Source organism: Chaetodon auriga, chromosome 18, assembly GCF_051107435.1.
Source record: "Chaetodon auriga isolate fChaAug3 chromosome 18, fChaAug3.hap1, whole genome shotgun sequence".
NCBI lineage: Eukaryota > Metazoa > Chordata > Actinopteri > Chaetodontiformes > Chaetodontidae > Chaetodon > Chaetodon auriga.
In genome coordinates, this window is record NC_135091.1 from 1635175 (window position 1) to 1757410 (window position 122236).

General features: G+C 44.4%; 8 protein-coding genes and 1 long non-coding RNA gene across 9 annotated transcripts; 5 read left to right on the forward strand and 4 right to left on the reverse strand.

The window, feature by feature from the left end:
• The first annotated feature begins 4829 nt into the window (after positions 1–4829).
• On the forward strand, positions 4830–10554 carry vgll2a (vestigial-like family member 2a). The gene is made up of 4 exons (XM_076757136.1): positions 4830–4907; positions 6493–6739; positions 8226–8723; positions 10385–10554. The coding sequence occupies exons 1-4, from the start codon at positions 4830–4832 to the stop codon at positions 10435–10437; spliced, it is 876 nt and encodes a 291-aa protein (XP_076613251.1). The 3' UTR covers positions 10438–10554.
• Positions 10555–34151: 23597 nt separating this feature from the next.
• On the forward strand, positions 34152–45854 carry plg (plasminogen). The gene is made up of 19 exons (XM_076756694.1): positions 34152–34200; positions 35922–36057; positions 36136–36242; positions 36673–36787; positions 36880–37019; positions 37463–37583; positions 37972–38090; positions 38513–38675; positions 39472–39596; positions 40017–40176; positions 41085–41275; positions 41362–41510; positions 41649–41742; positions 43096–43210; positions 43424–43498; positions 43586–43726; positions 44338–44444; positions 44906–45051; positions 45693–45854. Exons 1-19 carry the CDS (start codon positions 34152–34154, stop codon positions 45852–45854), a joined length of 2415 nt encoding a protein of 804 aa, XP_076612809.1.
• A 167-nt stretch (positions 45855–46021) lies between these two features.
• On the reverse strand, positions 46022–52637 carry LOC143336239 (solute carrier family 22 member 2-like). Its single transcript, XM_076756256.1, has 12 exons — positions 52279–52637; positions 50961–51008; positions 50554–50657; positions 50047–50201; positions 49362–49530; positions 48618–48732; positions 48439–48539; positions 48136–48350; positions 47645–47753; positions 47442–47554; positions 46742–46841; positions 46022–46259 (listed from the first exon to the last, which is right to left on the reverse strand). The coding sequence occupies exons 1-12, from the start codon at positions 52630–52632 to the stop codon at positions 46175–46177; spliced, it is 1668 nt and encodes a 555-aa protein (XP_076612371.1). The 5' UTR covers positions 52633–52637; the 3' UTR covers positions 46022–46174.
• A 3131-nt stretch (positions 52638–55768) lies between these two features.
• LOC143336238 (solute carrier family 22 member 2-like) lies at positions 55769–60201 on the reverse strand. The gene is made up of 11 exons (XM_076756255.1): positions 59800–60201; positions 59212–59315; positions 58812–58966; positions 58538–58706; positions 58200–58314; positions 57597–57697; positions 57267–57481; positions 57077–57185; positions 56547–56659; positions 56168–56267; positions 55769–55862 (listed from the first exon to the last, which is right to left on the reverse strand). The coding sequence occupies exons 1-11, from the start codon at positions 60199–60201 to the stop codon at positions 55769–55771; spliced, it is 1677 nt and encodes a 558-aa protein (XP_076612370.1).
• Positions 60202–61410: 1209 nt separating this feature from the next.
• On the reverse strand, positions 61411–90788 carry igf2r (insulin-like growth factor 2 receptor). The gene is made up of 51 exons (XM_076756093.1): positions 90559–90788; positions 89045–89184; positions 85979–86097; positions 83832–83930; positions 82878–83010; positions 82626–82737; positions 82434–82542; positions 82181–82340; positions 81198–81378; positions 80213–80316; positions 79641–79805; positions 79305–79448; positions 79043–79195; positions 78794–78931; positions 78543–78693; positions 78182–78350; positions 77968–78083; positions 77687–77846; positions 77388–77564; positions 77198–77299; positions 76964–77065; positions 76370–76532; positions 75627–75800; positions 75342–75488; positions 74997–75175; positions 74650–74737; positions 74306–74509; positions 74085–74215; positions 73614–73717; positions 72774–72907; positions 72486–72685; positions 71895–72021; positions 71669–71800; positions 70668–70827; positions 70424–70532; positions 69722–69803; positions 69505–69638; positions 69062–69211; positions 68823–68981; positions 68475–68685; positions 68201–68353; positions 67815–68049; positions 67363–67499; positions 67126–67243; positions 66350–66496; positions 66063–66247; positions 65692–65878; positions 65446–65589; positions 65282–65351; positions 64887–65171; positions 61411–64817 (listed from the first exon to the last, which is right to left on the reverse strand). Exons 1-51 carry the CDS (start codon positions 90690–90692, stop codon positions 64668–64670), a joined length of 7467 nt encoding a protein of 2488 aa, XP_076612208.1. The 5' UTR covers positions 90693–90788; the 3' UTR covers positions 61411–64667.
• A 970-nt stretch (positions 90789–91758) lies between these two features.
• On the forward strand, positions 91759–93892 carry LOC143336629 (zinc metalloproteinase nas-4-like). Its single transcript, XM_076756894.1, has 8 exons — positions 91759–91805; positions 91877–91933; positions 92027–92073; positions 92372–92441; positions 92527–92641; positions 92884–93056; positions 93513–93594; positions 93718–93892. The coding sequence occupies exons 3-8, from the start codon at positions 92041–92043 to the stop codon at positions 93890–93892; spliced, it is 648 nt and encodes a 215-aa protein (XP_076613009.1). The 5' UTR covers positions 91759–91805; positions 91877–91933; positions 92027–92040.
• A 2366-nt stretch (positions 93893–96258) lies between these two features.
• Positions 96259–99332, forward strand: ttll2 (tubulin tyrosine ligase-like family, member 2). Its single transcript, XM_076756895.1, has 3 exons — positions 96259–96480; positions 97441–98783; positions 99053–99332. The coding sequence occupies exons 1-3, from the start codon at positions 96259–96261 to the stop codon at positions 99330–99332; spliced, it is 1845 nt and encodes a 614-aa protein (XP_076613010.1).
• A 396-nt stretch (positions 99333–99728) lies between these two features.
• Positions 99729–105821, reverse strand: LOC143335889 (uncharacterized). Its single transcript, XR_013078475.1, has 6 exons — positions 105712–105821; positions 103685–103867; positions 101220–101315; positions 101016–101100; positions 100361–100481; positions 99729–99865 (listed from the first exon to the last, which is right to left on the reverse strand). It is a non-coding gene; the product is annotated as an uncharacterized LOC143335889 (long non-coding RNA).
• A 5827-nt stretch (positions 105822–111648) lies between these two features.
• Positions 111649–116201, forward strand: gpr31 (G protein-coupled receptor 31). The gene is made up of 2 exons (XM_076756490.1): positions 111649–112396; positions 113563–116201. Exons 1-2 carry the CDS (start codon positions 111863–111865, stop codon positions 114058–114060), a joined length of 1032 nt encoding a protein of 343 aa, XP_076612605.1. The 5' UTR covers positions 111649–111862; the 3' UTR covers positions 114061–116201.
• The last annotated feature ends 6035 nt before the right edge of the window (positions 116202–122236 follow it).

A 122236-nucleotide genomic window follows, 5' to 3' on the forward strand; every position in this document is an offset into this window, starting at 1 on the left:
TCCAATATGACCGCTGTGTGTGTGTGTGTGTGTGTGTGTGTGTGTGTGTGTGTGTGTGTGTGTACATACCTGCTATCATGTGTGGTATGCCGACAGCCAATGAGGTTCATTTGGGTGCAGAAAGTTTCTCTCATTTCAAGGTTTCTTTCTTTCTTTCTGGAAAGTTAAAACTGTTTTTTCAGAGTTGAATTAAATCGAAATACAAAGTACAATCTGAACACCTTGATTTTTAAATTAAGGTAAAACTCATCAACAATGAATATTATCCACATTTTTATCATTTTTATGATTTACCTCTCCAGCAAGAATCTGCTCCGGTATGAAAAAACGCAAACACAGAACGAAGAATATCAAACAATACGTCTGAACATTTACGACTTCATCGCAAACCTTTTTGTTTGGTTTTGGTAACTTCTCCTTCAAAGTCTGTGCAGTGGAAGGAATTCAAGTTTCAGTCGCAGCAAAATCACCTGAAGTGACCTGAAGTGCAGCGATCAGTGAAATAAATCCACACAAATGTTTGACACCAGGTTCAACTTTCAGACTCTTTAACATGCAGATTTGAAGCGCTGACCAACAGCAAACCGCTTTGACAGTCGTGACCTTCGAGGGACGATGATGAAGCTTTTTGACTGTGCTGCACTTTGATTTGACCCTTACGAACACGTCTTTCGTCTAAAGCGTGTGAACTTATCGCTCAGGACAGATTTGATCCTCCATCATTAACTGTTCGTTGAATGAAAGGAAATGAAATGACAAAATGTGCTGCGTGCAAATGGCATTTAGAACGACACATAACAGCATCATTTTCTAACCGATGGATGACGTTGTTGACTGTTTTCTAATTCTACGGTTGAGGTTAAGTTTAGGCAACATGGTGAGAGTTTGGCAAAGACATCACTTGAACAGAAACAAACACTGTCCAACGAGGAAGAGCGACAGCATCAGTCCTTTGAACCAGTGTCCAGAAACGACTTTTCACTGTTTACATGCTAACGATGAGGCCCTCCACTGTCTGTGGTAGTTACTGCAGGAGCAGTGGAGGAAGTCAGCTGGCGGTATTATAGAGCCTAACCCATCTTTAACCTCAGCATCCGCACATCATAAAAACACTTGTATCAAACATTGGTTTGTAATGTTCTGGAAGACGAATGGCGGCCGTCAGTCACAGTCTCTGTATCACTAAAACACGATTAACATTGAATTCCTGGTAATTGTAACGTCAACATTCAGACACAGAAGGCTTGCAAAGGACTTTCATTTTGCTTTTGTGACTGCGTGTGGACCTGGTCTTGGTCTTGGTCTTGGTCCCCCCCCCCCCAGACCACTTAAAGACCGCTCTGAGCAGCGCCGCCTCCGTAGCGTTAGTTCCTGCTGTTGGGGAATCATTTCATTTGAGGCGCTCTGAACACCTGATTCTTGAGTGACAGCTGAGAGGATGCCAAACATTCCTGATTGAAAATTCCTCGTTGAACCTTGGTTCCAGTTCCACAATACACACAGATCGATGGCTGCGCAGTGCCCGTGAGATGAGCTGAGCTGCACTTCAATGGGAGATATTTTGGGTTTTAATGGCTTCTTTGTGCCACTTGTGGTGGGAACAGGTGTGCTGGTTGTGGGGGGGTCAGCCAAAAGGACAATCCAGTGCCAGAGTGGCAAAAACTGGTACAACAGATTATTAGTAGTTCATTATTAGCATTTATAGCACAGCTTGCTGAACATAAATGCTCTTTTAGTTTCAGTTTGTCACAGTTACCCAACTTATTACTGATTAAAAGTTTCCTGTCGTCTAATGTTGAGTCAGTGAAGGCAACATCATCTCTGAGTTAATTAGAGTAACATGTATGTAAAAAATAAATGGATCACGGTGGCATTGAAGAATGCAACGCTCTCGTTTTCCCAGAAAAACAAATATTTTGGATGTCATTGAAAATGTGACATTGATTATTCAAAGGACGGTTTTGGATTTGGAGTAATAAGGTACTTCTGCTCGGTCTCAGTCACAGTTTTAATGATCTGTCAGCTGGAGACTTCATCAGGGATCAAAGCTTCGTGTAAACGGCTGCAACTGACCACAAACTTCCCAGCTGTGTTTTCTGTAATTTTCAGGGTGTAATCAAACATTTCGTTAGTGTCGGGAATCCCAAGTACTTTTCTGCTGCTGTGGGTGTGGTGCTTTATGAAGAGTCAGATGACAGAGCAAACTTCAGGCGGCGAAGGTGTTTGACGCGGTGATACACGGCTGACCTGCAACAGCACGAGAGAAACACGAAGACGACTTATTTACATTATTTTAATCCAGTGTTTTTTATGGATCTATCTGCAAAGGTGTCAGATGTTTGTCATTTGATGCATGATGTGTTTTTATGCTTTTATTTTGGCACTTAAGGCCTGTTTTCTTGATTTGAAAATAAAAAAACAAACAAAATAATTAGAATAAGTTCAGATATTTGTGATGTCACGACAAACTACTAACAGACATTTTCTTTAAAAAGCCTTAAAAAGTAGCTTGAACTGAATTGAGCTGAATTGTTGCCCACTTCTTAAATTATTCATTAATTCACGTAATGAATGAAACATGAATGAAAACTGAGTGGAGAGAAACGGCTAAGTTGAAAGTGTTTTTTAATAGTAATCTGATTTTATTCTTGCGGACAACAAACAAACACTGTGACAGAACACAGATGAAAGAATTCTTTCACTTTCACTCATTCGCTCCTGTTCTGTTGTTTGCTAACTGACCCCTGACTTCTCATGATAGAACCAAACTGAGAGCAAACTATTTGACCTTTGACCTCTAGCATTTGGGAGGCCACTGAGGAATTGTGGGACTTCACAGCATTTACATTCCTCTCATTGGTCGGTTTGATAAGTTTACTCATTCAATTAGCGGTAAGTGCCAGCTGTTACATTCTTAACTACGGCTTCAAACACTAGAAACACTTCAAACTGTGCATTCAGGACATGTAATGACCACTAACCACACACACATTAACTATCAGGTACCTTTGACCTTCTCTGCTGCTTGTCAGGCTCATTGATGAGACTAATTGATCAAAATTACTCTGTAGGAAGACAATTCTTTTGTATGCTCACTCCTAAATTCCATGCTGTCATTGAGGTATCAGCTGTCAAATCTATCCAATAGCAGAGTGACACACCTTCACCGACGGCCTTTTGCTGCCTTTTTAAATATGATTCTGTCTCTCTGCTTCGGTACATTCATGCTGCTGTTACTCACACTCCTCCACCTCCTCACAGTCTTCACAGATTCATCAGCTTCATCAGTCAGCAGAGTCATCACCCACCGCCGCCGCCGCCGCTCGATTTCAAAATCTGAAGTTTAAATCTGGATGGCTCAAACACACCGAGCCTCAACCTCTGGAGCTGAAAAATGAAGCCAACGTGGAAAACCGCAGTTCCTCAATGGCCACTTGAGGCTGGCTTCAAAAGTGAGTCAGTCCCCATAGACCCCCACATTAAAAAGTCACAGCAGAAATAAACATGTTTACAGCCTGATACAAAATGAAACTTACTCATTTAAGTTATATTAAAACTTAAAATTACGCATAATCATGAGCATGGAGGCATTGAGGGAAAGCTAGCCGTTAGGCTTCAGCAACCAGGCTTCACTCAGCCCACCTCAGCTCCACCCACGCTCCACCTCCTGTTTGTTTTTAAATCAACAAGAAAGCATTTTTCCTATTGGTCGTTTAAGGTTTACGTTACCGTATTTCTCTCATAGCAGAACATTGTCTCAGAATAAGGGGGTCGCTGCATCTAAACCAAACCTTAGATAACTTTCAGAATCATTATTCTTTGTGTTTAACAATATATCAGCAGGTATTTGGTTGATTTGTGCTTCTGAAAAAAAAAAAAAAAAAACCCATCATCACTAATCATGATGTTGGCTCATATTGGAACTTAGAAATTTTCAATGTACGAAACCCAAGAAATATGAATGAACTGTCACTCCAGGTGGTGTCGATATGAAGCCAAACTCGATCAAACCTGAAACAGAAGAGGAGACAACTTTCAGGATTATAAAGCTAACGTTCAGCTTAAAATGTGATGAAGGGGTAGGCAGACCACTGGTGGTGTAAAGACATAATAACTAAGACCATTGGACATCCAAAAAAATAAATAAATAATAAATAAATAAACATTTATACACCAATCGTGCCTAAAAATTTCCCAAAAATGGAAAAACCTTAATTTCAGAGGAGCTCTTGTGTGTCTCCTCCCAGAGTCTATTTGTCACAGGCCAGTCCGAGATTTCTCAACGCATCTAATGACCATGAAAATGAGTAAGATAAGAAAACCATCGACCAAACCTCAACATGAGGTTCAAATTATTTAAGGAAGGATGGACTTTCAAAGGGTGTGGAGCTACAATCCCACTGCTAAAAGCACAAAAATGATTTGACTGGAATATGAAGGAAAATAAAGTCAGTATGTGGATAAGAGCTTTGGCAGGAGCACAGCGACACACTGCAACACAGAGACACGATGAAGGGCAAATTAGCAGAAACATCAAATGTTTAAGTAAAAGCCCATTAAGGCAGAGGTGGAGCTCTGGCCTCTGATTGGCGGGAGGGAGGTGTCACGCTGGGTGTGTGGAGGGAGGAGGAGGGTGAAGGGTGGAGGGGCTTCCCGTCAGTGCGCACGGCCGCTGTCCAGTGCGTTAAGAGCGCAGAGCCGCGCAGCGCAGCGCCGCGCAGCAGACACACCGTCCACTGTGTCCTTCACCGCCGGATTAATGTTTCCTCTCCGTCCTCACAGACCTGCTCCCCGCATGAAGCTTGGTTCCTCTCCGTGATTTCTTCGCCATGAGCTGCCTGGATGTGATGTACCAAGTGTTTGGTCCTCAGCCTTACTTCAGCTCCTACAGCTCCTATCACCACCAGGTACGGACCATATGTTCCTCTACAAGTGTTTGAAGGACTGCTTATCTCTGCACTGTGGACTTTATGTCTGCTTGAATGTACAGAAAACTTTATTATTTAGGTTTAAAAGTCCAAAGGACCGCCAATTAAAACTTAATCACATGCAAATACAAGAGATTAAGCGGCTACTATTGTTCATACAACCGTGAGCGATGGATGATGTATATAAAAAACTTAGTCATTCAGCTCCTACAGCGCTGAACGCCACTTAATATCCTTTGTATATCTAAGAAAAATCTGTTAAACATCCCGTTAACCAGCGCTTAAAACACCATAAAACGCAAGGCACGGACTCCATGTCTGCGCTGCATCCATGGAGGAGCCGATCCGGTGCGTAAAGCTCTACATGGGAAACGAATGTAGAACTTTCCTTTGGGTCACTGCGATCGCGTTTATATTAAGCGAATTTCTCCAGTTTCAAAAAAAGTTTTGGACAAAAACACCACCGTGAACAGATTGTTTGTTTGGTGTCTTAAATCAGAAGAAGATAAAAACAGTCCCAGATGAGTTTTATCCAAGTTGAAACTGACGGATTTCACGGATCATACTGTTTTGTTTTCTACTAATCTTAAAGAGTTTTCATAGAAAAGATTTCTTTTTGTTTTCAGAACTTAAAGCCATAAGCAGTTAAACAGCTTCACCTACCTGAAGGCTCATTTCCTTCCTCATTTAGCATTAGAATCAATTAATTCTCATCACTTTCTGCCTCTTGATACCATTTCTTACAGCACAATTGTTGCATAAATTGTCAGATAATTAAACATCATAGAGGTGTTCATTTCCTTGTTGCATGTCAGACTTCATGCATCTGAACGGTTGGACTGCTGCAGGTTTTCTGAGGCCTTTCTAGACTTGTTAAAGTTTTTTTTTCACCCTCTTAAAGCCTCTCAGTCAACATCCAGGCATATTTCACATAGTGCCAAAACTCAGTCTGCCTGTCACCGAAACAGACTCCGGATCAGCCAGAGCCTCCCTGCGCTGCCCAGCACAGTCTTAGAACTCCACTGGTTATTAGCAAGAAGAATTAGAAGTAATTTCATATTTGCACCAATATCTGAACTTTCATTAAATAAAGAACAAACCATATTACTCTGCATGTTAATATATCTGTGTACTGTCATTTATATAAAGTGATAGTGTTAAATTAAAATACACGTGAACGATTAGCTGTAATTCAAGGTCATTAAAGTGCAAACAGCAATATCAACATAATCTATTTTTCTTTAATAAGCCACACCCTTTGATTAACTGTCTGTACTTAGTATACATTTATATTTGCATTTTCACTCATTTCTGTCAGTTTGTGCATAAACAGATATAGAGGATTTGGGTGGATTTGTCTCTCACTACATGCCTGCAGTGCCCTGAACAAGAACATTTTTAAAAATACTCATTTTTATGAGGTTTAGAGGTCAAATGTCACGTATTGATTTAAGTCTCTCCTCCAGGCAAATATCTAAAATCCATATGAAATGATAGAGTGCTAACAGGACACTGGATAAACACAGTTCCATAACACATGTATTAATCTACATGTCCTTCGTAGAAACTGGCTTTGTATTCCAAAATGCAAGACCCCCAGGACGGCGGCAGCCGGCTCGGCCCCCCGGGCCACCCGACGATCAAAGAGGAGGACAAGGAGCTGCCGCCGGGAGCCGAGTACCTGAGCTCCCGCTGCGTCCTCTTCACGTACTTCCAGGGAGACATCAGCGCCGTGGTGGACGAGCACTTCAGCCGAGCCCTGAGCCACACAACTGCGTACCCCGCCTCGAGCAGCCACAAGGCCGTAAGAGGTGTGTACGTCTGTGTGTGTGTGTGTTGTCCTTCAGTGTGTGTGTGTGTGTGTGTGTGGAAAAGCTGCTGAGGTGAAACCAGTGAATCCAGTGAATCCAGTCAAACCCATGAAATGCTTCATCGCTCATGTTTCAGGGTTTTTTTTGGAAATTCTGTTTTTGCTGTGAATTTATGGAATTTTGGTTCCTTCAGTTGTGAGTTGTAATAGCTGATATCATCACCCAGGATGTAATAACTTTGTGCTGGTCTCTCATAGAGTTCATCTACAAACATTTAATTCAATATTGGTCACTTTTTGCTGTATAGTTCCACTGCTGTCGGTTTCTGTGGCTGTTGCACATTATTTATGGAGCTGCTGATTTCTGGTTTTGTTCTGCTGTTCAGTGTCCTGTAATTTAATTTTTCAGAATAATAGAGTTTTATTATTCTCGTGGCTGTTACTCTGCTTCACACGTTACCAACAGAAAAGATGGAAGACGTGAATTTTGTTTTGTTAATTCTTCGTTTGTTTCTCTTCTGCTGTTGTGTTTGATGGAAATATAAAGTCTGACCAAATGGTGAGTTAGTGTAAATAACCCACAACATTATTATATATGTCACTTGGTTTGGAGTGTGACATGTTTTTAGTAACATGGTCTTTGATTAATTTAATTTCATAGCACAGTTAAAAAAAATTCCCAGGATTTTTTTTTTCTTGGATTTTAGTGCGTTTTCTATGATTGCGTCGATCGCAGACTTCACATTGTGCGTTAGCCATTTATATAAACATAAAGGAAAGATCAAACTCATACAGAGGCATCGATTTCTTTGTTGGTTTTTTTTTTTTCAATCTTTTTGTGAATCAAAAATGAATCAATATTCTTTAGTAAACAGGCGACTTGCTTTTCATTCCATTTCCTTTCATGGCCATTTCCCATCTCCAGCACTTTTGGGTAATTTTGAATCCAACCAGAAACAAAAAAGGCAATATTTTAAATTATACTGCTCCTATTGCATAAAATGACCACATGCTGTTTGGTTGACAGGATTTTTGGTCAATAACTGCTTCACAGTATATAATATTTTGCCAGATTTTGGATGAAAAAATCCTTTTCTAAAGCCAAGTGAGCATTATTACTCTGCATGATGTACAGTGCGCTGCCTCTTTAATTACACATCTCTGAATTTACTTAATGCTTATTCACATTATCCAGCAATCTGCAAATTATTTCTCAATCGATAAATCGATTCAATAAAATGTCAGAAAATTGTTACAAAAGTCATCATGATTTTCCCGACAGTCAACATATCTAAAGTTAATCAATATAAAAATCACAGAAAAGCAGCAAATTCTCACATTTAAGAAGCTGTTACAAGCAAACGCTTCCTCTGAGGTCAAAATTGAACCTTCAGCCTCAGATGTTAAAGCTGTAGCTTATATGTGCTCTGTTAATGGGTTAAGCGAATTTAGTAATCAGTCTGTAGTTACAGTGTCTGTCTTCACAGATGGATCATTCCCGATGAGCCAGAGGAGTTTCCCTCCATCCTTCTGGAACAGCTCCTACCAGCCGTCGGTCTCCTCCACGCTGGGCAGCGCTCTGTCAGCTCCACACTCAGAGCTCCCCTTCCCTGGGGACCCCTACTCCTCCGCCTCGCTGCACAGCCACCTCCACCAGTCCAGCCCCGACGCCTGGCACCCATCCCATCACCACCACCATCACCACCACCACCCATACTCACTAGGGGGCGCTATAGGCTCACAGGGCTCAGCGTACCCGCGACCGGGGGTTCACGAGATGTACGGCACGGCGTTCGATCCCCGCTACGGTTCTCTGCTGGTGCCGTCAGTGAGGCCTCATCACCGTCTGACATCGGGCAGCTCGGTAGCGGGGCCCAGCTCCTCGCCCTGTGACCTGGGAGGGAAAGGGGAGTCGGGATCGGGTTCGGCCTGGAGCGGCGCCTTCACCGGGGCCGGAGCAGAGATCGGACTCAACATGGACACAGGTATCATCAATTTTCACAGTCTGTACAGCACAACATCTTCAGATGAGGAAGATGAGCAGTGGAGGGATCCCTCTTCCAGTCCAATCAAACACCAGAGTTCGGTGAATAAAATCTATACATAAAACCTCATAGTGTAAAGTTATTCTCAGGATTTTTACCAACTTGGGTAACTCTACAGAGACCTGTGGTTTCAGGGGCACAGCCGGAGCTCACAAGTCATCAGCCAGTTCTAACCAAAAATCTAAAACCGAAAAGTCTCTGTAGGGTTCACAAGTTAAACATGAGGGTTAAACTTTACTCTTATCTGACCCTTCTCCATGAAATACTGCACAGTTTTACCTTTTTTACCCATAAAAATCATTTCTAGGAGACAGGGGTGGCTCATGTGTACTGTGACCTTCTATAAGGGGTCACAGGTTGATTTTAGGTTGTTTTAAAAGGGGACAAACCAAAAAGGTTCGGAACCACAGGTCAAAGGTGGCCTGGTCTTTGATGCGAACCCCACAGGACCACTTAGCAGATGTGCTGATCCCAGAATCATTCAAAGGATGGTTGAAGCAATTTAACAGAATTTAGGGGGAGTATTGCTTTGGATTTACGCTTGTGGATTATTTCATCTCTACTCAAAAGCCCAAAAACATGAGATTTTCTAACTGTTTTACATTGATTTCATTAGACATTAATTATCAGAGATGCAGCCTTATATTGCGCTTGAGAGGTCCAGTATTTCTAGCTCTGATGTTCATCCAATGTGCTTCTGGTTGGGACTGGTCAATACTGGGGACTGAATATATTAGATTAGAGATATTAGATACTAGATGTCAGGATTTGCTTTGAGTTCCATCAGCTGACAAAATCTGTGATGTTGGAGGACAAAAAGTTGAAGGAAATCTATGATTTCATGTGATTATAGACACCGGTTCACGTGTGTTAAGATCTACTATGTGATTACACGCTTGAACCGAACAAAATCAAAGTCAAGCTGACATCTCTCGTCATTGATAAGATTTGTACAATAAGCATTTTCAAAGCTGTTTCAGATGAATTCAATACTGACACACTGAAAATGTCCTGCTTCTTTGGTCTGATGCTGAACATGTTAAAGGCAGAACCGTCCAGAAAACTAATTATTTCAGCACTGAGGACATTCAGTAAGACTTGAAAGCATGAAAATTTTAATCTAGTTTTTTTTTTTCTATTTTTTTTTTCCCTGCCTCGGATCAACTTACCACAAGTGGTTTGAACCAACAAACTGACTGTCAGTCAGCACCTTAACACCAGCTGTCAACCTCCTTTTCTGCTGCTGTCCTGCTTTCATCCCCTCGCTGCCTCGGGCAATTCCTCCGCTTTTATCAACAAGACATTTGCGCTTCTTTTTCTAATCTCCCTTTTCTTGCTTTTCTCTCCTTCCACTGCCTTTTCTTTTCCTCCTTTCTTTCGTCCTCTCTCAGGTCTGCAGGCACAGGATAAGAGCAAGGATTTGTATTGGTTTTAGAGACCACTGAGACTCTCCCCCCTTCAGTCCTACTTCAGCTGTAGCCTCTTTCCTGCACTCCTGCTCTACTCTGTTGCTCTGCTGCTGTTATGGGATGACTGACAGAGAAACTGAAAATCGCTCAGATGGCAGTTTTGTGCTGTAACGGCTTCTGATCTACTTGCAGCTCGGTGTTACGGCGGACTGTGCAGCAGCGGCAGCACAGCCCTGCTGAGCTGAACGCCGACAGCGCGGATACAAACGAGCGTGGCAACAAAAGTCGACTGGCGGAGGAGAGAGAGAATCTGATCTTGACGGATGTGGACAAAGACAAGACTCTTTGTGCTTTTGTAACAGGCAGGGACAACATTCCTAAACTGGAAAAAGTCTGGGGACGGACGGACAGAGACACATGTGTTGTCAAACTCCAAAGACAAGCGCTTGAAGGACTTGGCAGGACTTGCCTCACTGGGACAACTGGGCTACAGACACTGGGAGTGTTATGGCTGAAGGAAAGGCCATGTTGGTGTTGAGGAGGCCGAACAGCAGGAATTTGGCAGGCGATGAAGGCCGGAGGAGTCTGAACACTTTGGTTTACATGGACTATAGGTTCAATGTCAACCGAAACACACTATTGTACGGCACAGCAAAAGTTAAATTAAACTGTTTTCAATGGTTTTCAACTCATATCAAAAGATATTTAAGTAATGATTTCACAAAGTGTTTCAAGTAACAGCTACTGTGTCCCAATTCCATATTATGTACAAACTCTGAGCAGGTTTTGAGTCTGTACTGTCGTCCCGCAAAGGAAACAGAGGAGCTGCTGATAGCTGCCAAAAACTGAAATACAAAATATGAAAATGGTCATTATATCTTTGTTTTTGTCTTTGTGAAGTTTAACTGGCAACGTGACAGTTTGACTGACATCCATGGGGGCATCTGCTGCCTCTGCTCCTGTTAGTACAGCTGAGTACACTCACTTCTTGTACGTTAGGTATTATGGCATTTTGTACAGTCCAGCATATGAATCCTGTTTATATGCAGTATGAAATTTGGACACACTTGTCTCTGTGACGAGGATGTGAGCACAGGATTTGGTGATTTGCAAGTCAAATAACATCTTGAGTTGGTTGTTTTTTTGTTTTTTTTTTAATCTGACGTCTAGGTTACATCTGTTGTTTCAATCAAAGGAATTAATCAACTGTATTTCGACGTTCAGTGGGTCCAAACGAGGAGATGAAACTAACGCTGGGCAGAAAATTAACTGACAGTTTTTTATAATCAGGCAATAATTTGAGTCGTTAATCAGGCACCAAACATTTGCTGCTCAAAGCATCTGAAATGCAAGGATTTGCTGCTTTTCTCTCTTTTACTGTATATGATGATGATGGAGCTGCAGCTCTAATTTAAATGTCATTCAAACATTGGATATTTGTAAGCTACATGTAAAAGTAAACACATTCAGCTCAGTTGTAACCTAGATATTTTCTGACCTGTAAATTACAAAAAAAAAGCATGCTGAATGAAAAATAGCAACACCTTTTTTTTTTTTTCTTTTTTTTGGGGGGGGGGGTCACATTTCTGAGTCATTATCAAAGCTAACTGCTGTCACAGATCGCTTCTGTCTGTGAAACACAGGTAACCTCAGGTGTTAAAAGAAAAATCCTGTCCATGTTTTCAAGTTTCAACATTAATTTCCATTCAATGTAAAACTGATTTGCTGAATTGGGTAAACGCAGCCTATCGGATGGATATTTTGATGACAGCATGTCCACCTCAGCAGCAAAATACAGAATGCTAACCGGAGCAGCCGCCATGACACCTTTGTACTCACCTACAGAGTGGACTGAACTGCGCTAACCTCTTTGTTGTGGACATTTACGAAACATTATTTCATGGTGAAAGCAGAGATTAAAAAACATTTTCATGACTGCGTCAACAAATGAAATGTAAACTTCACACCAGTGGCTGCTGAGAGAGCGAGAGGGGAGGGGTCCCTCTGATGAATGAGGAGAACGACGGCTATTTGAAGCCACTTGACTCCTTCTCTCCCTTCTCCCATGCAGCTGTCAACGACAACTGCTCTTCAACTCAGTTAACACACACACGCACACACATGTTAGGTTTTCATCTCTTTTGGGGACATTACATAGACCTACATTCATTTCCTAGAGACTTACGCTAACCCTAACCCTAACCACATCTTGGCTAACCCTAACCTTCATTCAAATCATCACCCTAAAATCCAATTATTTAAATTATGGAGACCTACATTTGTTCCCACAAGTACAGCGAGTCCCCACAATGTGACTGTGTAAACACATATATGTGTTTACAAATGCAGGAATACAAACACAGATGCACGTTTTCAGTACTTAGTGTGGACCATGATTTTTGAGTTCTTTGTGAGGACCATCACTTCAACTGGTGCAAAAACAACCACAACAAACGCATTACCAGTATTTATGAAAAGTAAAAGATACTAAGATAATTTTATTTACTGAATTTTCTTTTTAAGTTTCTCCCTCAGAATAACCCAACCAAAGACATTATATTGCCAGCCTTTAAATGGGCTGCTTATATAGTGTTTTTCTAGTTTACCGATCACAGTGCTTTGCAACGCGTGCCATATTCACCCATTCACACACACGCGCACACACACACTAACGAGTTCAGCATTTTGCTCCACATGTGTGTTGACATTATTTGCATTTGACATTATTAAAAAATCTCTACATTAAAACATAAATGGATCAAAAGGACTATAAACAGTACATTGTTCTATGAAGATGGAATTACTTGTAGATATCACAGATGAAGCACTGTCAGTAAAGCTACATTAGCTAATAGCTATACTATTTAGAATTTTGACAATTATGTTTAAAAGTGAGAAGAAACAAATGTATTAATTGTACTCATGATGGCATACCAGGTGGCTAAAACTGTGTTTTCACTTGAAACACATTTGGCTCATACACTTTCTACATATGACTTGATAGTCACATGACAACCTGTTGGGCAAAATTTAAATTTGGTTGGCACAATTCCATGCTTTCAAAGGAAAAATCTTAGACTCTTACATAAAACTGGAATAGTCTTAGGCAAAAATAACTTGATAGATGGCTCGTGAGTTTTTTTTTTTTTTTTTTTTAAACTTAAGGGCATCATTACTGCTACATTAAGAATAAGTTAATTTCCACAGTGTGTTCAAACTGCTATGATTAAGCTAACATTATAAACTAAAAGAGGAATCAAAGACTCTGCTTTTGTGAATAATTTCAACAGCTACCTGTTACTAAGCTTTCAGTTGCCAACATTTCCATTTCCAACATTTCCATGTAAAACTCCTTTTTCTTCACCTGATGTTGCCCCACCTGTTTTATCGCTTGTGTTTTTTTCTGGTTTGATGCATTTTTTAACATTCAAGGTTGGCTGCACTTAAACCATGAATATCACCACAATAACCTCTTCTACACCAAAACTCCACCACCGCACATGTTGAAGCAGGAATGTGATTTGAAACAGGGAGAAACGAACAACATCTGCAATTAAGACTAATGTTTTCTGTGACATTTTCCTCAGGTGATGACTGCTAATGTTATCTTTATCTCTCTGTCACATAAAGTTAGGTTAGTATTTACGCCTAAACTCTCCAAACATGCACTTTACCCTTACTATCTTTACAGGTACACATGTGAGAAGTCATCCACACAGCGTTGATGTTTGTTGTTAGGAGCTATAGGAGTGTTAGCATGGGCATGCGCATTATACAATATAATGTTAACTACTTACAGTAATTACCAGTATATATACAAATGATGTGAAACATCATCAAGAGCCATCTTGTCACTAGAAGGGCTGGTTCTATCAGGTCTCCCTCCTTTCCTTCCTGTTGTCTTGGCATAACGCATACGGCCCAAAACTCAGTCCACTCAGCTGGTATTTCCAAAAACTGGACAGAAACCTCTTAGGTTTGTAAGCAGTATACAGTAATAAAACATCATGCGTGAGGCTCTTCCCTCTCCCCACTGTTCTCCTGTACTCCACCTTTCAAGGATTCGTTGTTATTCCATGTTGTTGCAGAGGCACAGCAGTGGCCTTTGTGGCCATTATTCAGCCGGGTATAATTCAGCCGATCCTCAGATCCTGGACCTTCTCGACTGGCACTCTGCTGCTAATTTGTTTCTTTCAAAGAAAATATAGAATTCCCTGATGTGCAAAAGCTGTGGAGTTATCATTCTAGGTTGGTTTGATGGTTTACCCACACCTGTCAGCCAATCAATATCCAGCCGGGATGGAATTATATATTTCTTCTTTTCTTTTTCTTCTAGTCTTGCATCTACATGTCGTTTGTCCCAAATCTCAGCAGTCACAGAACTAATTCCCTGCAGCAGATATAACAACTACCTGTTCATTCAGACATCATTCTGCTCTAGAAAACAAATGAAAGCAGACAAAAGTCTGGAGGCAAATGACTTTCTTGTTAATGGCTGGGTCCACGACCCATTTTTTCCGGTGTTTATCGGTCAGTTTCTTGCATTTTTCACCTTAATGAACAACAACCTGTCCTAAATAGAAGCTTCTCGTGTTTTCTTGGTTTTGTTCGATCTGAGCAACCATAAACAACGCAAAACATCTGCATTTTGAGTGTGTGTTATAGTATTTCGTATGCAGAAAATCATTCCCGCCCTCCATCTGCAGCTCACACCATAACAAAAGAGTAACGTGACGTCATCTTCAAACAACCTATAGGGGGAGCCCAAGCACTGATAAAAACACATTTTCATTTTTTCTGATTATTGTCTCTATGGGGACATCTTCTGGAACTTATCTAGACACATCCGAGCACATTCTTTGTGTGGACCAACCAAAATGTCCTCACAACTAAAAATGTCCTTGAAGCAAAGGTGTTCTATCAAAGGTTTGGTTCTCACATGTATACAAAGACAGGCAGACACACACACTGCCCCACTGCGTGTTTGAGCCAGGCCTATGAATTTAATAAAGGGAGCATTAAGTGGGAGCTGGATCCTGTCCTACTGGGACAACTGGTGTGACATAAGTGAGGGGAACAGAGGTCACACACACAACTGTCAAAAACTAGATTGTGAGTGTCTGTATGTGCAGGCACGTGTTCATTTCAACGACCATTTCTAAAAGTCAGCCACCATTTTATTGTTCTCAGTACTCGAGTGGCCACTAAACTTTTAGGACTTTATTTATTTATTACGTTCATTTACACTGAACAAAAATATAAACACAACACTTTTGTTTTTGCTTCCATTTTTCATGAGCTGAACTCAAAGATCTAAAGCATTTTATATATATATATATATATATGGCCAGCCTAAGGCACACCTGGGCAATATTCATGCTGTCTAATCAGCATCTTGATATGCCACACCTGTGAGTTAGGATGAATTATCTCGGCAAAGGAGAAGTGCTCACTAACACAGATTTAGACAGATTTGTGAACAATATTTGAGAGACATGTTTTTTTTGTGTATATAGAAAATGATTTAGATCTTTGAGTTCAGCTCATGAAAAATGGGAGCAAAAACAAAAGTGTTGCATTCATATTTTTGTTTTGTATCTATTTATTCATGTAGTCTGTGTAGCTTCACCCTGACGTAGCTTCTGTTTCTATGCCTTTGACTTCCACTGTTGTCCAAAAACACATGAAATAAAAAGACACCCTAAAGAAGACATTAAAGATGCTGGTAAGGCTGAGACTTGAGAGGAACGGATACCGTTGTTGAACTAAAGCAGATTAGTTGGTTGACTTCAGTGCTTGAGTAAATGTACTTAGTTACTTTCCAATACTCACCCTGAGTATTACTGTGTGTACAGTTGACGTTTTGTCTATGAGTGCATGAAGTAGTGCTGCTCAGATTGGAAAATGGGCTGTTGTCCATCATTTTAAAGGTTGGCGGTTTAGGTCTTGGAAATTTCTGTCCGCATGTGGAAGTGTCCTTCATCAAGACACCAAAACCAAAATTACTTTTGATGAGCAGACTAGAGCTGAAAAAAATGCCCTGGAAAGAAAGAGTTTGCCCTGTCTGTTCCCTGACAGAAGGAAAACATTTTCAGTGAGAAGGATGGAATTATGTTGGCTCAACGCGCACTTTTCAATTCCGAGTTTGAATCAAATCTAACATTTCAGACGCTGAAGTTCAAGAATCAGACTCGTATCGCTCGCTATGGACGGCCACCGGCAGCTCTCGACCCTGTTGATTAGAAGCCACTGGGTGAACATTAGAGGTCACCAATGTCTGTATTGCTCTGTGAAACTCTAGTTTCTCCTCAATTCCAGGACGCCATCCAGCACCTGCATGTGGTTTAATGTCATGACCGCTTTGATTGATTGGTCATCCACCTGCTGTATGTCCTCCACATTCACTCTCTCGGTCCTACACAAGGCAAATCTAGACAAGGTATGGTGTTTCTTAAGCTTAAAGCCATTTTACATGGAGCTTGAAATTATTTTGTCTGAGTATAATAAAACCTGTGTGACCAGGACTAATATCTTTTGCAGCAGTAAATAAATCCTTCTCTTTTTTGCTGATTCCATCTGACTGACACTTGACCAATGCAATCTTTTGCTTTTTTGTTGAAATCTCAAGTCACTTGTATGACCAATTTGTTGACAATTATTGATTATCTTACAGGTCCTATTTGCTGATAGGCACATTCCAGCAACAACGCAGCCTCCAGAGCTGATCCCAGGCTGGAAGTGTTGGGATTTGATTCCTGCTACAGTCACTTTTATAGCAATGATCTGAATTTATTGCTCAGTAATGTATCACAAACAAGGACTTACCTCACTCTGAACTGAGCGAGGGCAAACAGCATCCTCATGCCCGACCACCTGCAGATGATAAAGATGAACACATTGAAATTTTAAAAACTCCCCAACCTGCAGCTTTACCACAGTCGCCACCAGAACAACTTCAACAGTAACTGGAAATGAAATTATGCAGATAAAAAACGTGACTGAAATATTGCAAAATGTGAAACCGATTTTTATTTACCACTAACGTTGTGCAGCTGCATCCTCACTCCGGCTGTGAGGAAGTTCCACCTTCTGTGCCCTCCAACACTGGCTGGTTGTAGTTTTGGTGGACTGCCAGCTCCTCTGCCCTTTTACACAATACACATCACAAAATGATCAGCAAGCAAGGTGAAGAAATAGCAGTGGAAACCCGATACATACCACAAGAGGACATTTTAAAATTCAATTTTAACTTCTTAACCAGCACTGAAAGCAAATAATAAAAATAACATTAAGTAAGTACAATTGCATTTAATTTATGCACAATTTCTGCCAGCCTTGTTCTCTAGTTTTAGAAGTCTTCTTTCAAAAAGACAGCGTGGACAGTTTGTATACAATGAAGGTGCAGAAGGTTTTGTTTCTTGGTTAAATGATAAAGGTGTAGAGGTCAGACTGCTGCCAATTTGAAGTGAACAGAAAAGTTCACAACAGCAACTTTTCTAACTTATTTTCCTGGGAACAAACCACAACAGCATGTCCAGGTCTCAGTGGAACGCTGTGAATAACTGACCGTCAGTTAACAACAATGAAATGTTCTCATGTGCAGTTTTTAACATTCACACCAAATTCACTGCGTCTAAATAAACTGCTTGTATTGTTTGCTCTGTTGTTAAACTGTAAAGGTGTGCCAAAGAAGAGTATTTCTACAATTATCTGGCCAAGGAGTGATGGGCCAAAATCTGAAAATAAGACCTGATTTCCAATTTCATAGATTTGAGCAGATGTGTGATCTTTCAGTTCAGGACTGCAGTCGTTTCCCTCTGTGGTCTATATGTGTGTCAATGTGTTTGTTTCCTGCTCTGCAACACTCTGCTGAACAAGCTGTTTTTAGTGTGTTTGTCTGTTCTTACCTGAGAAGCAGAAGAGCGGGTTGAGATTGTTTAATTACTCATTTTCTACCCAACGATGCCAACATTTCCTCTGTGAAACGAACAGATTCTTAAGTGGAAAATGTTAACACATGTAGTTAAATCTTTACTTTCAGATGAACAAATGCAGGAAGCAGAGAAGGGAAACACCTGTGAATGTGAAAACTTTGCTAATCACTGTTATTTGATCACGCCTCATGCTGTCATCACGTTGTATCGCTAACAAGGTGGTGGAAAGGAGACGACCATGCTGACTCTGCACAGACCAGCTGACCGGCCACGACGACGAGCTCACACCGAACAGAAGCGTGAAAACCTGCTTCTATCCATCGACGGTTATAATAAAGATTATTCAACCAAGATGGCATCATCCTCAACGGTGCTGAGAAAGAGAAAAAGGTAGAGTTACTTTGTTTACTTTACTAAACATCTGACACTCCTGATCGTTGGCCGCTCAGACAAAATCCCTCAAACTGCACATCAAACAAGAACCTCTGTGGCAGAAATTCAGCCTGATTCTAAAATTAGTTTGGCCACAAATTCAGGGATAAAATCAGATTTAATCATCGTCTGCCCGGCTTAGATCAAATCATCCAAAGTTGTTATTTTTTTAGTATGAAATTTGTTGTTGGTATGGGCTCCTGACAAACCTTTAATGCTCTAATAGACAGAAGGAAAGAAGCTGCTCAGAGAGATGCAGCAAAACCACAGAGTCGAACAAAAGACTGTCGATTTCTGCCATATGTTGTGTTTCTCAGGAGCTCCGTGGCGTGTGTGTGAATTTGTTTCAGCCGAGAGCGAGACAGCTGGAGATTAATACCGGCTTCTGACTGGAACGATGACAGACGAGGGAAGGGTGGAGAGGTGCTGTCTCCGTCTTTTCTCTTTTTCCTCTCCGGAGCAATTAAAAAAAAACAAAAAAATGCTTCTTTCCACAAAGACTTGAGTTAATTCAGCTCTCCAGCTGCAGAATAGGAAGGTATGAAGCTGTGCTGATTGTGTGAAACACAGGGCTGAGGTTAAGGACAAGAGCTGTCCTTTAATCAAAGCACAGAGGGGGAAGAAGTGCATTGATTCATCCCTTTATTTCACTGAAACGTTAAGACTGAATACACCTGAATAACTGAAGTGCTGGTCTTAATGCATTTCAGTGTTTTCACTTCTAGGAATGAGGGATCTGTTCTGTTAAATCTGTGTGTGTGTACGTTTATATTGTGTGTGTGTGTGTGTGTGTGTGTATATATATATATACATGCATTTTCACACCCTAAAATAATCACTAAAGATTGATTTATTGAAATTTCCTACATTTATGAAACAATGCAGATTTTTTTTTGTACTCAAGAACAGTTTTCAGGTACTTGTACTTAATTATTTCCATTTCCTGCTTCTTTATACTTCAACTCAACTACATTTCAGATGCAGATATTGTTCGTGTTACTCTGCTGCATTGATTTTAAAGCTTTCGTTACTTTGCAGATTCAGATTATTGCATCAATAATTATAATCCAATAATAGAATATTCTGCATTATGAGTACTTTTACTTGCAGCATAGTATTTCTGCACTGCGTGAGGAAGCAAACTTCTTTCTCAAAGTTCAAATAGTATCCCAACAGAGGGAGCCTGGAGGTTGGTTTATGTATTTCTCTTCATTTGCTCCGTTGTTCTTTACATTTCCTGAACTTCTTGCTGTTTGCTGCTTCAGTGCTGTAGCTGCTCAGCAGGGATCAATAGGTTCACGTCGCCTCGTCGCAGTTCGACTCATCCTTCTGCTCCTTTCTGCCCCTCTGACGTGAATGTGACGCCTGTTAATTCCTCTGAGCTCCAGAGTGACTTGCTACCACATTTACTACACATTAACAACACATCTAGAGTTGGAGCTACATCAGCTTTCACAGACAATAATTTCACTTGAATCCAAATTCTCATCATTCTGATTTATTTAATCATATATGACTGTGTATATATGCTGTGTTTTTTTTCTAAATTATTGATTGTTTTGGTCTGCATGTCTGACTGTTTCAGACTAAAATCTCAAAATTCCTGTATAGTTCACATTTTTAACTTGTAAAGGTTTTACCTCAAACGTCTTATCTCTGTCACTTAGCCTGTCAAGCTTGGCAGACACTGTAAATTTCAATGGATCTTATATGTTTCAATCACACTGATACAACAGAAAGGCAGTTTTTATCTGCTTCTCGGCAAGGCCAAAAATTACAGCCTCTATGAGCACCTCTGTGCTGATAGTTCCATTAAGGTTTATTCAAACAAGGTGACCATGTCCTCAACAATGTTGGCAGAAAGCGAAAGGCAGCATCACTTTGTACAAAATCAAAGGACCGCAAGACGGAAAAATGTATGTAAGTCTCGGTCAAGATTACAGTTTTAGCCACAATATGTAAAATACGACTGCAGTAATATTTATAAGAATCATGCTAACAAACATTTAACTTAATCATTAATTTCATCTACGTTACATCTGTCAGACTGCCGTGATTTTAAAGCTGCATCAATCAAAATGTTTATATTAACAAATGATTTCATGCAACATGAAAACAGGTAACTCTCCCTCCTGTTCTTACTTTTTATCTTCTTTTAGCTCACTGTTTTGGTTTTACGCCACATTTACTGCATGAATCACTCTCACCACCCATCAGCAGCAGCAGGCATCTCCTCCTTGTCCTGAAACCAGTGACTCGATGCTTCAGGTTCAGGCTTGTTCTGTTGTCCTTTCTGAGGAGTCCAGGGAGAAGGAAGAGGGATACAAAAACATCTAATTACTACATTTTACCACAGTTTTCTTCTGGTATTCGTTGATCATCGCCGGCTGATTTGTTAGAGGATTTGAGTGTGGAATGAAGTGACTGTTAACAAAACATTTCGTCTCACTTCCACTCCACTTTCTTTCTCTACCAATATTTTTGTGTTATTTAACAAGATGACGGATGAATAAAATAAAGTCTTTCATTCTCAAATGCATTGAAAATGTGGATGTAAGTGCAGCGGAGGTACTTACAGAGCACTTTAGTTTATCTCGTCTACTTGATGCAGCTACTTTGCCTTGCGGTAAGTTTGGAATGTGCCTGACATTCGTTTTATCTAAACACAACAACATAAAATGTTCAACATCTCTTCAAGGTAAAAGAAAAGCATCTACTTCTGCTTTTCAGTCTAACCCTTTGCCTGACTCCCACTTGCCCTCCATCCCTCCATCCTATCATCTCTGTAGTTAGAGCAGATCAGAGCTAAGTGAAGCTATCAGGTTTCTCCTCCCTTGACGACTGTTTACAGGAGAGATGGAGCGGAACAGCCCTTTAACAATGCAGAGTGAATCCTCCTGCTCTGTTCTGCAACATTCCCCACATTTCTGCCTCGGTTTGCTACAGTTCCTGTGGCAAGAAGAAAGAAACAAGGGAAAGAGGAGAAGAATGACGGACATTTGGTTGCAAACAACTCAGTGGAAAAGGGAGAAAGAGAGGATGACACAGAAGAAAAGGACCATTTACACCATTAAACTTCAACAAGTACAGCAGTAGAACTTAAACTATGTTTCCTTATTGTCATGAAGTTGCAGGTAAGCTTAATTGTTATCATATAGCCAAGTTCGCAGGAGGTTGGTTCAGGTATCTCATGATTCTTTAGCTTAAACCTGCAAAAACTGATTTTTTTGGCCACTTGGGGGCAATGAGAACAAGTCAGGAACACAGCATTGACATTGAGTTGATGGGTGAACCTGTTAGCAAACACTTCCAGCAGTTAGCATTATTATCATTCATTTGGATTCGTGTTTCTGGCCACATGATGAATGTTAAGTCCCACATTCAGTCTCCTTTAGCTCCATTTTTGGTCTCTACCAACTCATGAGGGACATATCTGGCTTTTTAGCTGCTGAACGTTCCACTTTGTTAATGCACCCAAATGCAGCTCCTGTATACAATGTTTAAATCTGCTGCGCCGACCCCTGTCTTTACAGTATATGTGCCATCTATGGTGGTGTAGACGGGTTATTACTAATCACACAGGCTCTCTAATAATCTGTGGATAGTTTCAGTTCACTGGGGCAGCTGTGGCTCAGGAGGTCGTCCACTAATCAGAAGGTCGGGAAGGTGAAGTGAAGCATCTGATGAGCAGGTGGCACCTCACATGGTAGCCTCTGCCACCAGCGTGTGTGAATGGGTGAACGCTAACTTGTGTTGTAAAGCACTTTGAGCAGTCAGTCAGACTAGACCAGCCTTAGTTAACGGCAGTCTGTTTATTTAGGGCTAATTACAGTTTCAGAGATTTTTCCATCAAAGTACAGTCAGAGGAAAATGATGCAGAAAACGCTGAAAAACTTCAACTATCAGCAGCTTTAAACCAAAACAAATCAGCCTTCAACATCCAGCATAACAATCCAACACCAGCCGTCACATGTTTTGACTGTGTGCATATTGGAATTCCATTATGGAGAAAAACCATCCGAAGGCCAGTGACGTTCGGTTCGTCTTTGTCAGCCTCACAATGTCAGATGACATCAACAACAAACACGGCGATGGGCTGCATTAAAAATCCTTTAAATGGTCGATCTGCTCGTCATGAACTCGCTATGAAACAAGCAAATGTGTTTGAGTGGAGGGCCGGAGTCGGGTGGAAACACAGCTGTGCTTCTTGTTATCCAGGCTCTGAGTGCCAGAGCTGTCAGCTGTGGGGTAAAACAAATCCTGCTGCTGAACACACTCTGACTGACTTTTATTGAGGTTTGTTTACCTCCCACATGCTTGATTTCCATCGATCTCAACTGGAGGAGAAGTGGAAACTGTAACAGCGTGGACGGACTCACAAATGCCAAAAAGGCTCCATGTGGACAGAAATACAGCAGCACTCATACCTCGTATGGGGACGTAGGATTACCCTGATGAGAGCAGTACTGACGTGTTTCTCTGTGATGTCGACTCGGACTTTCCTCAATGCTGATTTCTGTGATGCCTTTATTTTGATTTTTGGTAATTCGTGACATCTATCACTAATCTCCCAGTTATTCTGTTTACTACAAAACCGTTGGTGCAAAAGCTTTGGTGCAGCTCACCCAAGTCAAGCAGATGCTAAAGATCAAGAAGAGCAAATATAAAGACTTTCCTGAATTCCTAACTGAAAGTTTGACAGCAGCCAAACAGACCAGAACCAAAACTGTTTTTCCAATTTCATGTCCACATAAAAGCAGCCGGCCGGTCGTCTCCTGGCTCAGCTGTCCGTGTATTTCTCAGAGGCAGTGAAAGCTCGGCCTGTGCTGCGCCTGAACCTCTGCCAACATTACACTGACAGGTCTTTTCTGGGACGGGATGGATCCCATCGATTGATAGAATCTTATTTTTAAGAAGACAGACGGACGTCCTGTCTGCCTGACGCGCAGCCTGACTGCCACCTTATTTTCTGAGCTGAGAGAATAAAACACAGATACAGGTCGAGCTGTTGAGTCCACTGCTGTGTGTGTGTGTGTGTGTGTGTGTGTGTGTGTGTGTGTGTGTGTGTGAGAGGACCTGCAGAGTCTTCCACAACAGTCAGATTAAGTATCACCTCTTCCAAACGTCAACAGAGCCTCACACAATAAAACCACGCACACACTTGAACAGAGAGCTCTCCATGTCTCAGCCTGGACCTCCGGAATACTGGGAGGTAACACTAAACAAACAGACTTACCTGGGCAGGTAACCTGAGAGGAGACCCACCTTGAACCCCCTTCCTCCTTAACCATCCTCCCCCACCCCCATCACACCATTTCCTGCCGCTGTCTCAGAAGCATTAGCAAGCAGCGTGGGGCCTCAGGGTGTGTGTGTGTGTGTGTGTGTGTGTGTGCGTGTGTGCCTGCGTGCGTGCGTGCGTGCGTGCGTGCGTGCGTGCGTGCGTGCGTGCGTGCTCTTGATGGAGCTGAGGACCAAACGGGTAGTGAAAAAGAGGAGAGGCAAAGAGGAGGGGATGAAGAGTGATTGGTGAGGTGTGAAGACGAGCAAATCTGGTTGGACAGGTGATCTGTGGCCACAGGTAGAAGAAAAGGAGAAAAAAAAGTTCAGCAAAAGACGGAGTTTAGAAGGATTTGGTCTCTTTTGTCTGGAGTATTTTAACTGAGATGGGGGCAGCAGTAGCCTGAAGGTTGGAGATCAGAGGATCATCGGTTTAAATCCCACAACCTGTGAGGAATGTTTGAGTGAGGAATCAAACACCGTTAATCTCTTAAGATGTCACAGCTGTGGGAATTCTGGATTTTTAAGGAGCTTTAGGTTTTTATGCAAAAATATAAAGCTCAGAGATCTCAAATCTATTAGAAGGCCCACACATATAGACCAACAGATATTCATATTTACACCTGTGAGCGCCAGCGTCTCTGGACAGGAAGTGAACATTTTGGTCTGAATACGTGATCACGTTAAAGCCTCCACACCGGATCTGCTTCACCTGTAGCGATCTGACTTCTTCACAACTGATTTCCTGAACTTACAGGATGTGGAGGAGGAGGAGGTCTTTTTATAGAAAGCGTTCTGACATGTGACAGTGGGTGTGAATAATCAAATTAATGATGGCTGATCTCATTTAGCTGCTTCGGTTTCAGGGTCCTGTGCATGTCGGCTCGTTGTCGTGGTTTACAGGGACACGGAGCCACTGTTTCAGTTATTAGTAACACCTGTGCTTTTCTGCTCTGACAAGTCAAAATGTAACGTAAGAACATTCTTGTCTGGTGTCGTCTGTCATTCCTCTCTTTTTTTTAATGTGCGAAACAATTTATCTTCATGACAAAACAAACTGAGCAACGTAACCTGTTACCTTCTGTCACAAAACACTGGAACACTTGAGGTGCAGCAGGTTTAAGGAAACTGGACACGAGTTCAAGAATACTGATGCTGAGTGAAAAATCAAAATACTGTATCTGTCTTATCGGGTTCCTCTGAAGAGCATCAGACGTTTTCCAGTTACTGTAAGTGAAAGTAGTGAAAGAGGAGCTTTGCTGAAGCACGTTAACTCTCTAAAAACGTCTTTAAGGCTGCGTTAATCCACATCTTTACGTCCATGGATGAAATGACTGCTTGTATTGTGAAATGGGTCGCTCACAGATTCATCACCACTTCAGCTCTGTGGAGCTTTTTGGTGTCTTTTAACTGTTTTGTTCTTATGGCCGATGACTTATTATTTTGGTTGAGTCTCCGGGCTCTCATCCGCCTTCTACCATTCGTCAGGTGTTAAATCTATAACTCTGAATGAATGAATGAATGAATACTACTGTTACTTCATGTATTAAGTGTTTGCTAACATCAATTTTACAGGGTGATAATATGTATAAACTATACGAATATAGTTTACATCATATAATTTGTGTGTGAGTGTGGCTTGACGAGGCGGTTGCTCTCGTAGCGTCAGGGGTTGTGCGAGGTCTGACCTCTGAGTTTACTTTGTGTTGAGGTTATATTTCATCTTGAATGACTCTAAATACTGATATAGATGATATTCTGGTATGAAGATTCCTTCCTGCAGAACTTTCACAGAGCGGTTGTCCTGTCAGCAGGTCCATGTGGGAGTTTTTTCAATGTAAATTTTCCATTTAATGAGCCAAGCAGGGTTTTGTCATCTGCTTTACGAAGACACTGTGGACGGCTGTATGTTCAGTGATGTATGGGGGTCATAGAGCGCAATCAATCTGCGTTTCACTTTTTATGTTTTCTATAATTAACTAATTTAAATCAGCGTTACTTGGACAGCTTGTTTCTGCTGCCCCAAGTGGCCAAAATATCAGCTAACGCAGAATGTTTACTTAAAATCCTTTATTAAATGTTAATGTTTTTATATGTTTTCTAACTGGTGTTAGTAGTAAACTGACCTCAATTATCAGAAAATGGTAAAATGGCTTCTTAAAGTTGTACAGTCACATGCTCATCTGCAGTGCAGGACTGTTTTTCATGTCCCATAAAAAGTTGACTTTTGTAGAGGAATGACTTGTACCTGATGACAGCAATGTTAATCACTTATTAAATGAAAAATGTTGATTATCTTAATTACAATCTTACTGAAGCAAGTTGTAACTGCAGCTGTCACATGAGTTTTTCCTCAGAAGCTGGAAATACCCACGCAGAGTAGCAGCACTGCACTACTGTGTTTAAGTCTACAGAGAATCACAGTCGATGCTCGAACGTTGAAGACATTATGACAGCATGTGGTCAGTGTGCTGCGGTCACATGGCTCCTAACACGTCTCCATCAACCCAAACCTGAATCCTGAAGTCGCACGTTGAGCTTCAGCCTCTGAGTCTCTGCGTGAGGACTGTGGGAGAACAGGTGGGCATAGTTTCTGTCAAACACAGAGAGATTGATGGAGTGGGTTAGAGCGCCGGCCGGGGGTATTCTCTTACAGTAATGGCAGAGACGGAGACAGCTGGACTCTGTACATTGGACTCTGTGTGTGCATGTGTGCATATTTGTGCAGCACTGTGAACGTGCTCGTCTATATGGAGATGCATTGTGTTTGTGAAGAAACAACAGAAGATATGAAGCAACGAGGAGACGGTGAGGCTGCAGAGTGAACACAAGAATACTGCATGTCAGTTTGTATTCAACACTGGAAACAGTCCAGAAAACTGACCGAGGTTACTGTGTTTTGTGAAACATTTTTAAAGATTTTTCTATATGACAGATTCCAAAAAATAAACAAACATTAAGGGCACACAAATAAAAAGTCACCTCATGATATTTTGTTACTTTGTCACATTTTAGAGAAATAATCAGTTTCCAATTAATGATTAATGATTTTAAAGCTCAATGACTTTGGCGACCTCTTGAGTCCTTTGATGGTAATGTTCTGCATCAGTTGTCTCATTGTCACTAACGTCCTCCAGCATTATGAAATATACATAAATCTGACTTTTTAAAATATATATCATAATGTCTTGTCACAGAACTTATATTTAAAAAAAAAAAAAAGTCCAACTCGCGTGGAAACCTGACTTTTTCTGAGTCAAACAGACTTTTTGTGTGAGAATGAAATGAAAAAAACAACCAATCTCACCATAATCATGCAGACAGATTTAAATGTCACAAGCACTGACTACGTGCATTCAACAAATAACTGAAATAATTTTCAGTTATTATTATTATCAGGCGTGATGATCAAACCTGAAAAGCTCTGAAGAGATTTCTTAACAAACACTTCATTTTCAGTCAAAAGGACAAAGTGGTGCCTCTCTTATTCGATGATAATGAAGGTAAATTTCACACAATGATGCTGACCTGCTCAGTGTTTTCATTCATTTATTCTTTTTATACTTTTTATCCAGCAGTCAGAGCAGTGAAGACATTAAGCAGATGTGGGAAGCGGAGCCTCGAAAGCACAGTTTCACGTCCGCAGTTGTGAAATCTGTGCGTGCACAGAGCAGAAAATACCTGCGGCGTGTCTAGTTTTAGAGCCGTGTGTTTAATCACACATCCTTCAAAACCTCAGCGCTGTACAATGGTCCAGTCAAGGGCAAGTCACTTAAGCAATGCTTTAATCAAAGGAAAAATGCAATCAATTTTAGGAACAATGTTTAAAAGAAAGTGTCGCACAGTTTACCACAGACGGCTCTGATACGCCATCATTCTGCATCCATTTGCCGGGACCTTCTGTCCAATGAGGCTGTAATTGAAAACGCACAAAGAGCTGACACTCTGGAGGAGCCGCATATGAGGTTTTTCATGTCCATAATACAAAATGACCATGACATGTTTCTGGGGCTTGATCGGGTGGTTGGTCAGAAGAAAAGCTTCAATTGATTATGCGTACGGTGGCTGAGAGAGCTCAACACACTGCAACTTAAGAGGACGTGCAAATAGACAGAACGCCTGACGGCACGTGTGCAGCATTTAGAAAAGAGCTGCAAATACTCCAGCTGGAAATCTGCGAGCAGCTCGAGATTCATTCTGAATCAGAGGCCTGCGAGGCCTTTATGAAACAATGATCTGCATGTTCTAAGTTTTCTCACTGTGACAACGTGATGCTTAAAACATCACATATTTGTGGTTATTTGTGATATCTGGTGAATTTACCTGCACTGTTGACAGCCAAGCTTTGGAAAGTGAAGCCTCCTGCACTCATCCAGTAATTATCCTGTAAGTATTCAATTACTGGTGACGCCGCTTTGATGACCGTCACCACAAGATGCCGCTGAAGGACTTGGTCTCCTCTGATGCTTGTGTTTCACTTGTTCGCAGTGCTTTGTCTAAATATTTATTCCTTGCTGGTGATTTCTTAACTTGCACTGAGCTGAGATCTCTCAGCCAGTTTACATTCTGTGGGATATCTCCTTGAGTCTGTGATTCAGTAACTTAATACAGTAACAGTAAACTATGAGGCTGACGTCAAGGAAGTCAAATTCATTTGTCTCATGTGAATCCTGCAAGCAATTTAAATCACTGGAATGACGATGACTACACAGACAGGTAAGTACTGAATATAAATGCACTTGAATGCTGATCAACAATTGCATCAAAAACTGATTTGATTAAATAAGAATTGCAAATATTATCCATTTTTTTAAGGCTTGACGCTCTGATGGCCCACCTTTGGCCCGTAAGAGTGGCGCTTTGGATAGCCAATGAAATCCCAGCATCAAGGATCTGCTGCTTCCTGCATAATTTTACACCAAAATCAAGGAATTCAGTGCAAATAAGGATATCATGAAAGATAAATGTACTAAATGGCCTTATTTTTTAATCACAGTATACTGCAGTAATGAAAAGACTAAGACTTTCACTAAATTAAAATGTTTAATTTCACTTTTCTCTTGCCGTAATTACTTCTTTGCTGCGTTGAAAAACCACTGCGAAATGAGTACAGACGCTGCTTTTGAATTGTTTTTATGACTCGAATAGATATTTCTATAAATGCATTTACATTCATATCAGAAACAAGTATTTTCCTGTGATGCTTGTGAAGCACGCATGTGTCAAGGAATGTGTCTCTAATCTACAAAGCACAATAAGAGGAAATTCCTTTTAACTAAAAATTCTTTGTCCTTTAGAGAAGAAGTGCTCACATCAGCTGCCTGAGGGCTCTTCACCGAACAGCTGCTTTGTGAACGCAGGCCTCGGCACACTGCAGGTGAGATGCCAGTCGCCTATATTTCAGATGATATTTCATCTTAAAACCAGCACACAAACATGCAGCCATTTGAAACTTAAACAAATAGTTATGTGTCCATACGAAGCCTGAATCCAGTTACTTGCACTGTCAAACAGTGAGGTGACAATAACTTCTGAATGTTGCATAATTATTAAATTTGCCTTGTATTGGTTGGTATGTTACTGAGAATAAGATACAAAGATGGATGCTGGTTATGTCTCCGTCAGTTCAGTGCAAACATCGGCATGTTGAGTGTTTGCCAGCAGGGTGAAGCTCCCCACCAGGCTCCTGTGGAGTGGAAGAAATGCACTTTCATCTCCAAAAACTTTTTTCAGAACTAAACCCTGCATATGTAGATCCACCTGGTAGTTCACCTGGTGCAGGACATATCAGGCTCTTTCCTGTGTCTCTCTTTAGAAAATGTCAGTTGCATGAGAAGATGGTGAAAGGTGTATTTTCAGCAGCATCACTCATACGATGAAGCAGCCACACCTGAGCTCTTCAAACATCTGTTTCTGGGTTAATAATTGTATATATGGTGATGTGTGGCATCAGATCTCAGACCTCCCTGCTCATTATACAGGTAGTTTCATGAAGGTACTACAATGTGTTGTTACCCATGATTGTCTTTAGGGCTATGCTAACATACGTATAACATTCGTACACACTGGTCACGGTGCCATGCCATCTTTCCAACAGCCCGTTACTACGATTTCCCGCATTTGATCATCTGGCAGCCTTAAACTGAAGACAACTTCTTGTTATATTTATTATAATTTGCAGTTCTTTTAGAACTATCAAGGTATTGAGGCATCAGTCTCATGTAATCTTCTTATGTTTTACTGCTTTTTCCATCTGTGCCAATGTGCAAGACAGAAGAGAGGAAAAAAGTCCAGGGTTTGAAAATACTCTCCAATCCTCTAACGAATAGTGCAGTATTCATATGTGGTCACCAGTTAATCTTGTCAGTCTGCAGTCCGTGTTACTACAAGTAATACTACATTGAGTGCATGTTGAGTTTTTGTTTGACCTTTCTTCAAAAAGGACAGTCTCCAAAAATTGAAATGTGTTTTTCAAGGGAAATTTGGCCAAAATGGCAACAAAATCACACAAAGACCACAAAGAACCAACGGACACAGAAGGCAAAAGAGTTTCAGAATGAAACACATCCAGCTGTAATGCACCGAGCACACGGCTTTAGAAAAACACGATTTGTTTTGATTTTTTGGTCACACAAAGAAAAATGACATGAAACCCTGAGTGATGCAGCAGCAGAAAGAAGCCATTCTTCCCTTTTTAAGGAGAGAGGGACGTCCTCTAAATTGAGGTCTGACAGAGGATATTGATTGAGCGGCGAACCTTGGACACCACAGAGCAGAACACCTCTCGCTCGCCGTCTCTGCCTGAAGTATTGTTGTGGTCCCACTTTACGGAGCAAGCTGACCTTCAACTTGCAGGAACATAGAACAAAACCAATACACTTAGCCACTCGGTGAAACAATAAGATGTGTTATTATTACTGAAAGTGGGAGCTTTGTGGAAAAAATGAGAAAATCTACAGGCTATTCTGCGTTTATCTGCAGACTTTTTGATGGCCAACGTGAGTGGATTCAACATGGATGCTGTGCAGCAAATCAGCTTTGCTTTGTACAGTGTCGCTGTCGACCATGGGCAAGTTCTGGAAAAATCGTTTGGCTGTTCTGTTTCAGTCAATCTGAAGAATCTCTGGTTTGGTCTCTTTTTGCTCAGGGGACACAGCAGCCAATCATGTCATTCAGGATTTTTACGGTGACATCCAGTCAGTTCAGAACATAAACTATGTTCTAGAGAGCCTTCGACAAATGTGCTGTAGGATGTGCTGAGATTCACCTGTGACGGTTTAGTCCTGTAGTGCTAAAGCTGTCAGACCTGGTGCAGATTCATTCATGTAAACGGAGCCGCTCAATGCAGGATCGCCCGACAAAAAGTTGAACCGGGCTCAAATTTTACTTTTTATTTCTACTGTTTCGTGATCATTGTGACAAAAGATGCGACTGTGAAACAGATGTTCAGAAGCATGTTTTCATTCATGTATAATAAGAATTGTTGTCATTACCTTGAGTGAGCTCTTTATATCCTCAGAGGGACCATGTTTCTACGGTAGCCCAGAGCAGACAATGCCAACATGCTGGCAAGTCATGCTAACATTTGCTGATCAGCACAATGAGAAGATCATTAGTTTCGCAGGTTTTTGGTCATGAACCAAAGTACTGCACAAATTACAATTTTGACCTGCATTAAAAAAAAATCCAACATTTGTCAACATGTCACTAAAAACAAAATGGGACTCTCGTGGTGGGGCTGGAGGAAAAGTCAGGTGAAGTCACTAAGACTCATTCTCTGGAGACCATGACGCCTTATTTACACCTGGAACATGTGACATGTGTCTGGATACTGTATCTGGATAATAATCTATGGGGCTTTGCGTGTAGACCTGGTGTTCTCCATTGTGCCCACAGTGTGATTGGATCTCAATATGCCAGTTAGTTCTGTGGACCTGTCGACAGGTTAAGGTTACTGTGTTACTGTGACACCTTAGCTTTAGCTGGATTTGCTTGAGTTAGCAAGAGGAGGAGTAGTTAGATGACCTTTCAACTTCAAAGTAGGGTCACACCACAGATCATGTTTGATGCTTCAGTTTACAGCGTATTCAATATCAGATTTACTTCCACACTTACAGCAAGACTCAAAGTTCATGAAGGAGTTTACTGTTAAAGTACATTCCTTCGTTTAAGTTTTGTCATTTTATCTGCCAAGGACTCAAATGTAAATGCTTTTAACATGTTTTCAATAAAAGAGGCCAAGGCTCTATCATGCATACATTTTTCTGTCTCTATCATCCATCATTTGGTCAGCTGTCGTAACAATAAGACTGAAAATTGTAGAGGTGCTCCTGCATCCCTTGAACCATCTGACTCATCAGAATTACTCCAATCATATCATGCTGGATGATAGCCATTCATCACTGTGCTCTATTGAACACAAATCATCCACCGACGCTCAAACGTTTATTGTGATCATGGATACCGTCATCAATAGCTCCATTATACTTTCCATCCTTGACACTGTTATCGACTTCACGGTTCATCCATTTGTCCTCACTTTCTTTTCACATGCACCAACACTGACGTGTCTTTTGTCAGTATTATCCACCTCTCTCTCATTGTTTGCTAAGGTGAAGTTGGAGAGGTGATTGAATGTTTTTTAAACATGCAGCTCCTCAAGGTTGGTGATCAATAGCACCCTCTGCAGGCCATCATCATGTATTACATGGACTGTTATAAAGGAAACCAGTACAGGAGCACTGTCTGGGTTTTATAATACTACTTTTTAATTGAAGTGAGACAAAATACAACAGCTGATGCTGAGTGAGACAAGCTTTACAAATTATAAATACTCAGGCAGACGAGAGGGCGTGTATTGGTGTGCAGATCAGTTTGTGAATGAGGCTCATAGATTCCCTATAGAAAGGAAGCATTTACAGATGGTAAAAATAAAAGTAGAATAAGAAAAAATGAGAAAAGAAGGAAGGTGTGCTGCAATTGATTATTATTTGACTATTATTTATTTAATTAATCCTATTTTTATGATGTTTACAGCAATGTTTTTATAATGACACTGAACTGAGGTGAATTAGCACCAAGCTCTGCCGCGATATTTCAACCAGCATCTTTACTGTTTTTGCTTGTTCTCATCGTCATTTTTCAGCTGCAGCAGGCAGCTGCTTTCGATGAAAACCTCTAAAAATCAAGTCCACACTACCTGCCAAGACACAGTGCACACAGTTAGCAACAAGCTGGTGAACATAGTGGAGCCTGTAGCAGCAAAAGAGAGAAGAAGAGATGCTTCCACTGTTATGCCAAAAACTATGAAAAAACATGTGTACTGGAGGTGCAAATAAATATAGAATAGTACAATGATATATACTATTATATGTATATAATAATAATAGTCATGGTGTGATACCTTTGACTGCAGAGGTCATATTTTCTAACTGACAGCTAACCAGACTTTTGCCATCAGGGCCTGAAGTTATTTGGACTGAAAGCGTTGTTTAGAAAGTCGAGCAGCAGCAGTTCCTCTGTCCAACCGTCCACTGACGAGTCTAAAGTAGCTTGTTTTGTAATCACATGTTTGCAGTTGAGGACATTGGTCCCTTTTAGCTGAAGATTAACTACATATATTGATCTCTTTTAATCTAGATCACATAGTATTCAACAGTAGAATGAGAATCAGGTCTGTACTACATTATAACACACACACACACACACACACACACACACACACACACACACGCATGACCATTAAAGACAACCCCTACCTGTAACCATTTACCTATAATGTCAATTATAACGCCACTCGGGACATACAAACATGCTAAGGGTGGATGTAAATTCCAGTGAAGGGATGAGGAGAAAGAATTGGCATGTTGATAAGAAACAAAAGGTCACATGATATCAAAAGAGGTCAAAGCTCAGGAGCAGTTTCCTAAATCTGTCATAGCGGCAGAAAAGCAACAGAGTAGCTGAAGAGGGGGCATCCCAGCAGAGACCAGCAGCCTCCCAGTTCTCCCCCTGCTCTCCAACTGGTGGTGTTTCATAACTGGACCAAGGTAAGAATCAAGCATCACATTATTATTTTACCATATTCAACACAGAATGGAGAGGATGAAACTCTGTGATGCTGCAATGCAACATATTCCAAAATCTCCCTTAAACAAGGTTTTTGACCTGTAGCTCTTTTGCCGTCCTTGTCGGGCCAATGATTGACTAATGATGTCCTGTTTGTCTGCCCGACATGCTAAAAGGAGCCGAATTATATACCAGGAGATACCTCGGTAGGTTAGTCGACAATGAGCTGCTAGGATAAGGGCCTCACCATGGACCTGAACAAGCTAGCTTTCCTTCTGGGAGCCCTGCTCTGCACCGGTAAGATGTGACGTCTTTAATCTTTAATGATACTTATGAACCGTCCTACAGCTTTGTAACTGCTATAGAATACAAAAAGACCGGCAATACTTGACTTCACTGAGACTACAACCCTGTTCAAGTTGGTTTGAGAGGTTTTGTCAAGGCTGTTTCATCATTGAGTCAAGTCAGGATGCATCGAGAGGCAAATCTGGATGCACTTAAATCTGATTTTGTTCACTTTGCATCTAGTTTATATAATTTAGAGACGCCCCAATCAATGGGAAGCAGAGTCGGACAGAGACAGGCTGAAAATGATCTATCCAGCGACACAAAAGAACATTTCTGTCCAAACCCACAGTTCATCTGATTCTTGTGAAACACGTTTTGTTCTGTTGGTTTCTCATCAGTCACACTAAGTTCTTGACAGTATGGACTTTAATTGGGTCATTGTATGACTTTTGACTCGCTCAACATCTCCAATGTAGTCGGCCACATGCGTGTTTGACTCCGCTGCCATTGACAAGTTGAAACCTGCCTCTAATACTCAAATATCACCTACGGTGCACCACAGGGTTCAATCTTAGGTCCCGTTCTTTTTGTGTACATGCCTTTATTTGACTCTACAATAATTGTAATGCAGATTATTAACGTCTGTTCCAGATGGCAAAACCTTAATGAAGGCACGTCCGACAGTTGTTCTGTGGGTCCAACTGAACCATCTTTAAATGTCTAGAGAGATTCTTGGGGCATGGTATCGAGTCTTGAGGCAATAGTTAGATGTTTTGGAAGATACGCAGTCGACCGAGAGTTATATCAGAAGAATGATACCACTCTAATGTCTGAAGCTAAAGCTAGGAAGTGATTAGCTTAGCTTAGCTACAAAGTTAAATGACGTTGAAACTACATCCTGTGTTTTAGTGTTTTCTTACCGTCTTGTGTGTTTGATGTGTGTTACTCACCTGTAAACAGTTCAAGGTCTCTCTCACAATGTTTGTCATTTCAGTCAAATTAGTCAACACTGGTTTCTCCACACAGCGTCACAAACAGTGACACATCGTCGCACTGTTGCTCAATTCCCAGTCATGTAGATTGTTACAAACATCACATTTTTTCATTAGAAAAGCTAATGCTTATAAAATAATCAAAACATTTGTTTCCAATCCCAGAACATTCATCGATTTCTGAATCTGAAGCCTATAAAATATTTAATTATGTTAATCAGAACTTACAGGGGAAACAGCCTATTAATGCCATCGACTGTTATTAATAATTCAGTCTTTAAATTGCTGCTAATTCAAGCTAATTAGGTCAGATTAAATCACTAATGAGGAAAATCAACATTAACGTTTTATTATCTCTTCCATTTGGTGCTGTAAACAGATGTTTGTTTATGTGTGTGTACGATGTGTGTGTGTGTCCAGTGGTTTCTTCTTTCTTTAACCTTTTATCTTATTTTAAAATTAGATTCTTTTAGTTAGTTAGTTCTTGTTATTTTACTTGATTAACATTTGACACTCTGCTGGATTACTTCTATTACTTAATATTTTACTTTAATATTTATTTATATAATTAAAATTTCACGTCAGATCCTGGATTTTGTTCATTTTAATCATTTCAAAACATGCTGATTTCAACATGCCTGAAACCTGATTTGGATGACAGCCATTCCTTCATGTGCTGAATGATAATAAATGTACTGAATGACAATTAATTAATGTAATGTTTCTCTCTGGTTTCAGTTGGTGGTACTGAGGTGGACGGCTACTCCAAAACTGAAGGAGCGTGGATCCTCTCGTTGAACAAAAGACAGTACTCAGTGAACACTGTGGCTGAGTGCGCCACCAAATGTGACACTGAAACAAGTTTCACCTGCAAGTAAGTTCACAATTTTGAAATACAACTTATGCATTTAAGGCTCGGCGTCCCAACCTGACGTTTGCTCTGTCTTCACAGGTCTTTCATATATAACGAAAAGGACCAAGAGTGTTGGACAGCAGCAGCAAACTCTAAAACAGAAACCATCCTGCGCAGAAGCAGCACAGCTTTATATCAGAAAAACGGCAAGTCCTTTTGTTCTGTTCCAGATGTGTGGTGTCCTTTCTTTGTCTCCTATGAATGCTCAGAGGTCTGAAGAGTGTTCCTACTGCTCCACTTTAGAGTTTGCATGATATTTTTTAGCCTCCATTACATTGTGGTTAATGTTTGGCCCGTGTTGCATGGTCAGTGATGTTTGGACTGCGTCTGCAAACACAGCGAGGGGGTGACGCACGTTCAACTCTACTGTGACTCAGATTTTGTGGATGAAACATGACTTGAGTGGGATCAGATCAATGATTCACTCAGAGATTAATTCTATCACTGTGCTCTGCAGCACATTATACAGTGAACGTGTCAACAAGAATTCCCTCTAAACAGCAGCTGATGTTACTGAATGATCAAACGTGCTGATAGTGTCCATTGGTGTGTGTTGTGCTTTTTTGTCTCGTCTAGAATACCTCCTGGAGTGTGTCAATGGAATAGGAACAGATTACAGAGGAACAAAGACCAAATCAAAGTCCGGAAAGATATGTCAGAGATGGGACGCAAAATACCCACACAGGCCCAAGTGTGTATTCACCTAAAACAATGTCAATGCACATATCACACCACGTCCTATTACACCTTCTCATGAAACTGATCTCACTGCATCTGCTGCAGCATCACACCGCAGAGCCACCCCCGAGCAGACCTGGAGTCTAACTTCTGCAGAAACCCTGATGAAGATGGCGGGGGACCCTGGTGTTACACCACCGACCCCAACACCCGCTGGGAACACTGCAACGTCCCGAGCTGCACAGGTAAAAACTGACTGATTTTTGTGTGTATCAGTGATGCCAAGGCACAAACTTAAACCACTGACTTGTCATAAATCACCCCCCCATCCTCCTGATTGAAAGCTGTTTCACGGTCCACCATCTAATTTGAGTGTTCAAATTATTAATTACTGCAGGCATCATATGGTGTCCTTAAAAGTTTCTACAACAGAAAAATAAAAATTGTTTGTATTGAATTGAACACTTTTCTCTGAAAGACCAGTAGGTCATAATTTTAATTTCATACTTTATGACCAAATACCTCCAAAATTAACGACATTCCCATCAGCAAGATTCTCTGAGTCCCTTTGAGCCTCAGTTGTACCTAATGTAGAAAAACCAACAACAACAACTGTACTCATGAAGTGAATGGAAAGGCAGACCAATGCAGCAGGTAGTGTGAGGTGTCTGTGCTTGTTCCTCTGCAGAGGAGTGCATATACTGCAGTGGTGAGGACTACAGAGGGAAAATCTCCACCACAGAAAACGGCTTCACCTGCCAACGCTGGGACTCCCAGAAACCTCACAACCATGGCTACAACCCCAGCGCGTAAGACTCAAGAGCAGCACGTCAATCCATCAATCAACCACAGAGCAGCACATCAATCCATCAATCAAGCACAGAGCAGCATGTCAATCCATCAATCAGCCACAGAGCAGCACATCAATCCATCAATCAACCACAGAGCAGCACATCAATCCATCAATCAACCACAGAGCAGCACATCAATCCATCAATCAAGGGCAGAGCAGCACATCAATCCATCAATCAAGCGCAGAGCAGCACATCAATCCATCAATCAGCCACAGAGCAGCACATCAATCCATCAATCAACCACAGAGCAGCACATCAATCCATCAATCAAGCGCAGAGCAGAATTGAATAAATAAAGCACATTTTGGTTTTTTGCCGAATGATTCATTTATTCTTTCTCTAGTCTTCCAGAGAAGTATCTGGAGGAGAACTACTGCAGAAACCCAGATGGGGACCCCCGACCCTGGTGCTTCACCACCAGCCCATCAAAACGATGGGACTTCTGCTCTATACCCCGCTGCAGTAAGTTTTCTGTCCCGTTTCATCATTGGAACACCTTGTACCTGCCCGAGCTTCTATCGCTGAGAGGACAGGTGCAGAGGTGTGGGGAAATTTTACTAAATGCATTACAACACATATTACTGCAGCTTTTATGAACTGTAGAAAACATGTTCACTCACCCGTTAACGAGTCGAGTTCAGGTGAGTTCAGTCCCACATTTGCTCGAACGTGTTGATGTTCCCTTGAGCAAGATGTTTAACCCCTTACTGCAGCAGGACCATTGAAGTGGCAAATTGACCTGAGGGACCAAAGAAAATACTGTATTTAAAAAACATGAAAAAGCACACAAATTGACAAATTTGACAATATTTCAAACGTTGCTGCTACTTGATTAGTTTTTACTGTAAGTTCAACAATCAATCCATCTCATCTTCCGTGCTCAGCGTCCGCGCCTCCCACCATCGTCCCAGAGGTGACCTGTGCCACCGGCGAAGGTGCACTGTACCGCGGTACAATAGCTGTGACGGAGTCTGGCAAAACGTGCCAGAGCTGGTCGGCTCAGACGCCACAAAAGCACAACCGCACGCCGGACAACTATCCCTGCAAGTAAGAGCTACTGTGACTTAAAAATTGTGTTTTTCAGAAAAGAAGGACTTAATTATTTCACATGTACGTTACATTTACGGTCTCTGTCATTCTCAACGTTTTTCTCAGATCCATTTTCTGTTGTATGCTAACTGCTTAGCACCAAACAGCAGACAGGACAAACTTAGCGTCTGGTTGAAGAAGTGCAGCATATAGCTGCCAAAGAGAGATGTATTTCTCAGGAGTTAGTGGAGACCAAAAGCAGAGGTGTTGGAATAGCCAGCTCCCCATCGAACAGAACAAGCCAAATTCCATTCAAAAACCTCTCACTTTAAAAGGTGTCTCTGCCTTATTGGTCAATGTATAACATGACACCACTTAGCATTGTTTACGAATCACAAAGAGTTACATCTAATAGAATAAGCAGAACAACTTTACAATAAAATATCAGCTTTTGTAGTTGGTTAGTCTGTTGTTGCCACTATCACTGTCACTCCGTAAATGTTCCTCTATGAGAGGATCTAGCTGGTGGATTGCCCAAATTCCATTCAAATAATTGTTGCTTCATCAACAAGACGAATGCTAAATTTACGAGGACTTGGTATTTAATCGATAGCTACATTGTTTCCAAGACTATCGTTAACTGTAACTTGGACTATACACCACTGACAAGATCTGATTAGGAAGGTTATGAAAACAACTAATTACCACAAAGGTACAAATGAAAATTGAGCTCTTACAGAGAAGCAGAAGCACACTCCAGAGCACGCTGCAGTTATTGTGATAAACACCATTTTTGCTATCTGCTGATTGCCAGAGGCCTAGATAACAACTACTGTCGCAACCCCGACAATGAGAGGATGCCCTGGTGTTACACCACTGACCCTGACACCCGCTGGGAGTACTGCAGAGTGCCGAGCTGCGGCGACGGAGCAGGACCAGGTATGTCAGTAACCGATTATGATGATGATGATGAAGAAAAACAGCTTTAAAAACAGATGCACCTCATTCAGAAAATGAATTCATTCATCACAGTTGTGAATTAATCTGATCTATACATCTGCTCATTAGTGTCCTGTAATATGTTCATGTACTTTGAAGAAAGAGCAAATTTGCAAAGGAAGGATAGAGGACAAGGAGACGCAATGACTAGTGATTGATGATTAGATGAATGACACAGTTACAGTAGTGTTAATGTCAGCGGTGATGGAACTTCAAGTTGTTTTCAAGGTCATTGATAGTACTTGAGTCATTAGTGTTCCTGAATAACGACCCCACAGAGGTTAAACCCTCTTGCATGAAAAATCTGACTCTAAATCTACGCGTCAATGAATCAGCCTGATTTCTTGTCTCTTGCTGCAGGTGAGCCAGTGATCCCCCCCGAGGAGGAAGACTGTTACGAGGGAGACGGGACAAGTTACCGTGGCATAACATCAGAGACGATCAGTGGGAAGAGATGTCAAAGCTGGAGCTCCATGACTCCTCACAGCCATGGGAAGACTCCACAGGCATTCCCCAACGCGTGAGCATCATCATCATGTCCACTAATACATTTCACATTGAAAACTGCAGATTTGACCCTTTATTACAATTATTTAATGAACACTGATGGGACATTTTGATGGCAAATAATGATCCTCATTTGTTCATCTAGGATACAAATCCAGGATAAACCAGGTTATATTCTGTATTTTAATTACCATCAGCAAATCACATTAAAAAAGATCCAGTGATCGTCCTCTTTTTGCTAAAAACATCATCGTCCATTTGTTTTAGGTAATTACTTAGTTTTAAAAGATTTGCACCTTCTGTAGGAACCAATGGGCTTCAGCAGTCTGTCTGTAGCTTTACAATATTAATAATAACAGTACAGAATATGGCCAGACTTAGTCTTTTAAGTCCTATAGAAGCAAACATGGAAGTGGTTTAACCTGCATTCTTTGTAATGACCAGCAGGGGGCGACTCTACTGGTTGCAAAAAGACATCTGTATGTATGGAAGCTTATGAGAATATGAACCGACTTTTCACTTTATTTATTACGTCAGTGAACCATTTCTGATGAGTTTATGGTCTCAATCACTAGTTTACAGTCTCCTTCAACACAGCTAAATGATGGCTCCATTTAGAGTGAAATAAAAGGGTACCTTGTGGTTAACAAGTTGCTACCACGGTGTGTCCTCGGGTCCTCTGTGTGATCCAATCGCAATATAGGCTTAGCAATGCATGTCCGACCCAGCTCCACCCTCAGGTCCAAATATGGTCACGTCTGGCTTCACAAAACACCGGCAACACAGCTGCCCCCTAGTGGTATATGAAATATTGTATTGAACATTAGTTCCTTTCTTGGTTTAATTCCAGGAGTAAAATAGAGAATCTTGTGTGATATTAGTACCTGCTGTCCTGAAGTTCTGGGTTTTCTGTTTCAACAGGGACCTCAGGAGGAATCTGTGCAGGAACCCTGATGGAGACCGAGCTCCCTGGTGTTACACCACGGACCCCAGAGTTCGCTGGGAGTACTGCAATTTGGAGAAATGCCCCACCAATCCTTCAGGAACCGCACCCCCCGTCCCTGCTAAACCCCAGCCCCCCACCACCGCCACCCAGACCCCACCACAGAAAGGTACAGTGTTCAACTTTCTAAATGTGTGTTTGTCAGTTTCTTTTATTCTGTATTCACCTGTTAGTTTCTCTCTGTTGCTCTGTCAGACTGTAAGGTTGGAAATGGGGAGTCATACCGGGGTCCAACCTCCATCACCATTCTGGGGGTGACCTGCCAGGCCTGGAGTTCTCAGAGTCCTCACCAACACAACAGCTTCACCCCACAAAGTCACCCCACCAAGGGCCTGGAGGGCAATGTGAGTGTGTAGCACCATAAACCACGATGGACTGATGGCATTTCACTCTGGATTTAACAAACACATTAAAGTTAAAATCTGGTAAATCATTAGATTTGTTTCCGGTTCATTGATTCTGTCCTTGTGTTTCACCATCAGAGCTGCAGAAACCCTGACAATGATGTGAACGGGCCGTGGTGTTACACAACTGACAGGAACAAAAAATGGGATTACTGTCAGATCCCTGATTGTGGTATGTGAACACTGCTTGTTTGTAGAACATTAAAGTTAATCATTGAACTTTTTAACGACTCTCCCTGCTTGGCCAGACGAACAGCGATATCGGTCCGTTGTTGATATTTGGTCCAGAGTGAAACATCTCAAAATATTGAAAACACTTTCAATAAATTCAATACAAACATTCATGGTCCCAGAAGATGAGTCCTTGTTATCTGTTGCCACCAACAGGCTGAAATGTTCACTTGTAAAATAAATAATCAAATCCTTTGAGATGGATTGAACAATAGCATGCGAATAACCCAATAACACCTAAAAATTAGCATTTTTACAACCCTGATTGACTGCATGTTATCATGCACATAATATGCACATTAACATATTAGTTGCTAGCATGCTATGATCCACTATAGAGCTAAAACAGTGACTCGTAAGATTGATTAGTTGACCAACAGAAAATTAATCAGTGACTATTTTGATAACCAGTTAATCATTGTCATTTTTTAAGCAATAATGCTATAAATGTACTGCTTTCAGCTTTTTACATGCATTTGCTGGTTTTCCGTCACTGCACAGATAGCGCTAGTAAAACAATTTGTTGTTTAGTCGACGAGATGTTTTGAGTCAAATTCCTTGTATGTGGCTTTACCAGCTTCTGCATGACCATCACATATGATAAACGCCTTGGTTGCACATAAACAAGAACAGGATGCAGGCCTTACCTTGTGGGGCAGCTGGATACGAGATATCACACAACATCACATGAGAATATGTGGTGCATCAGGTGGCTTACCTGAACCCAGTGTACTCAGTTAGGTCACACTAGCCCTGCTCAGTCTGGTCCTCTTCTCAGGTTAAAAACACCGGACTGAGCTCGGTTGGTTTCAGTTCAGAAATTAAACCAAAATACAGGGTCATTCATTGTCCATCGCCATCTCAACTCATTAAGTCCCTCATGCGTATCTCTCGCTGAGGAGAGAAGACTGAGGACATGGTCACATGAAGCAACACCCACCTTCTGGAAGCTTGGCAAGCAGTCAAAACTGACAAATGACAAACTGTTACAGTAAAACTTTGATGACAGTCAATAGAATCTGTTTGGCTTTTGGACTGTTGGTCAGAGGAAATAAGCAATTTGAGGACATCACCTTAGGCTGAGAGAAACTGTGACCGGAAATGTTACTGTTTCCTGAGACTTTATAGACTAAATGATCAGTCAGTTAATCAAGACGTATCAGACATTTTTGTCCATCCAACAATTGAATTAATCATACTGAGCACCAGCCTCACAGGCTGCTGGTGAGGCTGTCAACTTTCAGTCTTGATAAATTTCTGCTAATTTGTTCAATTTGGTTTTTTTTTTTTCCAGCTGGACTGAAGTGTGGTACGCCCGTCACCAAACCCAAGCGTTGTTTTGGTCGTATTGTGGGAGGCTGCGTGTCCAAACCCCACTCGTGGCCCTGGCAAATCAGCCTCCGCACCAAGTGAGCCCAACAACACTAAAATCTGAGTCCATTTGCAGAATATATTTATTTTTCTTTTACGTCTGCCATGTCTGTGTTCTGTATCTCCCCTGAAATCATGATGCTGCATCTCCAGGGGTTTATCTGTTAATTTGAAAATTATATCTGATATTAAAAAAGGGTTTTATAATCTCAGGTTGTTTATTCTGAATTACATTTCTGTGTGTCATCCAGCACGGGTGTTCATTTCTGTGGAGGAACTCTGATTGACGCTCAGTGGGTCCTCACGGCTGCTCACTGCCTGGAGAGGTCAGTTAAAAGCATGTAAACATCAAATCGTGTGATAACACAACCACTGGATGGTGTGCCTGTTTCTAAATGTGTTGCGTCCCGCAGGTCCAAACGGCCTTCTGCCTACAAGGTTCTCCTGGGAATCCACACAGAGAGAGCCAACGAGGCGTCGAAACAAGAGAGGAACCTGGAGAAACTGGTGCTGGGACCCAACGGAGCCGACATCGCTCTGCTCAAACTGCAGAGGTGAGCACTGGACTCACCGCCTGCCGCTGAAGTCCCAGCACACGCAATCATAATGATACTGATGAGTTCAGTTATCTTTACTTTACTCACTTATTGCTACTCAGTGGTGGAAAGTAGCATTTAGAGTAAAGTACATTTACTAAAGTAATGAAAATGACTTTAGGTGCTTAACAAGTCAACAGGGAACAGAAGCTATACAAAGGCATAATTTTCAACCAGGTCATGTAGCTAGTGTTAGCTTAGTTAGTTAGCTAGCTACAATTGATACAATAAACTTACGTCAAACCAACCAGTTACCTGTCAAACCAGTTAGCGGTTACATGTTAGACGCTGGCTTTCATTTGTCTGAAACCAAGCAACCATTGTTTTAAAATGACTAAGAATATCGAGATTAAATCCACCTCAGTTTATGTTTTTTTATCAACTGTAACTAGCTAACTAATTAAGCTAATGCTAGCTACACGATCTGGTTGAAAATGATGCCTTTGTTCAAACAAAATAAGCTGTGTGAGGACAATCTGGGCCATTTGTCATGTGATGTTTTAGAGAGTAAGTTATTAATCAGTTTTACCATTGAAACCGATGTTCTATGTGTGTGTTTGTGTTTTCAGTCCCGCACTAATAAATGACAAAGTCCTGCCAGCCTGTCTGCCAGAGAAGGACTACACTGTTCCCAGCGGAACCGAGTGTTATGTTACTGGATGGGGTGAAACTCAAGGTACAGTGATTAAAGACATTTTAGTCACTCTCAAAGTTTGAGGGTAAAGATTTAAAAACCTCCAGTGACCTCCATTTTCCAGCAATGTCTTTATTGATTTTGTAGTAGACTGAAACACCAAAAGTGCCAAAAAAAAAACAAAAAAAAAAAACATGAATTGTCCTTTATTGATGGAGTTATTAAGTCAAAATTGATATATTTGATCACATTTGTTGCTTTTCTTAAATAAGCATACAGTGAGCTGGATGGTGAACACAATCAGGGAGTGTACCTTTAAATTAGATATTTAGAAGTTAAATATGTTCTAGTATAATAGGATATTTGATACGTGCTAATACACTGGATGTGTAGAGAAAAGGTGGGAATAAAAAGCCACCAAACATTTCCAAACTGTAATACAGCATCTCCTCAAAATTGAGGAAGAGGAGGATGGTAGATGACTGCAGGGAGGTGTGTTGCAGGTACGGGAGGAGAAGGCGTCCTGAAGGAAACCGGTTTCCCTGTGATCGAGAACAAGATCTGCAATCGTCCGTCCTACCTGAACGGCAGAGTCAGAGACCACGAGATGTGTGCTGGAAACATCGAGGGAGGAACAGACAGCTGCCAGGTTTGAAAAACCCTAAAAAATACACAAACTGGAGAATATTTTAGAAAACTTTCCTGGAAAAAAATCGAGACACTGCGCAGGTGGTGAGCTCTAAATTAACTGCCAGTGTAAACAAAAAAGGTCGGCTACACGTGCAAAAATGTTAAATGTGTCTAAAAGCTGAAATACATGAAGTTTGAAGTGATTAATTAACAATGAATGAATATTTTTGGATTGAAGGGGAAGTCTGTAGACAGGTTTTGGGGAGTTTGTCGGTTTGAAAATGAAAGAAATGATCTTACCAGACTGCTCTGCTTGAGGTTGAGCTAGCAGCTCAAGGCTACGTTAGCCACTACGAGCATAACACTCCCATTGTAGGAAATGTAGGCACCAGGTTTGGACAAGGGAAGTTGCATGCAATAAAAAAGACCATATCCCCAGTTCGGCAATAGGAGTGTAATGCTAAATCGGTTCTTTTAACTACTACAAAATTTAAAAAGTTTTTTTTTTCTATAAAATATTAGCTTGTACCTGAACCTGCTCTTCCTTCCTGCTCTGCTGGTGTTCTTTTCCAGCCTCGTTTTGGCAGCAGTGGAAGTGAAAACCATCCATCTTGAACATATATTCTGCTTCATGTATTTTTGTGCTCTTCCTCCCTGCAGGGGGACAGCGGTGGTCCTCTGGTGTGTAATTCACAGAACAGGTATGTCCTGCAGGGTGTGACATCATGGGGTCTGGGATGCGCCAATGCCATGAAACCTGGCGTCTACGCTCGAGTCTCCAAGTTTGTCGACTGGATCGACAAAACCATCAAAGCCAATTAAAAAAAACATCTACCTTTAACAAGACAGTGGCAGAAAGTCAGCATTCATTGTGCTTTTTAAAGAGAAATTAACGTGTGTTTGTAGCGTGGTGTCATCTGATGTCCAGCGTTTTGTTCCCTGTGGTGAAGAATCAGAAGCAGATCATATTCCTGCTGTTTGGGATGTAAAGTTGTGTTGTCTGTTAGAGTTGAATAATAAAACAAAGGACATGGGGAAGCCTTGCTTTATAGAAAATGTATAAAAAAAACCTACTTCCTTGTGTTTAGTGGAGGTCAGTGTATTACAGGGAGGAAAATCTACACACATGCAGTCAAATACAGTCACACAGTTGACTCCCTGTTGTTTGTCAGGTCTGATTTTAAAAGTGTCTTCATTTGTTGGTTGTCCACGACGTCCTCTTTTTTCCTGGGAACAAAAACACATATTCCATAAGAGTAAATAGGAATGACTGCTTTCATTCATACAGATACTTTAGACTTAAAATGTGATGTAAGTGAAACATTAAGATTTTGTTTTCTTTCTCACTCTTGTAATGTTTTTGGCAAATATAACAAATTAATTGACATGTAATTTCTTTGCAGTTTTAAAAATGGCCTCAAATATTTCATTAAATGACAACTGTAATAAACATTTTGCCAGCAGTGGAAAGTAACTTCATTCATTTATACGTACATGTACTTCAGTGCAAGTTTGAGAACTGCTGCACTTTTTACTACATTTATTTAATATGTGATCTCATTATTTATTTAACAGCTTACGGACAAAACATTTGATCAGCCTACATGATGTACTGTTTCTGTACATATGAGACTACCCAACACTAGATCCAATCTAACACTGCAAAAGGGGCCATTCTGCATCTGCAAAGGGGACAAACTGTATCTCACCTGTTAGGAAACTCGATATCGTCAATGGTGTCAGGGAGAGGAACTCCTTTGGTTTCAGGCAGCAACAACACCAAACCTCCAGCTATGAACGCGACCACTCCTGTACGAAAAACCACAGTGGAGATTAAGAACTGACTGACGCAGTTACAGATTAAAAAAGGACACCACGGTGCTACACAGGACTTCACTAGTGAATATTACAGAGGTTTTATGTCAACATGCAGCACTGGGACAGGTAAGAGTGTCCCATCACTATTTATTAAGATGCTGTACCTTCTTACCTTGTGTGAGTCAGAAGAATCCAACCAGCCACACTTCAAGTTATGAGTTTGTGGCCATATGACTATGAACAGCGGCTCCTAAAGAGATTAGCATCAATGCTGCTATAGCATCAGTTATACGAGAGCTAGCGTACAGTTCTTCGTTGAGAGAGGACCAGAGAACGGCACTGAAGATGTTTTACTCTCCCCCAGACTGCTTTCAGTTTCATTTTCTGTCGACATGGTGTGGTTTGTTGATCTGATTGGTTGAAGTTGATAGACGGTGAGATAGACGGTGATAGATGGTTCATCTGATCACCAAGTATTTTTTGAAAGTGCCTGCCCTTTTCCAAACAGCTTCAATGAACATATTTGGGTCAGAAGTGTACAGCAGCTGTAACATCATCAGAACCGTCATCGGTAACATGTCAGATACCTACCAAAGATGATGAATGGCAGCTCCAGCCAGACGGCAGCAAGTCTGTACAGCAGGTATGGAGACACGATGCCTCCAACATCACACAGAGTCGAACAAACGGACACTCCCAGGTTCCTGTATGCAGTTAACCGTTAACCTTTAAATCCTGCAATGAAACTGAGTATTTTAGAGGTATCAAAGCAGAGCAGATCGGTCTGACCTCACCTGACAAAGGTTGGATAGAGTTCCGTGTTAACAAACACCACCATCTCAAAGGCCATGGTGATCCCCACCCGACCAATGCAGGCCACCACCGTCTTCAACCAGTGCAAACCTGAGGTGCAGAGACAGAACTGTGAGCATATTCAGAAAGTTTAGATGAAGATGTTCCTCAGAACATCTGAGCAGAAGCACAACATTTATCCTTCACAACACGTCCTCATACCAAAACAACTGAATAGGTCGATCACCAGACTCCCAGCACGACATATTTGAGTGTTGGAGAGTACCAGTAAGAGGTGTACCAGACCTTTGTCATCACATGGTTAACATTGTGAGCAGAACTAGCTGTTTTTTTGTAATTTTACATCAACTTCAAAAAACCATATTTTACCCCCAGGAACAACCTCTTTCAGTTATTTTTTTAAGACTGGCTCCAGCAATACAGTGAAACCAGTAAAAGCCTAAATGACACAATAAGAATAAGAAGTTCTCACTGTCAGGAATGAAGGCAGTGATCAGGCAGCAGACTCCAGCTACAATGTTGGCGGTGGCGAAGGGAAGGCGTCGGCCGATGCGGTCAATTGTGAAGAGGATGAGGAAGGCAGCAGGGAACTCCACCAAGCTGAAGATGAGGAAGTCGATGTAGATGTTTCCTCCTGCTATTCCTACCTGCATAATGAGGCCCTGATACACCACAGCACTGGTGAACCTGCAGAGATGGAAAACAGAAGACTGAACATCTCCTACATTCAGGGCCTTGTTTGGCCCACAAACCTGTGATTTGAGGTGAGTCTCACCAGTTGTACATGAGGATAAAAGTGTGCTTTCTCATATTTGGAGTTCTGAACAGGTCCATCAAAGAACCAGTGGGAAAGTCACCCTCATCATCTGTCAGTGTCTGAAACAATAATCATGATACAGTTGTGATATTAAGTTGGAGAACTGAGATACAAAGTAAACCGCTGAATCGATTTACCTCAAAGTTCTTGGAGAGTTTCTTCTTGTTTTCCTTCGCCATAGCTTCAGTGATCTCCAAAGCTTTTGAAGAATTCCTCTGAGAGATGAGCCATCTCGGAGACTCTGGGATTAACCTGCGGCGCAAAAAATTTTCAAACATCTCAGAGACTGTTCCATGAACACGACAACCTGTAATGATGGTCTGAGCTCGGTCTCTTTCTTAGTGTGATGTGTTTGACGCAAAACAGCATCAACAAAGCCATTAACATTTGACCATTTTGTGCTTTTCTTAACAAGCAGAGAGATGACGGGAAGTGAGTTTGGACAGACATGCAAAAGTCCTAGACTGGATGTGAAACCAGGGACATTCTGGTGCCTTAAAGTGCCAGACAAATGGATTTTTGACATTTGGTTCTGCGTTTGGTGCTTCAGAGACACAGGTCTAACCAGGAAACCTGTACAATAATGAGCAGTAATCCATAATAAATACAACTATAACCAAAAATTCTCTGATATTGAAAGATATATCTAACATGTACATCTGTGTCTATGAGTGGGAGAAAGACCAGAATCTCCAACCAACCAAACCAAGAATGTTGGTCTCACAAATGGCAACATGCTTGTTCACTGTAATATATTTGAGAAAAAGCAATGACTTGATTTTTGTTACAGCAGAATACTTAAACAAAAGCCTCCATCCACAAGCCTCCAACTCCATCTGAAACAGATAGAAAATGGAAAACAAGAATCTAAAGTTTCTCACCAGTAGTAGGACAGGAAGAGGATGTAGGGAACAGAGATGACGACCTGCAGCCAGCGCCAGTCAGTGATGAAGTAGGCGAGCAGAGGCAGGATGAGGTTGCCGACACTGAAGAACATCTGGAACAATATGCCCACCAACCGTCTGTGATTCACTCCAACGATCTCCGTCACTGACGGAAAGACAGGAAACAGGACATGTTTCGCTAAAAAGAGCTTAAACCAGTCAATGAGAGGACAGATCTCTGCAGAAAGGGCATGAACAAACACACGACTAGCAGGAATTCCACCAAGTCAAACAGTAACACACCGCAACACTGACGTCAGTCGTACCTTTCTATCTGCTATTTCGTTTTGTTTTTTTTTTTTCTGTTATACACATGTAGAGACTTAGTTAATGTATTGTTAAAGTTCAGCACCAAAGTTCAGAGTGCAAAATCATAATATTTGCCAGGGGTGGATGAAGCATTCATGACCTTAACCTCAGTAAAAGTACTAAAGTACTAGCATCAAAATACATTTAATTTGAATATACTTGAGGTATATTTAGAGGTGGAGATCATTCCAACTACTTTATGTACTACTGGGTGGCTTCACCTGAAATAATGTATCATTCTTAATTGTCCATTTTTACTTTGTATTCACTATGTGTCAATTAAATCTCAGTAAACATGGAAAATCGTCATTACGCAGCACATATGAAGCCATCCATCCTCCTTTGATTCCAAGGCCTAAGATGGCCCTGAGCACCAGGATGGAGATGTAGTTTGGAGTCACAGCCTGCACAAGCCCTGCAATGGCGTTCAGTATGTTGGAAATCAGGAAACTGATCCTCCGGCCAAACCTGCGGCACGAAAGAGAAGAGCCATCATATCGGTCATCGGTCAGAACAGCAGGCCTCAAACACATTCCAATACACATGAGACCTCTTCACTACATGCTGATGTTAAAGAAGAGGAGCAGGGCCGACAGGAGGCAATGGGGTTTATGGGAAATGTGGTCAAGCAAAACTGTGTGATTGACATAGCCAATCATCTCATCTGTGTCAGTAAGCTAGCACCACTTAGGGACATGTTGATTTTTAAGAATACTGAACGCAGTCTCTGATAACAAGGTGTAAATCTTAAAGGTCATGAAGGTGTAATTGTGGCCAACAGAGAAGACTAAGTGGTTACAGAAATGATCTGAGGCCTCACCTGTCAGCAAGGTAACCAAAAGCAAAGCTGCCAAGGAGGAAGCCCAAATTGAGAATGGACTGGTACGTGTCCACCAACCATGCGTCTGAACACACCAGGTTAAACTGAGACCATAGAGAACAACAGTTACAGGTGTGCACGCCAGATGTCATGTCTCAGACACTTTGGTTGCAGTTTCAGAAAATTCTCATCTCTGATTTAACTACAGAGAAATGTTCCACACACACCTTTTTGGTGTAGAATGTATTACATAGTTAATTTTTTATTTTTTATTTTCTATTTTGTATTTCTTATTCTCTTCTATGTCTCCTTTTATATTCCTGCTACGATTGCTGTTGCCTCTAACACCCTAATTTCCCCTACAGGGGATTAATAAAGTCTTATCTTATCTTATTAACATATCTCACCTCTGTAACTAAGGTCTTCCTGCCTTCGTAGTCATACTCCCAGCCATCCTTACAGACAAAAACACATCATTAGATTTAACACAGACAGTAAAAACAGGACTCATCAAAAAACTTTAAAGGACCTTTTTTGTCATCATCAATGATAAAAACTTAACGGGCACTTGATAACTTCTTGTATAAATCCAAAATGATCCAATGAAGAAATCTTAAAATTTTAACCCATCGTTCAAATGTGCTGCTTTAAAGGAAAAGTTTGATATTTTGGGGAATACAGCAGCCAGTTAGCTTAGCTTAGCACAGAGACTGGAAACATGGAGCAACAGCTAGCCTGGCTCTGTCTAACAAAAAAGGCCAATTTTAGATTTTAAACTTATTTTTTTCCCACAAATCAAACAAGATGTAATGTGTTAATTGTTCCTATCAATGGACAGAAGCTAGCTGCTTTCTTTTGGTTCCAGTCTTTGAGCTAAGCTAAGCTAAACTAGGCTAAGCTAATGGACTGCTGCCTGTAGCTTCATATTTACAGTACAGACATGTGAGTGGTATCAATGTCTTTTAAGGGGGGGATGACCCTGACCCTAATGCTAACCCCCAAAACTAGACCTGCAGTCAGTCTGTTCTGAGGTATTTAGTTCCAGAGGTGGTTTGATCTGGAGGCGTATTTTCAGCAGCACAGACACGACTGAACGATCACAGAAATATTATAAGAACATTCCTGGAATACTACAGACACAGTGTGTCTCTATGATCCTCTCAGTCATCTGTGACTACATGTTGCAGACAAGAGTTTAAGTATATAGGCTACAATATAATATAGAACTGAGTATTTATAGCATAGAGTTTAGAGAATATTGTAAATCCAAGATGAAACTGACAGAAGGGAATGAGAGAAAACTTGTCATGGATTTATCAATACACAGCACCGTTAAACTGACGGTATATCAGTCATGATTGGGTCACAGATCCTAACTGACACAACCCTCAGTCCCATAAAGGACCAATGAGTCAGAAAGACCAGACTGCTACCAGGAGATGAAGCCTGCTGGGTATCGATCTTCCCATCCAGAAAGTGAAGTACATCCCAGACTGCTGAACTATCCCTATACCTGCTTCTAATCCTTAGATTAGATGAGGAAGCTGTGACTATGTTCATCATTCTGGCTGAAAGTACTATAAATTTTGATATATTGATGTGTTTAGTATCCAAAATCTCATAATCCTCCTAGAAAATAAAAATTAAGATCAAACCATCAGAACACCTGAAAGCTTTCAATGAATTCTACTGCAGAACCAGATCTACTTGGATCAGAGGCCTCACCTTGCATGTGGTAACTGGAACTTTGGTCAGGTTCAGTTCCCGTGTGTCGCAGGTGAGCGTCGTGGCGTTCCAGTCCACCTCGTACTGCTCACAGTTGCTGTGCTGCAGCACTCCAGAGTTGTTGACCAGCGGCGCCGTCAGCCTGCGACCGTCCGCCAGACTCCATCCACACGTCTGCCTCCTCTCCACCACCACCGGGTCCCGACACCAGTGATCAGGGGTGAAACCCTGGAAGACGATGCCGACGTACACACCTGAAAAAGGTATCGACAGCAGACAGAGCATGGCGAAGATCCGCTTCTGACAGCGGCCGAAGCTCCCAACATCTTCCAGGAGGTTGTCAAAGGTCGCCATCACAACTGTGATCCAATTTTGGACTGCTGAGCACAGCACAGATTGGTGTCAAATGGTAGTAGTCTGCTTTAGAGCTTCTGACAGACTTCACCCTCCTGCTAACTCACTGGGTCGATGTGGAGCGAAAGTCCATAAAGCCTGTTAAAAACCATGAAATCTGCTGTGCAGATAAAAACACGTTACTGTTTAATGGAGTTAACAGGATGGCCGAGGAGTTATGCAATCATTGAATGGACCCAAACTGAACGCGAGCCAAGACAAATTCAGTTAGTATGTTTAAAGAGTGCTACCAGAGTTACACAAGGCAAATTTATGCAAAATCTCTATGTCAGAGTACACCGATGCTTATCTCCTGGTTTTGAAAATGGGCGAGCAGCATTGGCATTCAGTGCGAGGTTCACTCCTACAGCTCCTGTGTGCTGCATTTGAAAACCTCTGCATTGTGTGACTCCCGTTGGCATGATAACAACAGACGCTGTGGTAAACAGCAGTGCACCGCAGACTGAGAGCAAGCACAGGCCGTCTGAGGATGTTCGTGATTCTGAGTGCTGATTCTGTCTTTTGTTGTCGACCATACCTTCTCCATCCCTCTCTCCTTCCTTTTCCCATAATTGTCCTTAAAGAGCCTTTAGGTTTCTTTTTATCTTCCAACTTCATGTCTTTGGATTATGTTGAATATTTAAATTTTAAAGTGCTTTAAGTAAACAGGACCTTGGATAAAGGTACTGTGTTGTTTCAGTCATTTTTGGTCGGCATTTACACTTTGCATTGAACTCTATGTAGAGATTTTCTGTGGCGGAGTCCGCCATTCCCGCGCAGGGATCAAGCCACCTTCACAACACCAGCGATTCACAGCAAACAACGTTTTGTGTTGTTTGATGTCTCATGATATCAGCCTCTCTGTTTACTGTTCACTGTCCTACAGCCGTATCACAGCTGTGTCAAGTTACTGCTGATGCCAACCCAACTTCAGGCTGTGCTGTTGGATTTTACTGCAGTATTCTTATTACCAAGCTCAAATATTACAGTTTTCCACCTTCAGCTCCTACCAGGATGAAGAGTTTCCTCTCTGGCAGTTTTTCTGACACAGGAAATATTTGCAGTGTTCCACCTGGCTTTTATTTTCAATGTTTATAAATTATTTTGCGTATTTTGTAAAAAAAAAAAAAAAAAAAAAAAATGCAGATTAAGTTATTGTTCAGGGAATTTGTGTTATTTACACAATGAGTGCATAAACTAGGTATGTTTAATTTAATCACAGTACATGTATTACTTGTATGAGCTGTGTTCATTTTAATCATAGAAAACATGAAGCTCTGCTGATCAGAAACAATACTGAGTGTGTGTGTGTGTGTGTGTGTGTGTGTGTGTGATTGTTTTGATCGTTTTATGTAATTCAATAAGCAAATAACAACAAAAAATCCCCCCCCCCCATAGCTAAATGACTTGTGTTCGCTGTTTGCTAACATTAGCTATTTGGAATTTTGCTAGCATGTGGCTAATATGAGGTAAGTTAGCTAACAGGGAGGATGGTTTGAATGGATCAGGACTCGGTTGAACTTGTTGGGTTTTTGGTAATTCCAAACGTTGTAAAAATGATAACGTGTGTGTGATGTGTACATATTAATGTCTTAATGTAAAGCAGCAGTGCTTTAAAGTCTATTCTATATCTGACTGGAAGCCAGTGTCAGGACTTCAGTTTTGGGGTTTTACGGTCAGTTTGCTTTGTTTTTCTGAGAACCCTTGCAGCTTACAATAATGCCAACTGATTCATTCATAAAGCTTTAAAGTACAATTAAGTATAATTAAGATTAAGAAGTTAAATACTGTTTCACTGTGACATGTAGTACAAGGCTGGACATAAACTCAGTGAAGGTTAATGCTGGAATCAAGAGTGTGTGCATTAGAAATATGTTCTTTTATCAAAGTTTATGATTTTATGGTGTTCCTCTAAACTGCTTACGATACATATCATGTTGTTCAGGTGTGTCTCTTCACCTCATGTAAAGTTGGAACTTAAATGCCTTTTATTTCTTAAACTCCACCCCCAGACTTTCTTAAATGGGATGAAATCTCAACCCCTCCAATGTTTAACCCAAGGTTACGCCGTACAGAGTCAGGGGGTATCTCACCTGTGAACAGATAGCACAGGTGAGGTGCACGTTGGCAGGAGTTTCACTTATTAAGATGTTGTTTCCTTGTGTAACGGCGCCTCCATGTGGATGAAAGTATAGTTCAGCTGGCATACAATCCTTTCATTCCCAACCAATTAGTGACCTTCGTGTTTTGATTATGGACCAATCAGGAGGAGGGTAGTTCAAGATTTGAAATGTCATAACAGAGCTCACTTCTTTTGTGAAAAGCTTGTATTTCTTTTCTTTTTGTTGCTTCAGTTGCTTCATTTGTGTTTTGCCTATTCTTCTTTTGATACTGTGTGATTTTAAAGCTAATGAGGCCCCAAATACAGAATAAGAACAAGAATAAGAACTTTTCCTGCAGCTGCTGCTTCACATTAACGGCATCCAATTGGTGAAGCACAGGATGGCTTTTATTGTGAAGCAGTCACAGGAAACGCAGTGCATGTGTCACCAATCGCTAACCGCCGTCGTTCATCAGAAATGTCTCTACAAACCACCCTGTCATCCTTCAACAGCAGGTCAGTTTTAAATACTGCAGGGAGGGATGAAACAAGAAGCTCCAACGAGCAGCAGGTGACAGCTGCACACCTGTCACTCCTCAGCCAGGTAAACCAACTTCCTATTCTGGAAAACTATTCAGCAGGAAACTGGATCGAGGCAGCTATGAACTGAAATCTTCAGGGAGGTGTTAATGAAAACACTTGGAGTGAAAGTTGTGGTAAAGAAAACTTTGTAATAATTTAATTCTCTAATAATTCTAACAATATAATAACTCACACATTTCAATTCCAACATCACGCGTCAGCGAGGCTCGACAAAGACGGAACAGTTCCACCTTAACACCAATCCAAGGTGGGCGATAAGAGTCCAGACTCACAGAACACTTTGAGCTGCCTCCACCATCTAAAACCACTAATCAATGGAGGCAGCTGATAAATTCACCAGCAACAAACAAACAAACAAACAACATGAATAAATAGTGAAGTCACAGAGGGAGATTAAACCGTCGCTGGATCTTTGTTGGTCGATACGTCGTTGTTGGGCAGCAGGTTGGTCAACTGCTGGTTCTTCAGAGCAACATTCTCCTTTATTCTGCAAACACAAACAAAAAATGACATTAAATATCATTTTTAAGCAAAAACAGAAAACAGCTTCTCAGATGTGAGAATTTGTTTGTCTAACATGACGGTAAACTGAATATCTTTGGGAAATTACAGCATTTTTCACCATTTTATTACATTTTGAAGTGATGAAAATAAACCTTAATCCTTGTAGCCCTGATCTAATATCACTGAGAAAAATATTACAGCATCATCAACATATGTGAGAATCTGTATGTGCATCCATGGGTTGGCCTCACAAAGAGCCTGAATTCTTCTTTTCTTCAGCGGACTCACCTGTCCGGGAACTCGATGTCATCGATGGTGTCGGGCAGCGGCACACCTCTGGTTTCAGGAAGCAGCAGCACCAGACCACCGGCCACGAAAGCCAGAATCCCTGCACAGCAGAGTCCGACAGGACGTTAAGAACACAGTCCAACAGAACATTAGTAACATGTTGGCCCTTTTTTTTTAAATATTATTAAGACCTAGAACTCTACACAAGTTTAACATAATTTATCAGCAATTTAAAATGTTCCACTTACTCGACAAAACTTATGAGATGTGTCAGTAACATTATGTACAAACCGCCCACATTCAGAGAACCTCCTCATATATTGGCTAATCTAAACTGTTCTGCAGCAGATGTTCTCACTCCATAATAAGATGAACCCACCAAAGATGATGAGTGGCAGCTCGAGCCAGATGACAGCCAGTCTGTAGAGCAGGAAGGGAGCTATGATGCCTCCGACATCACACAGAGTGGAGCAAACCGACACTCCCAGATTCCTGCAGACAGAAGATCAACCTGTTACTGTGTGCTCATGATTTCTGTCTCCATGTTTTATACCATCAGTGAGGTGTACATTTATTTTTCGAAACACTGTGACACTCAGGAGATGCATTTTCCATTTGATTTCGTGTCACTAGTCATGCTAAGTGTCAGATAATAGCTTTCATAGTCTAGTGCAGCTTCAAAGTTTAGCCTGAAGGTGTCACCAGTGGACATCTCAGAACATTAGCATGCTGATTTTAGCATGCTAAAAGTGGAAATAAATGGTATATTTGTCATTGTACATGAATCTGAGCAGGATGGAGTCGCTGGTGGAGGATCACAGAGCACATTTATAGTCAGCTAGATGCCATTTTCAAACTGCAGGTGCATCCCTGTCAGACCAACGACCCCGACGTTTGTTCAGTTGTTACCTGACAAACGTCGGGTAGAGCTCCGTGTTCACAAACACCACCATCTCAAAGGCCATGGTGATGCCCAGCCGGCCGATGCAGGCCACCACCGTCTTAAACCAGAACATGCCTGCGAGGACAGAGAGAAATTACAATCTGATTATAATCTGAACGGCTCGTTCTTCATCGCCACCTGTCCGCTGAAACTTACTCTCAGGAATGAAGGCGGTGATGAAGCACGAGGCGCCAGCTACGATGTTGGCGCTGGCGAAGGGAATACGTCTGCCGATGCGTTCAATGGTGAAGAGGATGAGGAAGGCAGCAGGGAACTCCACCAGGCCGGAGATGAGGAAGTCGATGTAGACGTTTCCTCCCAGAATGCCGAGCCTCATGATCAGACCCTGGTAGACGACAGCACTGGTGAACCTGGAGAGACAGAGGGAGAACGGTCCAGTACATGGAGAGTAGCTTCAGTTCTGCATCACTAAAACAATCCATGTGACATAGAGACGATAACGACCTACAAAAAGAACACACTCACCAGTTGTAGCTGAGAATGAATGAGTGTTTTCTCATCTTTGGAGTCCTGATCAGGTCCATGAAGGAGGCAGTGCTGGAGTCTGCGTTATCATCCGTCAGAGTCTGCAGGACCAAACACACACTTCGAGTAAAGCTGCCGATATCCATTAAAATTCTTTACCTGCTTAACAATTTGTTTTGCATTTCACAGAGAAAGTCAATATTTTACAAAAATCTTCTTTATCCTGCAAGACCACCAACATACCAAACACTACCATACTTTTCTTTCCTGGAAAAATTCTCTTGACTCCACACGGGGGAACTGAAGTGTGGCAGCAGTTGAAGTGCCGATACAGACAAATAAAAAAAACTAAACTAAAAACTGCACCTCTGTATAGATGATGTTTATACACCATGAAGCATGAAAGATGCACAAATTGAGTCAGGTGATGCAGCGTTAACAGCATCGAACACAGTCTCTGTAGCAGCAATAACGAAGTGTGTGTCTGATCCTGAACTTTATGTCACCGTAACAGATGAATGATCTGGTCTGTTTATGGCGGTCTCATCGAGCTGGACGCCGTCTGATCTGCAGTCTTAGTGTGTGTTCTTAAGCAGCAGCTACCTCGATGTTCTTGGACAGGCTCATCTTGTTCTCTTTGGCCATGGCCTCAGTGATCTCCACAGCTTTGGACTTTCTGTTTTGAGAGAGGAGCCATCGTGGAGATTCTGGGATAAACCTGCAAATACAAAACTACCATGAAGCAATGGCAAAAAGAAAACTTATACAATATTTCCCTCGTAAATGTAGTGGAGTAGAAGTATAAAGCAGCGTGAAATTCTAATGCTCAAAGTAAGAGTACCTCAAAAAGTACAGTCTTTGAGTAAATGTCCTTGCACAGAGGTGCAGTCAGCTGATTTTTTCTGCATTTTTGCATAAAAGCATAACCAGTAGCTTCTCACCAGTAGTAGGACAGGAAGAGGATGTAGGGGGCGGTGATGACGACCTGCAGCCAACGCCAGTCAGTGATGAAGTAGGCGAGCAGAGGGAGGATGAGGATGCCCACGCTGAAGAACATCTGATAAACGACTCCCACTGTGCGTCTGAACTCCACCCCCACGATCTCTGTGACTGAGACAAGAAGGTTTGACGGATCAGACGATGCTCCAGACGTGACAGAAGAAAGAAGAGGAGCGTTTCTTCATCGCCAGCTGTGAGGTTAAAGGTGGTTCTTACTCAGAACGTATCCAGCCACCCAGCCTCCCTTCACCCCGAACCCATAGAGCGTCCTGAAAACCAGTAAGGACGCGTAGTTTGGAGCCACGGCCACCAGGATTCCTGCGATCCCGTTCAACAGGTTGGACATCAGGAAGCTCATTTTCCTGCCAAACCTGAAGACAGAAGAACAAACAAGACGACGTCAGTCATTACTCAGTTTAATGAAATAATAAAAATCTTGTAGCAGCATTGTTTCATTGTCAGGCTCATGTGCTGCAGATGTAACTGCTATAAACCAAAGAGACCACAGTCAACACTTCTGTCTCAGTGTTTGTCCAAACTGAGAAAACTTAAAGTTAATGCATTTGAGTGAATCTGCACTCATCAAGCCAGACTAACCAATCAATCACAGACTTACCTGTCGGCCAGGTAGCCAATGGCAATGCTTCCAACCAGGAAACCCACGTTGAGGGTGGCCTGATACATGTCCACCAACCATCCATCTGAGCACACCAGGTCGAACTGGGACACAAACAAATCAGTCAGAACTTTCATTTCTCTCCTGAAACTCAATAAAAAACAAACAAAACTGTATTGAAGTGGGACAGGTGGTCCTTTACGAGGACCACGTGTGATGTCAACTGTCTCATGTAACCTTCCCTCCTCTCAGCTGTAACCACACAGCGTCTCCATAGAGAAGGTGTGAGGTGCTGTGGTGGCGTTTATCTGATCCCAGATCAGTTCAAACGCTGAATGGCTTTCATGAGTGAAGGGTGGCGTGACTGGAAGCCGTGTGATTCATCTACCTGTTTGTGCTGGTTTGTGGTTACTGTTAGTTAGCTAGTTCATTGCTAACTGTTGTAACTAAACTGCTTAAGTGCGAAAGTTTGTTTTGCATTTTAGCAGTTTGCTTCAGGTGCATTAACGTTACCACCTCCCACTGGACTGGACTGGACTAGGACCGACCCAAATTCACATGTAGTCCAGTTCACTGTTCGTACTGTACCTCAGTAACAAAGGACCTTCTTCCCTCATAGTCGTACTCCCAGCCGTCTTTGCAGGTCGTTGTGGGAGTTTTGTCGAGGTTCAGTTCCTGTGTGTCGCAGGTGAGTGTCGTGGCGTTCCAGTCCACCTCGTACTGCTCACAGCTGCTCTGCTGCAGCACTCCAGAGCTGTTGACCAGCGGCACCGTCAGCCTGCGACTGTCCGCCAGACTCCAGCCACACGCCTGCCTCCTCTCCACCACCGCAGGGTCCCGACACCAGTGATCAGGGGTGAAACCCTGGAACACGATGCCGACGTACACACCTGCCCAGGGCATAGACACCAAACACAGCAGGGCGAAGATTCGCTTCTGACAGCGGCCGAACTTCCCAGCTTCTTCTAAGATGTCGTCAAACGTGGTCATGGTGGCAGAGGTGTTGATTTTTTTTCGCTCTAACTTAGTGTTTCAGGGTCTGCAGGCTTTCTGGTGTGTGTGCTGAGACTCCCGCTGCAGAGTGACCACTGGCATGCCTTTCCTTTGGGCTTTTAACAGGTCAAACAGGAGCAAAGGTCCACAGAAAGACGTTGTTGCTTTAGGGGAAGTTCAGTGGAGCATTAAAACACGTTTGCTATCAGTTTTTCAGACGTCACGCCACACGTGTCACTGCGACTTGGCAGAAAGCCTCCATCGCCTGTACGGGGGTTAAAAGCACCACATGGTCTCTGGAGCTCATGAACATATGCACCCAGTGAGTGATGCTGTCAATCATTTAACCTTTACATGTAGTTTCTGGGAGTCTGTTAGAAATAAAGATCTGACTGGACTCGTTTTAAAAAAGGTGATTCTAGTCCACAAATGCACTTCAATCACTTCTATTAGATTTTCCTTTTTTGATGTAGAAGGTAAAAGGTCAATCAGCAAAGCTCAGGTTTGCATTTCTACAACTTTCAATGGTCCTAAAAGTCCACAGAAAGAGGACTTTTTCATCTTAGAGGAAGTTGTGTGACCTCAACATGTGTGTGATGACAGGTAGATGGACTTACGCAGAACACCAGGGACACCCAGGGACAATCCACGCTGACTGGTAGTCTGGAAGGGATCAGGTCCATGTCACTACACAAAGGAAGGCGCGACCTGCAGGTCTTGTATTTTGTGAGGATAAGAGGGGTCTTTGAGGCTTTTGGGGCAAGTCCAAATCAAGCCTGGAGTCATTCCAGATGAGTTCATTTTAAGTCATGTCTTGAAAAATCCAATTAAATTTGACAAATTTCATCATCCAAACAAATCCAGGTCTAGTCTTACATCCATTTAGACAAGTCCAAGTCAAGCCCAAGTCTCATGTCCTCTCAGACAAGTCCAAGCCAGATCTTAAGTCTGCATGAGTCCAAGACAGGTTCAAAGTACTTTGAGACATGTCCAAGACAAGTTCTTCAAGACCAGTCCAAGTCAAGTCTAGGGTCCTTCGAAATTGGTCAAAGTCAAGTCTAAAGCCGTTTGAGACAGGAAAGTCAGAAAAGTCCAAGTTAAGTCAGAAGCCCTTCGAGATGCATCTAAGTCAAGTCTCAAGGACTCTTAAACAGGTTCAAGTCACTCCAAGTCAGTTTCATGTGTGTGATTAAACCACATCAGTGCTAAACAGCTGATCTTATTTATTCAAATAATGCAATATTTTTTACATCAATGTTTTTTTTTTTAAATAGGAAAACAGGCAAAGAGCTGAAAAACATATCTGACAACATAACTTACACCAACTGAAACATAACAATGATCCCCCAAAGTACCGAATCATCACAGAAAACTTCTTGTGCTTTTTTCAGTCACTGATTTCTCCCATTTTGTCTGCTCCTGAATTTAACTCATGATCTGGATCAGTTCTCTGCGTCGACAAAAAAGCACAAGAATGTCAATTCGTATCTTCATAGGAAGGAGAAGGTTCAGTACAGGTCCATGCAGATGAGCCACACAAACTTTGGTGGTAAATACAGCAGAAACAGACTTTAATGCGACGATGGAAAAAGGCTTCACGAGCTGAATGGTAACACCTGGTTCTCTGAAATGAGGAGTGCTGCTGCGAAAGATGCTTTCATCCCAGTTCAAAGCTCTTCTAACAGGGCAGGAATTTAAAGAAAGCTTTCCCAACAGCTTAAGTCCACAGGTTGAACGAAGGAGAACACTTAAAATTTGCAAAAGTCTGTCCTCGATTTCATAACTTCTGCTCTGAAGAATTACACTAATTTAGCTGTTCTTTGGAAACTGGCCCTGTGTGCTCGGTGCCATCACCTCGATCTTCATGCTGTCAAAGGTTGATGATAGACTTCATAATCTCAGATCAGTGTTTTATTGATATGGTTAAAGACCTTTACAGATGGACAGATTACATGAGAAGTGAGATTTTAGAGCAGGATGAGAACAAGCTTTCAGTTCTTCTCGACTCTTGTGGATGATTTCACTCAAAAAGGCCAAAAACTGTTCGGTTTCAGTTTGTGACGTCAGGAAGGTTTGTGAGGAGCCACGATGACGGAGCCATTATGAGGGCACAGCTCAAAACTCATCCATATAAAACCCTCGTGTTTCCAACGCTAACGCCAGCTGGACATTTTTTTATCTGTGATTTTTGGCATCTTACAAAAACTTGTTTAACAAATTTTGTGTACAAAGCTTTAGAAATACCCTGAATGGTGAACCTTCTATACTGATTGATAGATTTTAGCAATGACATCACGTTTCGTTAATAACTTTAGTTTCTGTGGACTGAATACTGAGAAAACCCGAGAGTGAATCGACCGTCTTTCCCCTTCGTACCGTAATCTGTGTACATACTGGAATAAATACTCTGTTTATTTGTGATCAATCAGTACAAAAGTGTTTTAATCAATCTCCAGTTTGTTTGGCCAAGAGTAACACCTGTAAAGAGACACTTCAAAATGTCCCATTAAAATACTAACGCTGAGTATTTACTGATATACAGACATGGACGACACTGCAACTAATGATTATTTTCATCAGCGGCTGATCTATTGATCACTTTGATGAATCAATTTACTTTTCAAAGTGCTTATCCAGAGTTTTCAATCAGGGGAAACTGGACTCAGCTGGAGAAGCTTGAAAAAGTTTGACAAACCAAATAAAAAGGCATCTTTTGAGAAGTTATTTACCAAATGTCAAACATTCAGACGTCACCTCGGAGCTCGTCAGCTTGTGATGGGCACTTTTCACCGTTTTCTGGCATTTGATAATATATTTAACTAACTGAAAAAACAGCAGATCTACTGAATGATGGAAATAAATGTTGCAGCCTTGAAAAACACTTGATATGTTCGGAACTGGTGGAGAAATTACAGCACGTTCACTTCAAATTACAGCAGCTAAAGTTCGCTTTGTTTCAACTACACCGAGCACTTTTTAATTTCACCCAGTCGGCGTACTCATTCAGCAAACCAAAAGACACCGACGTCACGACGAGCTGCAGGGCTGGAAGCAAAGCGAAGAGCCTGCGAGCGAGTTCAGAGCGTGCAGGCTTCATATGAGCCTGAACACTGCAATGAGTTTGGGTTCAGAAAGAGGGCCAACGTCTTTAAAAATAACAACCTTTCCAAAATGTCTCTGCCTGCATCCTCGTTTCCGCTTCACTTTCTTTTGTCTTACATGCTTTTGGATAAAAAGGGCTGATTTCGGCACTACAAAAACTTGGCTTTACCGAGTTAAAATCTCACTTTTTATGCAGCAACATCCATAATCACAAACCTGAACTCCAAAAACTGAGCCTTTAATGTTAGAGAGCGTGCAAACTTCCACACATTAGTGCCAGCAGAGGCTGAAGAAATATGGCTTTGGCGAGCAGGGGGTGGGGGGTGGGGGGGCTTCAAATCCGACACGACCTAAACCGACGTCTCACCTTGAACCTGCGTCCTCCTCGACCGTCCATTCACACTTAAGGCCGCCTCTGTTTCCACACAGATCAGAGATGCATCCAGATAATCAGCTCAGACGGCCATTTAAATAATCCTAAAAACAAATGTGGCAGCAATTCACCGGTGAAGACAGCGAGAGGACAAAACGTCCACGTTACAGAACATCATCATCTATGTACAAAGTCTCTGATCAAAACAAGACAGAAATCAACCCGGACACGATTCATCGATGACAACGCAAAGTAAATCCATCATCAGGAAGGCATTTCTTTTCCAGGGAAAGAGAGAGAAAAGATCTGCTCTTATAGCAACTGTAAACAGCAAGGAAAGCCGAACGGGCGTCTTCATTCCCTTTAGAGACAACACAAGCCGACACCTTCGCCGCCCACGACCACAGGACTCCCCTCTGCGCTCTGCGGTCGCTGTTCTTCTCCCAAAATCTGCTAAATTGTTTCACCGCTGAGCTACCTGACTGTTCACCTGCAACGAGGCATGTTCCTGCCAGCTAATCAGTGCTACGATAAAGTGCTAAAGCAACGGCACAGCTTCCTTTCAAAGACTTCATTTAAGATCTCACTGAGACGCCTCATTGCAGAGTCAGCAGGACGGGAAAGACGCCGTTTGAGCCTCTGGGGCTGAGTTAGAGCGTCTCACGGGCTCTGTTTTAGATCAACGCCACAATGACAGTGAAGCAAATTAGTACATTTCAGAACTACGATGGAAAACGTGAGAAGGCTGGTCAGAAAACGACCCGCGGGACATTTTAAATAATCGGCTATCAATAAATAAGAAAGCGTGTGCTAACGTGGACAGTCTGCAGACGGAGGAGTGGAGGAGTCTGAGGAGGCCGGGTGGAGGTGCAGATCCGAAACAGACCAACGCCTCCTGCGTCCACGGCGTGTTGTTGCTATGACGGAGACATTCACTGAGAGAAGAGTTCAGATTGGAGGGCGGAGGAGCAGGAAGGAGGAAGGGACATCACACCCTGAGGAGGTCCTCGTCGCTGTCATCCTCATCCCGTTTCCTATTGGCTGCCGTGCTGTTAAGGCCCGAGGAGCGAGGTCTGCCGCTCTTCCTCTTCCTGTCCGACTCCTCCAGGAGGCCGACCAGGTCCTCGTCGCTCTCCTCCTGAAACGAGACTCCCGTGAGGCTCTGAGCGCAGGTAACGCCCGGACTGACGCCGGAGGCGGCACTCACCTGAAGGAAGGCACTGCGATGGGCCGTCGACTGCCGGGACAGCCCGGAGGATTTGACCACTCGCACCCCCGGGACGCTCAGCACCTCGTCCTCGCTGTCGTCGTCCTGGTCCTCCAGCGAGAACGAGCGCAGGCCGTCCGTGTTCACCCGCTTGGTCGTGATGTGACCGTTGCCATGATGACTCCTGCCCCGCTGGGAGGATGAGGAAGAGGACGCCGGAGGGGCTTCAAGCTCTTCCATCAGCCACTCCATCTCCTCTTCACCCCCTTCTTCATCCATGTTGACCTGAGGACCAGAAGAGTTCACTGAAGTAGAAGTACTACAGTATCTTATCAGCAACATGAACTTAAAGTACTCATGTCAACACATCTGGAGATACGAGCTTTTCAACCGACCTTTGAGTACTTATAGGAGACTTGGTTTCCTCTCCTGCAGCAGCCTGCGACCTTCTGGATCACCAGCTCTCTGTTAGGAGACGACAGCGAGGAAGACAGACGATCAACAAAGTCCTTTCAACAATTACAAACACGCCTTGGAGCTTCCTCTGCCGGCGTCTCACCTCCTCTCCCTCTTGTGGAGCAGCAGCCCCAGCAGACAGACGGTCAGACCCACCAGCAGGACGGTGAGCATCACCCCCACCGCCTGACTGCGCCTGGACAGAGTCTTACTGCTGTCCTCGTCCTCCAACCTCGTGTCAGCGGTTCTGCAAAGCGATGACCAACAAGCACGCAGATCTGTCATTTCTTCGATGTACTGGGATTAGAAGCTGAAGTCCGGGCGTTTGTGCGTGGAGGCGTTTACTCACGTGAGGCGACACACGGCGTTGGTGTGCCACACAAACAGGTACTGGCATTCGTCCGTCTCCAGCATGAACTCGGGGATGCCGACGCCTGCCGAGGGGCTGCAGTGGAACATGATGGTGGATGACACCGTTTTGGTCTTCACCCGCCCACAGGCTGACTCAGAGGGCACCATCACATCCAGGTTTCCTCCTGATGGAGCAGAGGTCAGTGACACGTCCTTAAGGCTAATTATCTAAAACATCACCTTTAAGGCAAAAGCTTAGCAGCGCTGAACTGATGTCAGCAGTGAACTTGTTTGGCTGCGATTAAACCACTTAATTCATCAGAGCAGACAGGAAGACAACCTGATTCTGGGGCACCAACCATCAAATACCTTTAATGTAGTACTTGGCGTTGCTGGAGGAGCCAATCCTGCGTCTGTAAGACCCGTTGAGTTTGACCTGACAGATGTTGGCACCAACGCAGGAGGGCAGCGAGTCGTTGGTGATGCCGGACAGCTGGATGTGGTAGATGTAGCGGTCGCCGTTGGGACGGATGTCTCCAGATGCCTCATGGTGGCTGAGAGGAGGAGGAGGAGGAAGAGGTTAAACGGGTTTAGAACAGAGACGTGAGATGTTTGTTAGCAGGCGGCGAGATTCAGACGCTGCAAGCTCGTGTTACCTGAAGTAGAGCGCTCCCAGACTGAGGCTGGCGCCAGTCTCAGGAAGCTGGATCGTCCCGTTCACCACAAGCACCTCATGCTGCTTCACCGCACACGCCGAGCGAGTCTCCCAGCCAATCAGAAACTCGCACGATGCTTCGTCGACACTGCTCGCACGGACACATGAGAAGCCACGTTTCAGACCGCTTTCAACAAATCAACTTTAAAACAAAGAGCTGATACATGCTGTGAAACCGGCACTTCACGAAAAGACAAATGACACATTAAGGGACAATTAAACAAAGTTCTGATGCGTTTAGTAAACAACCCTCAGAAAGCAGATTTCACAGATCAATGAGCACTTTGAGGTCATCAGTATAAACCATCTGTACTGACTGCAGACAATCTGACTGACCCGTGACCGTGAATAACATTAAGTCTGCTGAGAGGTGAGAAATGTTTTGCAACACGCCTGAAATGACGCTGCGACAGGAGAAAGATTAACTTGAAAGACAAACAGTCCTCTGTCATTAACTGGCAGCTAGACGTGCTGTGCTGGAGGGTGAGCGAGTGGCGTTGCAGAGTGAGGATTACAGCATCGCGTTTAGTAAAGAAAACAAAACCACGAGTGTGAACGTTGCAGCTTGTCAACACGTCCAAAGCTGTGTTTCATTTTTCTCCACGTCCCCCTTTAAAGTCTGTCCTCGTTCACTTTGACTGTACATGAAAATAACAACTCAAAGCTTTCCTTTAGATCAATCCGAGTAAGAGCTGAGTAACAGCAGCTGTGTGTTACCTGACGAGTGCTGGGTGTCCAACGGTGGAGCCGCAGCTCAGCTGGATCACGGTTTTGGCCTTCACGCCGTGACCGCAGACATCGTCTCCGGCTGAGTAGGAGACGGAGATCTTTCCACCTGCAGAAGGAGTTTGACGCTGATGTGAAGAGCGTCCCAACACTGAACAAGAATACTGCTTTCATTGTTAACCCTCAGAACAGCAGACACACTGGAGCGAGTGCGGCCTGGTGACCCACCTGCGTGGCTCATTTTCTGGGTGTAGACTCGACCCAGGACCTGGACCTTTCCTGCGGCTGAGCGTCGGCACACGGTCGCTCCGTCCGGACAGCCCGGCAGTCCGCCGTGGATGCCCTGACACAGGTTGATGAAGTACCTGAGGACGCAGAGACAGAAAGAATGTCAGATCTGAACGAGCCCGCGGCTCACATGACGGGTCGAGCGCTTCAGACGGCCTCGCACAAATATTTCACTTATGCGATTTATGTAAAGCAGATTCCTCCTCCTCCTCCTCCTGCTCTTCTTCTTCTTCTTGTGTCGATTGTGAAGCAGGAAAAATTACCATGGCCGCAATGTTTGCTTTGTTCATTTGTTAGTCTCCTCTCACCTTTCTAGACTGAGGATAAAAGAAGAGCGTGATGCATAAATATGGAAATGAACCTCTGAGACGTGCAAACAGAGCCAGACTTACGAGTCTCCGCCGTGGCTGAACTTCCACGGCTCGGTGAGCGAGGACAGCGCTCGCAGGTCGAAGGTCTGATGCTGGCTGACCAGCTTACATTCCATCTTCCTCGGGGGGCAAACGGCGCTGGTCCGCCACTGAAAGGTGGCCGAACACCCGGCCGTCTCTGAGAGCAGCTGAGGGAAGCCGTGGCCGGCGGACTGGTCGCAGGTGAACAAGATGGACGACTGACGCTTACCAGAAGCTGGAAGAGAGGAAAATGAGTTGTTTTGTATTTTCTGATTCCAGTGTTGTCAAAGTGGACACCTGACGCAGGTAAACATGGAGGTGAAGGTCCCAGCAGATCTTATGAATGCATCTTCATCCTGCCTGTCTGATCACGCGCTTCATCTCACCTGCACCACAGAAGCCCCACTTCCTGTCTGTGTCGTAGTTGGCGGTGGTGGCACACCACTTCCTGCCGTCTGTCCTCCCGTCCGTGGTGCACTCTGTGTACGACTTGTCCATGAGGGTGAAGGGGAAAACGCACGCCTCGTTGCCGTCTGTCACTGGAGCACAGACGGGACATAAACTGCTCGTTCTCCAGTTACCGTAATCATCTCTCTACTTCTCATTATTCCTCTTATAAGTCTGACTCCACAACAGTTGGGACGGCGGTTGCAGACGTACCTGGCGGGCAGAGGTCTCCTCCGCCGTACTGCATCAGCACGGCCTGATCGTCATGTTTGAAGTCCATCGTCATGGCTTTGCTGATGCCGAACGACAGTGCCGACTTCTCTGAACCAGAACCAGACACCCGGCAAACTGCGCTGCTCTTACAGTCCGGATCAGCCACTGAGCTGCAGACGTTGATGTAGTAGGTGCTCGAGCCGACTGGGACCTAAAACACAGAAGCTTCACTTTATTACAGTTTTAACGGGGAGGGGCAGAGACCTGCAGTCTGCAGAGAAACACTGAACAAACAGGAAGCAGATTTAAGATGAAGAGAATATTCAAAGGCGGAGACGTGGAGCTCACCTGGACTTCACCGGAGAGGCTCGACAGGTCGAAGGTGAACTGGAGCTGGAAGTCGGTGAGCTGGCAGCCGCTGGTGTTGGTGGCGTCCGGACAGACGAGAGGCGTCGCCCATTCGAACAGATACACGCATCCCTGCAGCCTCAGCATCTGAGGAGAGCCCTGGATAGAGACGGACAGTCAGCGCTCTGTTCAGACATAAAACCTCAGAGACGTCGCCGTCGCTGCGAGCAGGGACTGACCAGCTCCAGGCCTCGCTGGCAGGAGAAGACGATGGTGGACGTGTAGTTCTGCTCAGGGTCGGCGGCACACAGGGTGGAGCTGCTGTAAGTGATGGACACCTCCTTCGTTACGCTGTTGATCTGAGGGCCGCTGGTGGTCCGGCCGATGTCCTTCAAGAGGCAGCAACATCATCATCATCATCATCATCATCATCATCATCGTATATTTTAGTCATTCAATATCGTCGCTCTTTAAGTTTTTGCCGTTTGACATTTTTGTTTCTTTAATCCCAAACTGATTATTGCGTAATCATTAAAGATCAGAGGACATTTCACACGTTGGCCAATCAGAAAAGTTCATTTCCTCCCTGATCTTACAGATTCACTAATCTATGTTGTAGTTATTTCAGATTAAACGTGTTCACGGCGCTGAATGTAAATGTAGTGGGGGGTGGGGGTCTCACCACAGGAGGTCCGTCATCAGGATCCATACAGACAGCGGCTCCGGGGGGGCAGCTGACCCCGGGGATGGGGTTCAGAGGCTGACAGATGTTGATGTAGAAGTCTGGGGATTCATCACTTTGCTCCACCGCCTCATCTGAAAGACAAACATGGCGACGGTGAATCTGAACGAACGCTGCGCCACAGAAACGACGACTGCGGGTCGTCACGCGTCTGTACCTGCTGCTGTGTAATATCCGCTGACGTGAATCAGAGGAGTCAGGTCTACCAGAGCACCCCCGTTCTGGACTGAACACTTCACCTGAAAGATTCGAAGCAAATTGTCCACATGTTACCAACTGCAATTCAAAGGTCGCTTTGCCAACAGGATCCATCGCTGTGTGGAACATCTTGATGTCCCCAGCGTGACATCAATAAACCTTTGTCTTATCTTAAAACACTGAGAAGTAACACGGAGGCTCAGAAACACCAAATCCAGTTATTGTGATCATATACGAAGTTTTTTTTCTACTGATCTTCTAAATGCACCTGAGTGATGAGAATCATTTTGGATCAATGCAGCTCAGACTTTAAAGCTTCTTTTCTGTCCATTTGTTATCCTCGAGGACTCTGAAGAAGCATCTGCAGACTGAAGTTCAATTTGTGCTGTGAAATTATCAATTTGGTGCCATTTTGTGAAGGAACGCTCCATAAATTTTCACTTCGATGTGCAGAAAAAGCTGTTTATGTGACGGCCATGTTTGCTGACACGTTCGCGAGGCTGTTTTATCGTCAGAGCTCAGGTTTGATTTCACTGACTGCTGAAAACACACTCACACGTTCCCTCTGCACACAAACCTTTCCTTAAATCTGACCTGGCTGAACTCTGACTCCATGAAACAGGCTGATTTAACTCACCCACAGACACACGATGACACTTACCGGCTGTTCGCAGACCAGCGGCGTGTGGAAAGAGAAGAAGTGTGTGCAGGTCTCAGCGTTGGAGTAGGTGAGGACCGGCTCCGGAGGGGCTGAGCCCATGTTAGGTGGTCTACATGAACACAATGCAAACATCCAGGACATTAACATCTACATTCAGTGTCAACGTGACAAACACATTTCTGTTTTTAAGTCCAGGTGGATGACAAAATGTTCCATTACTGCTCCAGTGAAGACGAGGACGTACCTGCAGATGAAGGTGATGATGGTGTTGTGTTTGAGGGCGGGGTTTGCAGCGCAGGGACTTCCTCCTTCGTACGTCAGCTCCAGAACGTGATCCTTGTATGACAGTCTGCTGCTCACCTGCCCGCCGCTCACCGCAGTGGAGGCGTCCTTGATGCACACGGCTGCAACACAAAACACACACAGGTGTGTCAGAGAGCAGACTCGAAGTACCTGTAGTATTTGTACACAGCGAGTACGAGCCAAGGCGTCGGTCAGGATGAGGTTTGTGTGTTTGATGAGCAGAGCTGAAGCTGCATCTGAGGGATTCTTCTTAACGTAAAATACGTCTGAGTGTGTGGTTTTGATGGACAGAGATGAGTTTTGGAGAGAAAGTTTAAAAAGAGGATTAGCGTCAGGTGACGTTTGGTGGTTTTGTTCGTCTCACGGGTTTCAGTGACACTGGAAGGTGAAGCCACGAGTCAGTGAGCAAGTGATTAGATTCAGCATTGATTTTTTGATGATTGATGATTTTCAATTTTGCAGAATAAGCAGATGTTGAAGGTTTCATCAGGAGCTCGTGCATTCATGCCGGTCATATCTGTCCCATCACTGTATCTTAATACATGTCTCTAAACATCCCATAATTCTAATTCAGACGTGTTGTGCAGGTCAGCGCTCCCTCTGCGCCTCCCAGCTTACTGTGCAACATCTCCTACAGTCCAGGTGAGAGACCAGTCAATAATTTGAGAAGTGGTGGAAGTTCTGGTCTCTTATTACCTTCCCAGCAAGTCCTCAGTGTTTCATCAACCACGAACGTCCAAGCGAGACTAAACAGTAACCAGCAGAGACGTGAATGAATCCTGAACGAATCCCTCTGTGTTACATAATCTGATCTGATCTCAACCATGTGCACATCTTCTGTTAACTGAGACCTGACCAAGTCTAACTCATGAAACTGAAGCAAACGTCTAACTGACTCAAACACAAAGCTAGCGTCAATGCTAGCGTTAGCCGTGTACGTACCGGTCCCAGGGCTGCAGCCAGCGTTGTTCACGTTCCCACAGATGTTCATGCGGAACATCTTCCTTTGCTCCTGACCGTCGTACACGGTGTAGCCTCCTTCCTTTCTCAGCGAATTCAGATCAAACAGATGACCTGCAGGAGAGGACGTTAACGAGGCTCGTCAAGGGAGAAGCGGGTTGTTATGAAAGCCTGTCATTTCTGCAGTTTGATGATTTGATTGGCTGACCTGTGGCGGGGTTGGTGACCCTGCAGTCGTCGTGTTGGGTGCTGTTCAGGGGGCAGGCAGTGGCGGTTAACCAGAGGAACGTGTACACGCAGTCCTCGATGGCGGAGATCAGAGTCGGCCGCGAGTCCTGGAAGAATGAACAAGAACGTTATTTTATTCAAAGCACACCTGCTCTTACTCTGCTCTGATGTTCTTAACACAAGAACAGCAGAAAAACATAAAAAAAGTCAACAAATATGAGGCCACAGGAAGTGAACTCAGGAGCTAAACCAGGAACTAAGATGAGGCAAATCAGAGCCACAGAGGTCGAGTGAAGAACAGCCGCTCACACGATGAGAGACTCGTTCTGTGGTTTGACTGCTGCTGACTCGGATGTCTGAGTTGTATTGATGGAAAGGAGAAATACAGAAGAGGAAACTGGCGATCTGCTGATGTGTTTGAGGTTTTTTTTCGTAACAAAGAGTTTCACTTCTCTCCTTCACTGACTTCATTCTCCCATCATTCACTCCCTCTGTCTTTTTGTTTCTAACGAACATCATCAAACGTCCACTCCGCTCGTCCTGATGCTCTCACTGAGTACGTGTCCCTCACCACTTTGTCTCTGTCGCACTTGAAGCGGATGATGGTGCTCCTGTTGCGTCCTCTGTCGTTGGGACAGGCCTGGCCGCTGGTGTACTGCAGCTTCAGGACAGTTTTGTCCCACGTGGGACCAGACTCCACCTGCCCCAGACTCACATACTCATCTCCGACCTTCAGACAGGACGCTGCACTGGAGGGACACTTCCACGAGCCTGTGGACGGCGAGCAGAGGCTCAGCTGTGGACTGTCTAAAGAAAGTTCATGTTGGATGCTGCAGTGTGTTGGCATGAGCAAACCCACCTCCCTGCTGCACCAGCGACCTGCAGACGTTGATGTAAAACTGTTTGGTTGTGTCGTCTGTGGACGCCTCCACCAGCCAGTTTCTGGACTCCAAAGCCAGAGGAGAGAGGTCGTACGAGTGGCCCTGTCCATCGCTGAGGACACAGCAGACAAAAGAGAAAATTCATCTGTGTTCAAGGTCTGTGCAGCTTGTTTCTGTCAGCGATGGTCACAGATTTGTCAGTGTTGTCTGGTCAAATACCAGCAGAGAACAACATCTAAAAAACTGATTTATGAGCCCCGTTTATGACTCAACAATAAGCCTTTTCTGAGCCCCTGCAATCACTCGAAGAGAAGAGCAGAAACAACTTCAAATCAAATCTGGGAAACATTTATTTTGGCAGAATGCTGCACATTCTGCTCTTGTATTTCTTTCATTAATAGAAAGATCCTTGAAAAATTCCCATTTAAGATGTCAAAGAGAAAGAGAATGAGGAACTCTGAGGCCTCCAATTACAACAAAGCTTTCCAGAAATACATATCAAGTATTGAATCTATTCACTTAAAACTGAAAAGCTTTTGCCACATTCAAAAAGAAACAGCGTCTTTGTCCTGTTAGCTGTGCTGCTCCTCTTTATAACAACAGCGTTGTTCACAGTATTTTGATGAATCCCTGAAATGAATTTAAGCTGCTGCTCTGATCAACTATCCAACCTAAAACTACGCAGGCGTGAAGCAGACAGCTGAAGAACACTTTCAGGAAATGAGAAACACTGGATGAGAAGTCTGCATAAACAAACGGAGGAAGAGGAGAAGCGGCGAGAGGAGGATGACATATGGGAGGTGGCGGAGGGTCGTTACTTGTAGGAGCAGCTGGAGGTTTTGACGGGGATGCAGGCCAGAGCGGTGGGCCAGCTGAACAGGTAGGTGCAGTCTGGAGTCTCCTTGATAAACTCTGGCACTCCCTGAGCAAGTGAAGCAACACAAGACACAGTTAGCCACCGTCGCTGAAGAGCTGGGATGAGCCTGGCTCGTTCGTACGTTCAATTCAGGCTTTCAACAACTTCAGTCACCGATAATCATCCCCAGCAGCTCCACAAATGCTGCAAAGACTGTGACATTCAGGCAGCTTTGCAGCATCTGTCTGATGCTTTCGAGTGAAGCAAACTACAAAAATCAAACTTTTAGGAGCAAATTTCCCTCAAGGTCAAATCACCAGTCAGTCTGCCAGATTATTTTGCACAGGCTAATTAGATTTTTTGACTCTCAGTCCATTAAAGGCCAATAAGAGCTGCAGGATCAGCTGGTTTTCTGTGTTTGTGTGAAACTCACAGGTTTCCTGTCAGGGTGGCAGGAGAAGTAGATCTCTGTGGATCTGTTGTAGATCCGGTGGCAGGTATCTCCATCAGTGTAGTTCAGGATGAGCTGATCTCCCACATAACTCAGGACGTGGTTTGCCATTCCTGCGCACACGCACACAGATTCATACGCACAGAGTTTAATCAAACATCAGCGTGTTCGGGTGGTTTTGGTCGGCTGTTGCAGGTCCGTACCTCCAATCTTCTGGTTGTTTCCGTCCACCTGGCAGGAGGCGACAGCGTCGGCGCCTTTGTGGGTGCAGATGCCTCTCTGCAGACCCTCGCAGACCGACAGGTGGTAGATGTACTTATCGCTCCTGACGGGGTAATCTTTACCCTTCAGAGAGCTCAGGTCAAACTCGTAGCCACTCCTGGGGTCACGAACCCGGCAGTCAGTACCTGGGAGGACGAGTTTGGGCAGTGAGTCTCGTCTCTCCTTCATCGTGGTTTAATAAATATACGTGATGAAGTGAAATTTTCATCACGGCCTCAGTAACTGGCCTCCACAGCCTCACACACACACACACACACAGTTTTACCTTTAGACTTCCTGATGGGACAGGCCTCGGACGTCCTCCAGATGAACACATACTCACAGCCGTCTTTACGGTCAAACATGGGGGAGCCCTGGAAACCAGACAGGCACAAAGAAATTTCAGTCTGATCCAAGTTTCATTTGTCTTTCACATGAATGACCGGAAAGGTTTTTTGTACTTCAAGTCGACCGTGGTCTGCTTTACAGGTATAACTTCAGTGTTTGTGCGCTGGCCTCTGAGCGATAACATCCTGTGTAAACACAGACGGAGCACAGCCGTGCTGCTCATCGTGATAGAAAGCTCCTGTGGAGACGCTGCTGGTGACACTGGGAGGCGGCTGTAACACTCACGGGGTTGTCGTCGCACTGGAGGATGATGCGTGTGGAGTGGTGGGATGTGGAACCGCACCGGTCTCCGTTCTGGTACACGATGCTGATGGAGCCGTCCTCCGCCGCCTGAGGGCTGGACTGGACGTATCCCAGGTTGTAACTCTTTCCACCAATCAGACCACAAGCGCCCAAAGGACCCACTGGAGAGAAGAAGAAGAAAATGCTGAACAACAGTCTGACAGGAAGAACGAAATATTGAACAATTCCCCAGTTTGAGAATGATTTCTTCTTTCCAGACTGAACCATTCGAGTCATCAGGTGAAGGTGCAGGTGGACCAGGTGAAGACCACGGCCAAGCACACTGACCTGGACAGTCCTTCAGAGGAGGGAGGGGTTTGCAGATGTTGATGTAAAAGGTGCCTGACTTGACCCCTTCAGGATCGATGGCGATCCAGGGGCTGTCGTCCGCATTCCGGATCAGGTGACTCAGGTCGTACTCATTACCGTGAGAATCTGCAGGTGAGACGAGCGTGAGGCCAACAAAACAACCAGTCCTGTTTTTCAAATGTCTTCACTGTCCTACATAAAGACAACCAGGCCATCTGCTCTGTGGACATCGTCTCACGTCTGAACGTGTGTGTGCGTTCATACCGATGATCTGGCAGTCGACCGGAGCAGGCACGCAGGCCAGAGCCGTGGAGAACTCAAAGAAGACGTCGTGGACCACGTGGTCAGAAGAACTCAGCTCCTCTCGCAGGAGTTTCAATGATCCGGGGTGAGAGTTTGGATCGCACACGAAATTAATGATGAAGGTGTCCAGAGGAGCTGATGAGGAAGGAGACAGAAGTGGAGAAAACGTCGTTAAAATTCATGTTCAGTACTTTGACATCAGTGTGTACGTCCTCTCAGCTCGGTGTGACTCGCTCTGCCGTGTCTGCGTGTTCTCCAGCTGAACGTTTGCTCCTGACTGATGACTGAATGCTGACATTTGTCTGCTGTGACATCTGTCACTTCAGTCTGTTACGTCCTTTCTACTCCAGCAGCCACACGAGCAGTTAAGCAGCTGGAGGCCGACACTGACGTTCGCTCTGTGATCTGAGCACAAACCACAAAGCTCTGCACACGAATCATTTATCAATCAATCATTTACTCCTCCTTCAGAGAGGCGACGTTTCAACCTGTACGATCCTCCTCAGGCGGCGTTGCTCCATAACTCAGTACAGTAACAGACAGATTACAGGACAACCCTTTGCTTTAAGTTCTTTTAGTACATCTGAGGAGGCGCAGTCAGCCCCCAACCATCTTAAACCCTTCATGGTTTTATCAGTTCTGGACATTTTGATCAAACATCTCTGTGACTGTGAATATAAATCAGGATTACACGTCTCAGGTACCTTTGGGATCGTCCTGCCGTCCCTTATATGTTAGTTGGAGCAGGCCGTCAGTGGAGTACTCCAGGGTCTTCTCCACCCCCACCGGGCTCAGGGGATGGCCGTCCTCCAGCTCACAGCCAGCCATGCCCTGTCCACACTCTGCCACGTCTGTGCAGATGTTCACCTGCAGGGTGGTACGAAGGAGGGATCAGACTTACAATCTGCCTTCAGTTCCTGAGTGAAACTTGGTCATAATTAGCGTTTGAAACTTGCTTTATGATCAAAAACGTTTCGTGTAGGTCACATTGACCTTTGACCTTTGACCAGAAATCAGTTCACCCTTGAGTCCAAGTGAACCTTCTGCTAAATTTAAAAGATGAATGATGAGTTTCAGAACGTTATGGAGGTATGATGTTCGCTTCATTCGAGTCATTTTTCAGGGAAAACCTTAAAATGTTTAGAAACTGTAAATATTTATTTTGTCTCCCATCACAACAAACATGATATACAAAATTTAAGGACATTAACTTGTGCTCTGTTGACTGTTGGCTGCACTCAAACGGTGCATGAGACATCGCCCTCTGCTGGCAGAACGCCGTCAACACCTCGTCTTACCAGGAAGTTTTTCCCATTCGCGCTGGTCTTGTATCCGGTCTTAGAGGCCAGAACCTGGAGGTTGAACTCAAAGCCGGTGTTGGGGTCGACCACAGCACAGCTCTGAGACACAAAGACGTCATCTCAGCCAAACGTGTTTTTAATCTTTCCAAATATTGTACTAATGTAATCGTCTTATCAGAGAGCAGAAGGGAGTTAAACAGTGGGAGATGAGAGTGTTGGAGGTGGACTCACGTTGTTCTTGGTGGTGGTGGTGGTGATGGCGCACGCCGCTCTGGTCTCCCACCTGAAGTTGGCAGTGCAGTTCTGGTACATCAGGAACCACGGGCTCATTGACTGCACGGTGACAAACAAACATCTCAGACACGTGAAAAACGTCCGGCGCTAACAGGAAGCGCTCCACGTCATCGTACGCCACGCTCACCTGAGACCCTCTGGAGCAGACCAGGTGGATGCGCGTCGTGTAGGTGAGCTTCTGGCCGTCCGATATGCATTCAGAGCCGTCTGTGAACTCCAGCAGCAGCCGGTCCCGACCCTCGATGATCGGCCCCCGCTTGGAGATGCCCATGTTTTTGACTGACACGACCTCCTTCGGAGAGCCCTGAGGACAGAGAGGAGGAGACAATACAGCCGTCAGTCGGTGGTGGACGTTCGTTATGAATTTTCAGGAGAAGGACCGACAGTTCAGGTCCTCTGAGTTTCAGTTTCTAAGTTGTGACAGACCTGCTCGTATATGTACTTCATCTGGCAGACGGACGCGTGTTGGTCGCAGCCTGGGACAGCGATGATTGGCCGACAGACGTTGATGTAGTACTTCCTCGGGTCCTTGGTGTCAGACAAGTCCATGGCCTGCCAGTTGCTACTGGAGGTGGAGCGCGACAAGCTGGAGGCAGAAGAAGGCGAAGAGGAGGTGAGGAGGAGGAGGGGTGTTAAGAAGAAGAGTGTTTTTGTTTTACATCTTGATGAATTCACTGGACGTGGAACAATGCGTTTCCATGCATCACCTGGATAAGTCGTACTGGTCGAGAGTATCGGGGTCTGTCACCAAACACTCGTGAGGCCTTTCGGGACATGCGTAGGATGTATACCAGCGGAAGTTATAGGTGAAGTTGTCCTCAGTCTGGATTCATAAAACGAGATTAAACAGTAAAGATGAAGACGGCACCAACAGCGTGAAGACAGCTTAAACCCTGAGAGGACACAGCAGGGAGGGTTCACCTGGAATTCAGGTTTTCCAGCTCCAGCTTCTGGGTCGCAGAGGAAGGAGATGAGCGTGGATCTGAGCGTCTGCTGCTTGTTGTTGTAATGGGAGCCGTTAGCGTAGGTCAGCTGGATCAGGCCGTTGTAGTACGACAGGCGGGAGTTTGCTTCCCCGAGACTCCAAGAACTGAAGAAACATAATAAGAGCCGAGTCAGCGCGTCATCTGTGCAGCTGGGCTCATTTTATCTCCCAGATTTCTATGAACAGTTTGATGAACATATTGAAAAAAATCCCAGAACTTCACAGTGCACGGATTCTGTATTTATGTACAGACTGAACATTAATGTTCAACTTGCTCGTTCCTTGGCGCCCTCTCACCTCTTTTCCACCTGACACGCTCCGGCCTTTTCAGGACAGCTGGCAGCTTTGACGGGGCCGCAGACGTTGATGTAGTAGTCATAGCTGCCGCTGGTCAGGTTGTAGAAGCCGCCGTCGGCTTTGTTGAGAGGCGACAAGTCGAAGGAGAATTCTGTGGGGTGACAGAGGACAGTGAGAGGAGGACTCGTCAGCGTTTGGTCCAATGGGATGAATGCAGCGAGGTCGATCAGCGCGCCGTGTTTACGTCGTACCGGCCTGAGGGTCCTCCACCTTGCAGTTGTCTCCCTGCGTCTTGGAGAGGACGCAGGCGGCGGCCGTGTACCACTCCAACTCGTAAACACATCCGTCAGATGAAACTCTGCGAAGGACGGGGGCGCTCCTCAGATCTCCTGCAAGACCAGAAGGAGAAAAGGAGGAGTAGCAACAAACAACATCACAACAGCACTGAGAGAGAAAATAAGAAAACACTGAAGAGAAATGCTTTTATGTGCTCAGCCTACCTGGCTGGCACTTGAGGGTCAGCATGGTTTTAATCCTCATCTTTTCATTGCAGAAATGTCCGTCAGTGTACACCAGCCTGATGTCATTTCCTATTTCAGCCTTATGGGGAGCTGAGAGGAAGCTGCCCAGACTGATGGCCTTGTGATCCTTATCTGAAACAGACAGTCAGCAAACGACGCGGTCACGTTTGCTGCAGTGCAGGAAAGTGTTGCTCAGGTGTGGCTCTTCAATGATTCAGCCTTTAGAAACCCACACTCTTACCCACGGCGCAGATGGAGGCGTTGGGCGGGCAGCCGGCAGCACCTCCCGACTGGATGACTTTGTGACAGACATTCAGGTAGAAACGAGAGCCCGACTTTGGAGACTGATCATCCACCGCCTCCCAGTTCCCGACGTCATCTGACCCTGAAGCGAGACGCAGAGCGAGGTGACGATTGTACTGAGTGAAAATGACCACAGCTGTTTGCTTTATAGAGACAAATATTGAGCGTTTATCAGGAAGCATTTCCCTCTGCAGAGTTAACACATGTAATACAAACCTCATTCAGGCTGGACATCACCTGCACTGCTGAGCGACTGTAATCCCGTTAAACTCACCAGGGAATCTCGTGAGGGGTGAAAGGTCATAGTGTTTGTTGCCGTCTCTGGTTCGACACAGCAGATCCTCCTTCTCCTTGACGCAGGCGAAGGCCGTCTCCCAGTCAAAGTAATAAGTGCAGTCTGTCTCGCCGGTGAAAACTGGAGCCCCTCGCCCGCCGTTAGCTGCAGAAAACACGTCAAAGCGTCAATTAAGTTCAGGCGCGAGTCCACCTGTCCAACAACTTGGTATAAATGGAACAATCTGGAAATTATACAAGTAATTTAATACATTTTGTTGCACATTAGAGGAAAAACTGCATAGGAAGAACATTAAAGAGGTCACATTTTTCTTATTTTAATCTGTAAATGTTGGTTCAGTGAAGTTAAATGAGTGATGAGACACTGTGAATCACGTACAGCACAAACTGTGTGTGCAGGATTTACAGTAGAAAGACAATCATAAAGAAAGTTAACCATGTTCTCAGCCTGCATAACGTCTGCCACGGTGCGATTCTCCATGCTACCACTGGAAGGCGCCAGAGCGACAGACAGAAACGTTAGATCTAAAACAAACAGTGTGTCCGTCTCACATGCAGTCTTGTTGCACTCAAAGTTGATCATGGTCATTCTCTGGAAGCCGGTGGAGCATCTGGCGCCATCTGGGTAGATCAGAGTCAGATCTCCATCTGAATACCTGAAGATGAAACATGGGGGAGGCTTAGCGAATATGACAACAGAGCACGTCTCACATATCAGGAAAACTCAACCGTTTGCTACCTAAAAATTGGGGGAATCATTTTTTAAAAGTCACATGAAGGTTGATTGAGCAGGAGTTCGTGTGGTAAATTCATCAGACGGCATTTTTCTCTTTTGTTTGTGGACTTCATGACAGACGACGAAATAATGACCAAACAGAACCTTCTGGATGCTGCACAAACGAGGAGGGTTGAACTATGCGAAGCTGGGCAGCCGTGTGTGTGTGTGTGTGTGTGTGTGTGTGTGTGTGTGTGTGTGTGTGTGTGTGTGTGTGTGTGTGTGTGTGTGTGTGTGTGTGTGTGTGTGATGCCTGTTCAGTTTCAGCCACGTTATGTGAAATACTGTTCCAATAATACTGAAACAAGTAAAACAAGTATCCAACGGAAAACAGCTGAATCTAATATTTACACAATCAATGAAGCAACGGCGAGTTAAAGCTTCAGGTTTCAGTATCAGCAGGTTCACAGTTTAACGGCGTCATTTGATTAGTTTTCATTCATAAAACCTTGAATCTTTAATAACTGTGACATAAAAACAACGAACCAAAGACTCTTCAGAGTCAGTTAGCTTCGTGTCTCCTGCTCCTTCTGTGATTAAACCACTGAAATGTTGAACTGTGACTGGATAAAATACAGTTTAACTTCAGTGCGAGTGCACGTTAATCATGAATCCAGTGACCTGACTAACACAGCCATGCTAACATTAGCTAACATTAGCTAACATTAGCTCTCGTGGCGTTCACATGTGGCGTCCAACGACTGCAAAGTTTATGGAGACATTTAAAGGTTAATAAAAAGTTTGACATCGGTCACACGTTACCGTAACGTCTGGTTCTGATATTTTCCAGCCACCTTCTTCACTCCTGCAGACTTCTTCACCTGGCAGGACGACACGAACTTGTCCTCGCCGCATTCTTTGGCGGGGAGCTCTCCACACACGTTCAGGTAGTAGACGTAGCTTTCATCGTCAGCGGGCCCAGAGTGTGCACTGTACGAATAACCTGGAGGCACACACACACACACACACACACACACACACACACACACCCATCATCATCATCATCATCATCAGTCTGTATGTCTCAACATGAGCAGGAGATGCAGCGTGTCCCTCAGACATCAGGACGGACACACACACACACACACACACACACACACACACACACACACACACACAGAGGAAAAGGCTTCTTCTATCACCAACAGTGAGCTGACACAAAGCAGGAAGGTCAGTACAGTTTACTCATCGAGCTACTTCCTCTGACCGTCGTATTTAAAGCAGCACGATGAGCCGGTGACTCATGAGGGTTAAATATGTCAGAGTGGATAATAAAAGAGAGGGAACGCCTGAGCGTTGACGAGCAGCGATGAAGACGCTGGTTCTTTTAATGAACACATGAATAAAACTAAACACAATAATATCAGGTTTGTGTCCTGACCTGAAACTTCTGTGCTTCTCTTAAAATGTTGTATTTTCTGGATTTTATGTGTTCCATGTGATCTATTTTTATGTTTTTATGTCTTCCCTCACTTGGTGCATGTGATTTCTTTCCTATAAAACACTTTGAGCTGCAACTGCTGTGTGAATGGAGCTGTGCGAATAAAGTTTATCATCATTAAAGTGTTTGAGTTTTCAAGTTGTGACATATCTGTGCAGCCTTGCTATAAACAGGAAATGATGACTTCAAAATAAAAGGGACAAATTAGTGTTTTTGGGACAGACGGGGGTACAGGTGGGGGGCTCGTCTCACAGGCTGGACTGGACCTGGAGTCTTTGAGATCCCCGGTTGAAGAAGTGCTTACCGGTGGAGGTGAGAGGCGTCAGGTCGATGGACAGGTCGTGCTGTTCGCTCGTCAGTTTGCAGGAGTGGCTCTCCAGATAGTCTCTGTGACACGCGTACTCAGTCACCCAGTCCACCTCGTAACGACAGTTCAGCCCCGCCGTCATCTTCGGAGTGCTGCCCTAAGGAACCCGACGGCACCAGAAAAGCATGAAAACCAAACAAAACCGCTGATGATGGATGTGTAGGTGTGTGTACGAGTGTGTGTGACCTACTGAATGTCTGCTTGACGGACAGATGAGCGTGATGGTGACGGCAGGATTGTGCCCGTTGCAGATTTCTGGAGGAGAAGAACCGGCGTCGACTTCATACTGTAACCTGAGCCTGGAGAGACGAGACACACGTCAAACGAAGCTAACAGAAGACAGACAGAGTTGATCCTGCCGTCCAGGGAAGGAGGAACGAACCTGTCGCTGGACACCAGCTCCAGCTGTTTGGAGGGAGAGCCCATGTTGAAGGAGCCTTGACTGGTGACCAGACAGGCTGCAGAGCCCTCCGCGCAGGATTTACCTGGAAGGTCTGAGAGAGGAGGAGGAAGGTGAAGAGAAGAGAGTCTGAATGTGACAGGAAATCAGCTGATGTGGATCAAACCGAGCACACGGCACAGCAGCCAAGCGTGACGCCGAAGCTTCAGCACTGCAGCTCCCTCGGCTACTCACTGAGGCTTCGGCAGAGGTTGATGTAGAAGTCGATGCTGTCATCGCCGTCGTCCACCAGGTAGCCGTCGCTCACTTTGATCAGAGGGTTGAGGTCGTGCTTCTTGCCGTCTGAGTCGAAGGCGTAGCAGGGCACCTGGAGGGAGGATCAGACATTTGACTCGGATTCATCGTGTTTGTTCACGGTCCTTTACGGCAAAGATCACAGATCACAGATCACAGATCACAGATCACAGATCACAGACCACAGACCAGATCACAGATCACAGATCAGACCACAGATCACAGATCACAGATCACAGACCACAGACCAGATCACAGATCACAGATCACAGATCAGACCACAGATCAGATCACAGATCACAGATCAGACCACAGATCACAGACCACAGATCAGATCACAGATCACAGACCACAGATCAGATCACAGATCACAGATCACAGATCAGACCACAGATCACAGATCAGACCACAGATCACAGACCAGTGTCACCGCACAGTTTACATGGAATAAAACTGAGAACTCTGCCAGTAACGTTTAAGGATACAAGAAACTTTAATACCATTAGAGAATTAGAGGTTATTTACGGACCAGCAGACTCCTCTTATTGAACTTTAACTAATTAATCAAAACTTTTTCACAGAAGCACTTTGCTGATAAACAAATGAACGAAAATGTTCCATAATGATTTCATTGTCTGATTTTCCCCGACGCGTATCTGTTGCTAACAGAGCAAATCTGATTCATTTCACACATTCTTTCAGTCATTTCACGCTGCGCTCACTTTAACACTTAAACACTGTGACGACATGTGACTCGTCCTCCAGCTCATGAACACATGCTGAGAGGAAAGACCACCTTCAGCTCCTCTCATTGTTTCTGATATCACACCTTCACAGCGTCGTTGCCCCCCCACACACCTGAAACCGTCGCCCATCAGTTGTTCCACCACGTACCTCTTTGTGTGGCTTGAACCGATCGTTCCTGCAGGCGGCGTAGGTCCTCCACTCGAAGTAATGCACGCACTGAGACACGGCGACGAACTCCGGGGTTCCCTGCAGCACACAGACACGGGAACATGAATAATGAACAACACGAACATACGAAGCAAGTGGAATTCATGTAAATGCTGAACTTTTAATTCGCGTCCACATTTCCAGCTGAGTGGAAACAAGCACAGTGTGCTGAAGGTTCAGTGCTCGTTCAAGAGAAGAGCTGTTCATCCCCGCTCTTCATCCGGCATGTTGCTGCGCCGCTTCGGCGATTTCAAATGTTGTGAGAGAACTTTTTGGCTGAAGGCCACGAAGGAATGACAATTATAAAAAACACAAACAAAAACACGGCTTTGACCCGAGCACGGCGAAGGTTTTACACATCATTTGCTCTCATGTGATGCACATTTCTACCAGTGGCTTCACTCTATTCCTCTGATCTGCAGGTGGTTATAATGCAGCAAAGCACCAAGAAAGGTAGAGGAGGAGGAGAAGAAGAAGAAGAAGAAGAAGAAGAAGAAGAAGAAGAAGACTGCCGGTTAATGAACATGCAGCTTTCAGTCCTTTAAGAAGGATTGTCTCTGCATGAGGAAACAGACGTATTCAACACATCCAGGTAAACAGAAACCTGACAGTTTCATTTCTAACCAAATAAACTTTATTAGCAGACCAAACTGATATTAGAGGTTTCTAGAAGTTAAAATCAGGTCAAAGTTAAACATCAACATCCCTGAATGTCTGCTAGCAAACATTAAAACAAATCACAGCAGCAGCTTTCAGCATTAATTGTATTAAAAAGCCACTTTCATTTCTCCACCTCACACTCTGTGAACCATCATCTGCTGTTTCAACAGAAACATCGTGACTCGACAGGAAATGACACGTTGGTGTCAGCCCCCCCCACCCCCCACCCCCCAAACCTCAGACCAACACGGCCGAGTCCACAGAGCAGAAACAGAGCAGCTGACTGTCGTTGTCCTGCATCACTTCCACTCAGATTCGCTTCCTTCGCTGCAGCCGACAGCAGACAAACTTTAATTTCAGCTCACTGACATGTGAGTCCAATGGAAGCTGAAGAGTATTTGGAGGGTGAAGAGTTTCATCTTTGTTTGAGTCCAACAGATGATTCAAAAGCTCAGGAACATTTCCACCACAGCGCAGACCTCAAAGCAGCTGAATTCCTGCCGATCAAACCTGATTACCGGCTGTGCACGCACACCCTGAACCAGGTTTCTGACTAAGATGAGCATCCTGTTACAAACTATAAAACCAACCTGCTGATCAAGTTTTCCACTGCCGAACAGCGAGCTCCTGACGTGCAGGACGGACGGCGACGACCAGGTGTGAACTGACACATCAGAACAAAAGCACCAAATGTTCCACCTGAAAACCACCTGCAGGCTTCGGCTGTCAAAGCATCGAAGCTTTCTGATGCAATGTGTTCAAAATGATCTCAGCGGATTCTGGTTGGTTGTATCAAAAGGAGCGAAGCTATGAAGAATAAATAAATCTGGATTTCAGTTGAGTGTGTGCAGGTCGTTTAAGAAAGGAAAAAGAAAATAATCCTCTTTTATCCGCGCAGGACTTTTTTCTTATTGTTGTGGTCGACGTCACATCTCTCTTTTGTTGTGGCACAAACTGCAGATGGAGGGCAGGAAGTGACTATAACGCTCAAAATGCAGGTGTTCTGCGTCGGTTACGGTTGCTCACGCTCTGATTTTCATCTAAACTATCCCAGTCAGAAGCTTCAGCTTTCACTTCCTGCCCTCCGTCTGAATTTAACGTCACGTGACTGCAAACAACCCACTGAAAGAGGGATCGAGTGTCGTCTGTTTGAACTAGTTTTACATCAAAGTTTACAATTCTGGTATCGCGACAATATTGCTCTTCTTTTATAAAGTACTGACTGTACTTTTTGGTTCTTTGGACCTTGGGAGACTTGAAAGACGCTTATAAATAAAATGCCTGATTATCACTATTAAATCATTTATTCCGACGTTTAAACTGTGATGTATCCTCCGCTCCTCGAACCTTCAGGCCACCACCACCGGCCTCCACCTGCCAGACCAAACACCTGGACCTGCGGCAGAAACGACCCGTCTGAGTCTCACCATGGTCGTCCCACACTGGAAGCTGATGCTGGACTGGACGTTGTTGTTGCTTCCTGGACATCTTTCTGTGTTGTTGTAATCCAGCACCGTGGTGGAGATCCTCTGGAGGGACAGATCGCCTGCACATGGGAGACAAAAACACACCATCAACAAGTGATTCAGGGCCTTCGGGCTGTTTATTAGGTGTGTAGACTTTCACTCATGTTAAACAAGCCGACTGTGACGACTGAAGCTCATCATGCTAACATGGTGGAACCAAAAAAAGATGTAATAACGTTTATCTCACATCGCGTCATGGTCTGGGTGAACACTGATGATGGAAATGAATTCACTGCCTGTGTCTAAAAAGAGCAACCTGCTGCTCCGTCCACCATGAATTTAACGTCGTGGCTCCAGACTGCCTCCATGTTGTCTGTTCATTCCCCATAAAAGCCGCCTGATTGGCCATCACACGCACTCGTTCTCACGCTGTCTTTCCCTGGACGTCACTGCAGCAGAATAATGTCTTCACTGCACCGTAAACACGAGCTAAACCTCTGAGACGTAATGTGGTGACCCCGCCGTCGTTCATCACCAAACAGGCGGCAGCGGGAAATGTTGTGCATTGGAACAACACTGGAGACGGAGAGCGGGTCTGTAAATGTGCTGAATCTGCACCGCACGTCAATAAAGAAGTCAATGAATGATCAGCTTGTTTCTTCTGCCAGGACGTCCAACAGTCAGAAAACAAGACAGACGGACGCTCGAAATGTGGACTGAATGCTGTCTCTGAAGCCTGGAAGCTGCAGCTCCCTTTGAAATGAACTGTGTGTAGTTCAAGTCCTCGTCCTCCTCGTTCTGTTTAGTTTGTGCTTCAGTTTCTTTTATGAATCTCTTCTTCTGGTCTTTCTATGAAGTCCCTCTGAGAAGACAAAGAAACTTGTGTTTGAAGTCTGAGTGTGTGAGAGTGTGTGTGTGTGCGCGTGTGTGTGTGTGTTATCACAAAGCTACCATAAAGGAATGTCACTGTGACCCACTAACACACATGCAGTGAAACACTGCTTCACTTCTATCTGTCCTGTTACGACTGCCTGCAGATAAGTGGATTATGCAGCATTCATGATTGGTCATTTCAGTAACTCTTCAGTCAAAAAGGGTGAAACACTTTGTGGTTCCAGCTGAAAAGTCAGGATTTGCTTTTATCATTTTAAGCCAAATGTGATCATTATTCAAAACTTTACTACATAAATGTAAGTATTAAAAGTAAAAGTACTCGTTGAGCTTAATGGATAACAAATGTTTCAGCTTCTAAAATGTGAAAATTTCATGTTCTCCTCTGATTTATGTGATGTGAATTGATTCTCTTTGGGAGAGAGAGAGAGAGATTTGTGTGCGTGTGCGTCTGTGTGTGTGTGTGTGTGTGTGTGTGTGTGTGTGTGTGTATGGGCGTTTATGATTGATGATGTGTTCCTGGGTCATGTGATTAGTCAGCAGGTGTGATTAAACAGCTCATCATGTGACCATAGTGCTTGTTTACGGCCTCTTCCTTCACTGACTTTCCGGGTGCGATCTTCCTCTTGTGAAACAGCTGGAGGTCGTCTCAATAAAAGAAGCACCGGCGGGAATCTGCAGGGCCGCCCCAGAAACCTGATCCGGATCAGTCTCACTGCGGCTGACAGATACCAAACACCCATTTGTCTCGAGGGGAAGGTCAAGACCTCAGACTGCAGGACAAGTTGTTGTCGTGGGACTCCGAAATAACTCAGCCCGTCGTCTTCAGAGGTCATGAATCAAAGACGGTGACGCAGATAAAACTGAGCGCTGAATAAATCCGAGCTTTCAGACGTGAAGCCTCCACCTTTAGTGACGGACGGCTTCCTACTAACAGGGATTTTCTTAGTGATTAATCTGCCCATATTTTCTCTGTTAAATGTCTAAACTGTCTGTAAAATGTCAACAAATAGTGAAACAGGCCCTCACACTGTCCCAGACCGACAGACCAAACCCTAAATCTGTTCAGCTTATTATCCTATAAGACAAAGAAAAGCAGCAAACTCAACAAATGTTTGTCAGCTCAGCCTGAAGAATGACTGATACGGTTCATCAACCCACCACATCACTGCAGTTCTAACATGGACTCTGCTCATTTTGCACCAGTTTCCAAAATATTTGTGTCTCTCAGATTTATGTCAATGGAAACCATGTGACATGGTCACATGGAAAAAAGCCTTCAGTTATTTAGATTTAGTTTTATTGACTTGCTAGCCAGCAGCTAAGCTAATTAGCTCCAACATGCAGCAGCTCAAACAAACACCTGCATGTTTTCTAACAGTTCACAACCTAAAGTCGAGACAGACCCTCCAGAAAAGTGACAGCAACATTAGTTTCAGCAAACAGAAAAAGATTTCCGGGCGTTCTGGGTGGGGGGGGGGGTCGCGCTGACCCTGCAGCACCTCCCCATCGTCTGGGCTGAGACGTGGATCCTGCTGACGTGCAGCAGCAGCAGATTCAGCCTCATCAGCACCGAGATCAGATCTGCTGATGTCCTGACGGAGCTCTGACAGACTGATCCATGCAGCATCGCTCACTTAGCCTTCAGAAAAGCCAACAGGACGGAGTCTGCGTGATGCTGCCGTTCACTAACAAACACCTCAAACACGCTCAGACATTAAAAACAGAGGAAAACTCATCAACGCATGCTTCATGGTCGAGACTCGACACTACGGACCAGACTGAACTAAACAACTGGAGACATATTCACCAAAGTTATCCACCGTATCATCTCTGAGTGAGACGACGCTCAAGCAGTGAAGAGAAAAGCTGACGCCCTGTGGAGGCGACTGAAGCGATGACCAAAGTACAGCAAAGATGGGGGCTGTAAACCCAGGAAAGTGTACCAGACAGCAGCTGGTGTCACTGAGGGCCAACACCAACGCCAAGGCAGTAAAACACTTACTGCAACTAGACCTGAGCAGGTCAAACAAACACCTGTTCACCTTAACTTTGGGCCAATCACAGGTATGTTATCTGCACTGTAAAGGCCCCTTTAAGCCTCACTTCACTGCATGAACCAACACCTGTACTCACCGACGGCCCGGTGGGTCTTGGTGGCCAGGTCCTCGGCGCAGACGGCGGTGCCGGGGCCGCAGGCGGTGGACGGCGAAGACTCACAGAGCTTAAACGTGTAGCTCATTTTATTATCCACGTCTATAGCCTCCCATTTATAACTGCAACACAAGGGAAAAACCAAATGAAACGAGGAAGAGAGGGCTGAAGGAGAAACAAAAGTTCAACAGACATAAACACACAGGTGGTCTCAGAGCTGCAGCAACGGATCAATTTCAGCCAAAAGACTTGATTGATCTTAAAATGTCAAATCATTTTAGTCTTTTTTCAAGCAAAAATGCCAAAATGACCTCGTTCTGGCATTTAAGTGGATCTTAACTCACGTAGTCATACATAAAAAACTAAATAATGAATGTGAAGACGTCCACTGAGGAGTGAGGAGGCTGTAATGACTGATTGATTACTCCAGGAAATAATCAACAGATCGATCAATAATGAGTCATTTTTGTCTTGTCACTCGTGAAATATTTCTATACTTGCTTGGAAAATGTTCAGTTCGGTGTTTACTTTCTGTTTGACTGTTCTCTATTTACAAAGGTGAAACTGTCCAAAATGTGTCTCTGAACGTGTCCATCTCACAGGAAGACATGAAGGCATGACAGCGCTCAGAAGTTTAGCACAATCCGACCTGAACTTTTCAAGCTTCTTGTGAACTTTTACTGTTTATTAAAGACTTTTAAGCTCTCGAAGCAAAAGCTGCCAAAACCAGGAAACTCGGAGCTCAAAGGCGGACTGAGCTGTTATCATTTCTGCCTGAATGCTGTGTCAATATTTGACCTGCAGCTGCTCAGGTTCAGCGGAGCAACACTGAATTTACACAACAGGTCGTTCAGACCGTAAACTTCCCTTTAACTAACTCAGTTTACGTCGTTTTGTCTCTTGTACTGGACCTTTGTGGAGAAACTGCGGCGCCATCGACTCGTTTTAACGCTGCTAACATTTGACGTTAGCTAGCTGAGGTCATCACAGTTCAGGTGTCAAGTTAGCTGTTAGCTAGGCTACACTTTAGCGTGACAGAAACAAAAATAACCATTATTTCCACGGTTTCGAGACCATTTCAGGGAGTTTTAGAGCTTATTTCATTCATCAGTAAGTTAGCTAGCTGATTAAAACTTAGCAGGCAGCACGTTTTCAAACTATTTCACCGACATGTTAGCTAGCTTACAGCGCAGAGAGCCGCTCCGTTGGTCGGCAAATCAAATCTAAAAGTTGACATTGTAACTGGGACAAAGAGCCGACGTGCTGATTGTTTATGAGCTAAATTTAACAGGAGACCTCATGATGTCGAGGGTCGAGTGATAACGTTACCGGGTGAGCATGTCAGGGAAGAAGCTAATAAATCATCAAATGACATGTTTCTGAATTCATTTTAGCTTCGTCATCTCGGTACATCAAATGAGGAAACGCTGAAATCTATGAGGTTATTTATTCTGTTTGCAGCTGCAGTGTGTTTCAGCCTGAGGTGTGTTTGTTACCTGCAGAGGTCCTGGTACCACAGGCTGCCGTCCTCCACCGCTCCGGACCGGACCGGCAAACATCCCAGACACGCCACGAACCAAAGAAGCAGCTTCAGAGGCGGGAAACGCTCAGATTTACACGGAGACGACATGTTTACTGTGGTGGAGACGGTCTGTAGAGCCTGACTAAGACGACATGATACAGCAGAGTCTGTCCGCTCTGGACCAAATCAGTAGGAAGTGACTGCGTCACATGACAGGACATCACATGACTCTCATGATGTTGACTGATGCTGCGTTCAGGGTCTGTGGGAAAACAGGTTGATTATGTCATCCAGCGTCGAAGTGTCCGGGCGTGTGTGTGCAAATACATTCTACATAAACGCAGCCATTTAGGCCTTTAAGTGATTATGATGTTCAATTCATTGTGGTATTTTCTTTCTTTCTCTTTGTACTGCGTGTTTCTGGTATTTTACTGCTGTCAGCTCAAGACAAAATTCAAGACGTCAGAAATTTCTGTCATGTCTCGTGACTCCACCATAAAGACACATGACACAGAGGACGAATAACAATCAGTACACCACCTAAAAGATGTACATTTTCTATGTGTCCCCTATTTATATTTCACCTGAATACAGGAACGGAACAGGTTTTTATCAGCTGACAGAATAACACCCCAAATTTCTATTTACATATCATAATAATGTGGGGCTAATTTTAATTATATTACCTACCTCAACTACCTCAAAATTGTACTTAAGTACAGTACTTGAGTAAATGTACTTGGTTACTTTGCACCACTGAGCCTCTGTGTGGACACCTGTGAAGTGTCCAGTGGCCTGTAGCGCCCCCTACAGCTCAGACTGAGGCTGAGAGGTCATAATCAGAGTGAAGTGATGCCACCTGCTGAAATCTGTGGAGGATCAGATCAGAAACCAGCAGAAGCTTCTGGTTCTTCTTCTCTTGACTTGCACGATGTGGCTCCTGGTCTCTGTCTGCGTGTTGACAGGTACAGACTGAAGCTTTCAAACCACAGATACTCTGAGAAATGATGATGACGATCTGCTTTCTGTTCATGCAGTTGGTGGTGTCCCCCTAAATAAAACGCAGGAGGCCCCCGCTCAGGCCTCAGGTTGGTGTTACTGTCACTGATTTTGGTGATTGTGGAAAAATAAATGACTGTTACTCATTTTCACTGGATTTCTCTCTTTCAGTCGGCGGCGTCCCCTTAAATGACACCCACAATGCGACCAGTCCTGGACCCGGTTGGTGCTCATTGGTTTTGAATCTCTTTTTGTGTTTAAAACAAAGTGATGACATTCTCAGATTTCTGCAGGTCCGACTGCTTCAGTGCTTGAACCACCACAGCTGGCCAGCGCAGAAACCTTAGAAGGTAAACTCTGAATATGTTTGCATGTGAAACCCACCAAACTGGACCAACGCACAGTGACTGTTTAGCTCTCATTCTATACTTTGACCGTCACAGAGCTTCGAGAAAACATGGCTGTGCAAGAGGGAGACATGCTGATGCCGGTAAGATGGAGACTTTTTGTTTTCAAATGGCTGCAGGAAGAACTTAAGTTTCACCTGCAAAGATTTAGGAAAGCGTCAACTTTAAGATAAAAAATGCTCGACATGAAACGTTTGGCTTTTCAAATAAACACTGTTTGGTTTTAAAGCTGGATTTTGGCACTAAGCTCTTCTGAATGTTGGCACTGAAAGACATGCAGTGCTGGAATAACGGCAGGATTCAGGATGATTTTGAGATTTCCAGTTTTTCTATGTAGCTTTTGAACTCATGGTGATGTTGTGTGGATGTCTAAACTGACAGGAGGACAGGAACGCCGTGGAGACCCTGTGGCCGGACGCCATCGTGCCTTACGTCATCAGCGATGAACTGGGTGGGTTGTCGTGGTCCTGACGAGCCCTGATGTGGGACCACTGTGTTCAGATAACACAACAGTTTCTCTGTTTTCACTCTACCAGCTTATCAGGAGCCAAACATCCTCACTGCCTTCAGGATGATATCTGACTTCACTTGCATTCGCTTCCAGCGACACACCACAGAGTTCAACTACCTGATGTTTGTGAAGGGTGACGGGTGAGAGATGTTCATTTAAAGGGTCACAGTGAGGCTGCAGACCTCCATGTTAATGAGGACACTGAATTTTTCAATCACCTCCATTAAGTTTGAGCTGAGGCACAAACCTCAAACTGATATCCTGATTAATAACTCAAAAATGACAGCAGGGCTTAAAACCAGTGGAAGTAAGAGAGAAAAAGCCTTTTTGGAGTTGGGGTGAATCGACTCTCTGGACTCCCGCCTGTCGTTTGTCTCTCCAGCTGCGCCTCCTTCGTCGGTTGTCGAGGAGGAGCCCAGAAGGTGTATTACTCCCCCTCATGCAGCGTGGGGAATCTTTGCCATGAGATCATTCACGCTCTGGGACTGCACCACGAACACACCCGCAAAGACCGCGATCAGTACATCACTGTGCAGTGGCAGAGCATCATGCCAGGTAAACGCCTCCGCTGACCGGAAGACGCTTTCTGATCCAGACATCCTGCTAGAAAACCAGCAGCTGCGACCAAAGTGTTTGAACTGTCTGCAGACTGCAAACGGCTGTTTTTCTGTTATACTGCTAGAAATAGGCCTCGCAAGGACAAACAGAGGGTAAACACTTGTTTAAACAAAGGGATGAAACACAACCAGGACAAAAGGTGATGACGAACTTCAGATTGCTACGTATGTTCAGATAAACAAACAATCTAACCTCAGTATTGGTCTTTTAGCAGCATTTAACAAACATGTCTCATAAGTCCTCATGTTTGCGGGCTTGAAGTCCAGGACCTGACAGTTCTGCTGTGCTTGTAGTTTTACTCACAAAGAAAAAGTTAAATTTAGTCAGTTAGACAGCAGCTGCTGTCGAGGACGCTGATTTGACTTGAACGACCTTCTGAACTTTTGATTAAAGGCAGACAGAACAACTTCAAGATGAAACGTGGGAACACTCTGATGCTGCCATATGACCTGAACTCCATCATGCACTACGGACCGTAAGTCCTGACCCTCCTGACGTCTGTGCAGGAGCAGATTATCACTGCTGGAACACCAACATGAAGCAATGGACGAGCTTTGGCTCTCTGTGCTTAAAACCCTTCTCTGTTCTTGTGCTGCAGGTATTTCTTCAGTCAGGACGGAAGCCCGACGGTGTTGTCCAAGCAAGGTGGAGTGCAGATGGGTCAGAGAACACATCTCAGCGAGCTGGACATCCAGAAACTGAACAGACTCTACCACTGTGGTAACGGCCTCTTCTCCACATTACTGCAGTACACAAGAATCGAATACACCTAAAGCTGCAGTGGAGTCAGCTCCAGCAGGCAGAACGTACTCCAGCAACACTAAGACGTGTTTCTTCTTTCAGATGATCGGATGGGAGGCATCAGACTCACGGTTGGTTAACCTGCATTGGCTGTGAGGTTCAATAAAATAATTTAAAAAATCCTGCTCTGTTTATTCTTTCTGTTTTTGAAGATACGTGCCAGCTTCAGGCGGCCGGCTGAGAGGTGTCAAACTCTAAAGCTAGAGGCACAACATGGACCAGTTTCTACACAGTGGTCTGCTGGGGCTGTGGAAGCTCTGAGAGGGACAGAAAAAGACTGAACAAGCTGTCAGGAGAGCTAGCTTTGTCCAATGTTCTTCCTCTTTTAGCTCTGTTTTTGGTCTCCAGCAGCTCCTGAAGGAAAATATCTGCTCTTACTACATACTACAGTATGACCTCAGCAGTAAGTATACAATTTACACATTTCTGACAAAGTCAACAAAAACCGAAAACACGAACATTATAAACTTCATGAGGACAGAAATTATGGCAGAGCTGTTGTACTGAATTGCAATAGACTGTACATGTACTACATACATACTTACCTGTGATGGCAGCAGTGTGTAACTGTCCTCGGCGGCAGCAGTTCATCATCTCCAGGATAGCTGCAGGCGTTCAGCAGCAACACAGATGAAACATCAGCCATTCGTCCATCCAGCAGCCATTGTTCTGACGCCTGTTTGAGCTGCAGGGTGAGTCTGTCTGTCTGTAGGAGGCAGAGATGTTCACTAGTCTTTTTTTTGCAAGTCAAGTCTTTGGTCACAAGTCCAAATCAAGTCTCAAGTCTCTAAAAAATAAATGTCTTCTTGTTTTAATGAGCCTTCTATCATCTGCTGGTATTCGGTCTACTTAGAATACTGCACAGCTAAATCTAAGAAATTAAAATCATCTACTGTATTATTAACCCTCCTTTATCTATTAGCATAAAGTATCAGGGCTGATTAGTTGTTTGTCATATGATCACTTTAAACAGGGTTCTGCAATGCAATATGAAGAAAACACACTGAATGATTTCCTTTATCATATCTGCCCCCTGTTGTGCTCAGTTGGACCATAATAAGAACAAAAATATAGAAAATGTTCCCCCTCACCCAGTCAGAGGCATTGTAGGCATTGAAGGAACGGAGATGAATAACGTTATCCAATAAACGTCACGTTAACGCCGCTAAATGCAAATAAGTGTGACAAACAAACTAACATTCACTCTGTTCAAATATTCAGTCACAAAGCTGGTAGCAAGCCAAGTTAAACACAGCTGGTGCTGAGCTGAACATGTTTGCTAACCGTCCATATGAGACTGATCAGGTGAGTTTTCAGGTGTCTGATAAAGTTTGATGTGGTTGATCAGCGTCCTTCATCCTGGTACCGCAGACTCCGCAGTCAGCGCTTCTCTTGTTGGTGCCGTCTTGTTTGAAGCTTTTATAACCAAACGTAGTAACAAAGCGTACAGCAGCAGCTGCAGGTGTGTCGGTCGCCGTAGTGTCACCTGAGGTATTAATGCGTGGGGCCGCGTAATATGGTTACCATGGTTACCATGTCAAAAAGGAGGGAACGCCATTAAGTTCGTCAGACGTTTCAGAGTTTCCCCAATGTTGATACGCCAAAAAAAAAAAAAAAAGAAGGAAAACATAATGATTGTTCACGAGTCCCAAAACACGAGTCAAGTCTGAAGTCTGTGTGCGACTCGAGTCCCCATCTGTGGTAGGAGGAGCTAAACCAACAGACTGTCTGCTGCACATCATGCACGAGTCCAGCAGAACGACTCTTAACATCCACCTGCACTCACCTGACAGAGAGGGACGCCACTCGTTAATGTGCCTTCAGCGTTCAAAGGGAAGACCGATCACCTTTTCTCAACACTGGAAAATCCTAATTTGGGTATTACTGACATTCATTTGAGGAGTATCTGTGATTTACTGTTTCTCCCATAAATGTTTCATTTTCAGTGTGTAAAAGCTTCTGAAATTAGCTTTAAACCATCTAAGTGTTTCAGCACACTGTGTTTCTGACATTTAGACGTTTTATTGCAAACTTCTTCTTGAGATTTGTTTGCATCATCGTGTGTGTGTGTGTGTGTGCATTTATTGATCTTTATTTATTTTTGTCTGGGTTTCAGATAAAAGCGTGACAAAGCTCCCTGTCAGTGAGCAGGCACACCGAAGCCGATCTGATCCCTCTGTCTGTGACGGCGGACAGAAGTGTCAGGTGTGTTTGGGCTTCTCAGATTTACCTTCTCACTGCTTTTACTCACACGAACGAGCTGCTGCGAGCTCCGACAGTGTCATCAACTCCCGTTTCTCTCCTCTGTATCTTCTGGATCTGCAGCGTACGATGCTGCATGGCTGCATCCCTGGTGTTCAGACTGCACGACAGAGGTCCAGAGGTGGTGAGGGAGGTGCTTTTGGAGCGAGGATGGGAGGAATATGATGAAGAAGAGCAGGAAGAGGAGGACTGGAACCTCTACTGGCGGGGCTCTGCCTTTCGCAACTCGGAGTATCACAACCTGTGGCCATGGCAGCGGCTCAACCACCATCCCAAGACTGTGGGCATCACCCGAAAGGTGCTGGTCTGACGTGTTAGCTTTGTGTGATGAAGACATGCTGCGTGCCGAGACATTCAGAAAGGACGTTAACCAAAGACACCTGTAACACGTGCAGGCTGCGGTGATGATTTGTTTCTGCTTTATTCTAAATCGATGATGCTGGTTAGGAGGCTGAGGCCCGTGAACGTCTCATCGATCTTTCTCCACTTTCTTGAATCCTCTGCAGAATGTGAACAAACCTGCTCTATAATCATAATGACAGTGTGAAAGGAGTCGCTCCCTGTCATAAACCTACAGAGTACGACGAGCTGCTCCCTTCGACCCACAGAGCTTTTCAGAGTGTGACTTTCACTCGTTGTTTAGCTTTTTGTTTCACACTTTCACTGTTTTGGTTCAGTCCCACCGACCTTTCAGCTGCAGCTGGAAGCTGTTTTCAGCTGAGAAGCACTGAAACCCCTCTGAACACCACCTGCTCAGCAGCATCGAGCAGCTAAAGAGCCACATTTTCCCTCAGGAGCTGGTAGAGACCAAAAACAGGGTGAAAATATTGGACCTTCCCAAATGAACCATATGTTGCTCTGTGGCTGCTGGAAGTGGAAATGAGCAAATGTTTGCAAAAAACAACCTGTTTGTTTCTGCCCCCGAGTGGCCTAAATCTGTCACTGCAGGTTTAATCATTCTTAGCACGAGTCAGGACAGAGTTAAAAAAAACGCTTTTTTTCACTACATTAAGTAGTAGTAATAAGTATAGTAGTATAGTAGTAGTAGTAATTAAAGGCATAGAGCCTCTGGTCTCGTCATGTATGCCTGTCATTAAAACGTGATCTGTGTCTGGACACATTATGAGGACAGGCTGTGGAGAAAAGCATGTTAACACTGGGTGTAAATGCGTGCAGAATGCAGTGGGGTTGGATCAGACCAGGTCCGCTCGTGCTGCAGAATGCCATGCTAACACAACGACTTGTCATTTTTTGGAAGGACTGCTTGGCGCGCAACCTGAGGAGAATGAGAGCCACGTTCGGTTCGGCTCTCTACGACTTCAGTCCCACCGCCTTCATCCTCCCCAACGACTACACCCGCTTCCTGGCCGAATACAACAGACTGCGCGTGACCAGAGGACCGTCGGTCTACTGGATATGTAAGCCGGTGGATCTCTCCAGAGGCAGAGGGATCTTCGTCTTTGAGGACATTAAGGACCTGGTCTACGACTGCTCCGTGATCGTCCAGAGGTACATCAGCAACCCTCTGCTGATCTCCGGCTACAAGTTTGACCTGAGGATCTACGTGTGCGTGAAGAGCTTCCACCCGCTGACCGTCTACATTCATCAGGAAGGCCTGGCACGTTTCGCCACCGAGAAGTACGACCTGTCGTCTCTGCACAACCTGTTCGCTCATCTCACCAACACCAGCATCAACAAGCTCGGTCCCTTCTACAAAACCGAAAAAGAGAGAGTGGGCCAAGGATGCAAGTGGACCATGAGCAAGTTCAGGCATTTCCTCCACAGCCAGGACATCAACGAGCTTCTTTTGTGGCAGAGGATCAACAACATCGTCACTCTGACCCTGCTCACCATCGCTCCCTCCGTCCCCTCCTGTCCAAACTGTGTGGAGCTGTTTGGCTTCGACGTCCTGGTCGACGTCAGGTTCAAACCGTGGCTGCTGGAGGTCAACTACAGCCCCGCCCTGACTCTGGACTGCCAGGCAGACATCACAGTGAAGAAAGGGCTGATCAGCGATCTGATCGATTTGATGAACTATACGTTGACTGACAGCTTGAGAGAGAGGGCCTATCAGAGACAAGAGTACAAGCAGCCTTGTTTCCATGCTAACCAGCCCTCACATGCTACACCTGAGCTCTCCAAGGCTAAAGAAACCAAACGAAAGAGAAGCAGTGGTCACACCTCACAGACGCTCCCTCTGCTAAACCCTCTTCAGCAGCATGAAAAGAGGACCCAGAGACAGTCCAGACAACACGCTTCTGTACCCGCCTACCGCCGACACCTTCTTCCTGTTGACTTGCATGCAGCCAGGGGCAGAATAATTAACACCACAGCTACAGAAACCCACACTGACAGGACGCTGAACCTGATCCTCAGCCCGCGTTCAGGGACAGACGTGTCGGCGGTAAACAGGCGGACGTGTCCAGCTCTCGCGCCGTGGCTGATGGACAGCCGGAGTCCTCACGTGTCTGAGGTCACAAACCGTGACGACACTGAAACAGAAGCTGAGACGGATGCTTCCTCTTCGATACGTGATATCCCACTGAGGGGGCAGGGATTCAGACGTCCTGCTGCGTCCTGGAAGCTGCCGGACATTCACAGGTACGTCCAGCTCTTCTTTCTGCTCGTAAACACTCTTCTGTTGGTAGGACACGTGTAATCTGGATGAAACTGATCAATACTGAAGCAGGTTGACTTAAAGGTACACTGAAGTGTCTCTAGATGCAGTGATGTGACGTACTTCTGAAAGAATTTTAGATGCAGAGACTGAAACTAGAAAGACTTTAGAATTGCACCTGGACACAGACTGTGGCCTTCACACATCCATCCCTTCATGTCACATAAGGAACGCTGCTGTGCTTGTTTCGCAGTGGGACCCACAGGCCGGCGATGAAGAAGGGACAGCACGTTCCTCCGCTCAGAGTGGGAGGCTTCATACGGACCTTCCCGTTTAACGCAGCCACGCTGAGGGCCTCGCAGCACCACCTGGACGTTAGGACGGTCATACAGGAGCTCCACAAGCTGACTGCTCAGCTGGCCACATCCGAGGAGGACGTGAGGAGGGACACAAGCGCTGGGGAAGACTTTGATTCGCTGCTGTGGGGGCCGAAGGATCCTCCATTACTCAGTCAGCACTTCAAACCCACTTAGAGCGGCCTTCCTCTTTTCTTTTTTTTACTTACATTTCCTTTCAGTTTCTGTTACCTCTAAGAGAGTGGAAACGTACCACACATCACGTCTGTATGCCGACGGACTCCTCTGGAAAAATAGTGAACATGAAGGTGGAGTGAGAGGACTTTTACTTTGAAAGGACCATTTAGATTCCTATACTTCAAGACATTTAAGACATTTAATCTGGAACAAAGAGGCACTTTCCAACATAAACAGTAATAATGAATCTCTACATGAGGGCAAAATACAAACATCTGGAACATCAACTGGAAAGTTATTTCCTCCCAGCACTGCATCCCCAAACACACACACACACACACACACACTTCAGATGTCACATGGTGGACCTGCTCTTCTCCCTGATGTGTACTCTGCCTGATGCGTACTTGGTCTCCTGGCGTCCGTCGGGGTAGATGGTCTTCACTGTCCCGTCAGGATCCTCTCTCCTCTTAAACTGAGGCGTGTGGATCTCTCTCTGACCGTCAGGGAAATCCACCATCTTGTCACCTGACCTGGAAGCACCATGAACAAAAACTTGCGTTTGCACATTACAACACTGACGTTCAGAAATAAACAGCTGACATATTTGCAGATTCAGTGTGACTCCAGAGCTCGTCTGACAATCATCACATTGTTGGTCTTCAGTTATCAAATGACAGTGATCCAGTGCTAATTAGCTACAACAAGCTAACGCAGCATTCTTTCAGTGGTGCCCATTCAAACAAATGGAGCTCCGGCTGTAGTCAGTGCAGCTGCCTGACTCTTCCTCTCCCTCGACTCTGAAAACTTTCTTCATCATCTGAGATAAACAGGAATATTTCAAGTTCAGTTTCAAGTTTAAATTCTACTGAATATCACACTTTGTATCAGCGTCTGTGCTGACTGGTTCCCTCGTGGTGCCCTAATATTTGTTTATTCATTTATGATGTGTATCTGATGATGAAGCCAGTCTTCCTCGACTCCACCCTCAAGCTAATCCTCAAACATGGCAGCGACTCCAGTCTTACGGCGAGAGCTGAGTGACGGTGCCGTCGGGGAAGATCGTCCTCTCGCTGCCGTCAGGCTCCAAAAACTTGATGGTCTGGTCCGGAAATAAGATCTCTCTCTTCCCCCCACGGTGTCGCCTCTCTGTTACAGGAGGAAATATTAGACGATGAGCCGCTGACCAGAGAGTCTGTCAACGTTTTCCATTTCTGTCAGAGGTGTTGACCAACAGTAGAAATGATAAAAAACTAAATCAGACCGCTGTTGACCGTTAACTTAAAAGCAGGATCTGGTTGGTTCTGTGATGGATATGAGGTCCTTTCTCTTTAATAATGTTCATGTTTCAGAGTAAATCAAATGAGTGAACATCACTGACATTTCATCACTTTTTCAGTTAATGTGCTGAACTTTTGGGCAAACAGTTGAGTTTTCACACATTCAGTAGTTCTGCAGCACATCAGCAACCTGATGAATGGAAGTCCCGTACATCGCTCTGTTTCAGCTCGACTGACTCAGAGGAAAACATCTGGCTCTTCAAGGCCACGCTGAGTCCATCAGCTCCTCTCTCAGAGCAGGCCGCTGTCGTCCGACAGCGTCACACCATCCACACGCTCGTAGCTGCTTTAAAGACCAGGAACATCTCATTCAAACATCAATGACATTAAATGCATCTCTTACCGATCTGCTTGTTGGGGAAGTGAAGGACCTCCAGACCAGTCGGGTAGGTGGTGCGTGTTATCTGTGAAGCAGCATAGTGATACACCTGTAACACACACACACACACACACGTTCATATGAAGACATCAGTGTGAACACCACTGGCAGACAATTAGCACCAACGATGAAATCAAAGAAAGGCTCTAACAGAAAAGCAGAGCTCACCACTGTCCCATCTGCCAAAACGTGTTGGACGTCTCCATTGAAGAACGCCACCGTTTTCGTCTCCTGGTCAGCAGAAACCGTCCTCGTCTCGTTGGTCTGATGAGACAAAGAAACCTTCATCAAAAAAAAATTATCCGCACGGTGATTCAGAGTCACTGTGTGTCTGACTGCACATTTCTGTATCAAGTTGAGGAAAGTCTACGTGTGTGAATTGTTGTTAATATATTCTTAATATTTCAAACATCAGCTTGGAATTTAGTTCATGTCTCCACAGTTAAAGACAACAACACACTCTGCTATGAAATATCACAAATATTACTATTTTACTGACGCGTGGGAAGAACCCTTCAGCTCGGGAGGGTAAAATCCAGTTTGGGCAGCGACAGATCTGGGACAGGGAGCAGAGGGAGCGCAGGGAGCAGAGGGAGCAGAGGGAGCACAGGGAGCAGAGGGAGCAGAGGGAGCGCAGGGAGCACAGGGAGCACAGGGAGCGCAGGGAGCAGAGGGAGCAGAGGGAGCGCAGGGAGCAGAGGGAGCAGAGGGAGCAGAGGGAGCGCAGGGAGCAAAGGGAGCACAGGGAGCAGAGGGGGCGCAGGGAGCACAGGGAGCAGAGGGAGCGCAGAGAGCGCAGGGAGCAGAGGGAGCGCAGGGAGCAGAGGGAGCAGAGGGAGCGCAGGGAGCGCAGGGAGCAGAGTGTATCGACTTGCACTGCATGAACATGTAATGAGGCTGTCAGAGCTTTGACGCCGTCCTTTGTCCGTCCTCATAAATTATTGCCGGGGTGCTTAAAGACCACTTAACACTGTATCACAGAGCTGAATAAAGGTGAACTCTGGCATTTCTGCAGAACAGAGACGAGCATCGAGAGCTGTGAAGTGGAAAAACGACCTGATAACAGTGGAGAGGAGAGAATACTGCAACACGACGCACACAGAGGAGCACTTCAGTGCATCCTCTGTGTTTTATGGCATCAGACTGATTGAGAACTTTACTGATCCCCTCAGGTAAACTACAGACTTCAGAGTTCTGTTTCAGGTGGTTTCCAACAACAAAACAATGAATCCTTCGTCCAGTGGGGGGCAGCAGAGCCTCATTTATTTCTACCAGCTGATCAAACCATCAGAGCAGCATTTGAGCCGTCTGAGCCTTCAGATGACATCATCAGAGCAGCTGAGTGACAGCGAGCAGATTGTGCACATCCACGCTTCATAACGCACAACACAGCTCGACGTTTGCCAGCTGAACCGTGTTTCTGTCACATCTGGGTCCAGTGAATGCTGATTTTTAGGGTTTAGTGATAAAAGCATGAAACAATGAGCCTCCTGTAAGAATTTTTCTGTACTAAATCAAACATGTAACTCAGACAAACTTGATGAAAGTCAGTTTTCTGTTCACCAGCTCGTCCTCACGGGATGATAATTTACCGGGAGCTGTTTTCGATTTTCTGGTTGTTGCTTCAGCTTCTCTCACTCTTGACAGCTGCCTCTGGCTTCATGTGTGTTATAATATTCTCTCTTCACCTCCTCACATGTTGGTCAAAGACCGCTTTGCGTTAGAAAACTGTTTTCTGGCGAATCACCCTCTTTATTCTGTGTCACCCTGCAGCGTCGCTCCGATAATAACAGCTGCTCTTGTGCTATTTTCTAACTGCTTCAGGTCCTCGAATTCAACGACTGACTGTTAAACTTGACCTGCTTTTTCTCCTGATTTCCAAAACAGGACCTGAAGCTCTGCTAGTTGTTTTTTTTTTTTTCTGGTAGCATTTTTGTGACTGCAGCACAAACGGAGCAGAACAGGCAGCCTTATTTGGCAAAGTGTGGGACGCACATTATGCTAATGATCAAATTTCACGAGCGTGCACCTCCTCATAAACAGGTGACATTCATCAGGCAGGAACAAGTGATTCTCAACAGGTTTGTCCGGCTGAGAGAGTCCGAAAAAAGTAAGTCAAGGATAAGAATAAGAATATGAAAATGTACTTTAACTCTGCAGCAAAATCTGTTTTCAGTGCAACAAATCTGTGAGACAGCTCCTCCATCCTCTCTATGACACTAAACCGGCCTCCCGTTGTTCCCTGCAGGTAAACGACCGTTCAAGGCTGCACAGTTTCACCTGCACATCATTAACAGCGAGTGCAGAGCAAAGGCTCCCAGTGAGGGGCATTAAAGGGAATAATGGGCCGGTAGCTGGAGTGTTTGGGCCACTGCCTATCTGAACACTGACACATACAAACAGAAGCACGCCTGTGTGAGGAGTTCTGTGCAGGTAGCAGGTAAAGAGTTTTGCATTGACTTCTTGACAACAGGAGCTTGAGATGTTGTGACGTCTGCTTTCATGAAACTGTACTGAAACTCAGGGTGAATGACACTGAAGTGAAAAGCTGTTTAAACAAACTGTTAGTGGGGATGAAAGGGTGAGAGTCCACTCTGATTCATGTGAAGAAGACGGCATGCAGGAGACTTAACCTCCGTCTGTCCCTGCTGGCGTTCAGTCTGTGTTTATGCAGTACACCTGCCGGCCACCAGGCGGCGCTGCGGCTCAACTGTGAGTTTCCCCCTCAGCTCGTCCAGCTGGCATCGAACTACAGACCAGTCCCTCTCTCTCTGCTTTAACTGGTGCTGAAGGGCCTCCATCTGCTGCCTGAGGGCCTGCACACACACAAGCACACGCACACACAAGCGCACACACACACACACACACACACACACACACACACACACAAGCACACGCACACACACTGCCTGTGACTCATGTGTTGACTTTAAGAAGTGGGAGTATGTTTGTAAATGTTCACCCAGATTTACGCCATGATGCCTTCAAGCGCTCGACGCTGCACCTGATAACAGGAGTGACAGGAAGCAGGAAATAACTTAGCCAATTTAAGTCAAAACAGAACTGTGTGTGCGTGTGTGTGTCATCCCAAACCGTCCGAGCACCCATCAACGAGGCCTGCTGAGCTCATTAGTGATTAAACCACTTCGGTTTCACTGATGTCACAGTGCAACAGTCGTCCTCGTCACACCTCATTTTAGAGTCAAAATGAAAATGATAGAAAAAAGCATCAATGCGCCGTCAATGCTCTGTATCGACCTGTAATCTGATTACTGAGCTGAAACATAATGAATGAGAGCTGATCCAGTCGCCGTGTGTGAGACGCTGCTCTTCGGCTGTGGTCGGTTGGAGGATGCAGTTTGTGGTGTCGTTGACGTGCTGAGTCGCGTGTTTGCCCTCATAGACATAAATGGGGTTGACAGAATAACAGACACACCTGTCAGTGTAACACAATGCAGCCCAGCAGCGAGTCAGCAGCACCTAATGAAGCGGCCACAGAGTGTGTGTGGAGGCTGTTTGGTTCGAGTTAAAGCCGCGATATCGGACGACATGAACAATCTGCTGCTCTGTTTCTGAATGACAGACCATTATTCAGCGTAACACGGGAGCTAAGAACGCTGAGACTGAATTATGTGTGGCAGATATGTTTCAGTGAAGCCATTTCTCATTCTGTAGAGCCTTCGCAGACCCCCTGTAACCCTCTGAAGGTCCTCACAAATCACCTGAATTTCACTTGTTCTGTACAAAAACACAGTTTGCACTGCACTGCGTGGGTATGCGAAGTGTCTGAAGCTGTCATGAGAGCTGCTTTTACCACGCCTCCTGACAATTAGCTTTCAAAGCGGCGATGGTAATGGTTCCCAGTATGACAGGCAGATGAATGACATCAGACACCGACAGGCAGCAGCTCGTCCAGGCCTGTTCCAGAGGAGAAACCACAAAGTGAGCAGGTCTGACAGGAAAACATGCGCCGCACACACTGAGTGCGTCGGTTGTCCTGAAAACTAAACATTAGTCACATACTGAAAATGCACGTAATTTCCCAGAAGCTCCCAGTCTGCTGTCTTCCAGTGGAGGTGAAGTTCACTCAGACTCTCAGTCCTTGTGCTGAGAGGCTGAAGTGGTTCCAGACAGCAGTGTTTAACTGAGTAAAAGAGCTCCTGATCCACTTAATGCAAATGATCAGGCAACACTGGCGGGACCAGTTCTGCAACACGGGCGCTGCAGGAGTGGGTGGTATTTATGGCTCAAGGGAATACTGGAAGGAGCTCTTCTCAAATGCAGGATAGTAAATTCCTATCAAAGCACGGCTCTGGCACAGATAAATATTAACACAGCGATTCTAAGAGGCGGAGGAAGTTTCCCCTCCATCGCGTCTACGAGGGACAATCAAATGTGAGCACACAGCGCGGCGAGTTGTGAAACAGGACAATGATGTCATGAGAAGCACTGAAACACTCGGTTAAGCAATCCTGATGGCTGCCAAACCAACATTTCTGTGGCTTAAAAGACAAACAGGTGTTGTTTTATCGTTTTATTGTTGGCATCAAATTCCCTGAAAAGACCCAAACCGTTGAAGTAGCCCCTGTGCTCACACCTCCAGTCAACTCCAGTACTGTTACTGGTCTGCTCCTCTCATGTCTGCCCAAGCCAAACTGACCTGGACTTCACTGGATGAAGGTTTGTGCAGACTTTGTCTCTTCTCGTCTGAGAGGACGTTGTCTCCGTCACACATCTTCTCCAGCTCGTTGACCTGATCGGCTGCGTCTCTGCATATAAACAGAGAGACTTTATCAACTGAAGTCCTGATTCCAGAACAGTCTGGACTCGTGACCACAGTTACAGTTTACCATGTAAAATCAAGCTAACTGGAGCCTGTGAAAGGTCGAGAAGTGCCACTTCGCTGTGCAGATTTCATTTTGTTTGCAGGTACTGATAAAACAACCTGCTATTTCCTGTGTAACGCAGCGCAGCATACATGTGGCAGATTGGTGATCAGCTGATAGAGATGGACTACTTTCTCTGTGCACGCTATCACAGAGCCAAAAGATCTTTTACCCCCAAAATCTCCACGATGTCTGCGCCATCGCTGTGTAATCTGGAACATCAGGTTTCCTTTGAGGCTCCAGTGAGTTTATCTTCAACTGCTTCAGACCCTCTAGACATGAAAAACACACAGAGACCTTTGAGAGGCAGAATTATGAAAGCACTTTCGTCCTCCGGTTGGTTGCTGAACATCATTTAAATGAGCCTGTCAGAGTCAGAGAAGGCGTCGAGAGGAAGGAAGAGGACAACGCCAAGGTCAGATGGTTGGCGTGCTGCAGATTAGTAATGGAGGACAAATACCAGCCGTCAGTATTTCGGTGTTTTCCTGACTGCGTTTACGTGTTGACCCACATAAAGTGAAACGAACGGCGAGCTGTGAACCATCTCACTGGGGTTCAAGTAGGTGTCAGCAGCTGACAGCACTCACGCATGTCGTGGCCTGTGAGGAGCTGGCACAGCCACAAGAACCTCCAACGCCGAAGAGCAAAGTTAACGTGACGCAAAGAGTCACAACGCCACGTTTACGGAAAGCACAGCAGGTCGAAATACCTGGGAATTTTCCTTTAGCTTTCGGCTGATTGGACAATAAACTCTTGCACCCACATGACGCATGGCGGGGGGGGGGGTGAGGCTCAAACAGCTGTCGGCCATCCAGTGTCGTAACGTGACAGCTGAGCTAAAATATCAACTGTGCAACAAACCAAAAAACAAGAGTTCCAGTCGAAGTCCAGCGTTCCTGTGCCTCCCTTAGCACGACCGCCGTTTGTCTGGTTTATTTTAGCTTTGGCTTCACTGCACTCTGCGTTCACTGATACTCAGCTAAAGGGCAGCAGCCTCCAAGATTTCACTCTTTATTTCATTTGGATTTTCAGGGATTTTTTTACCGACGTGGTTAAAAGTTGGCAGAGGACAAAAAGACATAGAGGCGAGACAAAGAACGACGATACATGATGAATGTCACAGTCATCCAACACAGCATCAGTCAACAACTGGGCATGTTTATGAATGTGTCATATGGGTGTGTGTGTGTGTGTGTGTGTGTGTGCGTGTGTGCGTGTGTGTGAGAGAGGGTCGTGTGTACATATTAAATATTATTATTCTACTTTTTTTTTTTTGGATTAAATAAAGAAGCTGTTGTGTTTTTTGCAGGAGTCTGCATTTTGGAAAACGCATGTTTATTTTGACCCTGAATGTAACGCGGCCCTCAGTCATCGTCTTCATCGTCTTCTGCCTCCCACCTTCGCTCTTACCTCCATCAGACGTCTGTCTGCGCTCTGGGCAGGTCACATGTTCTTGGTTGGACCAGGTTTCATGTTGTGGATCTGCAAAAGAAACTGATGGACTGTCAGAAATGGAGGGATTTCAGCTCTTTTCCAGCACCAGTACCAGTTTAACCTTGGCCTGCTGTGGTAACTCCTCCTGTTACTGTTACTTCACTGGATGTTTGTGCTTCACTTTGCAGCGTTTGACACGTGAAGCCTGTTTTCACCTTCACCTGCTGAAGGGAAAGTTTCCTTTTCTTTAAATCTGAGGCGGATATTCGAGCGTCTCCACTGCACAGACATGAGGATGGACTCAGCGCAGCAGGAGGCATCTGGAGTCCAGCAGTCAAACTTTTGAAATGGCAAATATCTGCGTTTTCATATGTGCTGGATTTTTCAGTGAGAGCATCTTCAACTTGTCAGGGAAGGTGCAATGCATTAAAAAGGAGTCACGCTTATTAATATATATTGGAGCCTTTCAAGGCTTTCATCCATACTTGGCAAACGACACTGTTTAGTAATCAGAAATGAAGCTGAAGCACTAAAAATCTGAATTTTGATGAATGAAAACAAAGTTAAAATGTTGATTAAATCAAAAATATCACTGAATATATATTAAATAAGTTAAAACTTGATCGTGAGCTTTATCATCCACGAACTTACTGGGCAAAAAGGACTGCCGTGGAGGTCCAGATCCAGGATTGTGGTCTTGTTTCAATTTCTGGATCCCCGGGAACATCCATCCCTCCCCAGCCTCACTGGCAGAGTCCTCCTCTGATAGGCCGAACTGGGAGCGCCGGTGGTCGAGGCAGGGAGGGGGGGACGGGAGCTTGGGAAAGTGATGACACGGGGAGGATGGGTTATCTTCACCCTCACTGCAACTACCAGTAGCACCAGTGCTCCTCGTGGAGGAATGCGTGGGAAAGGCACAGCGTTTCAGAGGTGTTGGGGCTTGACTTGTGAGGTTTGATGCACAAAGACAAAATGCCGTTGTTGCTGTAGCTTGTTTTTGACCTTCGACCCAGTTTGAACCCGTGCTGCTTCCTGAACTCGGCTCGCTGCGCTGGCAGAGATGAAAATGTGTTTTTGTTTCATCACAGCCTGTGGATACAGTTTCCATGTTGACGCTTGAGACTCTCCCCATGTGGTCGTCGACGGCCTTAAAGCTAACAATAACTTCCTGATTTGGCCGGGCCCGAGGGGAAACTCTGTTGTTCCTCGAAGGGGGAGAAACGTTGACATGTGGCTCTGGGTTGGGTTCGTACATGGGATGTGTGACTGTCCAGACATGTTCCCATCGACCCGCGGAGGTGGCGGCCATTCTTCCATGAGGTGCTGTGAATTCAGACCGACCTTTCACCTTGTCTTTGTCAACAATGTCTCCAGCAGCTTCAGGCTTGTTTCCCTCTTCTTGGTGCCTCACCCTTTTCTCCCTGACAGACTTGTCAACAGAGGCTGTTGGCTGAGAGGGTGATTGATGAATTCTGCATTCTGTCTCTGGTGAACGGGGCTTATCGCTCTTCTCTCTTTCTTCCAAACAGGATTTCTCTCTTCTGTCTTGTGATTGGCTGGAATTGGCTGGAATTCGGGGTTGGGTGAGGAGAGGAGTGTTGAAATAAGTCTGCTCTTGGCTGTGGATCGGGGAAAAGACCTCAGCCTGAGCCTGGACCTCTGTTTGGGTGTTTTTCTGGCTGTTCTGGGGTGTCTGAGGATTATATGAACCAGAGCAAAAGTCTTGTTGAGTCCCGAACTCTGGGCGATGCTCAGGCTGAAAGGTCAGAGGCTGGAAGGCTTCCAGCTGCGTTCCTTCGTCGTTTAACACCATAAATGGGGCAGAGGAGCGCCCCTTGATGCCAGCAGCTGACTTCCTGCTGGGCTCTTGCTGGCTGAGGGAAGCCCTCCCCTGGACCCCCTGCTGGTCACAGACCTCCAAATTATTTCTGTCCATCGTGGAAATGTCCTCACCCTCCGTCATCGTCCCGCTGAGGTTCTGAAACATAAGGATTGATGCAAAAATCACTGCAGAGTCAGAAATCTATTAACTAAACTTCTCTATACACTATATTAACATGTAATATACCTGCAGCTGTTTCAGCTCAGAGATTTCATGCGTCTTCAGCTGCTCCTCTACAGACTCTTCGAGGGTCTCTTTGTCCCTCACAGGACGTCTGATCAGCATTTGTGTCCAGACAGAAAAAAAGAAGGACAATTCAATTATATCTGGAAAATAAGGAAAAGAAAATGACAAATATCATTGAAGAACAGTGATGTCACATGTGCGGTCAAAGTAGGTTTACGATGAACACCCCAAAAAGCGGCCGTCTGAGTCCCCGTCTTCAGTGTGGTCAGTGCCTGGGACGGCTGGATCTTTACGTGGATCTGAGTGGGAGACATCAGGGTGAGACAAACTTTAACATATAACACAGAACGATCAGAAAGCAGTGACTCCTCACCTCCTGTGCTCACTCCAGTGAGCACAGGAGGTGAAGGAAAGCTCCACTGTGTGCACGCTGGAGGCCAAAAGCATTTGACTGGACGAGTGCCAAACATCTCAGCCTCCTGTGAGATAATATGGATGAAAGTGAGAAAACTCTGCAGCGCTGTGAGTTATGGCAGCAAGTACAAGTTTACAGTAAGTGTCAGCACACTCACAGGTTGGCTTTACAATCCGAGTACAATAGTCTGACTGTTAATCTGTCAGACAGGCGGCGGAGCTCCACTTCTCAGCGTCCTGCTGGATTCAGACACTCGCAATAAACAAGCAGGATCATACGTTTTAATAACTCAGCCGGCCGTCACTGCTGTCAAGTCAGCACCGTTAGCTCACATGATTCCTTTGAAACATCACATTTTAATAAAGCTTGTGGGACAAACGCTTTCTTTAGTGTGATACTTCATGAAAGTAAGATGCATTTACTTTATATTTACTTATATAAACATCAGATTACGCAGCAATGTGAAACATCTGGGTATTTCACACATTATGAGTCCATGACAAAATAGACGATAAGACTTTATCAATCCCCGTAGGAGAAATTAGGGTGTTACAGGCAGCAGTAATAGTATCAGTGTTAAAATATGACGAGAAACTGTTGGTCCTGGTCATAAAAGCCCTCTTTGCAGCAGCTCCTGACGGTCGGACTGCTGGGGCTGCTCCTTGATCTCCTGCTTAGTTGACTGAGTTAACCAACATACAATCAAACCATTGTCTGAGGAGGGAATGTGGGGGGAGGTCAAGGTTCAGATTATAAAACCTCAGAGGGATGACAAACACTGAAAAGGTTCCCGTCTGACGAGGTCGAGTCAAAGACACACAGACTGAATCAGGGAGTCTGTCACTCAGTAGAAACCAGATCAAAGCCGAGTTGTGTTTAAATCTTTTTTAAGCATTAAGTAACAGAACAGATTTATAGATTATGAAGCAGAAGCTGTCAGTTCGTCTCCTCGTCTCTAACACGTGTCCCTGCAGAGAGTCTGATCTTAGCTGAAATCGTTGGAGTTGTCTGGACTTGCAGCTGAAGCAGAGAATGAGTTGGAGGCATGCAGAGTGGAGAGCGAGGCCTCGGGTTAACCCCCTCCCTGAAAGAACCCTCCTCCCTGAGGACGACACATTCCATGCAGCCTCATTGACTTGTCCTTACATAGCAGGAAACACTGACAGCAGCACCGCGTCCACCTCCTCGTGCCCACATGTAAATCAGTCATCAATTCCCAGGGATCCACATCTGCGTACTCTGAGGACACTGTTTCTGTGATTGTCCCATTTATCATTTTTAGCATGTGCTAAAGAGACGGAGGCAGGCAGCGAAGAGCTGGGACACTGGGAAGCTGTCAGTCATGACAAACAGTAGGTCCTACAGTAGCTTCTGGGATTCACTGAACCCCCAGAAGAGCAAAGCATGTATTTCTCACAGTCTGTGCCAGAAACAGCAAGAAGGTGAAATATTTCCATATCACTTCTCTGGTATGGTTGGCTGTCTGTCAGAGTCCTATCAGCTCCTGCCATCAGAATCTGACTGCTTTCTCTCTCAAACTGGGGCTTTCCGGGGCTAAACATGCTGCTCACACTTTATCACCACAAAAAGTAATCTTGATGTCGAAGCGGTCTTAGTTTTCTCTTGCACTATCTGTATTTAATGCGACTGGTCTCGTCTCTGGTTCGCCCCACTGGTCCCACAGTGGGAAAGCAGCTGGCAACTCACCTCCTCAGGCTATTAAGGCGGAGCTACAAGTCAAAGCTGAACAGCAAGGCAAACTCACTGAAGCAAGAACTACTTCCAGACCTGACTCTCGCTGAACAGGACATGAAACCTGAGTGAGTGTGGAAACCTGAAGCACGCACGAGGACTGAAAGAAGAACTTAAAGCTATCAGACGATCGCAGCTGAAGACAGCGAGGGGACTCGTTTGGTGAGATTTTGCCTGTTTGTTTGAAGGGTGAGACTCTGGGTGTGAACTGATTTCCTTGTCAGTTTATGAAGGGACACGTATTTGACCGCTCAAAATGGAAAACTACACTTACCAACTCATTGAGGACTGCAAAGCCACCAACAAGGCGCTCTATAAATTCTACGCAGCTGTCATGATTGTGATTTTCATCCTGGCTTTGCCTCTCAATGCGTCCGTCCTCCACCTCTTCATATTCAAGCTGAAATTCTGGAAATCCAACAGCAACAACATCTTTCTCTTCAACCTGGTGCTGGCTGACATCCTCCTGCTCTTCTGCTTGCCCATAAAGGCGTACAACTTCATCGAGGGAGAGAGGAGGAGTGAGAACGACAAGGTGTGCAAAGCTATGCTCTTCATGCTGTTTTTAAACCGAGGAGCCAGCATCGCCTTCCTCACCGTCACCTCCATCGATCGGTATTTTAACGTGGTGCATCCCGGTCGAAAGAACCTCCTCAAAGCGCTCAAGAAGTCTCCTCAGATCTCAATCCTCATCTGGCTGCTTCTCCTGCCTCTCACCATTCCCACCATGCTCAAAACCTTTGAGTGCTGTAACAGCCACAAGACCACTAACGACGATACGCTGATTAAGGTAATGTTTGCACACTGAACGAGTGATTTCTGTTCTGCATGTCTCCTCCCAGTTTAGTTTACAGGTTTTCAGCATAAACATCTGGAATAGTACATGAATTGAGGAAAAATGACAAAGTATTTCAGCAACAAGTGATTCATGTGGAGCCGCTGTGTTTGACGGTGCTGTCACTGTCACCGCGGACATTAGAGGCTGAATCACTGTCAGTTACGCAAAGATTATTCTGTGCAAACAGTCACTCAGCCTGAAGTTACACAAGTAATGACTGACCATCTGCATGTGATTAAGACCCAATCAGACATGAAGGACGTGGGTCCACGCCGTCCCCCCAGACAGAGCAGCTCCGGGGTCGATCTCGTCCACTTCAGTGGAGCTATTTTTGCACTGATACGGCACACAGCATTGATAAAGCTGGAGTGTGTCAGACCGTACCACATGATGGGGCCACAGTCTGGAAAATACATGTGCATGCTGAAAGCAAAACCGCAAAAAAAGGTGCTATTTATTGACTGTGTATGACACCTTACATAAGACTCTGTGCACAACAGGGCGCCTCATTATGAGACCGTGGTGGAGACGACAGAAGCCTGTCTGCTCGTTTTATATCAGGTTTACTGCAGTTAGTCTCACTGGTAGGTTAACCGGTAGAGTGAAGCATAAATACTCCTGAGTACTTTTACATGACCCTGCCAGCAGTGAGAAGTAAAGCACATTTACTTAAGTAATATCTGTGGGTACATCTCTGACGCATGATTTACATTTTCATGTACTTTATGCTTCTGGCCGAGTTTCACAGAGAAATGTTTTTTTTTTTATTCCACTCCATTCATGTGATAGTTGTACTGACTAGTTACTTAACAGATTAAGATTTTACATTAAAAAACAAATTACAGGCTTTAAAATATATAATTGATACACTGATAATGATTAATCCAGCGATTCTTAACCTTTCTGGCTCGTGACCATTGGACCACTACAGATCAGAGTCTACTCGGTCATGTTTCACATGTCCATGAGTTGTTGGCAGCTGTACCAGAGTGACATCCCCTCCAAGGAAAATCCAAACAGTTAATGAGAGTTTGTGCAGAGGAAACCACTGGACTAAACTACAGTAGTTAAACTGCTGATGTATGTGGTGATTAAGTTTATCCTTTTTCTGCCTTAAGGACGTGGTGGACAGTTTGCGAGAGGTGGTCTTCTTCACCCAGATCGTCATCCCCTTCATCATCCTGGTCTACTGCACCGTGCACATCGTCAACCGGCTCAGGAAGAAGACGGTTGGGGATCGGACCAAGCTGAGGAGAGCTGTCTTTCTGGTGACCGCCGTCATGGTGGTCTTCTCCGTCTGCTTCCTCCCCTGCACCTTAGCCAGGATGGTTCTGCTGATCACCCGGGTCAAAGACTTGAGTGAACGCCATCAGGATAAAGCTGCTGTGGCCTTCGACGGCCTCATGGTCCTCTCCTACATGGACTGCCTCCTGGACCCGCTGGTCTACTGCTTCTGTAGCACCAAGTTTAAAGCTCTTTATCTCTCCAATTATTTCCCATTCTTAGTGAAAGATGCTCAAGTGTCATTTGAAAGCTCAACAGGAAATGCATCGCATCCTGCATCGCATACTGCATCGCATACTGCATCGTATCCTACATCCAATACTGTCATTTGAGATTCATGGAGAACAGAGGCCAGATGGCGACTGTACAGGCTGCTGTATGGTGACAACGCTGCAGCTACTTTAGGAAAGAGGACTCTGAAGGTGAAGTGAACTACAAGGATGTACAGTAATTATTTAAGCTTCTGGTTTCTATTGATTGTTAAATAGAAATATATGGAGGCAGCTCTGTAAATAAGGGGAACTGCCATGGTTCTTCAGCATTGTAGATATACTGTAGTAGTGTCTCAACAGGTGAAACTGTCTCCCAATGGTCAACTGGCAGCCTGCAGGTCACATCCAGTAGAAAAGGTCCAGTCTGTCCTGAGAGTGACTGTTTATCAGCCTCCCGACTTCTGACAACCAGCCAAAAAATTCACAATTCACAGTTGAACTGCGGAGAATCAAAAAGCTTTTCCATTGGTTGCACTTGGGTTTCTTTTCTTCAGCCAACTGAGTGTTTGTGTTTGCTTCAAGGATCCTGACGAGGAACACACTATGACGTGTGACAGTTTGTATTCTGAAATACATTTTCTATTGATCAATAAATTCTCACTGACGCTGAACGAACAGTGTAGCTGGAGATCCTTCGCAGCGGTCCTGAACGTGGCTTTAATGTGGCTGATTTTCTGATAGTTGTGATCGTCCCATTTGTGTTGTGCTACCAGCTCCTGAATGTGCCTCTAGGACACAGTAATAGCTGTAAGAGTCAGAAATAAATCTGGACTGACTGCCTTCCTGCCGGCCCAGTCGCAGCAGATGGAATGTTAATTGATTGATTAAGGATTATTGTGTTATCGCCAATCGTTCCAGACCTTTGACCTTGAATAAAAAACAGATGCAGTCCTTCGAGTGACACTTTTGAGAGGTCCTGCTCTGGAATATGTTAGCGTTTTCTCAGGGGAATGCCCCTCGGCTAAAGAACGCACATCTGTTTTTCTGTTTGTCTTGGACAGCACCATGAGTTATGAGTTATGACCATCAAAAATTCCTTTCAAGCGGTCGAGGCCAAAAACGAACTCGAGTCTTATCTGTCAAATCAAAGCGGTCTCACAGAGCCTTCATCCGAGCGTCCACAGTCAAACGAGTGTTTCATGTCGTCGAGTGAGCCTCAGAAAACCTGAGAGGCTTCAAATCTCGTCACATTCGTTTTTTATGAATCTGTAGATGCTGCGTCGGACGTGTGACCCCGAAACAGAAGACTTCATCCTGAAGGCCCAAACAGGAAGCTGATCATAACTGTGGATTTATTTTCATTTTCTGTTATTATGGATGTATTTTCTTGTACATGTATTTATTAAAACAGTGCAGTAACTCTGTCTCAGTGTGTTGGAGGCCCCTTCACAAGCCCCCGGAGATTCAAAGATTCCACTCAAACAACTCCTAATCCAAACAAAATGACCAGGCTCGCCTGAACGCCCCACAACAATAGAAATCATGAGTCATGAATTGACCAGAATGAACAATACTTTCCCCAGAAGATTCTCACAGACTCCTCTGAACCTGTGTGAGTCACCTGGATGGTCCCTCACCTTGATGACATCATCATTAGTAACAATACAGTGAGTTAGGGTAAGCCTTTGTTCACTGTCTGGCTATAAATACACAGATTACTCACTGCAATAATCACCTGGTGATTTTTTAGCTTTAAATTCGTGTGAATTTTACTGTGTGTTAAACGGGCATCACTGCGTATCAGGATGCATCTGCTTTTTATTTGTCGCAGCACTGTTTGAAACGTGGGAAACATAATCCAATCAGACATTTGTGCTGTGGACTACGAGCCAACTGTCCTGTAAAGTTGAATTTATTCTGACTTTTCAGCTGCTCCTGATGGAAAACGACAAAAAGAAGAGAAGCGTATCCTCAGCTTCGCAGCACATGGATGCATCAACATGGCTGCACGATTAAAAACAAGAACTGACCTCGAGCTCACGAACAAGCCAATAAACGCAGCCAATCAGTCAACATGCAATAATTTCTGTGTCTGCAAATGCCACATCACAGCTGACACTGTGTGTATTTACCGAGCAAACAGAGGAACACATGTCCTGAGATCACGTAACGTACGACCTTAAATACAACAAGGCCGGAGTTTTACAGGCAAACGGCGTCTGAACCCCCTGCAGGAGTGTTTCTGTGCATGCCGTCGGTCGGCTGTGTGGATTCCACCCGAGCGGAGCTGCGTGTTCACATTTTCATGCATTATTCAATTGTTTGTTTTCATGTAAAATGATGTAAACACATCAAGACCAACGTCTGGAAAAATGTAAACATCTACAAAGTGAGAAACGCTCTGGTTCATTTACAGCTTGTTCCAAATTCACTCATTAAAAGCATTTAATTAATGGGTCAAACACGTGAACGAGTCATCCTGATGTGAATGCAGCGTTTTTCTAGCTGTGTTAGCATTTTTAATGCTAAACCGTCCTGACAGGCACTGATAATACTGTCAGTGTTATCACATGTTGTCATACGGCAGACATCACCCCGTCAGACAGCTTCTGTTTGGGATTCTGAGTTATATACGAGGTATTCTAAAACCCTGTTTCACATTAAATACTTTGTTTTATGTGTTTTGGCTGCTGCTGCTATTTGTGAATGTGTGCACATATTTTCATCTTTGAGTACTTTTCCGCTGCCTGCTGCTTCATCTTTCTCTCAGTCAAAAATAACGCTGAGCTAACTGTCTCGACTTCCTGAGTAACGGTTTGAGCTCAGGATCCTCCAGCGTACGTCAGCTGATAACGCTGCTGTCATAAATATTCCCATGCAGTTTAGATCTGAGTCAACACGTTTAAGCAATCCTGAGACTTCAGTGCCGGGATAAAGCGTGGGTGTGGTTTCATTACTGGCTCTATTGTGTCTGAAAAGCTCCATTAATAGAAGGTGGGAGAGCAGAACCGAGCAGCTGACTTCAGCCTCAAAACCACGTTTGTGACTCGAAAAGATTTCAGAGAGGAAAATGTTGAAACTTCAAATCTCAGCACGCTGGTTTCATCAGCGACGATAAATGAAAACACAGAAAAGGGAAGTTAAAGGTCTGAGTTACAGACGTTTGACTATGAGCATGATGACGATAACTAGCTGTTGTTTGGTCACAGCAGTGTGTGCCTCTGTGTTGGGGGGTGGGGGGGTCAGGACATCAAAGCAAACAAGGTGTGAAAAATATAAATTTTATTCTCAAACTTAAACCTGTGCTTTGGCTCTAAAGACGTTAAAAACTGTGTTTAAGTTTTTGATCCGGTGTGAAGACGCCGCTTGAAAAATGTCCACATTTTGGCTGAAACAGCTGATTCTTACTTCAAAGTTCAGTCTTGGGTTCATCCGTTGTGTCACGCGATGATGTCATTTCATTCATTTCCTCTTTTTTTTTTTTTTTGTGGAATCTGCCGCCTCACACGGGATCTCTATGAACTGTCTCAAAGGACGTTTGTGAAGACACTCCGGCTGCGACAGATGTGGACAGGTGTGTAGAATGGTGTGTGATGGTGGCGTGTTTGTCTGCCTTCAGCCCGTCCACCTCAGTCTTCTTCTACACGTTAATATGAAATCTGGGTCAGATAAGATCAGCTGTTTCTGTCTGTGTCGACAGCGTTGGGATTGTTCTTACCCTGGATGGGACATGCGTGGACAGGATCGTCCTCAGGGCTCCCTGCATCTGATGGAGGAGATGACACTGGGAAGACTGGGGGCTGTGGGGAGATGGACAGACAGGAAGCATGTGACGGGAGAAAAGGACATTATGAGACGTTTGAGAGGCAGTGAGAGTGTTTTTGGAGCTGCTGGAGTGATAAAATCATGGAAGCTGATAGAGTTTGAAGTCGGGTCGATACTGAGGGACAAACTCTAAATGGCAGATTTTCAACATGAATCTCATCATGTCAGTGAGGCGAGTTCTCCCAATCACCTCAAAGCTATTCTCCACACTGAATAAATGGATATGAGCCCACACTGTAGCATAAACCATGACGCGTGTTCAAAACTACATCAGATAACAAATACACAAAAAATGCACGTTATCTGATCGAGCATGCTGAGGGCTTTTTTATTATTCACACGCATGAAGCGCTTCCCCTCAGCCTGGTGGTGAGAGTGACAAACCCTTTTTTTAAAACCTGCTTAAAGTTTCGTAACTTAGGTGGTTTGATTGGGTTTTAAGCCAAGAAGAACTGACAAAAGCAGCTGCCAGACACCGAACCCTGACACATTATCACCCTCTCCAAACAGAAGTCAGAGCTTCAGACAGAGGCGTCATCAGAGCTAAATGCTGCTTCACCAAAGCACTGAGCTAAAGGAGGCTAAAAACACTGTTTCACACTTCACATCGGATCCATTGTTTTTCACTAAAATGCATAAAGTGGAGCCTTTATCTGTTCGACAGAGAGCTGATCAGACACTGAGAGGAAGCCCTGTAACACTCCTAAAGTACCTTATCAGGGCTCATGACAGTCAGCGCAGGCGGCAAGCCAGTCCACCGCAAGGGCACACAGGCAGGAAGCATCAGACCTTCAAGGAGACCGGCAGAGATTAAAAGAGTGCAGGAGAGAAGAGCTGATTAGATGGTGAAACATGATAGTTGTTATTTGTAAAAGCTTGTGTGTGAAGAAACCAGTTCTAATGAATTTCAGAGGGCAGCTGGCTGTAAGCGTCTGTATGCTATCGCCATCGTTACTGGTGCGTTACTGACGTCCACGCTGTAAGAAAAGCTGTCAGTGGCTCACTACAAAGACCTGACTGATGGAAAAAAAGAGCTTTTGTGCAGGAAGCCGCAGAAGCAGAAATGAGGCCGTGGCTTGCTGGAGAATGGCTGCCTGAAGAGCAGATAACTCCTTAGAAGCATCTTATCGCAGCAACTGGGTCCATCACATGAGACATGTTTGGTCTTTCCTCCTCTCGACGTGGACTAATCTGTCTTTCACGCCAGTTGCACAAGACCACAGTTTGCTGAAAGCAGAGCGTAATATTGTGAGCATTATGTAAAGCGCTTTCCATCCTGCTAAGCACCAAACTCAAATGTAAACTATACTGGTTTTCTGAGCCGGCGCAGCAGACTGGTATTTTTCTGCCACGCTGAAGACTTTCTACTGAAGTCCTGCAAGACTGAGGAGTAAAGACTCATAACTCAAGGCGCAGGATGAACTTCTCCTAATATTGGTGGCATTTTCACTTCTAATTTTTCCAAATATGGTTAAACCACAAAGCTTAACAGAAGCGCTGTGGACGCTCAGATGGCTGGTGCAGCTGCGCGACCACGTTCCGTTGAAAATAACTTATTAATGGACTCTGGTGAGACAGCAGAGGAAGTAGACTCCGCTACATGGTCCAAATTAGAAATGATAATACAGACAATGCTGAGCGTCTCTGCATTCAAGAGACACTCAGAGGGCTGATTGTGTCAGGAGGGAGTAAAACATGCAGCTTCTCACCATGAAGGTGGCTGAAAGGACCACTTCACAACACTGATGTCGATCACAATATGGCAAATCTATGCAAAAATCACATAAAATAACTCAACTTTGGTTCGAAACAATGGAATCAAACTCACATCGTGCATATGAAACAAAGACATGCTGTCAATCATTCATTTCACCAATAAGTGAACGGCAAGTGAACATATCTGAGATAAGAAACATCTGAAACAACAGCCCTGTTTTAAATGGAAGAGACCTGAATCAGAGGTCCTGCTTTAACTTCTGGGGATTTTTAAGGCTTGTGCTGTTGGACTGAATTGTATTATGTTGTAAAACCACTAAACAGCCGTGTTTTCGTATGTTTTGACAAAAACAACCTCAGCTCTCTGAAAGACTGAAGCTTTTTTCTCCAAGAACAAGCAACGCTCACAGTTATCGGAGTGCTTTTGTAAAGGAAACCAGAAGAGCACACCTCTTCCATTCTCAGATCAAAGCCGTGTTTTCTGGATCTTCTGAAGACAAAGGCCTTCTGCCACATCATTTTGAGGTTACCTATCTCGACTGTGCATCTGCTTTTTACTTCCTTTGGCTGCTGATTTGCACATTCCACATTTCCACGCGTGATATGAATACAATTCATCTTGCGTTATCTTAAAGTGGAAATAAACAAATTTTCAAACCTTCCTCAGAGCAGCAACCACCAAAAAACACAGGATCCACTGAAATTATTTCCAAATTCTCATGAATAAATGATCAATACCACTTTGGAAATAAGAGGAGAGAGAGTTCAGTGAAAAGTTGAAGTGAAATTGTCATAATTTTATGTGGAGTATTAACATAGTTTGAGTAACTACAGCAGAGGTTGGTGTCAGGGTGGAGGGCAGAGTACAAGAGAACAGGAGAAAAAGTTCATTCACTCATTTAATCTATGATGGAGACGTGGAACAGTGCCAGGAGGACTGGACTGCCGGTCAGCCTTCACTTTCCCGGGAAATCGTAGCCGACAGCGAAAGCGCAGCTTATAGGGAGCGGTCTAAAAGCTGATTCGACAGCCGTGATGTTGTGTCATCAACATTTACGTCACAACGACACGTTAAAGTAGAAACCCTGTCCAGCGCTGGCTCGATGTTTTCAATCATTTCAGGATGATGATGTGACCTGGAACCACTTCAAAGAGGAACAATACAACAAGACTTCACTGGAAGAAGAGCAGTGTTGCAATGACTGTGTTGGATTATGAGGTGCGTGTCTGCGGTCAGAGGTGCAACAGACCACCCGTCTGCATGCACTCGCTGTGCTTAGACATGTTCTGTAGCAGAAATTTTGCGGCACTGTGCTGTTGTGTAATGTCACTTGTCTCCGAACAAGCGCTCGAGTTTAGTTTTACAGCTCTGAACGTTGGTGTGTAGCTTGTTAGGTCTCACTGTCTGTCAGTGACGGAGCAGCAGAGGTTAGGAAGCAGCGGAGTTAATGTTTGACTTCAGTGAACGAGCTGTTCAAAAGCTAATCCAACCCCGTGTCTTCTACACACATCTGACATCCAACCACACGGCTGGGCTGGAACACGCCGGCCAAAGCTGTTTGGGTTCAGGCTGTGGAATTAATACCTGAAAGATTTCTGTCCGTAAACGTTCGCCGACACGATGAAGCTGAATGACTGCTGATCATCTGTATGCGTCTTCTGAGGAGAGCGCAGGTGGTTTGACAGCAGGTGTAAAAATCTGTTTATGCCAAACTAGAGAAATGTGCGACATCGAGGACGATTGAGACACAACTTGTCTGCACTTTGCAATTCTGCTCTGATATTTCTAACGCTAAAGAGGATGTTTGAAAGAGGATGTTTGAAACAGGACGTGAGCTGCTGAAGAAGTGCTGTTGCACAGAACAATTAGAAATGATGAAAGCCTCCAGAGGAGTGATAAAACATGCAAGTGAAACTCCTCTGATCCACTGATACGAATTTAACCTTTTCCAGGTAACTTCTTCAGTGACAAGCCGGGTATGACTGTGCCTCATCTCTCTGTAAATCATAAATAAAACCACAATCAGTCATCAATAATCAAACTGTGTTCACTGACAGCAGTTTCCTGAAGTGTCTCTGAGTTCGCGTTCATCTCCTTCATCCTTCATGTGTTCACAAAGTGGTGAACTCGCTCCATCCTCTATGAACGACTGAGTCTTTCCAGGACGCCCCTTTCATACCCAATCATGATGCTCTCACCTGTGACCAATCAGCCTGTTTACCTGTGGAATGTTCCAAACACATCTTTCAGTCTGTGAAACATGTTGCTGCATCGGATTCACAATAAGAGATATTTACAGAAATCAATGAAGCTGATGAGTGAAAACATGAAATATATGTCAAGTTTAAGTCAGAAGGGATCAGCAGGTGATCACATTCTATTTTATTTATGATTTACAAAGCGTCCCAGCTGTTTTGGATATTAAAAATGTAAATTATGATGCATTTAATGTAGCTTTCATAATCACAATAAATGAAATACACAAAATGTGTGAGTTGTACCAACGTACAGTGAGTTCCACGCATACAGCAGCTCCGTCCTTCCACAGGGATCACATGACTGATCCTGAAACTTGACGGTCCTGACGTGTCATTTTCCCACCCCGTCATCATCGTATGCGCACATAAAGATCGGCATGTGCAGGTGTGATGCTTTCAAATGGAGACAAGCGCCTGAGGAATTTCACAAGCGTTTCTTCCATTCTGCTGGAAAACACCTTGAACTGGCAGTTTCCAGGTACCGCTGTCCGCAAAA

Excerpts from the sequence above, each read along its gene's own strand:
- LOC143336629 (XM_076756894.1), top strand. The coding sequence starts at position 92,041 with ATGGCTGTGCAAGAGGGAGACATGCTGATGCCG. Across the intron at positions 92,642-92,883 it reads ATGTTTGTGAAGGGTGACGG|CTGCGCCTCCTTCGTCGGTT; the intron begins GTGAGAGATGTT and ends TTGTCTCTCCAG. Across the intron at positions 93,595-93,717 it reads TCCATCATGCACTACGGACC|GTATTTCTTCAGTCAGGACG; the intron begins GTAAGTCCTGAC and ends CTTGTGCTGCAG.
- LOC143336239 (XM_076756256.1), bottom strand. The coding sequence starts at position 52,632 with ATGGCGACCTTTGACAACCTCCTGGAAGATGTTGGGAGCTTCGGCCGC. Across the intron at positions 48,540-48,617 it reads AACTCTCCAAGAACTTTGAG|ACACTGACAGATGATGAGGG; the intron begins GTAAATCGATTC and ends TTATTGTTTCAG. Across the intron at positions 47,754-48,135 it reads CACTGCCTTCATTCCTGACA|GTTTGCACTGGTTGAAGACG; the intron begins GTGAGAACTTCT and ends TCTGCACCTCAG.
- LOC143336238 (XM_076756255.1), bottom strand. The coding sequence starts at position 60,201 with ATGACCACGTTTGACGACATCTTAGAAGAAGCTGGGAAGTTCGGCCGC. Across the intron at positions 58,967-59,211 it reads ATTGGCTACCTGGCCGACAG|GTTTGGCAGGAAAATGAGCT; the intron begins GTAAGTCTGTGA and ends TTCTGTCTTCAG. Across the intron at positions 57,698-58,199 it reads GCCTGTCCAAGAACATCGAG|ACTCTGACGGATGATAACGC; the intron begins GTAGCTGCTGCT and ends TTGGTCCTGCAG.
- gpr31 (XM_076756490.1), top strand. The coding sequence starts at position 111,863 with ATGGAAAACTACACTTACCAACTCATTGAGGACTGCAAAGCCACCAAC. Across the intron at positions 112,397-113,562 it reads ACGACGATACGCTGATTAAG|GACGTGGTGGACAGTTTGCG; the intron begins GTAATGTTTGCA and ends TTCTGCCTTAAG.
- ttll2 (XM_076756895.1), top strand. The coding sequence starts at position 96,259 with ATGGCTGCATCCCTGGTGTTCAGACTGCACGACAGAGGTCCAGAGGTG. Across the intron at positions 96,481-97,440 it reads CTGTGGGCATCACCCGAAAG|GACTGCTTGGCGCGCAACCT; the intron begins GTGCTGGTCTGA and ends ATTTTTTGGAAG. Across the intron at positions 98,784-99,052 it reads AAGCTGCCGGACATTCACAG|TGGGACCCACAGGCCGGCGA; the intron begins GTACGTCCAGCT and ends CTTGTTTCGCAG.
- igf2r (XM_076756093.1), bottom strand. The coding sequence starts at position 90,692 with ATGTCGTCTCCGTGTAAATCTGAGCGTTTCCCGCCTCTGAAGCTGCTT. Across the intron at positions 79,449-79,640 it reads ACCCCTCACGAGATTCCCTG|GGTCAGATGACGTCGGGAAC; the intron begins GTGAGTTTAACG and ends GTCTCGCTTCAG. Across the intron at positions 78,084-78,181 it reads CTGGAAAACCTGAATTCCAG|ACTGAGGACAACTTCACCTA; the intron begins GTGAACCCTCCC and ends TTATGAATCCAG.
- plg (XM_076756694.1), top strand. The coding sequence starts at position 34,152 with ATGGACCTGAACAAGCTAGCTTTCCTTCTGGGAGCCCTGCTCTGCACC. Across the intron at positions 43,211-43,423 it reads CAAATCAGCCTCCGCACCAA|CACGGGTGTTCATTTCTGTG; the intron begins GTGAGCCCAACA and ends TGTGTCATCCAG. Across the intron at positions 43,499-43,585 it reads GCTGCTCACTGCCTGGAGAG|GTCCAAACGGCCTTCTGCCT; the intron begins GTCAGTTAAAAG and ends TGCGTCCCGCAG.
- vgll2a (XM_076757136.1), top strand. The coding sequence starts at position 4,830 with ATGAGCTGCCTGGATGTGATGTACCAAGTGTTTGGTCCTCAGCCTTAC. Across the intron at positions 4,908-6,492 it reads ACAGCTCCTATCACCACCAG|AAACTGGCTTTGTATTCCAA; the intron begins GTACGGACCATA and ends TGTCCTTCGTAG. Across the intron at positions 8,724-10,384 it reads CGGACTCAACATGGACACAG|CTCGGTGTTACGGCGGACTG; the intron begins GTATCATCAATT and ends ATCTACTTGCAG.